Source organism: Odontesthes bonariensis, chromosome 7 (assembly GCF_027942865.1).
Source record: "Odontesthes bonariensis isolate fOdoBon6 chromosome 7, fOdoBon6.hap1, whole genome shotgun sequence".
NCBI classification, from domain to species: Eukaryota; Metazoa; Chordata; class Actinopteri; order Atheriniformes; family Atherinopsidae; genus Odontesthes; species Odontesthes bonariensis.
The window spans coordinates 3568561-3677101 of record NC_134512.1 but is presented as its reverse complement, the minus strand read 5'-3'; the positions used below and the strand labels follow the sequence as shown (position 1 = coordinate 3677101).

The 108541-nt window shown below is 42.9% G+C and overlaps 3 protein-coding genes across 3 annotated transcripts; 2 read left to right on the top strand and 1 right to left on the bottom strand.

The window, feature by feature from the left end:
- The first annotated feature begins 1980 nt into the window (after positions 1–1980).
- rfwd3 (ring finger and WD repeat domain 3) lies at positions 1981–21093 on the top strand. The gene is made up of 13 exons (XM_075469271.1): positions 1981–2161; positions 4433–4728; positions 4911–5158; positions 5304–5359; positions 10231–10416; positions 10512–10603; positions 10906–11020; positions 13740–13974; positions 15066–15216; positions 15590–15766; positions 15949–16160; positions 19133–19347; positions 19730–21093. Exons 2-13 carry the CDS (start codon positions 4433–4435, stop codon positions 19871–19873), a joined length of 2127 nt encoding a protein of 708 aa, XP_075325386.1. The 5' UTR covers positions 1981–2161; the 3' UTR covers positions 19874–21093.
- A 2005-nt stretch (positions 21094–23098) lies between these two features.
- LOC142383648 (Golgi apparatus protein 1-like) lies at positions 23099–72229 on the top strand. The gene is made up of 25 exons (XM_075469270.1): positions 23099–23606; positions 37015–37044; positions 39795–39881; positions 40984–41199; positions 42056–42259; positions 42679–42750; positions 43019–43205; positions 43666–43880; positions 46939–47060; positions 47338–47439; positions 47913–48066; positions 50424–50648; positions 51172–51234; positions 52805–52918; positions 53208–53296; positions 58907–59024; positions 60539–60631; positions 61143–61280; positions 64515–64638; positions 64737–64879; positions 65911–66012; positions 67238–67345; positions 67973–68093; positions 68362–68468; positions 69313–72229. The coding sequence occupies exons 1-25, from the start codon at positions 23274–23276 to the stop codon at positions 69478–69480; spliced, it is 3435 nt and encodes a 1144-aa protein (XP_075325385.1). The 5' UTR covers positions 23099–23273; the 3' UTR covers positions 69481–72229.
- Positions 72230–77762: 5533 nt separating this feature from the next.
- On the bottom strand, positions 77763–90563 carry LOC142384582 (fibulin-7-like). The gene is made up of 7 exons (XM_075470878.1): positions 90474–90563; positions 88743–88902; positions 88288–88458; positions 87962–88210; positions 87597–87734; positions 87365–87500; positions 77763–78123 (listed from the first exon to the last, which is right to left on the bottom strand). The coding sequence occupies exons 1-7, from the start codon at positions 90561–90563 to the stop codon at positions 77763–77765; spliced, it is 1305 nt and encodes a 434-aa protein (XP_075326993.1).
- Positions 90564–108541: the final 17978 nt, after the last annotated feature.

The window sequence follows — 108541 nt, the reverse complement described above, 5'->3', positions numbered from 1 at the left end:
TTTTGTTGTAGAGAGGTTAATTGAAATGTTTGAGCCAACTCGAATTTCTTTATGTTTTTTTATGCTTTCATGTAGCAAAACTTTCTTGTAATCCTTTAAAGCGGTCTTGAGTGGTTCACCAAACTTTCCGAGGGCCCAGCATCATTCCAGCAGCACTGCATCCAAAGTCGCAAAGAAAAATGTTTCAAGGATTAGTGTTTTCAAAGAAAAAGCTATATAGAAAATCTAAAAAATATGCAAATTAAATACACAGTGGCCCTCATTTATCAAACTTGCGTAAGACGAAAAACAAGCGTAGGTCGTGTGCACGTTCTTTTCTGCGCAAAGGTTGGCATTTATCAAATCCATCGTGAGCGCAGGACAGATGAAATCGCCACGACAGGTCTGAAGCTGTGTACACACTTTTCCATCTTGACTTGCGGTGACTGCAATAGCATACATAAACAGCAGCGTCACTAGTGCGTGCCTCAGGAGTCGCAACAAATCTCTAGGTTAAAATTACAGACTTATCACTTCAAAGAAGGCCCATGTTTTATTTGAATTCAACATAAATATAAACATAAACGCAAATTAAATAAATTAAACAAGTACAACTCCGTAATTGGAAGAGTGATGGCTCATTATTCAACCGCGCACCCTCACACTGAACGCATACGCGCACGCGTGCCACTGTGGAGAGGTTAGGGCACCTAAAGGGCAGGTGGATCTGTCTCTCGGCTGCGGGGGGAACCCTTCTATATACGCACGAAAAGGTATGCAATATTATTATTGCATGTGGGGTTCTCCATACAGTGCCCAAAAAAATGGAGTGCCATTTCCAGATGTACATCCAGAGGACCCCGTACCCAGAGATCCCTACCACCAGCCTGCACAGCCAAGAGCGCTCAGGAGGAGAGAGGAACTTATTCAGCGATTCTGACTTTTGGTAAGCATTCTGTTATTCAAGGAAAAAAGACGTAGCTCCGATCAGGCCAGTCACCCTCTCCTCCAAGGCACTCAAATCCAAACCTGGATCGGAGCTCCCCCCCCCTGTTTGTGACATGCTGCGTCGGAGAGCTGCGACCTTCTTTGGTGGCAAATTTCATATCGGAACACTTCTTCCTGATCTTATTGGAGAAAAAGTAAAACATCGTTAAATTTTAGATTTCATTTAATCTGGAGTTTATCACATTTTATTGACCATCACAGTAGGGGAAAATACATAACTCGTCTGGTCTGCGACGTTGACAGCTCGTTCATGCTCAAACTATTTTCTTAGCGGTGGCGGAGTAATATCAACGAACATCCAGTACAAAATGTCAAATAAAACACGACAAAAGCAACTTTTCGCAATGAAATTTGATCTGGATTACCAGTGCACACCAGTAACCACTCTGATGGGTTGATGATTTTGAAAACGGACGTTTATGGTGCTTTTACGGACCTTTTTGGACATGCACCATGCTTGCCATTCTGAAGCAGGTTGAGATGAATCAAAATTAGGCAAATACCGGAGACAGCAGTAAAATTCAAAAAAGCGGTGAGGGGGGTTCTAAAACATTGCAGACGACTCAGAAAAGAGGCTTAATGTTGAAAATACCGCAGTTCTCCTTTAACGACTCACAAAAAAACACCCTCTCTGTTAACCTGGACATAGAATTTGCGTGTTGTGTCTTCTTGATACCGACAGGAACAGTAGCAGACTACAGAAACTGAGAGAAAAATAGTGAAAACTGCTTCAACAAGGGCCCCGCACACCCGCTGCCGTACAATCATTTTCTGGCAGAACACCTAGATTCACACCAGGAACCCATAGACATCATAAAGAACACATGTTCTATAGTATGTCTATGCTCTTACCCACCACACCACCCTGAAATAGCCGCCAAAAAATTGAGGAATCTGTTCCCGTTCCTGTTAAGCGACAGTCCTCAAAAAGAGGGTGAATCATCTTGATGACAAACGATCTTTGTTGATGACGTTGCAGCAGGATGGGGCGGGCTATGCGCTCTGTAGCCGGGAGATTCGACTCCTGACCACAGTTCTTTCTGCTGTGTGAAGTGAATATTATCAGTAAACTTACCTTAACTAAACTCGTCAGACTTGTATATGTAGCGTGCAGCAACAATGCTACATGGAGAGCTTTTTCAGATTGGGATCGGCAACTGCTAAACCTTCATAGGTGGGTGTTTGCTTCTCAACGCACTATTATTGCTAACAATAGCACTGCTAATCCAGTTCGGTAACGTTACCTCGTTAGTTAGCCGCGCTAACGAGCCGACCAAGTGGGGTCTTTTGCGAAAACTTTTAAACATTTTAACACCATAGTAAACACAATCAGTGGTTGTATTGTATATGTGACTTGTAAGCATAACGTTCAATATATCATTTAAATGTTGGTAGTATGTCATCATCTCAAAAGTTAGCTATTTTGAGCTCAAGGTTCCGTGTTTTTGTTACGTATGAGTTTGAAATGACAATAACTAAAGCTGTTCTGTGGTTGTTCTACAACACAAGTGTAATGACGATACGCTCCATTAGAAGCCAGTACTGAAATGTATAATGCAGGTTACAGTTAGCTTCTTTTCCCCGAAGGCCTCCATGACCTCGGGCTGTAGTTTGATGCGTAGCCGCAGCGTAATGTTTAAACTCGAAGTGATTCCAGTGTGATTAGACGACATTGTTGGTCAGCTCTGAGACTTCCACATGTTTTGACTGTGCTAGCCAACGTTAGCTAACGGACCGGTTTGCCGAACTTGGCAGTCGTCTAACTTTTATCGCTTGTTTGTGATGGACTGTGTAATTTTTTTTCTCTAAATATAACCCTTTCTAATGTCTACGCGTTTAAATCTGGGTTTCCTGGCTTTTGAAACTGCTATCTTAGTTTTACTGGATCCATTTTAGGCTTTCCGCTTTAAATGCGTGAGGGATGAATCTCCAGTAATTGAAATATTGCTGGAGATATGGGGAGAGAATCGGTGGAGGTTATATCAGGCTTTGTGGTCGGAGGCATTCCCGTGCTATACGTTTTAAACAGTCCTGTAATCCATTTAAATCCAGTTTATATTAGCAGTTACTGTCTTCTACTGTACGGAGCTCCTAAAGGGATATGGATTTTTTTTTTTTTTTTTTTTTTGCGAGATCTCGCAAAACTTTTTTTCCCCCACGGATCAGTGAACCGGAAGTAAAACAGACAGCGATTTCAGATGTCTCTCACTTATGTCAAACCCATGTCTACGCGAAAGAACGGATTTGATGTCTTTATATGTTAGGCCAATACTAAAATAGAAATCAATAAACTTCTCCCACGAATGATGGGTAGGCTCCTCCATCGCTGTGTCTGTTTTACTTCCGGTTCACTGACGTGATTAAAAAAAAAGAACAAACAAAAAAAATCCCTCTATGTCCCTTTAGGGGCTCCGTAGCTACTGTCACCATTAGACACATCTGTAAGGAATGGTGTAATCCTCTTAAGACCTTTGTCGAACAAGCTGTCACCAAGGCAGCTTTTTACCACCTCAGAAATATCAACAGAATTAAAGGTTTCCTCTCCCAAAAAGACCAGGAGAAACTCATCCATGCATTCATCTCCAGTAGACTCCATTACTGTAACGCTCTTTTAACTGGACTTCCCAAAAAGAGCATTAAACATCTGCAGCTCATCCAGAACGCTGCTGCTGGAGTTTTAACCCGGACTAAGAGATCTGAACACATCACAGCAGCTTTAAAATCTTTACTCTGGCTTCCAGTCAGTCACAGAATAGATTTTAAAAGCCTGCTGATGGTTTACAAATCCCAGAACGGTTTAGGCCCAAAATACATCTGTGATATGTTCAGAGAATATAAAGCCAGCAGAGCTCTTAGATCCAAGGACTCAGGCCAGCTGGTCCAGTCCAGAGTCCAGACTAAACATGGAGAAGCAGCATTTAGCTGTTATGCTGCAAACAAGTGGAACAAACTGCCAGTGGAGATTAAACTTTCACCAAATGGAGACATTTTTAAATCCAGGTTAAAAACATTTATTTTCTCATGTGTCTATGCATGAAATATCTTTTAACTTATCTAGACTGTTGCCTGATTTTAAATTAATTTAAATGATTTTACTTGTTTCTCTTTATATTCTTTTATGTATTTTTAATGCTTCTTGCACTCCCTACTGCAATGCTTTTATTTTATGTAAAGCACTTTGAACTGTTTGTACATGAAATGTGCTATACAAATAAATTTGATTTGATTTGATGATTCCTGTTGCTTTGTTTAGTGCATAACGTCTTAATGGATTGGCTAATGCAATCAGGCCATGCACATGTATGTCCAAGTCGATAATAGAAAGACATTACAACATAAGAAGTCCAGACATGGACAGGGCTGTTTACGCACAGTGTAGTATGCATGTTCTGTAACATGGGCTAACGTTGATGTGGGGGTAACTTTGTTCCCCTGCGCTGTCCAGATGGAGGCCATGGAGGTAGACTCTCCTGCGGAGCTGCAGCGGGGAGGCAGTGGGCAGCCAGATGTTGTTGCTGCTGCAGCAGCGGTGGATCGGGCTGAGGATGCCAACCCACTGCATGTCATCTCCGACTCTGGCAGCAGTACTGAAGTGGATGAGGATGAGAATGACGAAGGAGAGGCAGCAGCTCGGGCACCTCTCAGGCTTCCTGCCACCTGGGCGTTCAGTCAGAGGGCAGTGGGTAGAGCTACAGCTCCACCTTCGGCAGCTCATGGGACACAGATACGGAGGAGACTCAGGTATCCATATTTGCACAGATTACCTGCATTTACTTTATGCTTGCACTTTTTAAAGGAGCAGCATGTAACTTGGCCCTCTGAAACTGACCTCAGTTTGACTGTGACATTTCCACAAATATTCCTTCCAGCATGTGTACTTTGTTTGATTTTTCTGAAGTGTTAAACCTGAGTTTGTGCTGCAGACAGGGCCTACGGGTGCATTACCCCAGCCAGACTGCAGCACCCTCCAGGGGCTTCCCAGACTTCCTACTCCGAGCACCAGCTGCCAGCGTAACTGAGCCAGAGTCCGGCAGCACCACTGAACTTAGTGAGTCTGAGGATGAGGAGGAAAGAGAAGGTACCGCTTCTGGTGCGCAGCCCACTGACCCGGTCCCATCTGCTAGTCCTGTCCAGAACCAACATGCAGAACCGCAGGAAGCGAGTACAACCAGTGAGTCTGACCAAAAAACGTTTGGCCATATTGTCCAGCCCCACTTTCTTTTCTTTCTTTCTTTCTTTCTTTCTTTCTTTCTTTCTTTCTTTCTTATGTGTTTATTTGTTCATTGATTGATTTACTTTCCTCCACCTCTGCACAGACTCTGGTTCAGCTGCAGGCAGTGAGAGGACAGAAGTTCAAATTCAAGACAATCGGGTAACTTTGAGAACCTTTTGAGTGTCTCTGCTTTCCCGTTTTATTTATTCTGTCTTCTTAACATTTTTGTTGCTGTGGCTGTGCGTTCATGATACAATCTTTTTTTTAAATGAATCTTCAAAGATTTAGATTCAAATCCACATCACAGATAGATAGATAAGTATTCATCCCAATTTGGGAAATTGTTGTGTTGCAGCAGCATACAGTAAAAGATATGTAAACAATTAAAGTGAAAACAAGCAAATAGAATAAAATAAAATAAAAAATAGTGAATAAACATTAGGTATATACAAATCTACAGTATGAAGAGTTTTTTTTTTTTTTTTTTTTAGGAGAGACTTCAAGCCTATTGAGGTTGAAGTTCTCTTCCAGCCAGAGGGGAGGTGTTGTAGATTGTGATGGCTGCTGGTAGGAAGGATTTCCTGACTCGTTCCTTGACAGGAACGATTGGATGAGCCTGTTGGAAAAGGAGCTCTCCTGTCCAACCAGCAGCTGGTGGAGAGGATGGGTGGGGTTATCCATGATGGATAACAGTTTGTTCAGTGTCCTCCTCTCCACCACAGATTCAAATGAGTCCAGTTTGCAGCCGATGACAGAACCAGCCTTCTCAATAAGTTTATTAAGCCTGCTGGTGTCACCGGCTCTGATGCTGTTCCCCCAGCAGACCACAGCGAAGAAGAAGAGTGCACTGGCAACAACAGACTGATAGAACATCTCCAACATCTCGCTGCACACGTTGAAGGATCTCAGCTTCCTCAGAAAATAGAGTCGGCTCATCCCCTCCTTGTAGACAGCATCGGTGTTGGTCCTCCAGTTCAGTCCGTTGTCCAGGTGCACTCCCAGGTACTTGTAGTCCTCCACCACTGCAACGTCTTCTCCCAGAACGCACAGAGGCTTTGGAGCCGTCCTCCTCCTTCTGAAGTCAATGACCATCTCTCTGGTCTTTGCCACATTCAGAAGCAGGTGATTTCTGCCAGACCAATCCACAAAATCCTCTACCAGCGCTCTGTACTCCCCCTCCTGTCCATCCCTTATACACCCAACAACTGCAGAGTCATCTGAATACTTCTGCAAGTGGCATGACTCTGAGATGTATTTAAAGTCTGTGGTGTACAAGGTAAACAGGAAAGGAGACAGCACAGTCCCCTGAGGAGCTCCTGTACTGCCAACCACCACATCAGACAGAACACCGCCCAGCCGGACATACTGTGGTCTGTCTGTCAGGTAGCTGGCAATCCAGGAGACGATGGACGTGTCGACCCCCATGACCTGCAGTTTGTCACTCAGTAGACCCGGCCGGATCGTGTTGAATGCACTCGAAAAATCAAAGAATGTGATTCTCAAAGTGCAACCCGATCCATCCAGGTACGAGTGAGCACGCTGCAGCAGGTAAACAACAGCATGATCCACCCCCAGGTGAGGCTGGGAGGCAAACTGTAGAGGCTCAAGGGAAGCAGCCACCTGCGGTCTGAGATGCGTCAAGACCAGTCTCTCCAGCACCTTCATCACATGAGATGTGAGAGCTACTGGTCGGTAATCATTGAGTCCAGAAGGAGTCGTCTTCTTCGGGACAGGAACCACGCAGGACGTCTTCCACAGTGCTGGGATCCTCTCTAGGTGCAGGCTCAGGTTAAACAGGTGCTGGAATACCACAGACAGCTGGCTGGCACAGGTCCTCAGAACTCTGGGGCTGATGCCATCAGGTCCTGCAGCCTTGCCTAGGTGGAGTCTTTCCAGCTGTCTCTTCACCTGGCCAGTACTCAGGCTATGTACACACGTAGCCGGGTATTTTTAAAACCGAATATTTCCCCCCCTCCGTTTATAAAATAATTTGTTTCCACATTACCTCGTTTTCGGAAAAAACACCTTCCACACATAACTGAACATCTGCGTTTTCACCTGTCTTGACAACCCAAATGCATTTGCTGTTTTGCGTAATCTGCCCTCGTCAGCTAAATAATAAAGTGTGCACGCAACTTTTTTGAGCACACTGACAGGTGATCGCATGTCAGATAGATTGTTGATAGGTTGTTGAGGTGACTCAACAACCTGATAAGGAAGGCTGGTTCTGTTCTGGGGACGACTGTGGAACCTCTGGAGACAATAATGCAAAGAAGGATTTTGCATAAAATCAAGAGAATTATGGACAACCCTGAACATCCTCTCCATGAGACTGTTATCAGAAAACAGAGTCTCTTCAGTCAAAGGCTTCTTCAGTTTGGATGCAAAACGGACCGCTACAGGAAATCCTTCCTGCCCACAGCCATCAGCATCTATAATAACTCCTTGATTTAAATGAGTTACATCAACATTTAATTTCCCTCTGGGATAAATAAAGTATTTTTGAATTTGAATTGAATTGAATGACAGTGGACTGCCGCTCGATATGAGGACGTAATAATTCCGACAGCGACAGGAGTGAGGACCGGGACATGCAAAATTGTCACGCCATTCTTCTGGGAGTACGACTTGGGCGTGTAAAATCAAGGCAGTAAACAGCGCCTGCACAATAATAACCACCACAGTTCTCAAGGCATCCATGCTTCTTCAGTAAACAAAGGTCGCACTTTAGACTTTAAAGTAGATTTGTTGTTGTTTTGGCGCATATTGTGACGTTCGAAAACGCAAAACTCCGGTTATCTCTGTCTACACGCAGCTGCTTAAACGGAGTTTTCAAAAATCTTCACTTTGCCCGGAGTTTTTAAAAACATTCGTTTACGATGCGTTTTTATGCGTTTTCATGTGGATGACAGGTCCAAACGTAGAAAAATATATTCGTTTTAGCAGATACCCGGCTACGTGTGGACGGGGCCTCACAGTCAGGCGGGGGAGGGGGGTTGATGCCTCAGTGGGGTAAAAGCAGTCCGGACGTGAGGTGTTAAGGCTCGTGTATACTTCGCAGCAGTGTGTCGCAGTGAGCTTGTCGCAGACACGACGCAGTTATTTTTGATTTATGCCTTGAAGCGCTGTCTGCGCTATGTTAATCCCACGCCACAACGCAAGAGGGACAATCACGAACAAGCTAGGATTGTGGGTGTTACGGTTATGGAGGTCATTCAACAACAATGGCTACTGGACGAATGCGCACTTTGATTGAGATGCAGCTGATCGATCTAGAAATAGAAGAAATATTGCTACTACTGGAGCTGGCAGAGAGGGAAAGAATCGTCACGGTTAGCACGGTTAGCGTCAACCGGTTAGCAGCAAACCGGAAATACGCATAGTGTAGAGCGGATGTAGAGTTGACCAATCAGAGGCCTCCTTTCTCTCCTCCCTGCGGCGATGTCTGCGGCGAGTTACAATTTTGAGGAGGTGCACCAGAGTGTCTGCGTAATGGGGGGGGGGGGCATGTCTGCGTTAACTGCGACACACACAGACGACCTGGTTTCCGAGTATAAATCAGGCTTTAAAGTCCAATGCACTCAGCAGGGGGGGTTGAGGAGTGGAGGACAAAGGCGATGAGAGCAGTCGGGGGTTGATGTCCACAGGATGTGTGGTGGGCGGGGCGAGGTGTGAAGTGGAGGAGACAGCTGAGGGTGGGGAGCTGAACCTATTGAAGAAGGTGTTCAGCTCGTTGGCCCTCTCCAGGGTGCCCACAGTCTGTCTGCCTTTCAACTTTGGCCGGTTATGTCTTTCATCCCCGACCACACATCTCTGGTGGTGTTCTGCTGGAGCTTGGCCTCCAGCTTCCTCCTGTAGGAGTCCTTGCACTGCCGCAGTTTGTCCCTCAGGTCGTGCTGGATGCTCCTCATCTGGGCCTTGTCTCCTGCCCTGAAGGCCTCCTTCTTCCTGTTCAGGAGGGCTTTCAGGTCACTGGTGATCCAGGGTTTGTTGTTCGGGAAACAACGTACAGTCTGTTCCGGCAGTGTGTTGTGTTCACAGAACTTAATGTAGTCCGTGATGCAGTCTGTCATGCCATCAATGTCCTCTCCATGTGGCACACACAGCACGTCCCAGTCAGTCGTTTCGAAGCGGGGGGGGAGAGTGACCCGGGTGACCCTTTATGCATCCTTAGTATTTGCATACAGGAGGTCCAGGGTTTTATTGTCTCTTGTAGGGCAATCAACATATTGAAAGAATGTTGGCAGAGTTGATTCCAGATTTGCATGATTAAAGTCACCATTTATACTCACAAACGCATTTGGATGTTGCGTTTAGAGTTGGGAAACAGTGGAGAGGATGACATCACTAGCAGCCTCGGCATCAGCTGATGGAGGGATGTAAACAGTGACGATAATGGCATAGGAGAACTCACGGGGCAAATAGAACGTAATCCCACAGCTAACAGTTCAATGTCCGGGGTGCAGAGACGTTCCTTCACGGTAACACGACCGGGATTACACCACCTCTCATTCACGTACAGTGCAATCCCTCCTCCCTTCTTCTTACCGCTCAGTACAACATCCCTGTCCGCCCGTACGGTCGTGAAGCCGGGGAGAGCTGCGGTGTGGTCCGGGACGTGCGCGTGCAGCCATGTCTCCGTAAAGCACATAATACTGCACTCCCTGTATTCCTGCTGGGTCTTTATCAGCGCGCCGAGCTCGTCCATTTTATTCCCCAGTGACCTCACGTTGCCTATTATTGTTGCTGGGACTGCAGGCTTAAATCTCCTCTTCCTGGTTCTCCGCCAGACTCCTGCTCTGCAGCCCCGGCGTCTCCTCTGCAGCTCCTTCGGGATGTCCGGCCTCGCTCCGGGCAGTGGCGCAGGTTTACACAGGGCTATCAGCTGGTCGCGGGTGTAAACAATGACAAAAAGTGATGAAAAGAGGAGAAAACAAGCCAAAAATCTCCCGAAACAAAAAGTGGCCTTTGGGGATGTTTATAAATAAATTCTAAATCTTATCTGTGTCTTCTGTCATCTCCACCTTTAGCCAGCCCCAGCAGCCCAGTCATCCCACAATGAGGACAGCGAAGGCGACACCTGTGCCATCTGCTTTGAGGCGTGGACGACAGCCGGCGAGCACAGACTGTCTGCTCTGCGCTGTGGACACTTGTTCGGCTACACGTGTATACAGCGCTGGCTGAAAGCTCAGGGCTCAGCCGCCAAATGCCCACAGGTCAATGAGGCCACTATACAGCCGTCAAATGTGGGCGCAGACCATTTAACTGCATTTGCGTTTCCACTGTTGGTTTTTATTTCCTTTGTTTTCAGTGCAACAAGAAAGCAAAGAGGACAGACATTGTGCTGCTGTATGCGCCAAAGCTGAGAGCCCTGGACAACTCTGAGCAAGAGAGCCTAAAGAAGTGAGTGATGATCCCTCTGCTCCACACAGCAAGTGTGTTAGTGTGACCTCAGCTAACGCAGAAGCTCAAATAATTCACCCGGTTATTTGGGTAGTTTTTGTTATTTAGAGTCCTCTGGGTGTGCTGGTATGCTGTTACATGTTGCAGAGATGTTTGTAGGAGCAACCGTTACTTTCTTTGAAGTTATTACTCACTGGATACATTTATTTGTCCCAGCAACCTGGTATTAATATGGTTCATTTATTTCTAACATTAGCTATCAAATTTGCAATTCATCTCAAGCTTTAAATATTTGTGTGTAGATCTCTGGAGCAGGAGCAATCTCTGAGAAGGAAAGCTGAGCTGGAGTCGGCTCAGTACAAGCTCAAACTGCAGGTTGTCACCAACAAATATGGGCAGGCACAGCAGGAGCTTCAGGTATCTGTGACCATCGTTGCTTGTTTGAAAATGTTTTGCATGGAGCTAAGTGTCAACAAGGCCAAGTGTAGGTCATGTTAAGGATTCACACACTGGTGGGACTGATGAGCACATCTTGTTTGTAAGGTAAGGATGTGGAATGGGTCATTGAGGTTGATGCTGAGCTGGGTGTTGGGCAGGGTTTTAAGCTGGGCTGGGTGTTGGGCTGGGTTTTAAGCTGGGCTGGGTGTTGGGCTGGGTGTTGGGCTGGGTGTTGGGCTGGGTGTTGGGCTGGGTTTTAAGCTGGGCTGGGTGTTGGGCTGGGTGTTGGGCTGGGTTTTAAGCTGGGCTGGGTGTTGGGCTGGGTTTTAAGCTGGGCTGGGTGTTGGGCTGGGTGTTGGGCTGGGTGTTGGGCTGGGTGTTGGGCTGGGTGTTGGGCTGGGTGTTGGGCTGGGTGTTGGGCTGGGTGTTGTGTATCGTTTCCAGGCCTACCGGCAGGTGACCTACTTTCTCCATGGGAGACTTGGGAAGCGCTTCCGAAGAGTGATTCCCTCCTGTGCGGTGTGGGCGATCAGGGATAAATATGAGTCGCAGGACGGGACCTACAAGGGTTTCCTTCACGCCGACGAGGCAGTTGTAGACTATCACTACAGATATATGTGAACATACATGTTGAAATAAAAATAATTTCTAATTCTACTATATACAGGTAGTATTCAATCATTGTGTATTTCCAAGTTACACTCTACATTTTGTTAGAGCACACTCCCGCCACACAAGTAGAATTTTATTTCCGCTGCACAAGTAGAATTGCATTTCTGACGTAAAATATGCCCGGATGTGGCTGAACATGGCTGCGCCCATGGCCAGAAGTGAAAAAATCTGGGAGCGCAAGGTTATGGGTTGAATAATGTAAAACAGTGTTAGAAATCGATTTTGGGGGACAGGTGTCAGAGAAAATAGGAAAATTGAAATTTTCCGACGTTTTCCTTTAAGCTGGGCTGGGTGTTGGGCTGGGTGTTGGGCTGGGTGTTGGGCTGGGTGTTGGGCTGGGTTTTAAGCTGGGCTGGGTGTTGGGCTGGGTGTTGGGCTGGGTTTTAAGCTGGGCTGGGTGTTGGGCTGGGTGTTGGGCTGGGTGTTGGGCTGGGTGTTGGGCTGGGTGTTGGGCTGGGTTTTAAGCTGGGTTTTAAGCTGGGCTGGGTGTTGGGCTGGGTGTTGGGCTGGGTGTTGGGCTGGGTGTTGGGCTGGGTGTTGGGCTGGGTTTTAAGCTGGGCTGGGTGTTGGGCTGGGTTTTAAGCTGGGCTGGGTGTTGGGCTGGGTTTTAAGCTGGGCTGGGTGTTGGGCTGGGTTTTAAGCTGGGCTGGGTGTTGGGCTGGGTGTTGGGCTGGGTGTTGGGCTGGGTGTTGGGCTGGGTGTTGGGCTGGGTGTTGGGCTGGGTTTTAAGCTGGGCTGGGTGTTGGGCTGGGTGTTGGGCTGGGTGTTGGGCTGGGTGTTAAGCTGGGCTGGGTGTTGGGCTGGGTGTTGGGCTGGGTGTTAAGCTGGGCTGGGTGTTGGGCTGGGTGTTGGGCTGGGTGTTGGGCTGGGTGTTGGGCTGGGTGTTAAGCTGGGCTGGGTGTTGGGCTGGGTGTTGGGCTGGGTGTTGGGCTGGGCGTGAAGGTAGTGACGGAGCTGAAGATGTTAGGAGCAGCCATTATGGGGGAACACTGCGCCCTGACCAAAGAGCAACACGGGCATCTTATGGGGACCGCTGTGTGAAAAGAGCTACTGTTTGGCTTTATGGCAGCTTCATCCAAGCGCTTGACTAATATGGGTTTCTCATGGCTGTTATATAATGCTGAGTTTGTTTGTTCGCTCCTGTTTAGTCAATTTTCTTTTTTCTCTCCATGTATTTTTATTACCACGCCTACTTTGTTGCATGAGCCTTCAGAGCCTTTACCCTAAACCCATGAGCCTTTTTTATTCTGCTGTGTGAATATAAAAACACATCAAAACAGGATCTCTCAGATGGGAGCCGGCTGCCATCATTCAAATCAACAAGAACAATGTGTAACTAGAAATCCCCCCATTTCTCTTCTGTATGTATGGGCTCAGTGAGCAGCTTATTCCTTACTGTTTCTCCTCTCTAGTTTCTTAAAAGCTTTGAACTATTGGGCTTTTTTTTTTTTCCCCTCCAAAACAAATATTTTTTAGACCTTCCTTTTACACTTGTGCCGACTTTATGATGAGGATGAGACCTGATCCAGGAGGGGATCTCCGTTTGAAGAAGAGAGAGGGCCTCTCCTCCATACATGAAACACTTTTTCAGTAAAGATGGAGCAAAGAGAGGAACAGCACTCATTTCATTCACTGTTGGAGCTGCACTTTGTTTACCAGCATTATTTTAAAGGGTGGAATCAACAGCTAATTGACAGAATTAAATACATCCAGCCACACGTCCAAGGAAGAGCTGCCATTTGATACCCACAGTATCGGGTCACATTTGATTGTTTGAAGAAGAAAAGTTCAAGTGAATTTGACCCTCAGAAATAATGTGTAAAGCTGGAAATGACACTGATATGTTAATACATTATTTAGTCTATGCAACTCAATACAATTCTTCAGTCTCAACGTTTCTGATTAATTCTTTGCTATTGACCTGACAATTTAACCACACATCTGCTCTGTATCAAGGTTTCTAGGAAGCGAATGACTTGGGGTCATCCCGGCTGAAATGTCCCCTCCTCTCGTTGTGTTTGTTTAGGAGCTGAAGGCCTTGATGGCCCAGACTGGCAGGAGCTCCGTCCCCTCCTCTTCCTTGTCGACTTCCCTTCTCCTTAGTCAGTCTCAGCGGGTAGATGGTTCCAAGATGGCTCAGTACAGCTTCTCTAAGGCGGTGCTGGTGTCTCAGGCCGGAGGCTGCAGGGTTTTATCCTACTGTGAACCTCTGAGCTGCCTGCTGGCCTCTCAACCATCCCCTCACTCCACACTAGTGCCCGGTGAGATGTCCTCCATTCTCCCTTCTTCATTATTTTTGACCCGTCATGGTTATCTGTTCACCTCTTTGTTGCACACCATAGAGCTAAACTATTTTCCAGACTCCTCTGCTAATGAAACTTGGTGAACATATTTGTGTTCCTGAATGAGTCTCCTGTAGTGCAGGCCAAAATGTTCAAACATATGTGCCTGGTTTGCAGAACGATGAACACATTTAGAGTAGATATTCCAGTCTTGTTTTTACAGGTCGGTTTGTTCTTATGACTGACAGCAGATAATTTTCTCTTTTGCGATGTAGCTCACAAGTTCATCACATGTTTAGTTAAAACAGTGTCACACAAATGAAGTATAAGAGAGCTTATGTGTACTAAATGCTCCCTTTAGCCATTTATTGTCTTTTATTGTAAATGTATTATTGACATTATTTTTAAGTGTATGATATCTTTTTTTAAATTTTTTTTATTTATTTACTTATTTTATTTATTTAATTATTTTTAAATATACAATATGTTACAGTTACACTTTATACACCACCCCTTTTACCGTGAAGACAATAAATGCTATTGTTTCAATCTTGCATGACGTGAACATCCACATTGCTTTATCTCAAGCCCTGCAAAAAAAACAAAAAACATTTTTTTTTTTTTTTTTTTTTAAAACTCCCCAAGCTTTAATGTATATTTACTTCTTGGTCTGACCACTCACGAAATGAGCCCAATTTAAAAAAAAAAAAAAAAAAAAAAAAGACATCTGCCTCAAAATACATTCAGAAGTAGCATTTACCTAAATCAGAGAAGTATGACGATTTAGTGTATACCAACTACAAAAATGTCTTGTATACAGTTGGTATTCTGCACAGAGTTGGGTCCCAGCACATACTTTTATTTTTCCTCTGCAGCTCTCAAAGAGTGCAAACATTTGAGGCCAAATTTAGTAGAATAAGTCTGGCGACATTCTAGAAAACTAAAACGATCCAGAAGTGTATGATATCTAAATGACTGGCTGTAAGTGGAGATGAGATGACGCCGCAGTAACGCATCAGATGTGTTGCCCTGACTTGGTTTAACAGTTAGATTTGGCCATCTCTTTTCAGGTTATGGAGTGAAGAAGGTGAGCATGGTGAACATGAAAGCCAGTCAGTATGTTCCCGTCCACAGTAAGCAGATCAGAGGTCTGTCCTTTAACAGGCAGAACGACAGTCTGCTGCTGTCTGCTGCACTGGACAACACCATTAAACTGACCAGGTACGGACACGTTGGACTGTCACGGGGAGCTTTCTTTGTGCTGCACACCTTTTTTTCCACTTCCAGTTAAAGCTAAAACTTGTGCACAGCTGTGCTGTAGTGTTTGGCCCTACAGCTAAATAAGGGTGGTTGATGTCAGGTATTTCTGAAGCGTAACGAATGAAGGAGCAGCAACACAATGGAGCCGTTTATGGTGCTGCAGTCAAACTGTAAGCGGTGGGAAAAGGTCTGTTTTTGTATGCTAGATGAAAGTATCCGACAGATTCATGCACAGTGATTGTGCAATCAGGTGACTTTTGTGAAAATTGTGAAACCTCCAACCTAACGGGCTTTTCTTGTCTTTGATCAAAATGGGCTTTGTGTGTTTTTGCAGTCTGCTGACGAACACAGTGGTTCAGACCTATAACGCAGGTAAACCCGTGTGGAGCTGTTGCTGGTGTCTGGACAACAATAACTATGTCTACGCTGGTCTGAGTAATGGCTCCGTGCTCATCTACGACACCAGAGACACCAGCACACACATCCAGGAGCTGGAGCCGCTACGCTCCAGGTATCCATGCACACACAAGCACTCCTGATTCATCCGTGAATCGGCTTCTCAGATAAATCATGCGTGAGGCTTTCTGTGGATGCAGCCTCTAAGGAGCCAGTGAGATAACCACAGGTCCATTAGAGCACCATTTACTGTCTTTCTGGGTAGCTTGTAATACTCTGAACTCTGATTGTTTCTAGATGTCCGGTAGCATCTCTATGCTATGTGCCACGAGCAGCGTCCAGCTCGTTCCCATGTGGTGGGCTTATCGCTGGCTCTCTGGAGGGTGGCTGTTTCTGGGAGCAGGTGAATGAAACGACCTACAGACCGCATGTTCTGCCACTGGAGAATGGCTGCACAGACATCCAGGTGGAGACGGAGAGCAGACACTGTCTGGTCACATACAGGCCTGGTAAGACACTCACACCCTTAAAATAATACATCGCTCTAAATCCATCTGAAGAGGGGAAATGACTACTTTGAATGGACAGGAAGTAAAAGAAGAACTTACTTGAATTATAGCCAACGTGAGAAAGACTTCTGGGATATTTACAACTACACTAACTATAGAATACACAGCCTTTAAAGGGACACTATGTAATTTCTTCCCCCATCTAGTGGTGCAATTTTATTTTGCAAAGTCGAATGAATTTGCTCTCTAGCGCCTCGCGTTTTCAAATGTGCGTTGCAACTTCTTGAACTACAGGCGGTATGTGTCAAGATTCAAGAAGCTATAGCTTCAGACTCAAGGTCCATACAAACAAAAAGAAATCAAGACACACAGTACAAAGGATTACATAACACACATACAGTAACAGAAGTTGACATAGCCTTTGGTGTGCAAACAATGCAATTAGTCATATTCCGGGAGTTACCGGAAGTGACGTCGACGCAGCGTTAGCGTTAGCAGCAGTGTGTAGTTGCTATCTGGAAAGTGTTCTTTTAAATAAACTCCCGGTAAACTTACAAACTTTCTAATGCCTCGTTTTGTGAGTTAAGAGCCTATGTGTACTACGGCAGAAGTTTGGTAACAATCAATGCATAATTAGTGGGATAATTTACGAGATAAAATCTATTTACCATTAGCGCCAGTAATAAGCCATTCGGCGGACGTGACGTCAAAATGACTTCATTTCCGCTTGCAGGCCTGACGTTGGGGAAATCGCGATTCGAAGTGCTTTATGTCCCTCTCGGCACTTCATCGTTTTTCATAGACCGGAAGGACATGGCAGCCTCCATAGAGCTTGCCCGCTCTATGTAGATACAGACAAGTTATTCTTCACTCAGGAGGATAAGTGAGATTTTTGACAGATCATTTTACACCAATGAGGACTAATTTATGAATGAATATGTTGATTTGAGCTAATAAATGACTTAATATATTACATAGTCTCCCTTTAAATATTTCAATGGATTGTAGTCCAAAGAAATCAATATAGTTGGGTGGTGTGTATTATGCTGCCATTAAAGGAGGATTCCTGTTTGCCAATCTGGTGTACTTCACAGTAGTATGGCTTCCTTTTCCCAAAAAAATCTAAAATGTAAATGCTTCTTTGTATTCTCAGATGAAAGTATTTGCTACTTTCCTTACCTCTCACCTTACAATCATGATTGTTTTGGGGTTTAGGATTGCTGAAAATGTCCCCTTTTGCTGTAAAATAGTTGCAGTGCTGGTTCGGGCTGGTTCGAGCCGTTTAGGGTCTGCAGCTTTAAATGCAAATTAGGAGGAGAAAGGTGGTGCAAAGCGGTAGGTGGGGGTGTGGGCTTACTTACGCCCGTGGTACCTTGCGCAAATGTTTTGTGAATCGCTATGGCACGTTGATGGCACGGCAGCCCTATGCCGTAAAACTAGCGAAACCTGTTGAAATGAGCTTACTTTGACAATATGACGAACTAATTAGTGAACAACTCTCCTAACACAGTCAAACATCAAGCAAGTGCTACACAAGACACAGCAAGACGACAAAAAAGGCGTGCGTGAAGGGGAAAGCAGGAGTGAGGATTTTGACATTCTCAGCTGATTGCTCTGGTTTGCAAAGATGCACGTAGCGCTAGTGCTGGAACCATGAATGAATCATTATCCTGATGAAATGCACTGAATTTGCAGATTCATTCTTCTTCAGGAAGCTTGAAGTGGGGGGGGTTTGGTCTAAAATGAGCGAGCTAACCATCTCATGGGTATGCAAACACCTCCAACAGCCCAGTTGGCAGAGATAAGAGCTTGCTAACATGACACACGCATACCTGATGCTATTAGCTGCATAGCTAACGATAAAGAAACTTTCTTGTGGTAACAAGCTATGCAACTATACTGTACATACATGAAAGCAACACAATTATAGAGCGTTAAATTACTTACTTGTCCGAGGTCTGTAGTTGGGCCAAAGAGAGTTGGTACTGATCCAGCGTTAATTTTCAGACGTTCGGCAAGGCCAACTCGGTATTTGCACAACTTCTGGAAACATTCGTCTGTGAAATGTTTGGCACACACATACACAAATCTCTTCGGTTCTGTCGTCACTTTCCCAGAAAAAACAAAATCTGTCCACTGGCTCTTTAGAGGTTCTGATGCAGGAGCTTTTAACAGATTTTTTACATCCATGTACACAGCAATGAGCTGGCCAAAGAGCTGTGGGCGGGGAAACGCAGTTTTGGCATAGCTATATATTGGCTCTGGGGGGAAACAACCTTGACGTCATATGAGGCGCCCACGTCATAAGAGGCAGCTTTCCCGATCAGGCCATCTGCATGATCACATTACCAAAGGCGGAGAATAATTTCCAGTGCATGGTTTAGGTCTATCGTCATGTTTAGCCACTGGGGGACTGCAGGCAGGCTAGAGGAACTCATATTAATGTTAAACAACCTTAAAAAGTGAAAGTTTTAAGCTTTTTCAGCAACTTTTAGCTGCCTGTTCCTGCTGCAGATGGAAGCTCCAAATAAATACTTACTGCTCTATTTTTCTGCATAAATAATGATCTGTATTTATCATTTTTTTAGTCATATATTTCTGTTTATACATGGTTGCATATCCTTACACATGGACATACTCATAGATCTACAGCTGCATCCACAACACACAGCAATACAGTGAGTTGTAAATGTATGTGAATCATGTAGGGTTGGGGTTAGAATGGAACCCTAACCCCACATTACATACATGCATAATACACATAGCATGCACAGATATTGGCTAATTGTCCCCTTTATCGTCTATATTATCATATTCATACCAAGATATCAATAAATATCTCCATGACACTTGATTTTGTATAAATCTGTTTATCATTTGTGGGTTAGGGGTCCCAAAGTTCCCCTTCATCATGTACATTTTGAAGATCTTTACTTTTTAAAGACTTTTCCCCACAAATGTCTCTGCTGCAGGACGCTCCAACCCGGCTCTGCGCTGTGTCCTGACGGCTCTGAACCGAACTCCTCAGCAGGACTCCTCTCAGCTTCCCAGCTGCTCCTGCTCACCAGTGCAGACATTCAGCGCCGGCTCGTCCTGCAAGTTGCTCACAAAGAACGCCGTCTTCAGAAATCCGGACGGAACTGGCATGCTGGTCTGTGCTGGGGACGAGGCTTCCAACTCTACCATGGTAAGTCCTTTGTGTTTGTGTGTAGAAATGAAGTTGAAAGATTTAGTGAAATGTGGGATTAAGTTGATTATTTTTCCCAGATTTGAGTTTTTTTTTTTTTTTTTTTTTTTTTTTTTTTAAGAGCCATGACTTACTTGGATGAGCCCACTTTTGTTTTACTGGAGTTAATTCTTTTTTAACTCTTACCCCAGTTTTTTTTTTTTTCCCCCAAAGCTATTTATTTTTAATTTTAAAGAGTAAAAACATGCAGAAATAGTCTTCCCAATTTACAATAAAGTCTAAAGGGATTACTTTAGACTTTATTGTAAGTTTTAGAAGTTTCTGTCTCCGTTTCATCTTTCCCTCTCCGTGTTTTTGGCTAACCACACCTGGTTCTCCTCAGGTGTGGGATGCAGGCAGCGGCGCTCTGCTCCAGAAGCTTCCAGCCGACCTTCCTGTGTTGGACATCAACCCTTTCTCAGTGAATGGCGGGCACTTTCTGGCCTCTCTAACAGAGAAGATGCTGAAGCTCTACAGATGGGAGTGAATGGGGATGACTTGCTGTGTGTGAGCTGCTGGTCTCCCATAGAGGCCAGAAAACCACACCACAGTCCCAGAGCACAAGGACACATTGCATTCTGGGTGAAAATGTGGACATTTACATGCTGCTGAACATTTTTACACAGAGGAAAAAAAAAAACGATTACTGGGAGTGGTCCATATGAGGAAACTTTTCTTATACCTTTTTTATAAACGAATATGATATACTTTAAAACCATCTTCCATGTGACGCCTGCAGAGATCGGTCATCTCTTCTTCTGGTGAAGTGGTTGAAGATGCTTTTTCTTTCTGGTTCTAGAACTGATGAACGTGTTACTTTTGAGGAAAACAGTCAGTCCTGCACACTGTTTGTGTTGGCACGTTCCACAGATCACGCTTATTTAGCCCATTTGCCCTTTTAAGGGCTCTAAGAAGTGTTGGAATATATTGACAGTGAGTGACAGCCTTTAATTCAGTGTGACACCCAAAGGTATTCAGGGTAAACCCAAACAAATCATTGTTGTTTGGGCTGTCTGCAGCTGTAATGGAATAGTTAAGTCACCTGACTTTGTCAATTCAACTGTGAAATATTAAAGCTGTTAACACTAGTTTGTCTGCAACCAGTAGATTTAAACATGGGCAGTTTTCCATCTCCTATTACATTTCCTATTGACATTTCTCCCTCTACAGCAGGACTAGATTGATAATAAAGTTGTTTGACAAGTGTCGCCATCACCTGTTCTTTAGTGAAACTTTCAATCCAAGCTTTGTGATTTTTCTTTGGCCAAAACTGGATTTTTATAGTGCAGTGCCTTCCTGCCACTATGTAATCATGCTTTAATCCACCTTAAAGACTGCTACAAAACAGTTTGGTTCCTACAGCAACAACACAAACATGATGTTCCTTTGATAGGTGAAGTGATGAGATGCATTGGCTGCAGTAAAGATCTTTGACTTGCAGGCACTGAACTCGAGTTTAGAACCACAGATATTTTTTCTTTTTTTTTCCCCCTTTGTTTTCTGCATTTTGTTCAAAGAGGTTAGACTTTAGGCTTCCCTTCTTCTCCCTATTGACATTTTCACTCCTAAAGGGACGTTAAGTGCCAAAGTAATCTGTTGTGAATGTTACTTTGTTTTTTTTCCTTTGTATTTTAAAGTTGTATATATGTATATTTGCTACCAATTGTGTACAACTTCCAAATTAATAAAATTGTGAGTTATTTTTAATTGAAGTTATCAGATTGGTCCCTTTTGATTATCATTTCACAATGTGTTCACTTGTGTACCGATTTGAACAATTTGTTGTTGCTAGTGTTGAGCAGTAAACCACAGTGTTGGAATTTCAGTGTTGTATAGACAATAAATTCAAATAGTGGAACGTCAAATAGTATTTAGACCCCTGAATACTATTTTTAATAATAGTATTTAGTTCATCCTGTTAGGTTATATTTGAATATTCAAAATGTGTTTAGTCTAAACATGGTAACCCTTTGCATTGGTTTTCTATTAATATTATGTGTAGAAATGTGAGGAAAAGATAGAAAGTGAAGCTCAGAGTCGACAACACTGAAGTTACAGTCGCATAATCACTCCTGTGCTATCTGCAGGCCATCTGGTTGGATGACACCCCCCCATCTACATTCCAGAGGTCCAAATGTGATGCTGATTGCAGTTCAGATCAGTTAAACAAATTGGAGTCCACTGTCTCATTTAAAATCTTGCGTTTGAAACCAAACTGAGACCTCTTTGCTGTGTGAAGGCCTGCTGCACACGGGTTTCTTCCCAAGAGCCGATGCTGAAACGTGTCTCCCTGAAAGCAACAACACCCGCTTAAATCTGAGGTGCTGTGAATGCTTGACTTCAGGTAATGAATTTTGGAGCTTTGTGTGGTCCTCCTGAGGGGAAACTTTTTGATAGTGATCTATAACTTGTTTATTAATTTATGTGACAACATGTCAATGGTTCAGACCCCCCCCCCCCCCCCAGCCTGAATTGGATTAATATGGTGTACAAGATGGATAGATTTATACTGCTTTTTATCACACATTGCTCCCCAAAATACAAACTTTTCATGAATAAAATCCTCATTAATAAAACTTGGCCGCCGAAGTCACAAGTTCACATATATTGGTACTGAAATTCTTCATGTTTGTAGCACCTTTAACCTTATCTAGATCAGGGCGAGGCTAGGGTATTTTTAGTGGTGCCAAGGCACCACCGTGAGATAGCTCGGCACCCCCTGGCTCAGCACATTTTTAAAATATTATATTATGCAAAAACACTTTTTTTTTTTTGCTCAAGGATGCATTATTTTAGTGACCATTTTATTTATTTTCTAGCATTTGTTTTTGTTTTAACTCTTTACTCCCAAAATAAATGTTGAGTTATCTTCAATATTTGTCTCAGGCTCTCTGTTATCCCTGTCAAGCCACAGTCTTTGGAAATGAACAGGTCAAAACTGAATGTTGTTGGGGAAAACACTACTCAAAGCAAAACTAATACGGCTCCAAAATGTATAAATATACTAGTTCTCTAGCCTGGCTGACGTGTCCACGTCTCGATGAGATGGTGGTCTGGGAACTAGGTGTGCATTTTCTCGTATTTGAGGGGTGGTTTACAAATGCCTAGAGCTATTTATTGGGCGCTACGAATGTCTATCAAATGGCGTCTGGTTCTTCCCATGCTGCTTTGCGCGCGATTCATAGCCAATTGTATCACTTATACCAGATGACGTATGTAGAGTGACAGAAATTCGACGAGGAAGGAGACGCTTTACTGTGTGTGAGAAGACGATGGAGTTTAACGATTATTTTTAAAAGTAAACTTGCGTTCTAAGCTACTTAAAACACTTTCTAAGGCTGCATCGAACGGTAACGTTGTGTCCGCTGCCATGTTGGATTAACACTCTACAAGCTTCGGTGTCGCGCATAGACGTCGTCATCGTCTTGCTGCCCCCCCGTTCTGTGATTGGTTCCCTAACTCAGGCAAAAATAAGGGCGGTGGTTTCCAGGCTGCCTTTGCAGTGTGAATGAAATTGCGCGCAAAGCAGCATGGGAATTCCCAGGCTACTAGTTCGCCTCAATTAGTGAGAAATAATGTGCCTCTGTGAGCACTGGGGGTTGGGCCCCCCTAAAGACCAGATCCTAAAATCGCCCCTGATCTAGATCTTCTGATATTTAGAGCTATACAATGTATTTCTCATGCGCACAGTGCTGACTGGGAAAGTTGCAGTTCCAGAACCGGTTTACATCGTTTGATTATATTCCTTTTCCATTAAATGAGGGAGTATTGGAGAAATACTTTTCTAGGTGGCTACGTGATTGGATGAGTCGGAGTATGAACATAAGACGTAGCAAAATTTCCCAGAAGCTCCTGAACCCAGCAGCAGGCTTAGTGACTCTGTGAAGATGGCGGATTGTATACGTGTTCCTCCGCTCCTGATTTTGACGTGCGTCTTATCGTTTTTGCGTCCCATTCGCGGAGAAAACAACCTTGTTGCCCAACTTGCTGCCAATGCTGAGAACCTACAGAATCCAGCTGGAGGTCTGGGACCCGCTGTAGTAAACCCGGTAGCCCCTGAGAGGAACCAGGGGGCTGGGGCCTCGCTTGCTCGGAGGCGCACTACCGGCTGGAAGTTGGCTGAGGAGGCGGTGTGCAGGGAGGACCTGACCCGGCTTTGCCCCAAACATTCCTGGAACAACAACCTGGCGGTGCTGGAATGTCTTCAGGACAAGAAAGAAGTAAGTGAACGGGTGCAGGTCCCGTTGTTGTGGGCTTAGAAGCAGGGTGTGTCTGTTGTGCAAACCAGTTAGCATTAGCCTCTACATTTAGCAAGATGCTAGCTCACATATTTTGAGATTGTCATGTCAAATAGCGATTTAAAATGCTGCAAGTTCTGACTTCCCTCCATTGTCAGTGTAAGACCTACCGCAACACGAGGGTTAAAAGGTGTTCAGAAACTTCAGTATTCCAGGGTTGAGTTCGGGATGAAGAAAGACCACCACTGACTCTTATTTTCTTTACAGCATGACCATTTTTTTTTCTCTCTCTCGAGTCTCCTTATATTTCTAACGTTGCAAAGGTATGAGGCAAAACAGCCAGCAAAAACCCTGTGTTCTGTGGAACATTTAAAAGCCATGCACTTAGTTGATTTTATTTTTGTGTTTCAGCTGTGGGATTAAATCTGATCATGTCAGGGTTGTTCTGAGTAGTTGCAGCCCTGAAGCATAAAGTTTCCATTTTAACAGTCCTGGTAGAGAAACTACTAACTTTGTGAAATTTCAAACCGAATTAGCAAATACTTCATTAAGGAAGAGGTTAAACTCCAGTACTTGTTCAGTTCTAGTTAACACACTCATAAAGTTATTTGGGACTAAATTCAAATGATTTTCCATTTTTTCTTGATGTAGAATCTAGCCTCCCAGTATGCATCTTTAGCCAACACCTTTAGTGATTATTTTTAATTTTTCATGATGCAAAGTTGCTTTTGGCTCTTCTTCAGAGATCACCACAGGATTGAAGCTGTTTGCTGTATGGCAGCTGATTGCTCACTCAATTGTTTAAGCTCATTAGCTGCTAGTCAACAGCAGAACTGCAGCAGAGTAAGAGTAAAGGCTGATTTATACTTCTTTTAACTGCCCTTGCGTCTTGCGCTTGTGTTAATGGCTCGAGACGTTTATGCTTCATTTAGCTTTGTCGGCGGTTGCGTGTGCTGCGTGGCGATTCACCGCCAGGACAGTAGGTGGAGTAGCGGGTTTTTTCAATGGCAAGCCTACTACGATGAAAGGAAATTCACCGCCAGGACCTCTTCGGCAAGTCTCTCTTCGACTGGATTCATCATAAAGATAATATATTATATATATTATGTCTATGGGATTCATGCTTCTTCTTCTTCGCTTTCTACTTTGGCGTTTCAAAACAGCGGTCTTTTATTAGGGGATGAAACTGGAAGATGAACACGCCGCCGGATGTGATGTAGATAGTGGCTTGTGCTGGTGTCCAGAGTGGCTACTCTATAGCTCTGCTCGCGTCTTGCGTGAAGTTTAGAAAATTGAGGTGACACACGCAAGCACGCAAGGGGGGGGGGGCTTGCAACCGCGCAAGGGCTTGCGTTGCGTCTTGCGTTACTGACTATAAACCAGGCTTAAGAGTAAGACCTCCATATCCCACAGCAGAGGTTTACAGCAGGGCCTTGATTCGGGCCCATTATCTGCTTGCACACAATCATAAGATTGTCTTCCAAGGGTAGCTAAAGTCATGTCAAAGTGCTCTGTGTTTAGATGGGTTGTAGAAAATGTTGGACAATGAGCCTCTGAGAAAAGTTAAAAGACCGTGTTTAAAGAATCAGACCAGGTGGGGGGAAAAAAAAGAAGTTTGGTTTAGTTTGAGCATAAACAATGACAGCAAAATGTAGTTTCGGAAACATGACAAGTGTTAATTGTGAAATCCTAAATGTAGAACCCAATGTTTTACTTTTATTCCCAGGGTATTGTTCGAGGAACAAGCATGCCCATTGTGGTGGAGGGCTACAAAGTGTTAGTTGATAATGGTTTATAATACCTTTATTATGTTCAGCCTTTAAGAGACAGAGAAAAGCACTCGGTTTCATTCTTTATTAAAGAATGGTTGGCCCACTTTAATCCAAATGAACACTTTTGTTTTTAACACTTGCTTTCACCCTTATGCTCTTTTTTAAATGTAGGTATTAAAACACAAGTTCCTGCATTAAAGAAGCAGGAAGAAATGATTTTTATCTAAAGTAATTGCAGGGTTGTTCCAAGTTGATAGTCCTCTCCTTCCTCTAATGTGGTGGCGTGCAAGTTTGTGTACTTGTGTGGGGATGTATAACTCGTTCATTCATAATTGTAAGATTTCAAATAATTCTGCAAAGGTTTGTGTGCAAATCTCAGGGTTACCTGAACCTGATTCTGTCTGCTTACACATTTAGATGACCTTTGAAAAGCACTACATTTAGAATTTAACGACAGAACTGCAACTTTTTCCCGACATAGATTTTATGGTTGAGAAAACAGTGAGCTTAAACAATTGAGTGAGCAATCAGCTGCCATACAGCAAACGGCTTCAATCCTGTGGTGATCTCTGAAGAAGAGCCAAAAGCAACTTTGCATCATAAAAAAATAATCACTAAAGGTGTTGGCTAAAGATGCATACTGGGAGGCTAGATTCTATGTCAAGAAAAAATGGAAAATCATTTGAGTTTAGTCCCAAATAACTTTATGAGTGTGTTAACTAGAACTGAACAAGTACTGGAGTTTAACCTCTTCCTTAATGAAGTATTTGCTAATTCGGTTTGAAATTTCACAAAGTTAGTGGTTTCTCTACCAGGACTGTTAAACTGATGTTCTGTTGTGGTTTTCTGGATAAACTGATGTTCTTTTGTGGAGTACTGGATAACCTGGAGGCAGTTTAAGATCTTGTGAACCTGGTTTCGAGTCTGATGTCTTGTAGTAACCGTGGAGCCCAGCTCTTTTCAGAACGCCCTGTGAACAACTCAACTGGCACTCTGCTGCTGCATTCTGGTTCAAGGGTGACATTAAGAGCTGCTTTTAGACTTGTTGCATTTTTGTTTTTCTCTGTTTCTCCCTGCCTGCTGTCACTTCTGCTGGTGGCTGTGGTTTTGTGTACGTGGTGCAGATCCTCTGAGTCCAGAGGGAGGAGGCTCTGGAGATTGAGGACCTGGCTCTGTTCTTTTGACTGTATGAAGCCTGTTAGTACTTTGTCCTCCTTGTTATACTAAGTTTTTTTTGTTTGTTTGTTTGTTTTGTACAGTTCCTTTACTGTACCTGTAGAACAACGCAGGGAATTAGCAGTGTTGGTGCTTTCTTGAAAGACAGTTTGTTGAAGTTTTTGATGATACATGAGCATTTTACTTCTTGCATTCTGTCTGAGAAGGTGCCAATCTAAACTGCTCTGAAATCCAGTGATTAAACTGTTTTTTTTTTTCTTTTCTTCTTTACCTAATGTTTTAGCACTAAGATTTTACCACGTACTCCAACAAATGTATATGATTTGGACCCCACTTTACTAACAAGTGGCAGAGCAGATTGCCAGCAGGATAGTGAAATGTAACACACTGACTACATGAGGATTGTCTATAATTAGACAGCTTAATCTCTGCTACTGTGATATATGGATTAACAGTGGTTTTAGCAGTTCTTAAAAGTCTCAGGCTCCTCATTGTCTACGCCCAGATTAATCAGTCCCTGTATTATAAAGACTTAACACAGACTGATATTCACTTTTGCTTAATCTTTCCAGTTTGAAAGTGTAGATTAATAGCTAACGGTTAACTAAAAATAAGACTAAATAACTTTTAAAAACAGAATAAAAGAACAATATTTGAAAGGCCTCTTATTTCACTGCATTAGAAGATTTTGTTATTAGAGCATTTACTGAACTGGGATGATAATATTGTATTAGCAATCATTTGATTTAATATTAGAAAGACATTGCTGCCGCTGTTGTTGTAGTTTGTACTGTTCTCCCAGCCGACTCAGTCACTTGTTGGCCTGTTGCTATTTTTCTGTTAGATGTGTATGAAGATGACATTCTTGTTCCCTGTGAGGTCCCGACTGAATGTTAGGTTGGGCATTCTGACCAAAATTCCCATGGTTTTACCCTTATGCTGTCATTTTATTAATAATCAATAATCTTGATAACAAAAACAAGCAGAATTCGCTCTGTGTTGGCAGAAAGCTTCTCAGCTGATACTGAAGTGTGGGGAAGGACAAACAACCCAAACTGACCTGACTGGTAATGCCTCCTGCCAAATCATGATATGCTAAATATTGATTAATTACTATTAGCTAGGTTGCTAAAATGTAAGTTAGTCCTGTGTGTAGGGCTGTCGCGATAACCGCAAAATGCAATCGCCACGGTGCTGAGAGGACCTCCGCGGTGCGTGTCCAGGCCACCGCCACCACCGCACGCCCTCTTGCACGCGCAGAACAACTCGAGAAACTAAAAGAGTTTTTCCGCAAGGCAGGAGAAACACATTAACACAGCGAGGTGCCCCGTTTCTGTCGTCATCTTTGCATATAGGCACCGCACACGCACACGCACACACGTCTGCATGCTACTCGTTGTGGTCTCATTCTCCCTCAGCAGCTGATATTACAAAAATATGCCTACTCAGTGTCGTAGCAGTAGAAGTTAAAATAAAATGCAGTGGCCTACCTTTATCTCAGCTTTACTCCTCTGCCTAGTCCGGACACTTTATGGCTTTGAATCTTCCCTCATTATCCATGTTTAACGTTGTAAATGCGACCGTCTAATATCAACAATAAACTAGCTTCCACAGAACCACAGCTTGGTGTGCACATTTGCTGTTGGGAAATACCTGATCATTTCAACAAAACTGTGTAGGTGAAACGTATTCTCAGAGTAGTTTGTGAATTGTCTGTTCGCGGAAACAGTTAAAGTTCAGCTTGGGTTGGTTGGTCGGCGGCAGGCTGTTTAAAAAAACTGTATCCCGGACACGTGAGCTCAACTGCTGCCCTGATCTGCTTCGTTTTTCTCCGTCATTACTAAACGAAACGTGCGCAGGTCTGCAACAATGTTGATATTTACCATGTGGCACTGGCAACAGAACTGGGGTATGCGCTGCTTGATCTCCGCTATGTTGGTCTGTGAGCGAGTAAATGACAGGCAAAGCAAAGTGAAATGTCAGAATCGCTGGGAAAAAAAGCCGGATTATGCGCTCGATTTTCATCTAACATTGCATGTCGTGAAAAGTAGCCTAATGAACAAAAATACGATATCACTGCATACCGCGCTGTTTAGCGGCTATGAGTCACCGCGGTGGGAATTCCCTCACCGCGACAGCCCTACCTGTGTGTGTATTTTTCCATCATCAGTACTCTTCAGTTGGGTCAAACTAACCTGTCCCACAGCCGTTTAAACCAGCCACTGTTACCCATTAGTGGGTGAACAATCCAGTGCTTGGTTTACTTGGTTAACAGTGAAAGTAAACGTGAGCTGGTAGATGTTAAAATGTTGAACATAAGTAGGAAAAATGTGTATGAGAAGTCAAGTAAATGAGATCAATCCATTTCAACCTTCTTAAAGGCTGTCAGTGTATGTGTGAGGATCTTTACTGTATTTTCCGTTTGATTTCACACTGATTAAACGTCATAGTCATCACACATCTGTCACACACCTAAATACAGTCATGAGCAGCGGTTTGGATGGATTGGAAAGTGCACGCAGAAAGAAAAAGACTGCAGGCAATTACTGAGCTGAAGTTAACAGTGGTTCTGGCTAAACAGTTTATTTTAATGTACTGCCTACCGTCATCCATGAGTAACCTTTAATTGGCTGTTTGACATGCAGCACATGTTGTTCACTGTAAGCCCCCACAGTTCACAGCACTCAGCTGGGTCAAGTTAGGGCTTTTTCAAGGCTGCTGGAGAGGAGCTGCTGACACTCTGACTGGTGTGCTGATGTAGCCTGTTAGTCTGCTGCCTGTCTTCTGCCTTCTTCTATTAAGCACAAAATGCTCCTGTGTATGTGTGAATATTCAGAATTGAAATGCTGAAAAAACCCATTGTTGTAACAGTCGACTGACCAACCACGTGCCCCCTGGACACGCATTGCAAAGGCAATCTGACATTCTATAGACTAGGACCACATGTAAGAAAGTGGAAACCAGCTGATCTAAACCATTTTTTTTTGTCAGTCATGTCAGAATGAGCACTCCGGTGTGTTTCTGTCAGTTTAACATGCACATCTTAATGGGTACAGGATGGCTTCATAACATTTCCCTATCACTTTCAACATGGCAATAGTCTGAACTGCTGCAGCGACATTAATGGACGGGGATGCACACTCACCCTAACCCATTACACACAGTGTAATTCTAAACAGCTGTAAAGTTGGTTAATTGTTATCTTTATCTTGCTTATCACATAAAATCTGCATAATATATGATTTGGCTTTAAATCAGTTGAATTTACTTGCAAAATAAATTGCTCAGACATATCACAGTCTGTATATCGTGAGTCTGACTAACAACAAGAATATCACTGCACATGTGCAGACGGCTCAATCAAAGCTTTCACTGCAAGCAGCTCTATGCCACTGAGTTGTGCAACATCCCTGGGGATAAATTCCCAGTTTGTTTTTAAAAATGAAAACACAACATTCTCTGTTTAGTGACAGGGATGTCAGCCGAAGAAGTTGAGACTGTCCATAGAAATGTTCACACATTTCTGGTAGAAGAAAAATAATAGCTGAATCCAGAAATTGAAGAGCAGTCGGTTGCCAAACAAACCACAAAGGTTACGCTTTAGTTGTTAACTTTCCAGTAGCAGGTATGTCCTTTGAACAAACAACTGTCCTTTGAGGGCTGTTGCAAACAACAGCCCTCAGATTGTGAATTCTTTTTATAATGCTTCAGGAAATTTCTAAATGCCTCGCAGCATTTACTGGTGATATTAATTCACAAAATATGGTTTTAAATGGCTTTTCAAAAACGATGTAATTGTTCTGACTATTCAGTTAGCTTTAAGGGCCCATGGCATGTTTTCCCCATGTCTTCTGGTTTATCTGCAGTGTTAAAATGATGTGTCCTCACCTCAAATGACACCCAAAGCTAAGAAAAAAGGTGTTTGTATATGTTTTTGCTGAAAGAATAAAGGACTTTTTGTTTTTGTTGGAAGCAACCTAGCCATCATCACGTCATAGTTCTGGGTTTCCTTGTATGGTCAGATTCTCCGGGTAGTGTGGGCCAGCTCGATCATGCACGTTATCCACCGCAACCATTTTAAAAGCAGAAGTTTTTACTCTGGAATAAAAACCTGGTTTTCTCAGAAAGCAACACATTGGGGCGGTCGGTGGCGTAGTGGGTTAAGCAGCCGCCACATGTACAGAGGCTTCAGTCCTCACTGGTTCGAGTCCCGCACCGAGTGGCCCTTTGCTGCATGTCTTCCCCCTCTCTCTCTCTGCCCCCTGCTTCCTGTCTCTCTCCAACTGTCCTATTATTAAAGGCATAAAAAGCCCCCCCAAAAAAAGCAACAAATGGTTTGGTTATGAGGGCAGGTTTTCAGCTTTCTAATGACCCAGTGCTCTCGGCTCAGTGGATGCATTTGTTTTTCTTAGCTAGCAACTCCATCACGAAAATATTTGGATTTGTTTGCTATGTTTCACGGATAATTGTTTAATCATCAAGGCTCCGTACAACGCTGTCGTCTTTAGGGACATTTTAGTTAAAGGTGATAGAGAAGGTTGAATGGGGCATTAATCCTTATTCTGTGATGTGATAGGTAGCCCAAAAAATATTGGTTGGGTCTGTAATCGCTCAGAACCTCCCTAAAAGGCTCTCTGAAACAGCTATGTTACTATGCTGGGTTTAGAATGCGTCGTTTGCCCTTATTGGCGTCGTTTCAGAGCTTATCTGGCAACCTCATTATGAAATGCAGGTAGGTGTTGGCGCTATTCGGTTGCCGTTGCTTGATTGGCTGCCCTTGCTCTCACTGAAAACAGAGCTATAGAGTAATACACTGACTGAAAAGAAAGCTCATTCCCTTTAGATGAACGAGCTAACGTGCAATTCTTACAACAGGAATATGGCACAACACACATTTAAAACAAAATAAAAATGTGATACTTACAGGCTGTACTGATTGCTGGGGTTGATTTTGTTCAGAATTCGTTTTATTGCCATTGTTAGTGAACAGTGTTCACTAACTAGGAATTTGCTGCGGCGTAAGGTGCAAACATGTAACATAGGATATAATAATAAAAAATAAAGAATAAAAATATATGAATATAAAATGTACAAGGTGTGTACAACAATACACAGTATCCAATATACAGAGCAACAACAGTGCAGCTTCATTAGTGCAATTTTAATGATGGTAAAGTGACTGGGGCAGGTTATGAGGTGATTATGAAGTGTTCATAAGTCCAACTGCAAGGGGGAAAAAACGTTTTTTGTGACGGGAGGTTCTGGTCCGACTGGACCGAAGCCTGCTGCCCGAGGGGAGTGGAGCAAATAGAGAAGGGTCAGCTGTGATCCGACCTGCTCGCCCCATAGTCCTGGAGACGTGCAGGTGGTCATGGATAGATGGGAGGCTGCAGCCGATCACCTTCTCAGCGGAGCGCACTCGCTGCAGTCTGTCTGTCCCTGTCGGAACTGACCCTCTACTGAGCAAAATTCCGACTGAAGCCTGCTCGGAATCGTGCAAGGTTTGTGAAATTGTACTCTGTGAGATGCGCAGCGCAAAGGAAAAGTCGGTGGTTGTATGTACTGGGGATGCTGTTAAAAATAAATAAAAGCCATTGATCGCGAACATTGCTTTCCGGGGGAAGAATATACAACGATCTTAGTCCGCTTTCACAGCCTTGGAAGGCTCACCTGTTCCTGTTTCTTGCCGAAGGTCTGAAACGGGGTGGCTGTGGATTGGGTGTGGGTGTGGGTGTGGGTGGGGGGGTTAGGGTTAGGGGGTTAGGGTTAGGTTAGGGTTAGGGTTTAGGGTTGGGGGGGGGGGGGGGGGGCGTGATTGCTGAAAAAGTGACATCACTTTTTCACAAAAACGGTTTGGCACTTTTTCTGGGGGATATTCAAAAAAGGGGAGTACTTGAAACAGAGGTTCTGACACCTGCTGGCACTTCGTGTGTACTCCCCACAGCGGGGAGACTCAGAGCTAACACCAAAAACGTGAAAAAGATGATTTTGATTCTCTATCCCCTTAGGTTTTTGATTTTTCCAATATTAAATGAGCGTGAGTCTGAAAAGGATGCAGTGAGTGAAACATTTCCAAATGTTCGTATTGTTTTCATTAGGCGTACAAACACATTTCAGTACAAACACCATAGCTACAGTAAATGGGCAGCTAACAGGGTACTTGTTGTTAGTTTTCTTATTCATGGTGCAGCCCAAATAATCAATTTGTTGCTTCTTAAACTGCACCGAAACACTGAGTAACTCACAGAACACTCGCTCTCCTGCCGGTAGCAGCCGGAGTCGTTCTCCTGCTCCGGGTCCAAGTACACAAAAGAGCCTGAAAAATGCTGCAGTTCTGTCATTAAAAGAAACCATGTACACCCTGATTCCTGTAAGAGTTTGTGTCCCTTTTACAGACTGGTTAAACCATAAAAGCACTTATTGAAATGCTTAAAAAGGCTAAATGTTAGGTGTTAATAGAAGATGTAACAAGACTTTTTTTCCCTTTTGGGACATTTTAAATTAAAAAAAAATTTTTTTCATGTAGAAAATCAAGGTAAAATAAGTGACCATATATAGTTCCTTGCCCGTCCGTAGTAAAAAAAATAAAATAAATAAATAAAAAATGTATATAAGAATATACAAGAGAAACACAAAAAAGTTAAAAGGCACCTTATTTTAGAACATTTCATTTAAACAGGCATTGCCTGTACATTTTATATATTAGAATTATTTGACCTCTGGGTCGTGAGGTTTATGGTAAAGTACACAAAAGGGTACTTTCAACATAGTCAGGGGTGGCATGCTGGTACTCTGGCAGGGCTGCGTTGTCCAGCTAAATTTAGCTAGATAAGCATAATTGGCCTGGGTGCAGACTTTCTGGATTTGATGGGTCTCGGCTTCTGGTGCTGCATACTCATCGTCTACATCAGGGCTACCCAAATCCGGTCCTCGAGGGCCGACGTCCTGCAGGTTTTGGATGTTTCCCTGCTCCATCACACCTGATGAAGCATCGATCTGATGCTTCATCAGCTGGTTTAACAACCTTTTGAAGAGCTCCATTTCATCTGAATCAGCTGTGTTGAAGCAAGGAAACATCTGAAACCTGCAGGACGTCGGCCCTCGAGGACCGGATTTGGGTAGCCCTGGTCTACATCATAACTGACACACACACACACACACACAATCTTTGAATAAAACATCTTAGTACAAATCTGCAAAAGAAGGGATATTATTCTAACTATCATTATTGTTATTATTATTGACAATGATTTGTTATATACTTTAATAGCATTACACATATGCTATGTAGGTATATTAAAACAGTCACATTCACACATCTATAGCTTAATGATTTCTTTAGATGGGTTGAATTTCCCATTCTAATGTTTACAAGCATTTGGCAAGATTGTAATACAATATCTTAAGTTATAATAACAGTTTTTGTAAATAATAATAAAAAAAGACTACCGTATTTTCCGGACTATACGTCGCTGCGGAGTAGGATGTTTTTTTTTTTTTTTTTTTTTTTTGCATGTTTGCCACACTTAAATGTTTCAGATCATCAAAAACAAATTAAATATTAGTCAAAGACAACACAAAAGGCAGTTTTTAAATGAAGGTTTTCATTATTATGGGAGGAAAAAAAAATCCAAACCTACATGGCCCTGTGTGAAAAAGTGATTGCCCCCCCCCCCCCCCCCTGTTAAAACATAACTTAACTGTGGTTTATCATACCTGATCATTTTGATGATCCAAAACAAACCAGCAAGTCCACCTCTGAATGGCTGAAGAAAAACAAAATGAAGACTTTGGAGTGGCCTTGTCAAAGTCCTGCCCTGAATCCTATTGAGATGCTGTGGCATGACCTTAAAAAGGCAGTTCATGCTCGAAAACCCTTCAATGTGGCTGAATTACAACAATTCTGCAAAGATGAGTGGGCCAACATTCCTCCACAGCGCTGCAGAAGACTCATTGCAAGTTATCGCAAACGCCTGATTGCAGTTGTTGCTGCTAAGGGTGGCCCAACCAGTTATTAGGTTTAGGGGGCAATCGCTTTTTCACACAGGGCCATGTAGGTTTTTATTTTTATTTATTTTTTCCTCCCTTGATAATAAAAACCTGCATTTTGTGTTTACCTGTGTTGTCTTTGACTAATATTTAAATTTGTTTGATCCGAAACATGTAAGTGTGACAAACAAGCAAAAATAAGAAATCAGGAAGGGGGGAAATACTTTTTCACACCAATGTAAATCGCATCAGTCAAAAAATGCGTCATGAAGAGGAAAAAAACATAAATAAGTCGCATTTATTTTGAAATTTATTACACAAAATCCAAGACCAAGAACAGCTCTGGTTCTTTGTTGATAATATGACACGTTGTGTTCAGTTACCTTCATTTTAATGAACTCACCTTGTTTAGTCCTGACTCTGGGCACCAGCAGGAGACCCCTCCCTGAGGTTCTCAGAGCCCGAGTTGGTTCATATGGCTCTAACATGTCAGAGATGCACTTTGGCGCTTGATCGCGAAGAGACTTGTACACGAGCAGAGCTGTTTTAAAGTCTATTCTCTGAGCAACAGGAAGCCAGTGCAGAGACCTGAGCACTGGACTAATGTGGTCGTATTTCCTGTGGACTCGTTCCTTCAGCTCCGGCCATCTTGCTTTCAGCTTTCTTTGTTTTCTTCATTGCAGTAAGATTAACCTCTGCTTTACGCCAGTCCCTCACAAGTTTCTCACTCACTCCAAACTTTCTCTCTGCTGCTTGATTACCAGCATATTTTACTACCTGCAGTTTGTAATCTGCAGAACAGGATTTTCTTTTTGTTGGTGTTTAGGCTTGTGACAACTATATGCTGAGAAAGACTGGAGTGTCCTCTCGCAGCTTTAGACAGCAATAGCCCCTTTCACACTGCCGAATAACCCGCGTTTAATTCGCGAATTTAGCGTGTCCGCTGTTGCGTTCACACTGCCGACCCGGGCTGCCGCGTCAACTCGACTCGCCATTCGACCCGCGTCGGACCCTAGTCTTTTTGCCGAGCCGAGTTTGGTGTGAACGCAATCGATACGGGTCGGACGTGGGCGTGGCGTGACGTGAGGAGTTTAAAAGACAGAATGGACAGCTGATTCAGAACAACAGCGACAGGTGAGGACAAGTTTTACTCTGTTTTAGCCTACATCAAGTTGGAGACATTTTTTAATATGGCCAACTGGGGAGACAAGGAGGTCCGCGAGCTCCTCAGCCCCCGAGCAGAGGACGTTATTTTCCGCCACATGTCGGGGACGGTGAAAGATGGACCTCTGCTGGAAGGGCTGGCGAGAAAGATGGGAGAGCGCGGTTTTCCACGCAGCAAGACGCACCGTAAAGTAACATCTCCATGAACTGCATTGCAAAAATGAGTTCTCAAGGTGTCCCGCCATCGTTTGCTTGAAAAATTTGATGCAGACAGGTGTATTTAACCCTACCTCCAACGCATGGCTTGTGCCTACGTCATTGTACACGCCCAGCATTTTCTGTGTTTCGTGTGACGCTCTGCCACTAGGCAACGCCCCCTGAACTCGGCTTCAGGCGACACGGGTCACCCTGACACGCCAAGCGTTCACATTGCTCGACGCGGGTCGAAGGTGCAATTTGGACCCGCTAAGATAGCGGGTCGCAGTGTGAAAGGGGCTATAGTTTACTCCTTGGTTCATGTCAGTCAGTATGAATTAACATTTGAAAACATGTTCAATTATATATATTTTGATATATAAGTCGCACCTGACTAAGTCATAGGATCAGCCAAACTATGACAATACGGTAAATATAGACATAATTAATTATTGTTTACTTTTACCTAATAAAAGATACGATCAAATATGGTGCCACTGTTTTTTCATGTCATAAATTCACTGATTTCGTGAAGTCTGACACAAAAAACATATGTGTCAATATTTAGCAGAATTACACAACTTTATAATGGGTGAGTTTCATCATTAGTTTTCGAGTTGGGGCCGTAAGCGTGGGAGGAGACGGCGCTTCTTGGATTTCGGAGGCACACTGATGCTTTGAGTGTCACGGGCCTCCGCTGATTGGTCGTGCATCATGATGGCGCTTTCTGTGACGAAGCTTGATCGCTGCTGATTGATTGGGTGACACCCATATGATTTTAAGAGCTCGTGAAGAACCTCAGTGGCGCCAGTTTGGATGTCCGCCAAAGTTACCAAATACGATCACTTAACTTACATCACTACACTTACACAACTAAAGGGTTTTTAAGTGACAATGGAAGGGATATAGCCTTCTATGTTTTCTGCTTTGAAGATTTGATTCTAGGGCTTCCCTGTTCTCTGACTTCATGCTAATTTGCCTTTCCAACTCTTCCTTTCACCCACTTCCAATCATAGCTCAACATCTCTGTCTGTCTGTCTGAGCAAGCTTGTTGCAAACTTCAATTTAACCTCTCTTTTCACTTCTTTTTTCAGGAAACTGAAATTGCTACTGAGTGCAACCATGTAAGTATTTACCTCACTTCCCAGCATGCACCATGTTATCCTATATTTCTGTTTTGTGTGTGTTGTGTATAGAACATTTGAGCTGAAGATCAGATAAGATCGACCAGTGAACTGAACAGAGCAGGTAGATGGTCTGTTTACTAATAAAACGAAGAAAACAAACAAAAAATCCAATTTTCTTTCCGACACCAAAATGAAAACTCAGAAATGAACCATTCTCCATTTTACGCTTTTGTGTTCTGATCAAAAGTGGAAACCCTGATAATGACCCTCAGATTGTATTGTGTTACATGACCAGGATATTATCTCTGCTACGTTTACACTGTGTCGGCTATACATCCAAACCTGTATTGAACTTGTTTGATTATCACGGGAAATACATACATTATGTAATATTTAGTTATTTTCTTTATTGTGTTCACTAATAAAATAAAATGTTGTGTTTTGCATTTTCCAATACAAACTGTCATATACTCACAAAGGCAGATAATTTGTCATGTGCGGTGTGGATGTAGCTACAGAGAGTCAGACGATGAGCCAACAACAATCCAACTGAAGTCTGAGGTTTGATGCACTAACCAGAGGGCTGCACGCCATGAAGCGAGATGAATGGCATATTGATGTTGAGCCTCTAAAGTCAGAATATTCAGTGTCTCAAAGGTGTCTTTCTTTTAATCTGGTTTACCCAATTAAATTGTTAACGGGCTACAATATAAAATATCTTGAAAAGTGCATTTGCTATTTTATTAGTACAAACTAAAGGCTAATTTGTCACATTGCCATGCAAACCTAAAGCATGAGATGATGTTTTTATATTCAGGCATATTTGCTGATGTCTGTTCTACACTAATGATGTTGGATCTGATATAACACAGATTAGGAGATGACTGACTCTGTGGTATTTATCACAGAATTAATTATTGAAATGGATATAACGTTGATTTGGTCAAAAAGTGAAGTGTTCTCTCTCTTCATTATGGGACAGTATCAGAGCTAAATGCTCTTTCTTTCGTTTTAATTGTAATGTATTGACTTTAAAGGTTAAAATGATTATGTACAGCTGTGTTGGACATGAACAGCAACACTGACAGGTGTGCACATAAACTAGACTACATACATTTGCACGATGAACACTTATCTACCAACTCCCAGCAATATTGTACTTTTTTCTTTGTGGCCACAAAATGGAAAGTCAAACCTAATGTTCAAATATTGAAATATAATATTTGAAAACAGAATTTGAGGATGACTGCCTGCCTTTCATCCAGCATTATAGTTGCCGTGGTTACGGACAGACAGGCTTGGTCCAGAGGGGTGTACTGCGAAGCAAGTTCACCACAGCCAGGCTTTCTGTTTCCTGAACCATCATTCAGAGACTACAATGGCGGTTCTGATCTTTCTTTTCTCTTCAGGCTCTACACACCCGCATAAAGAGAGTGTTTGTCGTGTCATGTCACAAAATCCACTGATCAATACAATTCAGTTTTTCTAAAGCGCCAAATCGCAACAAATGTCATCTCAAAGCACTTCAAAGATGCACTCCAATTCAAGACAATTAAATCCAATTATTGTAATCCAATCATAATCCATTTAATCCCAAATTAGTCCAATCCATACAGACACCCCCCCCCCCCCCCCCCACCCCCACCCCCCCAAAAACGTTTCCTAGTTAAGGAAACCAACAGATTGCATCGAAACTTCTTTGATCCAGTCCCCCGTCTTTAGCATGTTCTTGGCGACTGTAGAAAGAAAAAAAACTCCCTTTTAACAGGAAGAAACCTCCATCAGAACAGCCCACGGTGAGAATCCTCTAAGTTTCAGACTAAATCAAAGTGAAACTAATTTCATTGATCAAAAAAGTCTATTTTAGATTATTTAATTTTCAAATCTGTGTCCAACATCATCTGCATAGAACACACGTCAGAAAATTGGGACCCACTTTAAGCACCTTGTCAGCTTGCTTAGCCACTGATCTGATGTGGATGTGAGATAAATCGTATTGTAACATACCAGAGGCAAGCTGTTCACTCAACTCGTGTTACAGGGCAGCGAGCAGATGCATGTATGCCCACAGATGGTGTCACACAAAAAGTTATTTCTCATTGCTTATAGCGAACATGATAAACAGTAAGGAAGTATTGCATTTTATATATAACATATTATGTTGATAAAACGAGTTTTAGTGTTGAACTCGAATCCAGGTCAAGTTACTCAAGTTGACTCCAACGATTAAAAACAAAATGGAATCTATGGGTTGTTACCCTTTTTTTTTTCCTTTTCTTTTTTTCTTCCATTTTTGATCTCGGCACTTAAATCGGAAAATGTAGAACGATTTGTCCGGTCTTTCATTTTGGTTTAGGAAACGAAAATTGGAAAAGTTTGTTTTTAAATGGAATGCACTTCTTGTACATGCCTCTTGTTGATGGTCTCCCTGTATGTAGAGGATACTGTGAAAGCCAAAAACAGGACTTCATCACAGTGTTCTTTTTCCCACACTGAGTCGCACGAAATGTTGTCAGGGTTTTTGAGAAGGATTAGCTGAAAAACATGGTAAATGGTAACATACAAATATAAAGAGACAAAATTATGACTTATGATTTTTTTTCCTTTAAGCTTTGAACCTGGTTTAAAGGTAATTTTTTGTGTCACTTTGCTTTTATATGCAACTGTTAAATTTCATCTTAATTGGTGTTATGTTTCAGGTAGTTGTGAGCTGTGTAATCCACATTTGTTTTCCTTCTCTGTCCCAGTTACTGTGGAACTACAAATTCAACCTGACCACCGATCCAAAGTTCGAGTCCGTTGCAGTCGAGGTCTGCAAGACGACGATTTCTGAGGTCAGATTTAAAGACCAAACTTCTGCATTTTAATTGCAAGTTTACCACGTCCATGAAGAATTTCTGACGAGCTGGTACCGTGGATTGGTAAACAATTGCTTGATGTGTTTTTAGAGGGCTGAGTTTGGAGTTGAGGGTAAATCTTTTGAATAATTTCCTTGCAGAGAAATAGAAAAGAAACATGTTCTATTCTTCATAAGAGCTTGAATAAGAGCAACTGGAATTATTTTTGGATCTTGAAGATGTCTCACCTCTCATCCGAACGGCTTCTTCAGTTCTAAAATTGATGGTGGGGAGTATGACCTCACATGTCACTGCAATATGACCCTGACCAATATGCATGTCGTTAGTCATTATCACCTCTGAATCTCTACCTCTGTAGAATATTATGCATATTCAATTATCCTCCCAGCAGCACATAGTTGGTACATTTCTCATTTGATGACAAACTGGCTTCTTTCATTTAACCCTTTACATTCCCACTCAAAATTTAATGGCCCAATTCAAGGAGTTTATTTCCTCAGCAACAGTTGGTTTAGTTAAAATCAAGAATTTGAAAGAACTTGATGAAAGATGACGTAGGATGTGACGGTAACAATCACAGGTTTGAACTAAGAAACTGCAAAAATGTAGTGGATGATCGCCCCCTTTCTTTCCACAAAATGAATTCATCTTGCAAAGACAGTATTATTCTTTTACAATTGATTGTTGATATATTTACAGCATGTGACATAGTTTTACTAAAAAAAAATAGCTACTATTAGGATTTGTCTTGTGTTCATGAAAACCAGGGAAAAGTCATTTGAATCATTCATAACTATCCATAAAAGAAAAGAAAGAAAGCTTTTTGTGTTTTTAGTGTCAAATCACCCAAAAATGATAAGGATGCTTTAGGTTTTCTAGGAACAAAATGATTGAATTGGTCATGCAAACCTCTTATTTTGCAAGATCTCCTTAGACATTTAAGTGACGGATAATGATCTTGTGGCATTAAGTGTCTTCCAAGACCAGGCATGTTTATTTCTGAAGCACTTCTCAACAAGAGAAAGATTTGAAATGCCTTTGGTTCTTATACAAAATAACAAATCTTTCCCTAATTCAGATTAAAGAATGTGCAGCGGAGGAGCTCGGAAAGGGCTACCTAGTGTCCTGTCTGGTCGATCACCGTGGCAACATCACTGACTACCAGTGCAACCAGTACATCACCAAGATGACCAGCATCATCTTTAGCGACTATCGACTCATCTGTGGCTTCGTGGACAGGTGTCGCGATGACATCAATGCTCTGAGCTGCGGCAGCATTAGCACTGGAGACAAGGTGAGCTGACCTACTGCCACAGCTGGATTTAGTTTCACACTGAGTCGGCTTTACCAGTTGAGCGAAGCAGATACCGATTTGAAAATACTGCAAACAACTGATTAGTCAGAATCATCACCTGTGGGTGTAAACACAAATGACGCCGTTACTCTCCCTGGCCCTTGCTGCAAAATTGTCCCAAAGCTTAATCGATTTCCACGCTTCAAAGTTTTGGGTGTTCTTTTAATTACATTTTGCAACCTAGACGAAAGAGACTTTTTTTTTTTTTTTTTTGTAGCAGAGATGCTGATGATGAGTGGTGGGAAAATGATTTGTGATATGAGCTTTCTGAAAATGAATCGGACACACGAAGAGCAAAAAAAAAAAGAAGCACGTAAAGCTGCTGAGACTCGGAGGCAGTGGCTTTTGCCATTTTCTTACATCTGTTGCGTCTTATCAACGAAAATAAAAAAAGAAAACACTCTCGTTGACTCATTACTGCTGATTCTTCATAATGCACACCTGCCTGACAGTGGTGGCTCAGCCCGGCATCGGTGTGTGTTAAAGTGCAGTATTGCAGAATCCTCTGAGTACACACATGCACTGTTTCAGCTGTTAGTACCCCCCTCTCTGGCTCAGAGGTGCATCAGAAGCGGATCAACCTCGACACCCATGTTGCTTCTTTACTTTGACACATTTGCAATAAAGGTGTTTCAGTCCCTTGAAAGGCAAGTGTGATAAGGCCATTTGTTTTAATATGAGTAATCACTTGAATGAATTCCAATGAAATGACAGCTTCCAATGCAATGGGAGGCACCAGCACGGAGTGAAAGTGACTGATGACCTTGTGTCATTGTGACTTGTGCTTTCTGTGCAGGACATCCACTCTCAGGGGGGAGCTATTGCCTGTCTGGAAAAAGGTTTGGTGCGAGAGACTGAGGAACAGCCAGGTGCACACCATATCAAAGATGACTGTAAAAAGGCCATCATGAGAGTTGCAGAACTCTCTTCCGATGACTTCCACCTTGACCGCTACCTGTATTTCGCCTGCAGAGAGGATCGAGAGCGCTTCTGTGAAAATGTGAGGATATGGACATGACGTCTTACTTTGTGTAAAGGGATCTAATGTTATGGGTTTGTGAAGGATTTTCTTCACTTGCTGAGCTCTTTTATTTTTTTTTTTATTTTTTTTATTTTTTTTTAATTTTTATTATTTTTTTTTTTTAGCAAACTCAGCAGTTGTAATCCTCACACTCTTCTTTTTAAAAGTTATGTAAGTCATCTTGAAAAGCTCATGATTATTTTCAGATTTTTGTGTAAATTGGGTGCCCGCCCGAAAGTGAAGTGAAGAAGATTATGATTTTGCAGACTCCTGTTGACTCATTCGAGGAGTCAACTTATCTAATACAGCACATGAAAAACTGGTGTCAGATGTCATGTGGCAGCTTGAGGCATATTCTTGCTGCAGTTTATTTGACTGTTGTTCTTTTTTCTTTCCAGACGCTGGCTGGGGAGGGCCGAGTTTACAAATGTCTCTTTAATCACAAGTTTGAGGAGGCCATGTCTGAAAGGGTGAGCGCTGTTCACTTAACTCTTACACTTGGTCTTCTCTCTGTTTAAATCTTTTTCAGAAAAAGTAGTTTCATTTTCACTTAGCAGCTTAAATGAAGTTTGGACAATTGATGTTTTTTGTTTTTATTTATATATATATATATATATATATATATATAAATAAGCATATTTTAAATTCTGTGATGAAATATTTCCTTGACATTAGACTAAATTCTGTCAATGGTCAAAGTAAGAATCTCTGTGATGCTGACTTTGGCTGTATCTTCAGTGCCGTGAGGCGCTGACTACAAGGCAGAAGCTAATTGCTCAGGACTACAAGGTGAGCTACTCACTGGCCAAAGCCTGCAAGTCGGACCTCAGGAAGTACCGGTGCAGCGTTGACTCAAACATGCCAAGAGCCCGAGAAGCTCGTCTGTCCTACCTGCTGCTGTGTCTGGAGTCTGCTGTGCATCGAGGTAAACGGCTTCTCCCCAGGGTGAACTTCCAGACAATCTCTCTGAGTGCCCGTCTGTAATTAATGTTCTTTATTGTTTGACTGACCTGTCACACCGTTATGGTTCAACAACCTGTTTTCACTTTTCAATTATAGTCTTTAAGAAAAGACTATTGTGTAGCTTGTGAGCTATTATTTTTATTTTTATTTATTTTTTACAATTTATGAAGTAAAAATGAATTCTTTCAATCAAAAACAACGAATTTTGCATTAAGAGTTTTAAATTAAACAAGATAAAGTTTCACACTTGGTTCTCTAGATCTGAGGTTTTTGTTGGGAAACGAAAAGATTTGAATACCTACAAAAATCTTTTGACATAAAAAACACTTGACTCCATGAAGTGTGTGTGTGTGTGTGTACATCTCAGTATTTCATAGATGAACCAGCTGTCACTGCTGACTGTGGGATTGTGTGTATTTCAGGCCGTATAGTCAGTGGTGAATGTCAGGGTGAGATGATGGATTACAGGCGGATGCTGATGGAGGATTTCTCCCTAAGTCCCGAGATTGTGCTGAATTGTCGCAGTGAGATTGAGGACCAATGCTCTGGTTTACACCGCAAAGGACGAACGCTGCACTGCCTGATGAAAGTTGGGCGATCGGACATAGGAGCCATTGAGCCCAACTGTCAGAAGGCGGTAAGTTGGGAATAACAATATTGCCACCTGCCTATTTTTATAAATTTTCTTGCAGGCCTTTGGGATAAAGTATATTTCATTTTTTTATATGTGTATATATATATATATATATATATATATATATATATATAAATTAGTGGTGGGCCGTTATTGGCGTTAACGTGCTGCGATAATTTGAGAATCTTATCGGGCGATATAAAAAATATCGATGTTAATCTATTCTCAAAGTTGAGTTGGGAACTGGGTCAAAATAGGTAAGCAAACTGTGATGACTTTTACCTTGATATTTTAGCTCGGGTGTAGGCCGATGTACTTTGTCTGCCGTTAGGTGTGATGAAAACAGAAGAACGCCACTTTGCAGAAGCCTGTGCTAGGCAGTTTATGGAGGTCGCTAATCTGTGGGGGATAGTTGACCAAATCTGCTCTGTTGGAACAGACAGCGCTCCTAATATGGTGGCCGCATGGAGGATACTGCCCTTCGAGCATCTGCCGTGTGTTGCACATGTACAGATAGCGATTGTAATGTCACTGCGAGAAGGGGGTTGATGCTGCACTTGCCAAGTGTCGTGAAATGGTGGGACATTTCAAACACAGTCCGGCCAACGCAGACGAGCTGAAAGGCCAGCAAACCTCCCTTGGGCAAGTTCAGGAGCCGCTCGTACAAGATGTTCCAACACGGTGGAATTCCACCCTCGAGATGATCAAGCGCGTGAGGCGCAACAGAGACGCACTGCACACAACAACGCTATCTCAACAGCAGCACAATTTCTCATCAATCATGGAGCAAACCGGAGTTGTACACACCGTAAACTATAGCTCTGTATGTGTGCCAATAATTACAGCCAAAAACATTCTGTATATATTGACATCATTAAGTAATTGTACTTGGAGACCTGGATCTTTATTAGAAACATGCCGATAATGCAATGTTAACACACCAATAGCGGTACACGACGTTCAAAGTAAGAAGGAAGAGTGAGGAGAGGACCAGTGTTGTGCCAAAAACGCACCGTCTCCTCACAGCTGCAGGTTGTCTGAATTACAGAAGCTTCAGTTAACAAAGTAAGGCGGTAACAACAAGCAGCTACACAGTAGCTGTTTTCACACTGAGATCCGCTACCATCGCGGGTCGAAATTGCCACTTCATCTTAGGTGATCCGTGCCGCCTGAAGCCGAGTTCCGGGGGCGTTGCCTAGTGGCAGAGCGTCACACGAAACGCATAAAATGCTGGGCGTGTACAATGACGTAGGCACAACCCATGCGTACGAGGTAGGGCTAAATACACCTGTCTGCATCAAATTTTTCAAACCAACGATGGCGGGACACCTTGAGGACTGTATATGCAGTTCATGGAGATGTTATTTTACGGGGTGTGGATGGTCACAACATGGGATGCCGCCAAAGAACATGTGCGGAGAATACATGAGCACTATAATGTCCTAGTTGAGGAAATCCATCGACAATTTGAAGCAGGAGAACGCGAACAGCGTCGACACAATCTACGAAGACGTTTAGCTGTCATGGCTCTGAACACACGTATGTGACCTGTCCATCCTGTCTTTTAAACTCCTCACATCCCGCGTCAATTGCTTTCACATCAAATTCGGCTCGGCAAAAAGACTAGGGTCCGACGTGGGCGAATCGAGTTGACACCCCAGCCCGGATCGTCAGTGTGAAAGGAACAGCGGACACGCCAAATTCGCAAATTAAACGCGGGTTCTTCCTCAGTGTGAAAGGGACTAGTGCTTCCAACTACATTCGCACACATTCACACACCGATGGATGCGTCGGTAGGCAATGAAGGTAGGCACGCTGAAGCTGGATTGGAACCACCGACCTTCCGATTGGTGGGCGACTGCTCTTCCTCCTGAGCTACAGCCGCCCTTTAAGTGCAGGCACTGGGAATGAACAGATCCCTCTTTGTGGCACAGTTTCTTCATAACTCCAGTGCTGAACTGGACCGAGTTGTGGGCTGGGGATATATGTAAGATGCATGCTCCTCAGTGCAGCTGACTATAGAACATTTCCAAGCAAAGCTGGCTTCATGGGTCTAGCAGGTTGGATGCGAGTGGGCGAGGCTCAGAGTCTGAGGCTTGGCAGAGGAGGTGAATACGATAAGGGATTTTAGTTTACACTTCAAATCTGGATTGGCTTTAGCCTAGGAATCTAGACGCCCCTAGCGACCGCAAATTGAATTTGCTCCCGGGCTAGTCTAGTCAGTTGTGGTTGTTTTGCGAGGCTGAAAATCAAAACTTAATCAGGCCAATCAAATCGTGAGGAGCGGGGTCGGAGGCCGGGCTACCTAGTGATGACAGAGGTGCGACGTTTCAGTGTGTAATTCCAGAGAGAGGTAAACAATGGCTGCGCCCAGCGAACAGTCTTTCGAGTTGGCTTTGGCAGCGACTCTAGAAGATTTAAATATACATATTTCTTTGCGAGACGAACAGATAACTGCACTTGGGGGGAAAAAAAAGGAAGTTTTTGGAGTTTTTCCCACCGGGTACGGTAAAAGTTTAATTTACCAGCTTGCTCCGTTGGTGGGACGACGCATGGGTGTCCACATGGGTCGTGCTGACTACGTAATCCTTCTTCATCGCTCTGATTGGTTGTTGCGCCATCCTATTGCGTGGCGTTGAGTGCAGAGGCAACTTAACAGACAACTGTTTATCCTGCCCACACTGCTATCCAGCGTCACTAGACCCCTGTACAGCTTTTTGCTGTACGGATCTGGCTTGCTAGGCTAGCTTGGCTTGTCACTTTCATGAAAAGGGATAACTTGGGTGGAGTTAAGACTTTCTACTCCAACCCAAAGGGATTTTGAGACACTATAGGTTCGAACCATTCAGCAGCGTGTACCACAAAACAAATCTTTTTAAGCATAGTCCAAATTATTTCCACTTAGTAGGGTTAAAGAACCATTTTTCTATGGTGACAGCCAATCTCAGTTGATGCATTCTTAAAGATCCCAGAATTACATCAGCCGTATAGACCTTCCAGTTTTTGTTGTCTGTTTATGTGGGGCCTTTTGTTTATGTTTTTTTTTTCCCCCTTCCTTCAGCTTCAGGCATTGATTCAGGAAGCTGACCCTGGAGCAGACTATCGCATAGACCGTGCACTTAATGAGGCCTGCGAATCCGTCATCCAGACGGCCTGCAAACACATCCGCAGTGGAGATCCCATGTGAGTTCATTAGATGAACTATCATGTATATCTATGTTCTCATTAAAGTTCTTTTGTTTCTTTATGTGGGTCCCTGGTCCGACAGAAACTTTAATTACATGTTTTGAAACATTTTATTCAGAGGGTTGATTTTCAAGAAATCTTTAAAAAAAAAAAGATGTAATCTAGTTCAAGGCAACTCAAAATGATAACTTTTGCTTAAGTAAAATTAATTTTGTATCTTAGCTGCACTGTGTAGTTGATAGAATTTACAGTGTTTGTGTTGCTGATCCTGCAGGATCCTGTCATGCCTGATGGAACATCTGTACACTGAGAAGATGGTGCAGGACTGTGAACACAGACTGCTGGAGCTGCAGTACTTTATCGCCAGAGACTGGAAGTAAGCGTAGCTACCATTTCATGCACAGGCTGATTAACCATCGACGAAACAAATTTAAAAGTGTAGCGGAACAGGGATTTAATAAGAAACTGACATCAGTGGCACCAAAGTTGTGTAATTTTTTTATACTCAAGTTGGTTTGTTGAGAATGACTTAATTTGAACTGCATTTCATAATAAGTCCACTGTTTGACATATTTCTGTTTCTCTGCCATTAGTCACACAAAAGCAAAGATTGAACGGTTAATATTTGTTAAATAAGTTTTTTGTATTTGACATGTGCTTCTATTTAATTGGACCATTCATAGATCTTTTGATTCAAATGTGTATCCTGTATTTACGTCATGAAGTTGGAATAGACACTTGTTATAGTTTCAGCTGGAATATTATCAAATTCATTCACATTGATTCTAATTACTTATCACTAGATTTTTGCCTTTTTTTTTTTTTTTTTTTTTTTTTTTTTTTTCTCAGGTTGGACCCAATCCTGTATAAGAAATGTCAGGGTGATGCTGCTCGACTCTGTCACACTCACGGCTGGAATGAAACCAGCGAGATGATGCCACCTGGTGCCATTTTCTCCTGTCTGTATCGCCATGCTTATCGCTCCGTGGAGCAGGGACGCAGGGTGAGTCACTTCTGTCATCGCTGACTTTTCATCGATCTGACTTTTACAGGAATTGTTCATTCAGGTTACACATGACATAAACATGACATGTCTTCACTGTCATTTCACAACCTATTCAGAGTTAATTTCTACAAAATGCATCATCTGCTTACATTGCCAACACTTTCTTCTTATTTCTTCATCTCTTCCCACTGATAAACACCTCGCTGCACCCCTGAGAAAGCAGTACTTGCCTAGATCTGCTTACATTGTGCATTGGGGAGCATTTATTTTTTACTTGAAAATGTGAGCACTAACAGTAGATTTGAGCTTTACATTTAAAAATGTTCAAGCACACAATATGAATATCCATTTAGGTGTAAAGCGGTAAGGAAAAGCAGTTTTGTATATGAGCCAGAAAAGGTGGACTCTTATTGACCAGAGAATATTCTCATAGCTTCCCAGCTGGCGTATGAAGCACACAACCAGGGTCTGACTGTGAGTATGTCTTATTGCCAAACTGATAATGATCATTTCTGGAAACTCAACTTGCCTGCAGTGGTGACTGGTTGTGCGTAGAAGTGATTATGTTTGGTAATTCTAGTCTCAATGCATGTGCCAAGGTGGTTTAATTGTTGAAATGAGCTCCTGAACCGTGAAAAATCAACACAAGGCTTCAATGAAGCAAAATGTGCTTGCTCTGATTAATCAACTACAGCAAATTAAGTTTGTGATCAAAATCAGCAATGGAAGATCCTACAGGTTCAAGTGATGATCTCGCCAAAGTTTATTGAATCAAGATCAACAAAAAAAAGTGTTGTTATTTGAATCTTTTTTTATTCATAAAAACAATTCTAAAACCTCTCCTGCTGCATCGTCCCTCTTTGTTGTTTATTTTATACCAAGTGAGCAGCCACTGTTGGGAATTGTTTAATGAATATTAATGTTTAATAAGTAGAAATGAAAATGCCTGTATTTTACAAGAAGTCACTGAAATAATTTCCACATCTGTATAAAGTGTTCAGTTCCTAAGATTTTTCCACTAGCTCGCTTCGGCTCGCGTATTGCGTGTTTCCACTAGCACGCCGTACCTGCAACCGGGACGATTTTTCGTAACACCTCAGCCCTGGTTCCAAGCGGGCTGAAGCGTTACTAAAACGTGACGTCAGCCGACTGCCTTCCACTGATTGGGCGATGAGTGTCGTCACTGGAAGCGTCATAACGCAGATAACAAAAGCTAGCGTTAGCAACCGTTAGCTTACCTCCAAACGTCGTCTTTTTGAAGCTCGTAACAAAACTCTCCGGTACTTTTCAATACTGTTTTGTCTGGCGGCCAGGAGTCTTCTCTGGCTCTCTTCTCTTGCCTTCTGTGCGACAAAAAGCCACAGGGTGAGCAGCAACACGCGCAGCCGTGTTACGACGACCCCGCCCACGTCGAGGAGGCACGAAGTGTAATGGAAACGCAACCAAACCGAGCCGTGCCGAGCTAGTGGAAAAGCGCCATTAGTGCTTTATTCTGAAGTGACTGTTGTATGACAAGAAAAAAAAAGGGAATGATGCAAGTTTGACAAGATGTCGGCCAAGAACTGCGCTTCTGCTGTTCGTGTTAGCAACTTCATTTCAATGAAAAGTTTAAAAGACATCCGTAGTGCCTGATCAATGAAGCTTCAGCTACATAATAGCCACCATCTTTGAAACGAGGGCTGAAATTTTGCAACTGATTTTAGTGAAATCAAGCCAGTCAGTTGGCTCGCTGGTGAAGTGCAAAACATTTTTTGACCACCTGAGCAACAGTAACACTTGTACCATCCATTTTTTTTTATCAAACTTTTGCTGTTATTGAAGAAATCAACATGTTTTGTGCACAGTTAACACAAGTCTGTGGAACACATCCCATCTGATGTTATTATCCTATGAAGTCATTATCCTGTTTGCAGCTAAGAAATCTTGCTTGCTATATTAAGCATCTCTTTATTTGACAAAAAGAGGTACAAGCCACAGAATGAAATGTAAGGTGAAGCGAGGTGACCGGCCCAGCTTCTCTATATCCTCATAAAGTATTCACCCCCTTTCTGGAGCAACAGATTTCACCGGGTTTCAATTCAGGTTTTGATGCAAGTTCTCTTTTCAAGCCTGAGAATAGACTTGAAAAATGACTATTCGTTATTTTTAATGTTCTTATTTCTATATTTCACCCATTAAGATTATACTGAATATCTTTTAGACATCTAAATAAGCGGTCTTACAAACCTAGAAGAATTCTACAGTCAAGAATGATTGTCTGGTGTCTTTGAGCACTAAAATCTGGCAATGTGAATTCTCTTCTTTGATGGTCTTTGAGTTCTTTTGTAATACTGAAATGGTGCTAACCCCCCCAGCTCTCCCGGGACTGTAAAGTGGAGGTACAGAGGATTCTCCATCAGAGGGCGCTGGATGTTAAGCTCGACCCTGAGCTGCAGAGACGCTGCATGACCGACCTAGGAAAATGGTGTAGCGAGAAAACGGAGACTGGGCAAGAGCTGGAGTGTCTGCAGGATCATCTGGAGGATCTGGTGACTGACTGCAGCTATGTGGTGGGAAACCTCACAGTGCTGGAGTCAGAGGTTAGGTTCAATTACTTATTCATGGGAACAGTTTGAGCACTGCTTTTAGTGACATAGTAAAATTACACCAAAGTTCTAAATGTCCCTGAGGGTTTCTTCTCTTTAGCACCTTTTAAAGTCACTATCTTATCATTAAAAAACTGAATCATCTTCTCATTCACTGGTTTCTAACTTTTTTTTTACTAGTGATGTGAAACGAATTGGTCTGATTCATAGTTATTAAAGACTGTAGATGAAGTGCTGGAATGAGTTTTTAATCAAATTAAATGTGCTTCATTTAAAGGAATTTCAAAGATGTAAACAAAAAAGGCAAAAAGTCCCTTCTAAAATGGACTGTAAAAGAACCATTACGTCTTTTATTTCTTTTTGTTTTTCCTTCATTTATCCAGACACCAAGTTTGGAACCGACTGAACATAGTGACTGTGACAACATGAGTGCTTTGATGGGATAAAAGCAGAGTGACGGATCCGATTTTGTTGGAATCTTTTGTGTAAACGACATCGTTCTCTGTTTCTTCCTCAGGATATTCAAATCGAGGCGCTGCTGATGCGAGCTTGTGAACCTGTAATTCAGGCCTATTGCCATGTGAGTATGCACAGAATTTCTTTCTCTCTGAGACATTCAGATGACATCATGAAAAACTGGGTGCTCCTTCAGTACTAAGAAAAATTCTTAAATTACCGCCAGATTGATGCGAACGTCAGGCAGGGGATGTATTATTTTTTTTTCAATCCAGCTTGATAGAGTTGAGCCTTCAGTAAATCGGTTCAAATGTAATCATTTGTTGCCAAAATTGTAAAAGGCCAAGTGTTTAAAAAATGGTTAAAAAGCAAAAAAATGGTCTTCAGATGAACTGTTTATCTGCTCCATATTTGCATCTCACTTTGGGTGAGAAGACGGTATAAACGTGATGGCAAAATATGCAACAGTTGACACGAGTATGAAGTCACTGTATTCACTATCAGTGATTATTGTTCTTGTTGTTGTATTTCTTGCAAATCAGTGAATAGAACCTCCTTTTGACAATATTTTTTACGATCTACGATTTACGTTTCTTATCTGACAAAAGAAACGGAGACAAATGTGAATGAGAGCAGCTTTATTGGGAATTGGGCTGTATTTGTATCTACTTTCGCTGTACTTTTTATCGCAAAAAGATGCAACTATGAACCAAGTACTGAACGCCTTTGCCCATTCGTCTAGTTGAGTGTATACATGCAGTGATTTGATCAGCAACTGCATTATATGCGTGTGCTAGCCTGGTTTTGAGAAATGCCTGATTTTGGTCAGATTACCATGTTTTCGTGCAATAAATCCAGTTTTGGTTGAACTAACCCAATACACAATCATTTTTTTCTGGTGCCATGTAAAGTGTCATCCATTTTACAGACTGAAATGTCTGTAAAACATTTCAATCTGTAAAATGTTTCAGTCTGTAAAATGGATAAGTGAAGGAATACAGACCACCATTGACTGGATAAAAAACTATGCAAGTGCTGGCAGGTACCTGCAAAGTTAATAATAGGAGTTTGATTTAAAGAAAAATGCATTTACAAAAGGACTGCATACACTTTACAAAGAGTTTGGCATAGTTTTAAATTTGCTAGGCAGGTTTCTGTGGTACATACTCACCACTTTTGCACCACTGTCTTCTGGTTTAGACAGTTTTATTATTGCAAAAGTTTCATTTTATTTAAAAGTACACACTTATATAGGGCTGCATCTGATGGCCAAAGGGCTGCATCTGATGGCCAAAGAGCTACATCTGATGGCCAAAGGGCTGCATCTGATGGCCAAAGAGCTACATCTGATGGCCAAAGAGCTACATCTGATGGCCAAAGGGCTGCATCTGATGGCCAAAGGGCTGCATCTGATGGCCAAAGGGCTGCATCTGATGGCCGAAGGGCTGCATCTGATGGCCGAAGGGCTGCATCTGATGGCCAAAGGGCTGCATCTGATGGCCGAAGGACTGGGGGAATCAGATTTTCAAAGAAAATACGATTAAACTGTGAAGAAAATGCAAATTCCTTGAACACCTTGAGTACAATGAGTACAATGAAATAAGAGGATCATCAAGAGTTATCTGGATCGACACCTATTACCTCATATTTTAATGACTTTTCTGTCTGAAATTATGTCTCTTTTTTTCTGCTAGGAGGTAGCTGACAATCAGATTGACACTGGTGATCTGATGGAGTGTTTGGTTCAGAACAAACACCAGAAGGAGATGAATGAGAAGTGTGCTGTGGGAGTCACACACTTCCAGCTGGTGAGCAGATTGGTGCAAATGTGTTGTCATGTTTAAGCACAGCAACAACACAATTAGAAGCTTTTGGATGTTCTCTGCACCAAATTTCTTCGTCCATCTCATTCATTTCTTAGACAACACTACTAATTATTGTCTGAGTAGCATCTTAAACTTGAAAAACATGTGCAGTATATGGTGATGTTTCATGTTGTTGCAGTACAGCTCAAGCCTGTTTTAATGAGTCTGCAGCCACACTCACAGCTGAATTCATCGATAACCAACTGCCACTGCATCTTTATTGTCATCACAGATTCAGATAAAAGATTTCCGCTTCTCCTACAAGTTCAAGACAGCCTGCAAGGAGGATGTTCTCAAACTGTGTCCCAACATCAAGAAGAAGTAAGTCACAAAGTCGATGGTGCTTCCACCACGTCATTTTTGTAATCCATCTTAGAGATGTCCAGTATTTTCTGTTTATTTATTTTCAGTTTTCTTCATGCACTGTTCTCAAAGGTGAAGAAATTATGTGTTTTTGGAAATGGTTGCAGGTTGTATCCAGTAGTTCATGCTGAGGTTTTAGTTTCAGTGTTTCAGGGCTAGACTGAGACAATGCGAGCCTCCAACACTTATACTTACTAACCTTAAACATTTTATACTTTAAACTGTAGGAAAATACAAATTCTTGGAGACAAAAAAATGGTGCCTAAATTATACATTACCAGGGTTAGTTTATCTTTCCACATTGCCAGAACCTGCGATGTTTACGTCCCTCTGAGGGTACGATGTCATGTCAATTTTTTATCCCCAAAAAATTCTTTGGATTTACTATTCATATTGTAAGATAAATGGCTACTCACCACAGAATAATGTGGTACTGACAGTTGTTTTACAGATTTGTATAGTTTTACAGACTCTATATTCATTAAACTCACTGTGGTTGTCCTGTAGATGTTTTTTTCCCCTTCAGAATAATGTAGAGGTGCAGGTGGCAGGGAGATGTCATTTTATCAAAATATGAAATGATGCCCCACCAACAACAAAAGTTTTAACAGCAACCATTGTGAAAAAAAAGGGGCTCCAGACTAACGGTTTCCAGTTTCACCACTAAAATCAACTTTTTTTTTTTTTTTTTTTTTTTTTTTTCTTTGTTTCTGAGAACAGATCTGAATAGATCCCTACCCTTTTCAACACATTGGGCCTCCTGCAACAACCGTTCGTACAAGTCGTGCGTACGAGTGATTTAAGAGAATTTGCACATTCACCAATTTTTTTCGTATTTTTAAAATAGTCCGCTGTTATTCCAATCAAGTTTGCTTGACTAATGGATTGTACATTTAATTACTTTCAAGCAAACATAAATAAATATATACATTATACCCCATAATGATGCTGACATTATTCTGTTTGACTTAAATTATGCACTAATTGAAGGTTAATTTGACTCTGTATATTACAAGGTCAATGGGAAGCGTAACCAGCGGCTGACTTGATACTTTTGGATGCCTTAGTGCGTCAGGCTCTTGGAAGAGACCGTGTAGATATCCATGTGGAGACGGACGAATGGCTGACATCGCTAATTTAGATTGCCAAGGACTGTGCTGCTGCAAATATGCAGCTTGCTAGAGCCACAACTCCAGAGAGAAACACGCCGATCAAACCCAACTCCACCACACGTCCTCACCACCAGTGTTGGTCATCTTACTAAAAAAAAAAAGTAATTAGTGTGGTGGAAGTTTTTCTTACCTTCCTATCTTCCTATTACAAGAAAGACCCCGGACAAAAGGGAGCCAAACCATTTATACAGGAGGAAGGGGCTTTGTTCTTTTGGGTGTGTATTGTTCAACCGTCACCTTACCACACCCCCCGGGGTAATGTCTCACACTTTGGAGCAGGATGCGGGATGTGGTCTCGTTGATCATAAAAAGACAAATAGTTTAAACAATTATTGTCTGTGTGTTAATTAAGAGACAAATGGTTTGCAGACATTGAATTTATCATAACATTAGTTACAGTTACAAATGACTTCTCCCAAAAAGTAATAGGAGGGTTTCAGTTACGTCATCACGGAGGCGCGCAAATTTAAGATGGTGGGCAGGAAGCTTGACTACAGCAGCACTAACATGGATATGAGTGAATATTGTAGTGGTCTGGAGCCGGCATATAGGGAAAGGTATTTGGCATTAGTTGAGAAATACATTGGGCGTGACCCATACTTAATGAAAATGTCCGAATTTTCGCAAGACCAGAACGATTTGCCGAAAATAGAGGCTGTGGACATAACGAGCTACCTGGTTCTCCAGACTTCTTACTGCACCAAGCAACAGATGAAGGCCCACAAAAGTTTGGAGGCATACAATTATTACCACAGCGGATGGATCAGCAAACTCGGAGTAAAACGTCTACAGAATGATTGTGTTTTGGTGTTCGCCTGCAGGGTAAGCTTGTTTTCTGTGTTGTTTATGGTGCATTATCCCAATGGAAAATGCAGTGTGTAGTGCAGGGCTGGGCAGTAAAGCAGAACTTAACATGTTGAATGCCGAGCTGTGAATGTTGGCACTCAAATAACAATCAAAAATGTTTATGTTTTGATAAAATGCCGAGATCCAAATATCCAAATGCTGACATTGTGTCTTTGTTAGCCTAATGCACAAGGCAGAGAGCGATTCTGTTGTCAAGAACTTGGGAGCTAATGTGCCCTGTTAGCACTTAAATACTTCGTGGATACTACTGAAACGAGAAGATTGTGACGACGTGACAAATTTGTTTTGTTTAGATCAACCACTCTCAGAGATCGCATGAAACACCGATGACGGTGTCTTAGCTCTGTGTTTTGGTAACCCAGCTTGACAGTCGGAGCCCAGTCCACTGACTCAGTAGCCAGCAACGCGCTGGGGCAGCCTTCAAAACAAAGCCCAAACATAGCCCGTATTACATTACTGTTGATTGGTATTTAACAACATAATACTTTACTGCACTACTACAAAACAGTTAGATTTCGCACATACCTTTGACGAAGTGGTCACCGCAGACACGAGCATTTGCAGATTAAGCCCCTCTAGTCTGTAAACGTAGGTTAGCTATCCACTTTTTGCGGTGTTGTTCTGTGAGTTTTTTTCCATTTCTCACCTCTATGGGCGATTACCTTAGGTACTCGATAGTAACCCTTTCCCTTACCTCTCAGTTAGACCGATTGCTACATCCAAAAACGGCACAAAACTGAGGCATTTTGGGCAAAAAAGTGGCAGACAAAACAGTGTTTTCAATGGGATCCAGCTCCAGTTGCCCACCACTTAAGTTTGCACGCCTAGAAAATACGGAAGTGACGTCAAGTGAAACCCTCCAATTGAGTTAGTAACTCAGTTACCTCATTGTAAGAGTAATTAGATACTCGGCAAAGTAACTGTGACGTTATTTTTCATGTTCTATACGCTATTACCTGGCAATCAATGTGCTCAGCTCGGCCTTGGTCACCTGTTGCTGACCTGAAAAATGGAGCGTTGCTTGTTTTTAACAGAGTGGCTCGGGCTCCGCTTCCCTCTCTGGCTGCATTTGGGCTTGGGTTAGCAGCAGCAGCAGCAACAAGTGTCATGTCAGCATGTGTCGATGTGAGGTGCTTCATAAGATTCCAGTTGCTTAAGCCAGATGTGGATAACGTGTTTTTTCCTGGGCATAGCGTGCATGTTGCATAAACCTTTTTGCCTTTAATTTCATTGAGCGAGAACTAGTACCAGTACTTCCACTTTGAGAAGGCTACCTTTGAATTTCCCTGGCTCGTCGCCATTGTCGCTGTCTTGTTGTGTTTGGCAGTCAGCGCGTGCAGTGAGACAGCGTGAGCAGGGCATGATACGCCCACCCAGCCAATCATCATCGCATTTGCAACGGTGTCATCATTCCCACCTCTGCCCCTCAAGGCAGCTGATGTGTGGCCAAAACCTGACACCTTGCGCTTCATTCAACCAAATTGTAGTAACGCACCACTTCACATTCTCAGTAACAGCAACAGCGTTGCAACGATGGGAAAAGTAATTAATTAGATTACTTGTTACTGAAAAAAATAATGCCGTTAGTAACGCCGTTATTACCAACGCTGCTCACCACCCTTGGATTTTTGGCCACGGGAACCTTTCAGAGGGAGATTGGAGACAGATCGGGGGGGTCCCAGTCCTCTCTGAGTCGTGCGCTCCCCTTGGTTATCAAAACTCTCGTCAGTTTATCACCCATGGTACATCAGATTCCCATACACCGCTGTCCAACAAGTACAGATTAAGAGGGACTTTAACGCCGTGGCTGGACTGCCAAACATAATTGGAGCAATAGACTGCACACATATACACATCAAAGCAGACGTGGGTGTGTCTCCATACAGCGGGGGGCAAACTGCTCTATAGCCCAGAGAATCTGGCATGCTGCATTTTGCACAATAATGCCATGAACGAGGGTCTCCCAGTACCAGAACCAGCCCAGGCAGACCAGAAGGTGTGGTGCCAGAAGACACCCCCCCCCCCCCCCTTTTTTTTTTTTTTTTTTTTTAAAGCCATTTTCATATTAAACCATTTCTTCTTTATTTCGGTGACATTACGAACTACAGGTGGCACGGAATTAACAGCACTCGTAATAACTTCCCATTTCTTGGCTTTAGCAGGTCCTGTAATTCCACTGCTGACACTGCTAAAAATGACAGATTTTCCTTTCTGGATCTCTGAAAGCAGAACTTCCGTCTCAGAGCCCCTAAAGTTGTTCTTTTTGCGCCTTGACGCCATTCTCATGACTCAACACTTCCTGGCACAGCAGAGAGGAAGCACAGCCTTATATGGTATAATTTTGGGCATGGTGTATGCAAATCTACTATCATTCATCATTTACGCAGGTCGTTTACACACTTTTTCAAAGTTAAGAGCGTTTGTTGAATCTGACGTGGCGTGTTCGTACGAGACCTTCGTACGGAAACATTGAGAGAAATTTCGAATAAGAATACGAAAATGTTCTTGCGTGAGGCCCATTGTTCCTTGATGTGTCCTAAGCAGAAATCTGCTGCAGTTTTGCAGGAAGTTCTCAATGACCTTTTGGTTTTGAAAACTTAAGCCACAGTTCCATGGAGAAGGGAAAGGGATTGCTGCATTGTTCCCAGCCATCGTTGTGATGACGGCAGCCTCACCTTAGCGCTGCCCTCCCTGTCACTCATGCATGATGCACACACACGTGCTGTTGCCTAAAGGCTCTAGCATGGTTGCCGCGTCTGCTCGCGCGAGCGGTGTTGATGACGTCACGAGTTCGTGCCCGCCATAGGACCCTATATAGTGGCGCAAGTCGTTGCGCGCCAGTAGTTGCAATTTTCTCCGTCACAGAGGTGGCGCTGCTACGTGAAGGTTACCTCTACTCTACAAGCACGAAAGTGGAGAAGAAAACAATGCCGCTGTCAAGAGCAAGAATACTGTAATTAATGATACTGCTGCAGTATTCGGATCATTTTAATTTTTTAATTCAGTTAAAAGAGGTGAAGGTTTGAAGCCCCCGGCATCAACAGAGTCTCTGCCCTCTTCTTTGCTTTCACGTATCTGTCCCGTAGCTTCTTCCACACATTCTTACAGAACTCTCCCTCTTTCCCCAAAGTTCTGCCCATCTCTGTGCACCAGTTTTGGGAGTTTACGTGCTCCCTGTGCTGTTTCACTGCAGTTTCGTACAGCTGCCTGTACAAACGCACCTCCTCACTGAGCCTGGTCTCAAATCGGTCCATCCGGTTCGTTGTGCTCGGCGCCGCCAAGTTACAAAAATCGACTGGTGCACGACAACGCGCTGCGCCGTCTTTTCAAGGGAAGCGCCAGGCCTGAAACGTCATTTTGACGTCACGGTCCACCACCGCCGTGACAGACGCGGCAACCATGCTACCGCCTTCAGTCAGTCAGTCATGGTGTTTCAGTGGGTATATGTAAAAAGTGTCACGAAATGTGACTAAATGGTTGAACTGTGGAGCTCTGAACTTCTACCTGAACTCGTCTTTCTGTCATTCAGGGTGGATGTTGTGATCTGCCTCAGCACCACAGTGAGGAATGACACCTTGCAGGATGCCAAGGAGCAGCGAGTGTCCGTTAAATGTCGTAAACAGCTGCGAGTGGAAGAAGTGGAGATGGTAGGTTCACTAAAACATTGTTACGCTTGTTCAGTAGTGTACTATTAAAGTTTGTCTGATTTCCAGTGAAAACTAACACAAATCAAATTTATTTATATAGCACATTTCATGTACAAACAATTCAAAGTGCTTTACATAAAATAAAAGCATTGCAGCAGGGAGTGGAAGAAGCATTAAAAATACATAAAAGAATATAAAGAGAAACAAATTAGGGCTGGGCGATATGGACCAAAAGTCATATCCCGATATATTTAGGTTGAATATCGATATACGATATATATCCCGATATTTTTTCCGCAAAGTAAGAGCTGTGAAATTAAATGCTCAGTCAAAGTCAAAGCCAAATACGAGTAGATTTATTAAAAACTCACTATAAAATGTAAACATAAACACTATATAACAAAGCTCCGTAAGGTGCACATTTAAATAAAAAAAATATCTTAAATAAAATTGGCCAATAAAATAAAATAGGTAAATCTTTTTCTGAGGGCAGCATTTATATATAAAGAGGTAACAAAATAAAGTGCTCAGTTTAAGAAAAACGTTTTTAAACATCAGCTTGAGATTACCTATTTCCGATATTTGAACTATATCGATATATGCGATATGGTCTAATTCCATATCTTATTTAAAAATATATCGATATACCTTAAATATCGATATATCGCCCAGCCCTAAAACAAATAAAATAATTTAAATTAATTTAAAAACGAGCAACAGTCAAGATAAGTTCAAAGATATCGTGCAGATTTCATGCATAGACACATGAGAACAGAAATGTTTTTAACCTGGATTTAAAAATGTCTCCATTTGGTGAAAGTTTAATCTCCACTGGCAGTTTGTTCCACTTGTTTGCAGTAGAACAGCTAAATGCTGCTTCTCCATGTTTAGTCTGGACTCTGGACTGGACCAGCTGACCTGAGTCCTTGGATCTAAGAGCTCTGCTGGCTTTATATTCTCGGAACATATCACAGATGTATTTTTGGCCCAAATAAATGTTTCCGTCTGAATGTTTGACAGCAGCCATAACTGAAAGAAAATGACCATTTCTTCTCGACAAAAAGATAACATTTTTATCTTACATGATAAAAATGTTATTGACACTCACTTAACAAATATCACTCATCACAAACTGATCAACAGGAAGTAAGACTGTGATTACGAGAAACAATTAGGGAGATAGTGAAAAATGGCACTTCCCTGTATCAGTACATTTGAATTAATATCTGTGAGGACAAAATGCGCCTCCCAGACTTGATTGAGACATGTTTAGAACTATTAAAACAGCTGTTATTATGACACCAAAAAAATTTGGGCAAACAGAAAACAAGTCGGCATTGAAACTTTTAAATCAAAAAGAATGTGTGTCTATTTGGGCAGTTCTTGTGTTTACAGCAATGGTAAGATGGGTGGATTTGATGTATGTCTTATTGAACCTGAGGAGATTCTTTTTCTGTCCTGCATAAGATAAAGTTTCTGTTTGTTTGTGTTCTGTGAATCCGCCCTGTTTGTAGTCTGAGGACATCCGTCTGGAACCGGAGTTGTACGACTCCTGCAAGCAGGACATCAACCGGCTGTGTCAGAACGTGGCTTTTGGCAACGCACAGGTCAGCAGCCAATCAAACCCTTTGGGGCTCGTTTACTTAACAAGGACATAATTATACTTGTTGAGGAATCATTTTACCTCAACAAAGATGGGGAAAAAAAAGAAACTATGAAAAGCTAATTAGTGTGTAGGCTGGGGTTAAGGGCAGTTACGTGTTTTTAAACCAGCAAGGAACACACTACTTCAACCAAAACTGCTGTCGTCATTCAGCAGATTTACATATCTGTCGGTAGCTCCCTTTGCTATGCCGGGTTGAATTTATTAGTAGATTTTTTTTCACTGTGGATGTTGGATGGCTGGAGGACTTAAGTGTAGCAGGTGAAATTGAGACCATCAAAGTTTTACTATTATTATTATTATTATTATTATTATTATTATTATTATAATAATATATCTTGTTTTATTTTGAAGACTGAAATCTTATTGTCTTTATAGACTCTACAGTTGAAGAGTTATGCTCTGTAGTATCTATTGTTTCAGTAACAAATCTGCCTCTTTCCATCTCTCTGCAGGTTATTGAGTGTCTGAAGGAGAATAAGCGGCAGCTAACCCAGCGTTGCCACCAAAGGATCTTCAGACTTCAGGAGGTGGAGATGGTTGATCCAGAACTGGACTATCAACTGATGAGAGTCTGCAAGCACATGATCAGGGTAAGCCAGTAAAACCTTGTCATAGGAAAGAATGGCCTCCTGATTTCTCGGGACATTTCATTGAACATCTCACAATAGGATGCAAAAAAAAAAAAAAAATGTAAGTGTACTAGGGCTGGGTGGTATACCAACTTTCTTGATTCAGATTGTTATTTTTTCCAAAAGAGCTATAAAATCAGACAATACTGTTTTTTTTTTTTTTTTTTACAGATACACTATATTGCCAAAAGTATTCACTCACAAATCCAAATAATTAAATGCAGGTGTTCCAACCACTTCCATGGCCACAGGTATATAAACTCAAGCACCTGGGCATGCAGACTGCTTCTGCAAACATCTGTGAAAGAATGGCTCGCTCTCAGGAGCTCAGTGAATCCCAGCGTGGTACCATGATAGGATGCCACCTGTGCAACAAGTCTAGTGGTGAAATTTCATCATGAACTATAACAAAGTTGAGGCGATTGGGAACGACAGCAGCTCAGCCAGCAAGTGTTCGCCCACGTAAAAATGACAGAGCGGGGTCAGAGGATGCTGAGGCTGATAGTGCTCAGAGGTCGCCAACTTTATGCAGTCAGTCGCTACAGACCTTCAAGCTTCATGTGGCCTTCAGCTCAAGAACAGTGCGTAGAGAGCTTCATGGAATGGGTTTCCATGGCCGAGCAGCTGCATCCAAGCTGGGGATGTGCGATTCAATCGTTCAAAACTCGAGATTCTTTTTACTGACTCGGGAGTTATGAGTCATTGTCTCCACTAACTCGTTCACTGACTCACCGCTGCTCCTGCCAGCTAACTGCAAAGAGGAGACAAGCCACACAACTGTTATTCTAACTGTAGTTGCGTAAACGTATCAAGCTAATTTCTGTATTAGCTCCGTGGCTGAAGCGACGGCTCTGCTCCAGCTCCCAGCTCGTAGAGCCCCTCCCTTACCCGAGACACTCGCCAACTCGCTGCTCTGCACATTTCAGGATTCAAGACTCACGATTCAAGACTCACGATTCAGGACTCACGATTCAGGACTCACGATTCAGGACTCACGATTCAGGACTCACGATTCAGGACTCACGATTCAGGACTCACGATTCATACCCGACTCGCGGTTCACAGGCAGTTTACAGCTCTCTCGCTCCCGGCATTCTGTGGAGCACACTCTGGGTGACTGATTCAAGTGACTCAAAAACCCGATTCACTTTGGTGAGTGATTCATACAAACTCGAGTCAGTAGAAGGAATCGAGTATCCCATCACTAATCCAAGCCATACATCACCAAATGCAATGCAAAGCGTCGGATGCAGTGGCCCCTTAGTTCCAGTGAAAGGAACTCTGAACGCTTCAGCATACCAATTTCATGCTCCAACTTTGTGGAAACAGTTTGGGGATGGCCCCTTCCTGTTCCAACATGACTGTTGGAACCAGTGCGCAAAGCAAGGCCCATAAAGACATGGATGAGCCAGTTTGGTGTGGAAGAACCTGACTGGCCTGCACAGAGTCCTGACCTCAACCCGATAGAACACCTTTGGATGAATTAGAGCAGAGACTGTGAGCCAGGCCTTCTGTGCAACATCAGTGTCTGACCTCACAGATGAGCTTCTGGAAGAATGGTCAAAAACTCCCATAAACACTCCTACACCTTGTGGAAAGCTTGCCCAGAAGAGTTGACCCACCCTTTGCAGCTATAACAGCTTCAACGTCATATTAACCCATTTAGACCTGGAAAGCATTGCCGCATTTCTACCTTTAAAGCCGGGGGCGCTGTTGCGTTATTCTACCTTTAAGGCCGGGAAAGCGTACACGTCTTTTTCAGACGGTAGCGATTGTGAGGAGTTTCTTGGCTTTGATGATGCTGATGAACGTGCTGACCCAATTGATCGAGATTTATGGCTAGCACATATGTTTGAAGATGACGATAACGACGAGGATGATTTTGAAGGGTTTGAATGTGAGTGGAAGACTGACAATTGCCACCGTAATCGACGGAGAGATTTCAACCGCACACCAGGGGTGAAAGTCGATTTACCTGCAGATGCCACATCGTTGCAGGAATTTAATCATATTTTTACTGAGGAGCTTTGGGCGCATCTCGTTTTCGAGACGAATAGATACAGTGAGCAGGTACTTCAGACTCCAGCTCGAGCAAAGATGGCAAGGTGGTCACACGTAACTGTGCCGGAGATGAAAACGTTTATTGGAACGTGTATGGGCATGGGACTCCTTGTGCTGCCAGTACGAAGAGATTACTGGCAATTAAATAAATAATTTAAATAGAAAATTAAATTTTATTTTATTACTGTTTTCTAATTGAAAATAGTGCTGTTCCTGCACTTTAATTTTTACATTTTCTATTTTCGTGAAGGTGTATGTAAATAAACTTAATTTCAAAAGAAAGCCACAGGTGTAAGCTATCAAATACTTTTTGAATTTTGTTTCTATCTGCTACAGAGGCTGAGAAATCAATCATTTAGTAGGCATTGACACAATTGCTGAATTTCCAGAAAAAGGTTTTAGGGGGTCTTTGTGAAATCGCCCATAGGTTTTACAGGCATTCTTTTCCAGGCGTTTTAGGCCTAAATGGGTTAAACCCTATGGATTAAGAATGGGATGTTACTGAAGTTCATATGTATGTAAAGGCAGATGAGCCAATACTTTTGGCAATATAATGTATGTCTGATGCTGTTTCTCCTATAAAACCGTGTCAGTTTGCCGAGAAACCAGCTGAGCTGCAGACTGCTTACAGCTTCTTCTTTTTTTTTTTTCCAACTTGGCAACTTTGTCCCCATGTCGTTTTTTTTTTTTTTTTTTTTTCAAAATAGCAAATGTTGTTTTGATATATAAATTTTTTTTTTAGCTTATTTTTATAGTGACGTGTTGGACAAACTCCATCTAAAATCTGTTGAAGAGTCTCATCAGAACAGGCCAGCAAACCTTAGCATACACTTTCCACTCCTGCCTCTTTCTGTCCTACAAACTAACATTCTGAGTATTATTTTTCATCAAAGTACTTCCAAAATCCAAACCCAAAAGATGATTTTTTTTTTAAAATTTTTTTATTTAAGCATTCATAAATGTAACTGGGAAGAGTTTTTTTTTTTTTTTTTTTTTTATCAAGAATGCAGTTGTGAGTGTATATGTGTATATTTTGCTACGGTTGTGTTATTATGTTATATTATGTTTGTGTCTTTATTTCAAGTTTGTGTACGAGGTTTGGTCTAAAATGTAACAAGTGTTTCATATGTTTAGCGGTTCTGTACAGAGTCGGAGGGGAAAAACGTTCTTCAGTGTCTGAAACAGAACAAGAACAGCGAGCTGATGGATCCTAAATGCAAACAGATGATCACTAAGAGACAGATCACCCAGAACACAGGTACACATGTGCAGACGCGGTCTGTGTCCTGTCGTTGAATGTGGCGTTATACTACAAAGGTGAAAAAGTCTAAAAATGTTGTACGTGTGTTTGTCCAGACTACAGATTGAACCCAGTCCTGAGGAAGGCCTGTAAAGCCGACATCCCAAAGTTCTGTCAGTCCATCCTGAACAAGGCCGCAGCTGACTCTGAGCTGGAGGGTCAGGTCATTTCCTGCCTCAAGCTCAAATATGCTGACCAGGTCTGAGCCATGACATGAATGTTTGACACATATCTTCAACCCTACAGTACAAAAGTTTAATATCGTCACTGATGTTTCAAGAGGAACGCTATAATATTGTTTTTTGTGTTCATATGATATTAAATATTTTTGATTGATGCAGGCACTGTTTAGTTATTTTATGTCCCAATTAGCCATAACAAAATAAAATATCTACAAAACAATATAGTTAATGTTCCCTTGGGGGAATTAGTCTGATAGATTCAAGTGCTATCACATTAGACGAAAGATCAATACGTGCAGTATAAGAGCAGACAATAATCCACCTGTAACCAGAGATGAATTTAGAGAGATTTTTTTTTTTTTTTTTTGTTCTCATCCGGTTCCGACACCTAGATTTAGATTTGTGCAGATACAGATGCGTTCCAATACTAGAGCTTTTTGTTAGATTTATGGGGCCATACTCATGTTATAGCAGCAAAAGGATAACAAACAGCAGCATAGATAGTCTCATGAATTTAAATACAAGATGTAAGAAATGAATAAAAATTGCCCGTTAGCATTTAAACAGTAATGAATAATAACAGGATTATCACAAAGTGAAAACTACAGTTAAGGTTTTATAAAAAGGTCTCGGCAGTTAATGGTCTGAAAAGCCATGAAATCCACCTACAGTAACGGACAGTTATTAAGTGCAGCTGTTCTGGTGCATGCAGCTCTACAGTCAAATCAGATTCGACATTTTTAGGGAGTAAAACAAATTTAAAAAATCTATATATGTATTTGGAAATTTCAAACCATCTTTACCACATTTATCAAGTCAACTGCAATGTTATTCAGTAGTAAGTTTGGATAAGGCAGTCTGTGCCTATCTTGCCTCAGATCTTTCCAACATGAATCCAACATATTCCTCACAAGATGGTGGCTGATTGTTCAGTATATTGAAATAGAGAAACCTTTTTGTTATCCATTTAGCCTCGGTGTCTGCTGCATGGAGTTCTCCTCAGTTGTTAAAAACACAACTTTTCTGTTTGTGTGGGTCGGTGTTGCAGCGTTTGTCTCCCGACTGTGAGGATCAGATCCGGGTCATCTTGCAGGAGTCCGCGCTGGACTACAGGCTGGACCCTCAGCTGCAGATCCACTGCACACAAGAGGTTCAGGACTTTCTGCTTTCACATTTCCTGACTTTGTGATTATGGTTGAAAGATGTAACCTCAACTCTTTGATCCTGTTTGGAGCTAAACTAAATTGCATGAAATGTATTATTTGCTAGGGGCTCAAATGTTGCACTGTAGTCACCAGATAAGAAAGATGGAAGTATACACTGTTAATCAGTGGGCGAAACACCCTGAATCATTTGACTTTAACTGCAGAGTGGCTATTTGGCCAGCAGGGGGTGACAAATGTTTTCAATTTACATCTGCACACATTTTTAAATTAAAGGGATAGTTCGCCTCTTTTGACATGAAGCTGTATGACATCCCATATAGCAATATCATTTATGAACATTGACTTACCCCCCGCTGCGTCCTGTGACCCGAATTCCAGCTGAGTTTTGCGTTCCACGAAGGTAGTCCGACTAGTTGGCTGGGGTCAAAAAAATAAAGCGTTTTGCTTCTCAAAAAAATATGCGTTCAAAAGAGTAATACATTTGCATCACAAAATGTTGTCCAGGAAAAAGTCAGACCTCACTTCGCTTGGCGCTATTTTTGCCTCCCTTGATATCAATGCGTCCAATGTAAAACTGTGCAGACCGAAGAGCAGACCGAGCACTCCCCTGCTTCCGAGCAGTAAACACCGTAACAGGTGCAGCTATCGCTAGGTGGCTAGGGAGTGCTCGGTCTGCTCTTCGGTCTGCACAGTTTTACATTGGACGCATTGATATCAAGGGAAGCAAAAATAGCGCCAAGCGAAGTGAGGTCTGACTTTTTCCTGGACAACATTTTGTGATGCAAATGTATTACTCTTTTGAACGCATATTTTTTTGAGAAGCAAAACGCTTTATTTTTTTGACCCCAGCCAACTAGCCGGACTACCTTCGTGGAACGCAAAACTCAGCTGGAATTCGGCTCACAGGACGCAGCGGGGGGTAAGTCAATGTTCATAAATGATATTGCTATATGGGATGTCATACAGCTTCATGTCAAAAGAGGCGAACTATCCCTTTAAGCTAACCCAGATTTGTGTTGAGGTCGGTATTCAATAATTCAACAGTTCTTTTGTTTGGAACTTAACATATGAAGCCAGTGAGTAGCATGATGGCATATTTGGCCCTGCTGACAGTAAGCAGGCAGAAGCTTAGCTCAGAACTCCCGTTCTTTGTTCTTTCTTTCTTTGGACAGTTGACCTCTTTGTTAATGATCTTGTTTGTGTGTGTAGATCTCTAGTCTCTGTCCAGAGGAGGCTGCAGCTCAGGAGCAGACGGGACAAGTGGAGGAGTGTCTAAAAGTTAACCTCCTGAAGATCAAACAAGAGGGATGTAAGAAGGTAAACATCACTACCACCTTTTTGGCCACTCTTAAACGGCAAATCTCTTTATGCTTCTGATATGCAGACTGTAAAGAAACCGGTTTTCATTCAATTCGATTCAGTTTTATTTATATAGCGCCAAATCACAAAAAATGTCATCTCAAGGTACTTGTAAGATACAGTCCAATTCAAGCCAATTAGACTCCAGTTCATTGTAAGCATAATCCAATCCAATTAATTAAATTCAAAACTAGTCCAATTCATACATATAGAGCCAATTCAGAAACTATTTCCTAGCTAAGGAAACCAGCAGATTGCACTGAAACTTGTCTTCAGTCCAATCTCCCGTCCTGAGCGTGCCTGAGGCCACTGTGGAGAGGAACCTGCCATTGTTCTTATTTTAAACAGAACAATGTGGCTTCTTCACGCCAGAACTCACAACTTGACATTAAATGATGAATTTATAGAGTGGACAGAATATTTATTCATACACTATGAATATGTTATATGAATGAATGCTCTTGGTTAGTTTTCAACACTTGTCATGTTCATTATTTCCATACTCTTTGCTGTTGTTCATATCTCAAAGACTCCAGTTCATTGTCATCTTCCTCTTCTGTCCCCCCTTTCACCCTCCTCCCACAGGAGGTGTTGAACATGCTGAAGGAGAGTAAAGCTGACATCTTTGTCGACCCTGTCCTTCACACAGCCTGCGCTCTGGACATCAAACACCATTGTGCAGCCATCACACCTGGGAAAGGGCGTCGTGAGTCTCCCAACACACTTGTGCATGAATGAATGAATCAAAAAGAAAACATGGAGACAACATAAACATTTACTCCAAAGCAAAGCATCTAAAACATCAGAAAAGATTGAGATTAGGATTATTTCAACTGTCTCCCAAGTAGAAAGAATCGGAGTAAATGGATTTCACTTCATCTTAGTCTTAGTTGGCCTCTAACCTTTCTGTCTTTCATGTGAATTGAAGCAGCAACACAAAATGATGCAACCATGTATGTGCTGCTTCTCTTCAGAGATGTCGTGCCTCATGGAGGCGCTGCAGGACAAACGTGTTCGTCTGCAGCCAGAGTGCAAGAAGAGACTTCAGGATCGCATCGAAATGTGGAGCTACGCTGCCAAGGTACATGAACCACAACCTCTTCACCCTGCTCCAGAAAGCAGTCAACACTGGAAACACAGCTGGTGGGGATGTGATGGAGCAAGGCACATGTGACATTTTTCACACTAGAAGATGAACACAAACAGGCACTCTGCTGTTAGGTTTGCTCAGAGCTGTGGGGGAGTCCTTTATAGCTGCTTTCTCACACGCACAGCAGCCCTGAACTTTTGTAGAAATGGTAAATGGTCTGTACTTGTGTTGCACTTTTCTAGTCTCGCTGACACTCAAAGCGCTTCTAAAAGGTGCTGCATGCATGAACGCAAGCATATGCAACACTTGTTCCCAGCTTCTTGGGGAGACACTCTAGCAGTAACGTACTAACACCTCTAATGACTTGGGGGGAAAAACAGGGTGAGACCATAAGTGGAAACGGCAGCAAATCAAACCATGGATGACGTGGGGGCACCCAGGTTAGGGCACCAGTCCAGCACAGAGAGACCAGCCTTACAAACAATTATGCATGCTCACACGCACTCCTAGGGTCAGATTAGAATTACCCGAACATTCATGTTTTAAGCCAGAGAACGCCCCACAGAAAGACCCCAGTCGGGTTTCAAACCAGGAACCTTCCAGCTGTGAAGCAACAGTGCTAACCACCACCCAGCTGCAGATAAAGCTGATGCCTATGCTGTGGAGGAGGTTTTTTTTAAATGTGTAAGATCCATTCAAAGTGGCTCTGTGAGGCAGTTGATTTAAAAAGAATCTGTTCATTTGGAGCTGAATGGAGAGGTTGACTGACTTGCATGCTGTATTTGAAGGTGACGTTATTTTTTAATCCCTGTGCCGTCTTCACTCGTGACACCAGGTGGCTCCAGCTGAGGGGTTTTCGGACCTGGCCATGCAGGTGATGACCTCACCGTCCAAGAACTACATCTTGACTGTGATTGCTGCAGGTGTGGCCCTGCTCTTCGTAGTGGGGATGCTTTGTGGAAGATTCACCAAACGAGTCACTCAAGAGCTTAAGGACAGGTAGACCCCGCCCACTGCAGGGTCAGGATGTGGCCAAGAGAGAAATGAGCACCACTGAAAGGACTTCCCTATCATCCAGCTCTTGATGCTCCCTGCAGACCCCCATCTCAACCCTAAAAAGGCCACCGGGTCATCTCTTCTACTTCAGATCTTCCTCTCCCCACTTCATATGTTTCTCCCCCAGCCAGTTTTCAGCCATCATGTCTTTTTGCGTTGCTGCTTTTACATGGGAGTGACATGACCCGCAGTCTCACAGGTGAAGTGGGTGTGGCCTGCTGTAAGCACCCATTTTCAGGAGGCTTTACCCATTGCCTCCCCTTTCTTCTCTTTTTTTTTTTCTTCTCCTGAGTTCTGACACAAGGTGCTGTGTCCTCCTCACCTGATGTAGATGCAGTATTACTATGATTCCCTTCCTCTTTGCCCCCATGCTTTGGGGTATGGGTGAGAATGGGCAGTGGGGCTTGTAAGCAGAAGGGGTTGGATTTAAAAAATGTATGCCGAGCGGAGGTGGATAGAATCAGAATAAGTGTAAATGTGTAGAAAGTGGGATCGGGCAATGTTCATGTATAGAGCAGTTTAATGACTCCAGTATTTTAATGACAAAATTGTGAGTGTGTGTTTGTATGAAAGAGTGTATTATCCAAGCTGTCCTGCTAAATGTTTTTTTGGGGGGTCACTTTGCTGAAATGTGTGTTTTTGTTGCCGTGGGACTGCCAGGCAGGTGGTGCCAACCAGCTCGCCCTCCAACAGGCCGCATAGAATAAGGAGGGGCGGAGACGCTTGCATCACAAACACTACTCCAAACATTTTCCAATGTCAGCAATTATTTGCAGTTGATTTAGACATTTTTTTTCCCGCCTTTAGAAAGCATTAAATGGACGAGCGGAGTTCTCCTCTTTTGCAGTCCAACACATCCCAACCTGTGCCATAAACGCACCGTCTCCACCTGCTGCTGCATGGCCAGCCACCGTCACTATTCCCACTGTGGCTGGGACATTTGGTTCTGAGCAGATCAGATGAGCAAAGTGTCTTTCTTTTCCTTTCTTTAATGTAACCGGTTATGTGGCCGTCAGTGTTGTGCTGGTTGGTACAAGAAGCTGAAAGCAAAGAATTAAATAAAACCGAGTGATGACATCAAAACCCAGTTCAGATAAAAGATGTGAACATTTTTGTGGAAAGATGATACTGGAATCACTGCACATTTCTTGTTCGTTTTTTTTATTTTTTATTTTTTATATATATCTATGAATATATATATCTATCTATCTATATATATACATATATATATATATATATATATATATATATATAGATAGATAGATGGATATATATTCATAGATATATATATATATATCTATATATATATGTTGTTTTGTTATAGCCTTATTTATTTGTTTGCTAGTGGTCAATTTTTCTTTCTTTTTCATTTGAATGTTCTCTCTGGTTGCCTTTTCTCAGTCCTTGCTTCTCGCTGGGTGGGAGAGCAGGAAGGGGCGAGAGGGAAGAAATGGTGGGGGTGTGGTCCTGCCCCAGTGGGTCGCTGAAGCTTCATGTAGGACTGAACACCGCGTGAAAGGCCTTCAACAGACTTGCATAAGAGATGTTACACACTGCCTTGTTGTTTTTCTGTTGTCGCCTGGAGGTGAGAGAGGCAGAAAAATCGTGCAGTTGTTCCCCCAACTTTACTTACTCTAATTAAAACAGACTGTTTGATGAGCTGTTTAATGGATTGAAACTTCATTGTGAGCATCAGCTTGGTTACCTGACACACATTCTGAGCCTGTTTCACATTCTGCTTCCAACTTCTCCCATTAGTACTGTATTTTTTACTGGTGATGATTGATTTTTAGGTTACTCTGTGTTTTTCTCACACTTCATAACAGATATTTCAAGATGAACAGTTAGTAGTTTCAGCACCAAGGGGAAGCTGACCATTGTAACGGTTTTCCTGTCCACAGCCACAGAAAGTGATGCTGGCAGAAAGCGAAGAACTCTTGTTTTCTGGTCCTGGATCAGGATTTTTGGCGCTGGCCTGTTCTACCAGTGTTGGTTTGTTGTGTCACAGAATCCTGGCGTCAAATGGGTTTTTGGTCTCCGTTTAAGAGAGCCTGAAAAACGAATTCTGCTGGGAAAAGCCCCTTATTGTGTCTGAATGGAGCGATAAAGGATGGCTTTTCCTTTCCTGACGCGAGGCGATGCTGTGTGCGTTTGTAGGATGCTGAGCCATGACATGCTGTATGTACGTACCGTGCAGTAAAGCTGTACTTGGTGTGGTGAGTGATACCCCTCCTGCTTGTAAACTTTCTTCATTGAACTAAATTCTTTTCCCCCATCAGATTTTTTACTTTTGTTATCATTATTTTTTTCTTCTTTCAAAGCGTGCCTAATCACCATCCCACTTTGGGATCCCACTGTACAGAACATCCCAGAACCCCCTGCAGCACCAAGCAGAGGAATGTGTGAACATGTGAGTGCATTTGACTGTATGATGGACACGTGACTCCATTTGTGTGTTGCCCACAGTTTCTGCGACTGCGGGAAGCCGTGTGATCCTTTCTTTTCCAGAGTGATGGCTCCTCTTAAGTGTGTGATGAGATCTTCTGTAAACCATGTTGTGTGTTTATTTTGTCTGAATCCATGGAGCTCCTGATTGTCTTTTTTCCTTTTCCACTTGCATCTTATTTCCTTTGTTGCTCTGTACAGATGAAAATTGGACAGTTTGTTAATAATAATAAAGTCTGCAAGTTTTTTTATTCTGATGTCAGCTTCTTCTCTGAGCCATCTTTGCACACGAGGCTTGGGCTCCCCTGCGTTCATATTCAGAGAAGGACCCGAGTGCCAACATATTCCTTCACTGAGTTTTAGTTTTGCATACATGTTCTGATGCCTCTCACTCTGGCATCAAGCAAGGGTTAATCTACTGTTGAATAAAAAATGGCCTCTGGAATGTTCGATTAAACAAAATGTGCCGTTTCAGGAGATTCCTACGGAAGAGTATTAGGGCCAGGCATAAGAAAAAATATTTATATTTTGCCTGTCGAGAATAAAGTAATCTCGACATTTCAACTTTATTCTCGACATGTTGACTTTAATCTAGACAGGCAAAATGTTATTATTTTTTCTTATGCCTGGCCCTAATACTCTTCCGTAGATTCCTGTTCCATATTTTAAAATGAAAAATGTTTTTACGGTAGAATGTCAATCAGTTTTGGAGCGAGGTGGTGAAGGTGGAGGACTGTTGCTGCAGGTCTTTTTATGTCATTTAAGACTTTAAGGAGATGTTTGATGTTCTTGTTATCAACAACTTAGTCCTAAGGATCATCTCCATTAATATAAGGACATAGCTGCAATCTCACATTTTAGCTATAAACTTGAACACAATATTAACATGAGTGTTAAAAATTCAAACGGAATGAGCAGGACTTAGAAAAGCTTCTAAAGGTGGATGCCATGTTTCCTTCTGTCAGACTCCACACAGCTCCTCCTGCAGGCCTGGCTTTCACCAAAACTTACCGCACATGCCACGCTGCTTCAGAACACTGACCTGATGAGAATCAGTGGCTCGGTTTCAAATGAATTTCATGTCATGCCACTGACCTTTGAGTCATGCTGGATGTGCATTTCTGATGGACAAACTTAGGAAATAAACAGCATTAAAAAAGATACTTGGGTGGATGTTCTTGCTGCTATTAGTAACGGTCAGCCTTTAAGCTGTGGGTTCACCCTAATCTGCAACAACAAACTCAGCCATGTTGCATCTGTAACCATGGAAACATGAACGGTATCTACAAATCCCTTTAAGTGCACTTTAGATTTCAGCCCTCTTTTGTTTCATTTTTTTTTTTTTAAATGTCATCCTCTTTCCTCTGCAGCCTGTGGTTCTTCTACAGATCAACATGGTATAAACATTTGTGGACATCTCATCGAAGTCTGAAAATGTCCCCAGACTACGAGTGTCATTAGCGTGTTATGCAAGCACAGAACGGCACATGTTAAGTTATTCTCTACCCTCCTACACGAAGCAGTCTAAAAGCAGAATAAAGAATGTATTTTGAATGTTCAGCTGTGATGGGAGTGACATTCTTTTCTCAGCCTCTGGCAGGAGCTTCACTCTGTATATTTAGAGTATAATAATATTATCAAATAAGAAAATGATCATGAGCTTTATTAAATAGCTAAAGTTAAAGCATTTATTATTTATTTTTTTGCTTTTTTCTCAAGTTAAAAGGGTCAAATAAACACCATTGTCCATTTCTATGCTTAAATTGACACTTGCAGCTGCGTTTTAAACACGGTTCTCATTGAAAACTAATTAGTGCTCTTGGATTTTCTTGCAGAACAAAAGTGAAGTTAAAAAATAGTGCTGTAACACCTGTGTTGCAAACCTAAACACTCTGACATGAGATGGATTAACTTTCAGCAGGTTTGAGACTCGACTTGGTTAAGCATTAGCAGTACTGCTGGGTGTTTGCTTGTGCTCTTTAGCAGTTCCTTGACAAGCTCTCCGGATGCCACTGCTTTTTGACAGGGATTTGACATGCTTGGAGGGTATTCTTGAATCACCACAACATCCACTTTATATTCTGTCTCAGTCACTTGGAGCTGAGAGCCACAGACGAAGCAGGAAAGCCAGATAACGCTGATCAGGGTGTCTATAGTAAGCATTTTGCCAAGAATAGAATAGAACTGAGTAGACTTAATTGTCATTGCACACCAGGGTACAACGAAATTGTTCGTGCTCCACAAAGACTTGTGCACTGAATAAACAAAATAAGATCAAATAAAAAGAGGAAGGTACAAAAAAATTATTCAAATTATACAGATGTGTATTCATATATACATGTACTGTGTATATACATAAACATATATACACCTAGATAAATGCGGCTGAGCCTTCTTCACCAGGACCTTGATACGGTGAAGTGATGCCAGTTAAACTGATTTTTCGTTTGTACCTGCAAATATCTTCATATGACTGATAATGTTAGAGGTGAATACAGCTGACCTCATGTTGTGAATCTGTTTGTGGTCTTCATACATTTGTGCTCTCCGTCTGTACATGAGTGTGAATGTCTGTACAAACATGCATTGTGTAAGCATATTCATATTTAATGTTTTGGTGTGTCTTGTCTGGCCCGTGGAAGCTTCAGGCTGTCTGACAGATTCGTGTAAAATTCTTCAGTTCGACAGAGCAAAACATGTCAAACTCACAGTTTCAGAGCAAAAGTACACAGAAGTACTAAAACTTTTTTAAAACATCCACAACTCTCTGAATTATAGCAGACCAGACATGAAAACTGTTAATGACACACTCATGGGAGTAACATGTTTATTCTGGTTACAAGAGAGTTCTTTTAGCAACATCATCAGAATACAAAGTACATTAACAGAACATCATTTAAAAATATAGCACAAATTCACCAAGTTCTGATTTAAGTAAATGTGAGATCTGTTCTGGAAATAAAGGGACAGAAGTCATTACTCTAAAATACTTTCCATTTATCATTCCAGGTTGATTTTCTTACACATCACTACAGTTACGGCAGTAATTAGTTGGTTAATGATGAAGAATGACTGCATTTGGGATGCAATGCTAAAATCAAGATGAAGATATTAAATGAACACGGATCGTCGGTGAAGCATCCTTCAGAAATCATTGAACTTTGAGCAAGGTGTTGCAGTTTGAAGTTTGACGAAGACATATTGAAGGTTTTGTGCCTTACCTTGCTCATTGCAGCTGTGACATATTCTTAAACTGCATCTTTGGCTTTATTCAACATACTGTTCAGTCCACTTGAGTTTAGTCTGAGTTTATGTTAACTTTCTGTCACATCACATGCACACTTACACTCCTATCACCAAAATGAGAGATTTAAGGTATCACCTCTCTTGACCTGTTTAAGGCGAGACACGGCAGGCAAAAACAGTGATTTCATGCAGTGGTCAATTTTTAGATTTTGGGCCAGTCTACTCCTTCAATATGTGTTATTTCAAAACATAAATTAAAATGTTTATTTCATCACATTTTGTTTAATCGCGACAGTACGTTTCGCCCAAATTTACCAAAATGAATTTCCCTATTTAAATCTTTAAATGCTGTTTTCTCAAAATCAGTTTTTTGTATTTTTCCAGTATCAATATCTCAGCCTATGGAGCACCCACTAACACCAAACTTTCCAGTTATACACTTAGCAGTATTCTGAAGATATTTACAGAAGGATTTGTTGATAAATCATTCCTGGCCTGATTTATGTGACATTATAATAAAAAAATATGGCGAAAATTTATGTTTTTTAGGCTATGGACAGTATATTTTGATTTCCTAGGAAATGAAAGCAGATATCCTGAAATCCCTCTGTAATTTTCTTTTCATTTTGTGTGTAAACAAAATGAAAAAAGAATTTGCACCTGGCTTTATCATATGTTCAGATCTAGCTTCTGGAAATATATGCAAATGTGCGCATATTTAATGAGATAATGCATAATTTGCATAATTAAACATACACATTTCTAAAACTTGTAATATGTTTTTTTTTTCATACTTGTATAAGTAATCGACTGAGGAAGTTTCATGGTGATATCTATTATTTTAAAATATTACCCTATTCACCTGTAGTGTCTCGCCTTAAGAAGCAACTACTATTATTTACTTATCATATTGTAAATCTATGCTCTTATATACATATACCATTGTAACAGAATATTTTTGTGATATATTGATAATATTTTTATTTAGAACTATGAATAAGAACTTAATGAGACATCCCACTGAAAAACTACTAAGCCACAATTGAGAAGAGATTTCTGCCTCTATGAGTCGTTGAGGCATTCATTACACAGTCTCCATCAATGTGTTTTCTAATTTTCAACAGTAGAGGAGAATCTTAATCCCGGCTAAACATTGAAATGAATAGTTAGTGTTTATTTAATGCTGCACAAGCTGGTATGCTTTTAAATTGTGATGTGTTCATCTTTTGATGTACAAACCCAATTTCTAGAAAAGTAGGGGACATTTTCTAGACTGCAACAAAACTTCAGTCTTTGTCTTCAGAATTTGTTCAAACCCTTACTTAACATACACAGGTCCAAAAAAATGATTTTCATTCTCTTTACTGACCAACTTCACAGTTTTTAGAAGATATAAACTCATGATAAAAGAGCTGTTCGAGAAGCAAAGAAAGACAGAAAAGTTTATGGAATATGAAAGTGACAGCATTCTGGAAGATTCTACAATCATCATATAAATGGGTGAGACGTGAGGGTGCCAGGTTTGGGAATAAAAGGAGCATCCACCAAAGGCTCAGTCTTTCCACGCAATGATCAATCACAGCTTACCACTTTGTGCCAAACTCCGTCAGAGAATCCTCAATCACTAAAAAAATCTGGTCCTTCAACATCTTCAGTAAATAATAGAAAGATTCAGTGGGTCTCGGGAAATCTCAGGGTGTAAAGGACAAGGCCGGAAACCATTATTGGATGGTTGTGACCTTTGTGCCCTCAAGTAGCACTGCACAAGAAACCACAATGCCACCATAATCAATATGGCCCCGAGCAGTGGGCCTTGGAAAACCAGTGCAGTCCATAAATGTAACCTGAAACTGTGTTATGCAAAAAAGAAGAAACCCCACTGCGTTCTCAGGACATAAGCTCATCTCAAATGGACAGAAAGACAGTGGAAACGTGTTCTGTGGTCAGATGAGTCCACATCTCTGCTGCTTTTGGGAAAACTTGCTGCTTCTAGATGCCAAAGATGAGAAAGAGATTCCAGGCTCTTATATGTATAATGTATAAAGAAGTTGTTCTGTAAAGAGACTAAAAACATTTCTCTGATCTTGTGTCTGTTAAATAATGGATTAAATGAATGAACTAATTACTGTTTGAATTTTTGGTTGCCTATCAGAAAACTTTTTCTGGATATGGTGTTTATAGCTACATATCATTTACATATACTGCTTTTATAAAGATGTTACCACAGATTTAGGTTTAGAGAGAAATCAAGAAAATCTTTAACTGAACAAAACAAAGATTTCAACTTGTATTGCCTTATATGTGCAGTTTTAACAGAGCTAAAAAAAAACTGCACAAATCTCGAAGCTTGGCAGCCGATGGCTCTGTGCCGGCATTTCAAATAAATGAATGGAAACTTTTGATAGAGTTAAAGAGAATCTGTTGAGTAAAATCCACTCTTTCACTGAACGAAACTGGAATGACAAACACTGATTTACACTGAACCCCCCCCCCCCCCCACACACACACACACACACACCTTCTTACTAGTTTCCCCTGTTAAAACACATATGGAGAAACAAACAGGGTAACCTTGGTGAGGTAGCGACCCAACAGGGTGTTACGCTCCAGCTCGCTCATCTCCACTTCGGCCTCCAGTGTGGCTGGACCCTTGATAGGAGTGACCACGAGAAGAGTGCCAGTCTGTCTACCTGAGCGCTGCACGCTGAAATGACCCCGGCCACGGCCACCAGCTAGACCAAATCGCAGTGTGTCACCCAGTACACGAGCTGCAGACACCCGGAAGAGGACGCGAGGGGCAGACATGTTGGAAACCACAGCGAGGAAGTGGAAGGAGATGGAGTTTGGTGCTTGGGTGCATGCTTTGTCTCCCAGCATGCATGGGTTCCTCTCACAGCGCCTGAAGAAACACAAAGGGGGGGCTTGGCTCAGTCACTCCCAGTGATCTACAAGCCTGCTACTAACATATTCTCAAATAAATATATAAACTCATGTCTAAATGATTATTTTCAGTGATTGTTTTGTAATGCGCAGCTCACATATTACACATAATGATTCTCCTACTTTCACTTTTTACAATATTGTCACTTGTGATCAGTTGGATAAGATATTAAAATACTTGACTGGGGTTTGCTATCATGTCATGTGAGTGTTGCACTATACATAACTCTCAATATAAAGTGTTGCTATCTCATCATTTTTGAGCATTTATTATGATTCTACTAGGTTCTATGTCCTATTGGCAAAAGTAGTTATTACACATTTGACTGAGGCTGGGCTGATTGTCCAGTACCTTAGCAGAAGAGAAAAAGGGTTAGTATACAGTGACATACATATTTCATGTTTTCTTACATCAATCCATTTTCTTAACCAGCTTTCTCAAATTCACAGTCACAGGAGAGCTGGTGCCTATCCCAACCATGGGAGGCAAGGTAAACCCTGGACCGGTCGCCAGTCCATCACAGAGTCAACACAGAGACAAACAAAACGAACAACTGTGGCGTGCACATCCACACTCACCCATACGGTCAATCACAAATCAACCTAACATGCAACTTTGGGAGGAAACCATTATCCTGTGAAAGAACCAACACACACCACCAAGAGGCCCAAACCAAGATCTGAAAGTTTGGATTAAAACAAAAAGAAGCCATAAATTAACCAGATTCTGTTGGTATATGTGGGCTCAGAGGACTCTGGGATGGATGTTCTCAGACAATCATTATTCAAGATCTGTTTTTAGAAAAAACACTTTGTGCTCAAGACCAAAGACTAAATATAAAACAGAACATACTTGTTTATTAATCCACTACTACAGAGCTGAAGAGGTGAACTTGAGGCACTCAATTGTTTGATCACTGTGCTGTGCAGGTGATATTAGGTCCTTTCCATTATGTTGCGCAGGATTCTTCTTTGTTCAATCAGTTCAGAGGGTTCCAGGGCAGTCCCAGCACAAAACCAGCCTCCTCTATCAGTTTGTTCAGTTGAGTCATTTGCTCTGCTGTTGCCCCAACAGATGGCTGGAAAAATGATTTCACTACAATCACAAACTTATAGAAGATATAGAAAATATTGCTGCAAACATTGAAGATCTAAGGTTCATAGAGCCTGCTATGTCCCTTGTTGTGGACATTTTCAGTGTAGCATCTCTCATTCAGTCTGTTGTCCAAGTGAACACTGGCTATCTGCAGTGCTCCACTACCTCCACCTCTTCTCCTGGAGTGGATACAGTGTTCAGCTTATTCCCATTACTCTGAACATCCACAATAAAATCCTTTTCCTTGTCACAAAGCAGGTGACAACTTGTAAGTACTCAGCCTCTTGTCCATCACTGACAAATCCTACAATTGCAGAGTCATCTGTGTATTTCTACAGATAACAGGACTTTGAGTTGCACTGGAAGTCTGAAATGTACAGAGGTAAGAGAAACAGTGAGAGTCCAGCCCCACATAGTTCCCCTGTGCTGCTGGCCACCTTCTCAGAAACACAACCCTTCAGTCTCACAAACTGTGGTCTGTTTGTCGGGTATCCAAGTGGTTGTGGAGGAACCCATTTGGATTTGCAGAATCTCCTCACACAGCACTGCAGGCACCGTGGCATTAAACTAGACAAGCATCAAACTACATAGATGGGAGTAGGATCACTGAAGAAATTAGACCATTTCAACTGCATGAAAGGTGAAAGGGATCTGACAGAATCCCACATGACACTGTAGAGGTGCAACATGAAAGCTGTGGGTCCAGGGAGGCTGTGCAAGTTCAGTTCATTGGCTCCATCCAGACACCCACCAATATGATCCCCCTTCTTCTTAAAGCCATTTCCTAAAGACCTTTTTCATCCCTGACCACACATCATGGAACTCAATCTGCTGGAGCTGGTTTTGAATTTTTTTCTGTGTACTTTTTGGCTTCTTTTTCAGCTGTTTCTGAATACTACTCAATAGCTTCCTGTCTTGCTCCCTGTAGGGCTTACTTTTATGTTTAGCAGCTCCTTCAGGTCACTGCTGCTCCTAGGCCTATGGAGAAGCACCTCAATGTCTTTATGGGAATAGTGTTCTCCATATGTACTCTGTCGCACACTCGGTCATAACATTGATTTCATTTACATTTGACTCAGAGAATGTATCCCAGTCTATGGCCTCAGAGCAGCCCTCCAGAGTTTATTCGGCTTCCTTTTTAGTCACAGGATGCTGCTGAATAATGGAGTTCATTTGTTGAGGTGAAAAATATCGGATTATAATGAATTTTTCTCAATGGCGTATGGGTAGAGGTGGAGTGGTCCACCCCTGGTGGTCTCCACCCAAATGCTCCACCCCTGGTGATGAAATCTCCAGGGATTTTGTAATCTGGCTATTACTGAGCTGATGAAAACACATGCAGCATCGGTAGTGACCGATGGTAAGATCTACACAAAATGGCATCTGAACTCTCTTGGTAGATAATATGGAACTCATTGGGAACTTAAATCTAACAGATAAATATTTGGGGCGCATACATGCTCCTTCAAAGTAACATCATCCATCATCTGTTGTCAACAAACACAGTAGTCCTTCCTTCCTTTCTGTTATCACCGGTGGAACTGAATGACTACAGACCGGTGGCTTTGACATCTCACATAGTGGAGACCTTGGAGCGGCTCCTTGTCCATCGCATGAGATTGCAGGTTGCTGAGGCTCTATATCCCCTCCATTTTGCCTACCAGAAACACATAGGAGTGGAAGATGCGATTCTGTACATGTTGCATTGGGCATAAGGCTTATTTAGATGTGCCTGGTTCAAGTCATGTTCTTTGACTTCATACCATACTGAAAGACAAGCTTCTAGGTATGGGTGTGGCCCCCTCCCTGACGTCATGGATTCCAGACTGACTGTCAGGATGTGGAAATGTGTTTCTGGAACACTGGAATGCAGTACTGGGGCTCTGCAGGGTACTGTTTTGTTTCCTTTTCTTTTCACCCTGTACAAATTCAGGTACAACTCAGAGTCCTGTCACATTCAGAAGTATTCTGATGATACGGCTGTTGTGGCATGTGTGTATGGTGGACAGGAGAAGGAGTACAGGGGCCTTGTGGAGTCCTTCTATGGCTGGACCAAAAATAACTGTTTTCTCCAGAACACTGCCAAGACCAAGGAGCTGGTGGTGGACTTCAGGAGATCCTAAACCAGTCAGTCTGCATTGATGGAGGGGAGATAGAGACTGTTCAGACCTGCAAATACCTGGGGGTGGTGCTGGATAATAAACTGGAGTGGTCTGCCAACATAGAAGCAGTGTACAGGAGGGGCCAGAGCCGTCTCTTTTTCCTGAGATGGCTCAGGTCCTTAAATGTCTGCAGTGACATGATGTGCATGTTTTATCACACTATCATTGAGAGTGCACTGTTCTATGCTGTTGTCAGCTGGGGGAGTTGCACTAGAGACACAAACTGTAAGCGCCTGGACAAACTGATGAAAAAGGCTGGTTCTGTTGTAGGCAGAAGGCTGGACCCTCTCAGTGCTGTGGAGGAGCAGCGGATGAGGAGGAAGATATATTTTTTGATGGTGACCAATAAACACCCCCTCCACAGAAAATGAAGAATCTTCCTCACACATCAGAGTAAGTCATGGAGTTCCTCAGGGTTCTGTGCTTGGACCGATTCTTTTCACTTTATACATGCTTCCATTAGGTAACATTATTAGACAGCATGGCATAAATTTCCATTGCTATGCTGATGATACTCAGCTGTACTTATCTATAAAACCAGATGAACCCAATAGGTTGGTCAGACTACAAGCATGTCTTAAAGACATAAAGACCTGGATGACTCAGAACTGTCTGCTTCTAAATTCAGACAAAACTGAAGTCATTATCTTTGGACCTGAGCGTTTCAGGGAGAAATTGTCTAGCTATATAGTTACTCTAGATGGTATTTCCTTGGCTTCTAGTTCTACAGTGAGGAACCTTGGAGTTATTTTTTAACCAGGATCTGTCATTTGACTCACATATAAAACAGGTTTCTAGGACTGCCTTCTTTCATCTTCGTAATATTGTTAAAATCAGGACGAATACTGTCTGAGAGTGATGCAGAAAAACTGCTCCATGCATGTACTCCATGTAATTCTTTATTTATGGGCTGTCCCACATATTCTCTGAAAAGCCTCCAGCTGATCCAAAATGCTGCAGCCAGAGTTCTGATGAGAACTAACACGAGAGATCATATTTCTCCAGTTTTAGCTTCTCTTCATTGGCTCCCTGTTAAATTCAGAATAGAATTTAAGATTCTTCTCCTTACATATAAAGCTCTTAATGACCGAGCTCCATCATATCTTAAAGATCTCATTGTAAGATATTTTCCTAACAGAGCACTTCGTTCCCAAACTGCAGGTTTACTTGAGGTTCCCAGAGTTTCTAAAAGTAGAATGGTAGGCAGAGCCTTCAGTTATCAGGCCCCCTCTCTGTGGAACCAGCTGCCAGTTTGGGAGGCAGAGCCTTCAGTTATCAGGCCCCCTCTCTGTGGAACCAGCTGCCAGTTTGGGAGGCAGAGCCTTCAGTTATCAGGCCCCTTTCCGTGGAATCAGCTGCCAGTTTGGGAGGCAGAGCCTTCAGTTATCAGGCTCCTCTCTGTGGAACCAGCTACCAGTTTGGGAGGCAGAGCCTTCAGTTATCAGGCCCCTCTCTGTGGAACCAGCTGCCAGTTTGGGAGGCAGAGCCTTCAGTTATCAGGCCCCTCTCTGTGGAACCAGCTGGCAGTTCGGGAGGCAGAGCCTTCAGTTATCAGGCCCCTCTCTGTGGAACCAGCTGCCAGTTTGGGAGGCAGAGCCTTCAGTTATCAGGCCCCTCTCTGTGGAACCAGCTCCCAGTTTGGGAGGCAGAGCCTTCAGTTATCAGGCCTCCTCTCTGTGGAACCAGCTGGCAGTTCGGGAGGCAGAGCCTTCAGTTATCAGGCCTCCTCTCTGTGGAACCAGCTACCAGTTTGGGAGGCAGAGCCTTCAGTTATCAGGCCCCTCTCTGTGGAACCAGCTCCCAGTTTGGGAGGCAGAGCCTTCAGTTATCAGGCTCCTCTCTGTGGAACCAGCTGCCAGTTTGGGAGGCAGAGCCTTCAGTTATCAGGCCCCTCTCTGTGGAACCAGCTACCAGTTTGGGAGGCAGAGCCTTCAGTTATCAAGCCCCTCTCCGTGGAACCAGCTCCCAGTTTGGGAGGCAGAGCCTTCAGTTATCAGGCCCCTTTCCGTGGAACCAGCTGCCAGTTTGGGAGGCAGAGCCTTCAGTTATCAGGCCCCTCTCTGTGGAACCAGCTGCCAGTTTGGGAGGCAGAGCCTTCAGATATCAGGCCCCTCTCTGTGAAACCAGCTGCCGCTTTGGCTTCAGGAAGCAGACACCCTGTCTACCTTTAATAAAATTAGATTTATTGTCATGTACAGTCATACATGAAATTTCTCCTCCGCTTTTAAGCAATCTAGGTTGGCACATGTGCACACACATGTACAGGGTTACACACTCATAGACTGGAGCGGTGGGCAACCATTCACAGCGCCCAGCGATCCTTGCTCAAGGGCACCTCGGCTTTGGGAAGGAGGTGGACTGACACTCCTACAGCTGTCAGTTTCACCAATTTTTGAGTGGCAAGAGGAATAGAACCGCCAACCTTCTGGTTATTGGATGACCCACTCTAACCACTGAGCCACGGTCGTCGTATTTTTTGTTCTATTATATAATCATTGAAAATATTTTAATTGAGCTACATGACAACTTGAATTTCCCCCACGGTGGATAAATAAAGTATTTTCTATTTCTATTTCTATTGTTCTCTGTGCCCATATAATCTAAAAGGAGAGTGAAATACATAACTGCATTGTCATATGTGTGCTGTACCCTTGTCAGCATTCCCCATCAAGGGAAGAAAAACTTTAAACTTCCTCTTCTTTTCTCTCCATCTCACTCCTGTCTTAGATGTGAGAGTCTCCTCTTCAACATCTATGATTCCAGATCTTATTACAGGTATCTGTTTTTTTTTTTTTTAAAGCTAAGTCTGCTGTTATTGCATGTAAGCAACTCTTCCATTGGCATGGTTACTCATCCTACCAGATGCCAAATGTCAGAAATACCAGAAGAAATTATTCCAGCCAGACCGTCTAAACCAGCATGTCATATCTTTAGAAAGTTTGTGTTTTAACAGAAAAAAAGCTTCATAGAAGATGTCAAGATAATAGAAGACTTAATTGAGATTTGAAAAAAAAAAAAACTAAATGCTTACTTTGATACCGTGGCTGAGAACCTGACCTGTCTCTAGTTGGAAACGTGTGGAGAATTGTGGAACAAAAAATGCGATAATGACCCTGTACTTTTGCACGTGCAGGAAGAACAGAAAAAAAACAAAAACATCTGAAATGCTCCATGCAGTACAAAACGTCTTTTAAGTGTTGTGACAGTATATAGTAACATAACAAGGTGGTAAAAATTCTACTGTCCAAACTCGTTTGGAAATGTATTGCAGGCCTGATTTTTTTTACTGATAAAGGAAGGACAAAAAGTATTAAATATCTCTGTTTCATTCTTTTTTTTTTCTTTATCTGATTTATGGGGTGACTGGGTCTGGGTCTGGGACTTGCTGTCCTCTGGCCTGCTTGTGCTGTTCCTCCTGGGGCGCTTGGCCAGGAGCACCGGGGCATGTGCTGGCCCACCATGTTTGGCTGTATGGGGCGCCTGGCCCTCTCGGGTAATGAGCGGGGCCTCTAACGGGGGGTTTAGGGGCGCTCGGGCTTGCGGGATCTGGTTCCAGCACACGGCCCATGTCTGGGGGGTGGGGGCCTGGCGGGGCCGGTGGGCTGTCGCCTCTGGTTCTCGGGGGGCCTCTGCCCTATGCTTGTGTGGGCTCTGTCCGGGGGCTTCCTCTGCAGTCTTCTGGGTGGATGCGTGGTTGTCCCTGCGGTGGGCTTCCGGGGTTCTGTGCTCCGTGGGGGCTGCTGGTGGCCTGGGTCTTGGGGCCCTCTCTGCCTGCTTCTGATTGCTGGGGGGGAGGGGCTGTGGACCGTGGCCCTATACACTTATACACTCATAACTAAGCACGGTCATCATGTGAGACCTGTGCCATGTGTAACGCATGTTCATGCACACACTCACACATTCATTAGCCCAGTAGCATGCTCGCTAAGCAGTTGATGTGTTGTCCTGTGGTTTGAGGTTATCCATATCCACAGTTTTGTTGTATGTGATTGCTGCTACTTGTGCTTTTCTGTTTTTTTGTGTGTTTGTTCTCTTCTCTCTGCTTCCAGGTGCTCCTGGTGCCTCTAAGGCTGGATTCCCCACAGAGGCTGTGGATTTCTGACCCAAAAAAACAACTTTCTTTTAACTATGTGGTTACGGTTATCACTGGGGTTTTCGCAGGACTCTGTGCTTGTTTAGTTATGCCAGAGTGACAAACCTCTGGATGGTTTAGAACTAATAACTGCCTTCTGACAATGACATACTATTCTTTGAAACAGATACCGCGAGGTGAGAGGTATATGATACTGTCTATGTTCTATGGGATATATATGAGTGTGCCCATGTTCACAAATTTACTGGCTGCATTTTTGGCAGTTTCCTCAATCAATTTTACATTCAGTTAATTCAGAAAGAAAAATGTGTATTTGTTTCTATCTAATGTGAAAGTTGGAATTTCTTTTTTTCTAAGCACTTCCATGAGGACTCTGCCAATGCCAACCTTCCATTATTCTATTTTCCTTTCGCAATTATGACTTCAGATCTTCTTTGGTAGATATTTTTAGTTAACCATGAAGCTTGACAGACTTGGACTGGCATGGTTGAAATGCTCTGCTAGAAAATCCATACAAAACAACAGTGTCCTCTCTGCGTATCAGTCGTATGATTCAGCTGTAGGAATAAATCAAAACTTTGAAAGGGGTAAACAAGTTCAGCACCATGAAGATGTTTCACGCCTCCTGACCAGTCAAGATTACTGGAGCCTAAAATTCTGCAGTTCATATCAAGCCAAACCTCAAGTCTCAGCCCAGTTTTTGTTAGAGGGCAGCTAAATGATGGGTGTAGAAGGGAAGTGGTTGACAAGCAGGTTCAGCTCATTGTTTTCAAAATCATTGTCCTCTGAGGTGAGAGGTTTTTGGTTTTCTTTGTCTCATCTACCTAATTTGCATTCCTTTTCAACTTGATTTGTTTGTTGTTTCGCTGTGCTGTTGAGATGTGATTTAATTTTTCATTTTTTCAAAGCAGTTAGCCTGTTAGCCTCTTATTACATTATAAGCATTGTTTACAGGCTCAATGGGCAATTTGATCATAGAGCTTCATGGACTAAATCAGTGTTGTCAATGTTGAATGGGTTGTTGTTTCATTTGTTATATTTTACATTTGTATTAACTGTATTAGCTAATCTATTACCAATATTGGTCTTTAATCGTTATCAAAAACCTGTAAAAACTGACAGTAAACAGCTACAGTTCTGCTTTAGTGCTGAATGTTAATATGCTAAATTGAGATGCACGAGCTGAAAAGCAAGCCTTGTACACACTTGCATGCTAAAGTTTTTCAGTACAAACCTGTTAGCCTGACATCTATATCAAAGTTTTAAGCTCAAAGTAAATTACAATAAATTTAGTAGAACTTGGTTTGAGTTGTGTTGACTAATTTGTGCAGGATTGTGCATTGCCCCTTCTCTAAAAGGCAATATTCTAAAAAGCCCACGCCTGCTTGGTAGATTATTTGTTATATCCACAGATTGACTATTTACCTCACAGAAAACATGGTGTAAGTATCTGAAACGTGATCTTTTGCTAACAACAGTAGCATTTCAGCTGAAGTGGCATCATTTTACAGTGCTACTCTGACTTTCAGTGTGGTAAATATTGCACAGAGTGGAGAAGAATGCACAACATATGGTGATCCTAGTTATATTTAACAGCTTTAGTTTTTTATTTCCTGATGTTAATTCTCCATCAATTCTTTGCAATAGCCAAGGTGCAGAATTACGAGGAAGAAAATCCTCATAAACTCTAGACATAATGTCCAAAAATGTGGTGCAGAGATATAAATTCCTGCAATGCTGACACAAATGTGATACAAAAGGTCAAAAAGAAATGAACCACTTAGAAAAACGCTGCAGGCAGAGGGATGGAAATTGAAGGGGAAGATACATGAGTGCTTTATACTCTTACATGGGAGACGTTTTGATGTACGTTGCATTTTTCATGTGAGGACACTCCACCATCACACACTGGAATCCTCCGAAGGTGTTCACACACAACCGGTCCGCTGTGCAGTTGTGTGTCTGGTTTTCACACTCGTCAATGTCTGAATGCGAAAGGTCAGAGGTGAGAGTTACAGCTGCAAAATCACATCTCTGCTTTACTTTTCCCTTAACAGGTAGGATGGCCTCTGAGATCTCACCTGTGCAGCTGCGACCGTCTCTGGCCAGGCTGTAACCGTACGGGCAGATGCAGTGGAAACTGCCGGGCGTGTTTACACATTGATGGATGCAGAGCCGGCCAGGCTGACCAAGGGGAAAAAGATGACACTCGTCGATATCTGAAACAGAGACAGAAACAGTTTTTTACTTTACTGTATCGTGTATGATATTCTGATGGACAGACAAATCAAGCAATCTGCCTTTTTCATTTCTTCTTAATATTCTATTTACTAGAATGAATAACCAAGATTATAAAAGTTATCAATAAGAACACAAATATTTAGTTGCAGGTAGTATACTAAAATACAATTTTTTTAAAAAATCTGCCATTGGCAATATTGATCACCTGTGCAGATGTTGTTGTCGCGGCCTGATATGGTGAAACCTACATCACAGGTGCAGCGGGTTGAGCCCAGGAAGTGTGTGCAGTTTGAGGGTCGGATAGAGGAGAAGGGGGAAGATGACGTGGGTAATGAAACGGAGCTGGGAGAAGGTGAAGACACAGAGGAGGATGAGGATCCTGACAGGGCAGCAGAGATTGGGAAGGAGGAAGCAGATGAAGAAAAGGAGGCCATGTTGGAGGTGCTGTTGAGGCCTGGAAAGAAAGAAAGTGGTAAAAAAAAAAGGCTGTACCACCATCATGGTTGTCCTGTTCCCCAATGTAGAACTCACGTCTACACATGGGCTGCTGGCCGCTCCACTTCAGAGACTCAAGACAAATCCGGGTCCTTGGGCCAATTAGCTCATATCTGGGCTTGCAGAGGAAGTGGACCTCATGCCCAACTCCAAACACTCTGCCCAGTCTGCGGCCGTGAGCCGGGGGTTCAGGTTTGGGGCAGGATGCTGGAAGCCCACAGTGACAGATTTAGGTCATCATGCTCATTTCTCCATTAAACCAAGTCTATCCCTGTCATTATCTTCTGTAACACTTTATGAAGCCGTCTGTCTGATATTCACTCCATACAAACCAAGTTGGGTTTTTTTTAGCAGTAAGTGAACCCTTTCAGGAGCTCAAACTGTTAGAGATGATTGTGTTTTTCTGTCTTTTCATCAGTAAGTCTTTTATACACTCCCTGGTGAAGATGTTTTCTTTCGGGGGACATTACAGCTGCAGAAAGCACCCTCACCATTTTTGCCTGTTTTAAAGAAGGCCATGGTGCTGTTGTGAAGAGCACCTATCTTCTTCCTGAGGGAGCGCAGGCCCTGCTGGTATGAAGTCTCATGTAGTGCCAGCATCTTCTCCACCTGCCGCAGTGAGTTCAGTAGATCGTGTGTGGAGGGGCACTCCTGGTCAGGACGAGCACACGTTAGAGGGCTCATTAAGCTGCTGCTGCATTGCAACAAGGGCACATGGCAAACCTGCAGTGAGAGGATTGTCTCATGCCAACAATGGCACTTTTCAATTTATTTGCATATGACCTCCTTGTACGTCTATGTCTGAAACCGTTTAGGTACAATTTATGTATGACTGCACTTCATGTGGCAGCTTGGTGACACACACCCAGTTTTTGAAGGATCAATCTACATTATTCCACAACTTCAGAGCCGTCAGATTAACGTGTTTTGTCAGGCGAGTCTTAGTTCTCAGAGTACAGGGTAATTTGAAATACAGTAAATATGCTTACGTACAGGGATTGTCAAGAGGAAAGAGGAGTACTTCAGACTATACTAACTGTCCATCTTCAGCATGTTTCAGGCGTGAGACTGTTACATAAAGGTGAGGTTTTAAGATCCACAGTAACACCTAGGTGGAAACTGGATCAGAGCCAGCTGCTGACCTCACACCGTTAGATGAAACACAGTAAAACAGATAAGTGCAGCTGTATCATGAACCTCTGCTTTTGTTTTTATTGTTTGGAGTCGTTTCTCTGCAGCCAGTGATGAAACAGTGTGAACTTGAACTTAACAAGCTTTGCTTGTAAGTCTGCACAAACGATACGTTTATATATATACATATATATATATATATATGTAAAAATATATGTGTGTGTGTATCAGATGTGCTGAGGGTGGTAAAGTTCTATGTTCTACAACTGGAAAAACGAGAAAGAACCAAAAAGATGAAAATGAATAATTAAAAGGGTTAAAAGTTCTGGTGAGTAGATACTTAAGTTTCCATTCAAACATCTCTCCATTCAAATTTCTTCCACTTTCTTTATTTTCTGCTTATTTTTAATGTTTAGCTTTCAATTTTCACACTCTTTACCAAAGTTTCCATGCAGAACATGAGCTTTGTCACACAGATGTTTCTTTTATTTTTTTCTTCCAGAAATGCTATATTTCAACTGTCATAGCATTATATTAACATGTAGTGAAAATGAATATTTTAATCTCAAGATGACCCTCTCTTTAGAGAGATTAAAGTCACATTGGAAAGAAAAGGAAGAAAACCCTTTTTGTGTTTGTAATTTTACTTACTGTCCCAGCAAAGCTCATTGATTAAACAAATTCATATTGTACAAATTCCGATTTGTCAAGAGTAGAACAGCCCTTTAAGATTTTTCTTCTGCAGTCATGTACAAATGATGCATCCTATTTGTGATTAGTTAGGCAAAGTAAAATCCATTTCAGACCATCAATAGAAATTATTCTAATTCTATAGTGTTAAAGACATAAATGTAATCATGCTTCGAGAAATGCAAGTTTATCAATTTCATCAGAAGAAACATTTTGCATAAAAAAAGGCAAAATCTACTTGTCCACAGCTTGTCTTTTGAGTAAACATGTTACAAGAGGTTCAAATACAATCCACCATAGGTCTTTCCCTCAGATCATTACATTTAAACTATTTCTGAAGGCCCAAAGACATGAGTTCATTTGAAAAATTAAAATGTTTGCTTTATATGCACCCTACTCACCTGAGCACAAGATACTGCAATCTCATGGAGACTCATCATTAACATAATTACCCCAATGGCCTTCATAGTTGACAAAAGCTCCATCTTCATCCTCACAAACCTGCTCCTGAAGAACTCTGCAGTCTAAAGATCAGCTTTGCGTCTTAAGCTCCTGAACTGCTTCCCCCCAAATTGCCGTTTCCTTTCGAGAGCTCTTGCCAAATTTCTGCTCTACACACTTACAGCCATCCTCCACCTCCACCCACCTCCCTGTCAGACATCTTAGATTTGGGAGGAGGATAAAGAAAAGGAAGAGAATAGCAGCAACCACATCTGAAACATGCTTTCACATCTTTTTTGATCCATAAACATCTCCAGAAATAGACTTTCAAATTATAAGGACAAGTCAGCTGCAGTGGTGGCCTTTCATCATCACCCGCAAAACAATGCAGCTACATTTTGATGACTATTTCGCTTTCCAGCTCTGGAATGTGACTTCTGCTCTAATTACAGCAACTATAAAATCTCAGTTTAATTCAAACTTAAACTTTCTTTCCAGAAGGATCATGTATTGTGGCTCTTTAATGACAAGGCAGTCTACTTAGCCACTCAAAGTGCTTTGACACTACAAGTCCTATTGACAAATACACAACACATCTTAGCATATACAATGTTACAGACGGAGCTTTTTTCCCTTTCACAAACATGAACACTTTGACATGTGATCCAAGGAAGCTGGGAGTCAAACCACCAACCTCCGATTAGCAGACGGCTGCTCTTCCTCCTTAGCTAAAGTCAGCCCATTACTTCAACAGACAAAAAAACTGCAAGGTTTCTGGAAGAAATGTTAGAAAAGACTGAAATAAAATGTCCTATAATATCCTGCAGCTTCAGCAGGTTTAAACTTTAACTGATTTAAAAGTAATACATAGTAAAAGTAGGATAGTGGCAGAGTTTGAGTACACAGTGTAATCTCAAATGGACATGAATACTTTAAAAGAAAAGTACATCAGGGATTTGCATATCTGTCTTGCACCAAATGTTCTCCAAGATTTCTTCGTCTGAGTCTTGGTTTTCTGTTGTGGACCAAGGTCACTCAGGTCTCTGCACCTATAAACTAATCATACTTCTGGACAAAGTTATGAGCCATGTCCCATCCTTGTTTGTAAAGACTAAGCCTTTGATGGATGCTCCTTTTATACCCAATCCCAATCCCCTCACCTGTCACCAATTAACAAGATGACTGTTTGAATCTTCCTCTCCCAAATTTTTAAAAAGTTATTCAATGAAGAGAGTGGAAATAATTTGTACTTATTTCAGTGAACTTTAAAAAAAATAATTATAGTAAGTTTTTGCTGCATTTAGAGTCTTTACCATCTTTTAAAGAAAGTTGGTTTCTATCTAACAACAAAATGTGGAAAACTTGAGTGTCTGAAAGCTCTAAGACAGAAATCTACCCTGAGGTGTGTCTTATAGGATCTAGGGATGACAATATTGGTTTCGTTTGTCCATTAGGCCAACACTTAGGTCCGAGCTAAAATATCCCAACAGCTTTACTCCATAGAACAGACTGCTATGGATAGTAAGTGAAATGAGGGGGAACTATCAGAAATACTAAAGCAGCTACTTTAATCACAATCTATGGTCCATCCTCAGAAACAAAGCTAACAGCTGGTTCCTGGCATTTTGAAAAATCTATTGCTGCTTTTTCTTATAATATTGTAGAACTCTTAAAGGCGGGGTAGGGGATCTTTTTCTGGAACATTTTTTTACATATTGCTTGAAATACTCTTCACACCCCCATTGCAACCAATTAATTAAAAGTTTTGACACAAAAATGAAAAGTTTTAGTGGCCTCTAGAACGTACAATCTAGGAAAAACAGTATCCAATCATTGTGAACGGACCGTTCACAATGATTGGATTCTGATGCCGTCTATCAAACTGCAATCTGCTCCTCCCTCCCCCTCCTTCCCCCTGTGCGCGTACCCTGCTCCGTGAACGAATTACGCGTCCAGAAGCTTGACAGGAAGCTAAACTAGAGCCAGCTTGGATAGCACCTAGCATTATTAAACGTATAGTTAGCATAAACTAAATACTAAATACTAAATACGGCAACGATCGATGCTTGCTGTCAGAACAGCGCTCGTGCACCTTCGTGCTCGTGCGCGTTCATGTACTCTAGAGGCGTGCCTTCGGGCTAAAGTGAAGAAAAGGGTTGGGACTTTTTACCTGTGTATTTTCAAACTGCAGCTTCGCTGGACTCAAAATCCAGGATCTCCTACCCTACCTTTAAGATTCAAATGTTAGCTGCTGTGCTTTCATTCATCAAGAGCTGGACTATCTATAACCATGTGCCAATCTGCCCCAATAACTTTTTCACAATGGGTGGAAAGGTTATTGGTTTCATCCCTTGCTGTTCTACATGTCCAAGTCTCCTTGGGAAAGACACTGAACACAAAGTTCTTTTGTTTTCTGGGTTCTCACATGGGAACAACTAGGTTGCTGCTGGTACTGTCTGAAGGGGAGAGTCAATAATATTGCACAGCAAACTGCAGCTTATACTGCAGCCTTTAAAGTTTGTCCTGCTTAAAGAAAACGTGATAAAATCACATATGATGCCTTTTTAGTTTGTATGTAAAGCATAAGCTTGATTAAGTATAAACAGTAGTGTCAACTGCTTCTTATAGGTTTACAGAAAAACACTGTGTGCTCCACTATCCACTGGGTGGTGCTTCAGTCTCTGACTTGCAGAAAGATATTTTGGTGTGTTAATTATAGACTGCATCAGAATTCCAAGGATGCAGAGCTCCTCTAAAACCTGCCTCGTCGAATGGCTATATCTGCATTTTGGAAAATAATTGTGATGATAACAGGCTGGACGAGACATGCAATAATGAGTCTTTATAAGGGGACAGAGTGGACTGTTCTTCTTGTGGAAGCTTGGGTAAGTTAGAAATAAATGTGTGAAACTGTTAGAGTTAAAATGATTACTCGGATTCTGAAAGTTGAAACCTTCAAGCGCTTTAATTCTTGTTAACAAGAAGGAGCATAAAAGTCAACAAAAATTCAACAGTGGGTAGTCCTCTAAAGCCTCGTTTCCACTATGCAGTCCGGCACGGTTCGGAACGGTACGGGTCGGGTCTCTTTGGGGTCAGCTTGCGTTCCTACCTTAGGACCCTCAGGGGTGGGCGGAGTGTGTGCCGAAGCGTAAATAGCAAATAACAGCCAATAACAGCCAATAACATCCATAATCTGGAACCACCTCCAAGCTTCTTCAGCTTAATGGCACACCGGCTCGCGGTCCGGTTGAAACCACTCTCGGCCATTTTTGCGCCAATCAGCTGGAAAACTTTTTGGTTTGGCACAGCGCCATTAGGCTCCCGCTGCACAGCCTCCTCACCAACACCGGAGAGCAGAGCCTGGAACCTGTCCTGTGTGCTAGGTACCCCAACCAGAAGGGTTACAGACATGGGCTATGTTCGAAACCACCTACTACATACTACATACTTGCAAACGGCATACTCATCGATCAGACAGTGTGCAGAGCGTTTACACACAGTGCACTTCACTCCTGCCTGAGCCGAAATCAGCTGGCCTGAAAAGCTGATTTCTGTTAAGCTATAAAGCTGTAAATATATAACTTTAGCAACATTTGAAACATTTTCAGGCGAGAAAGTAGTCGTTTAGATCCCCAACATGTTGAAAATCTGACAAAATACCGGCTATTTACAATTTTGTTCCCACGAATTTGGTGCTACTAAAGCTAGCCGCAGTTATACCGTTTTGACTGCTCTCGTCCCGTTAACGGAATTTGACCGTTCAAATGGCGATGGGCGACGTCACGTTACGTTGCATCTTGGGTAGTTTGAGTGTGACAAGTAACCTCATGATGCATACTCAACATTTCGGCGAATCTAGAATGCATCTAGTGTACATCCGGGAACTTAAAAAAGTATGACTAGTAGGAATAGTAGGAGAAGTAGGCGGTTTCGAACACAGCAATGGAAACGGTACGGTACGGATCGGTACGCTTTCGTGGTAATGAAAACACTGAAATAAGCAAACCGTTCCGACCCGACCCGTACCGGACTGCATAGTGGGAACACGCCATAAGGTAACTTCTTACAACATGAACACAGGAGTTGCATCATTTCACTCGAGGAAGTTGCAGCTGTTGGAATTCCTTCTTATCGCAGAGCTGATTTAGAGCTGTTCTTAATTCAACACCAATCATCACATTCCTTACAGCTTGCTTAAGCACTCATGAGGTAAAATAACAATCTGGTCACATATAACAAACAGGGACATGACATTCTATATTATGAAATCTGTACATGTGATACAGTAAAATATATTACCCCTTTTGTGCTGATTATCAATCATAACACCATAAAACAAAGGTAGTCACATCGCAAAACAAGGAAGATTAAAGTACGTACAAAACACAACAAGCATGTGGATTACATTACATCATTATCTTACTTCTTCCTATGATTTTCAGTATGGTGTTCATTGGATGTTACATTTGTGACATGAAAGTAACAGCAATGTGACTCTGAGTCTGTGGCATTAAAAAGGGTGTAATCTGAATTGTCTAATATATCTAGTTGAGTAGATAGGGATTTGCCCACAATGGAGGTTACAAATCATTTTTAAAGAGGAATGACACTTGTGGACAGAAAGCTTAAAAGGGCTATGGAGCCCAAAATGAACACAGAGACAGTACATAGAATTTCTTTGTCACGAGGAAAGGAACTTCCACAGTCCATTTAAAACATCCCGAACCACAAATTTTAACAAGGAGTCTCGTATGGCAGTCATGCTTTGTAAGGCCTGGTGTATAGTACCATAATCAGTGCTGGAATGTAAGTACAATAGAAGGTACCAATTACAAGACAAACTCTTCCTTGTGATGGAGTGAATTGAACCAAAACTATTCTGTTTTGGAAAGAAACTTATCTCAAACTTGTTAGCTGTTGCCTAATTGCAGAAATGGGGTCCAATGTAAAATTCATAAATGTTAAAAGTATGTAATTAATGGTCTCAACCCGCAACATAACCTTCCTATACTTAGCCAAGAAATAGGGATAATTTGATTTCATTCCCTATTGACCAAAGTTTATCCTCAGGAGGAACATTAGAACTCCAGAGACGCTATAATGAAGTCACTCAGACCCCGCTTACATCTCTGTGGTGAGGGCGTGTCAGCAAGCACAACACACTGTAAGTTGTCATGTTAGTTTGTCTGAGAGAAGATATACAAACGTCAAGTCTAGCTCAGAATTTATTAAATGGTTCAAGGTTCAAGTTACATAGCACTGTGGACCTCTCTCTGCCAGGCAGTCTGATCAGAAAAAGAGTACCACTCTTTTGCTAAATTAACTTTTATATTGCCATCGAACATGATGTAAATATTATTGGTCCAAAAGTTGGGGTGAAGCTGTGGTTTAGACTTGGCTTTCCCCGATTGATCCTTGGTCCAATATCAGCCTCACACCTCATCTCTGCTCCAGTCAGATGTCTTCTCCCTGTGTGGGGAAACTCCCCCTATCTCCCTGTGTCCGGTACTTTTCCACTATAGGCTTCATCCCACCTGTTTTGATTCCCCCTGTAAGCATGTAGCAGTTTCTCTCAACACTCAACCGCTGGCAGAGAGACCGCTGGCAAGCTGCTGCCGCGCCTCCTCGCTGTATTTGCTATTTTTATTTTTAAGTCTAGTTTGAACGATTGATTTTAAACCCATCTGCTAGAATCGGCTTGCTTGATCTAGCACTCTGCGACACCGAATCAGTAGCAAACAGTCTCTACCTGTTTGCTGCCACTGCCTCGTCACTCGTTAGCCAGCAGCTAGCTACACCGGTACAGGGCTCACCTGTACGGGACTCCTGTGGCTCCTCTCTGCACTCTTTGGCTGGATAAGTCTGTTCTGGTGTGCCCCTTGAAGCACACCTGTTTGTGCTGGTTTGTTGCCACCCTGCCGGCTCTCCTGGGCACCCGCCTGCTCCCGTGGATTGCTGTCAGTGCGGGGGACACACCCGTCGCCATGGGCGGGCCCTGGGGGGCCGGGCCCGCCCACTGATACGATTGGGCCCGCCCTGGCCCACCCAAGCAAGCCAGATCACAGTCACAGATCTCAAATAAATAAATAGATAAATAAAATCCCAATTTCATTTTATTGTACTTGTTTTGGGTTAAAACGTAGTGTTGCATAATCATTAAGACAATAAATATATTAAAACCGTGTGAATTTGTTGGAAAGTTTGTCTACGTATGTAATTTGTCAGTGTTGCCCAGCAACAATCAGTTAACGCATTTGTGGAGGGAAATGAAGTGTGAGTTTTTGCGAGCAGACATGCTAGTTTTAGTGCTTTTCTAAATATGGATATACGTAACTGGTTTAAAGCCCCAACATCGGTAACTTTGGATAAACCAAGACATGATGCCGTCGTTGGCAAAGAAACCCCTGGACCAATTTCTTCCTCCGTGGATCCTGACGGTGTCAGCCGGACCTGCAGCGACCACGAAGAGGAGCCTAGCACTAGCAGGTAAACTATTGTAGCTGCCCCCACTGATGGATCTGTGAATGACCTCGGCACGGATAAACCCAATCAGGTTTAGTTGAAAAAATACCCCGTGAGATCTTTTGGTTTGAAAAGACGTTCACTTTTCTCTAGCTGGTATGTGAACAGGGATTGGCTCGAGTATTCCATTGAAAAGGACGCAGCCTTTTGTTACGCTTGCAGAAGATTCAAATCTGTATCGTCAGACACAACCTTCTCTCTGAAAGGATTTAGTGATTGGAAACATGCTATCGAAACTGGCAAAGGCTTAAACAAGCATGCAGCTTCCAAGGAACATTTAGTATGTGAAGCGATGTGGCGAGATTCAGAAAAGCGCAAAAAGAGACCGGCAAAGAGATTTTCACTCTTTTAAATTCAGAACAGCTGGCTCGCAACAGATACTACATGTCTGCCATAATAGATATGCTGGAGTTTTTAGTGGTGAATCAACTGCCGTTACGTGGCGATACTGCTGGCTTTGCCAGTGTGCTAGATGCTAGCAGTGCTAGTTCCAGCTTCCACAGCAATGTGTGAAAACTCGTTTTACACTCTCAAAAACGTTTTCTCAGAGCATCGACGCAGTATGCTACATAGACGCAAGGCCCAGCTGATTCAGCTTGCTTTTGAAAAGGACCTTACACACAAGTTCAAGTCCGAGTTGAAGGATGCGCTGATGAGGAGGTTCAGCTCGGACAAACGCCGCATACAGCTCTACTGACACTGGGTGGACAACCGAGAGGACAGCACTGCCACTCAAAGTAAAAAAAGTCAATTTTTTTTAGTGTGTGTGTGTGTGATGGCAATTGGTACTATTGCTACTATGCCTCTGTTGGTTGCTTTGGAATGCACCCGCCGTGGTGTCTTTTTTGTTTAGTTTGAGATGCTGCTCGTCATCTAATACGTCATGCACACTGAGTGGTGGTGGCGGCGTGTGCGTGTGTGTATCTCTGTGTGTGTGTGTTGGCAATGGGTAGCTACCCCTCTGTTGGTTGCTTTGAAATGCACCCGCCGTGGTGTTTTTTTGTTTGTTTAGTTCGAGATGCTGCGCGTGATCTAATACGTTATTTGTACATGTGTGCGCGCCCGCGTGTGTGTGTGAGAGAGAGAGAGCGCACGCTGGTCCGGCTATGTTTAATATAATGATTATTGTGAGGGATTAGGGCTATGTGAATAGTAAAATAATCAAAAATAAGCTAATAATAGTGGTGCCCCCCTGTTGGATTTCATAAGCCCCCCTTAAGACTGAGATCTGGCGACGGGTCTGGCGGGGGACGTCGCCCCCCTGTAACACAGAGGGTGTCCACCTGCCGGCCGGCTAGCCTGCTGCTAATCCCCAACGCCGTCCCTAATTTCCAGCGAAGCTACAACCAGCACGCCCCACTCTGCCTCCGCTGCGCTGGCTCTGTGGCTTCACGTTGCTGCTGATCTCACACCATGTGGATTTTTAATCTGTTCCTCTGTATTGTGCTGTGTTTGACTTTCGCGAGCGCATCTCCGCCGCTCCGTTACTCGGCAGTGGAGATGTTACATCTCTGGACCTTCTCAAGGACCCCCTTGAGAAGGTGGTCTGGTTTTTCTTTTATTAGTAGAGCCCGTGCTACTGGAAGGGGGGGTGGTCTCGCTCTCCTTCACCGCGATAACATCAAAGTCACTGCTGTCACAGTCCCCCATAACTCCTCTTTTGAATGTTTAGCTATAAAACTCACAGGCCCCAAACCCGCTACCATTGTGACCATCTACAGACCACCAAAACCCTCTGCTGTCTTCCTCAATGAATTCTCATCACTATTAACATCTGTATGTGCAATGTCCCCCACTGTTATCCTCCTGGGCGATTTCAATATCCACATTGACAACTCATCTAGTATCTTTGCTAAAGACTTCACATCACTCCTGGACTGTCTTGGTATCACACAACATGTCAACCTCCCAACCCATAACAAAGGTCATATACTGGACTTAATCTGCTGTACTGACATCACCTGGTGACTCACTATAACAACTGCTTCTCCTTTTCTCTCACCACACTGGCCCTCCTGAAAACACACTCAGTCTCATTTACCCACACTGCTCCCTGGTTCACCCCTAAGCTTCGCCAGCTCAAAGCCACCGGCCGTTGATTGGAGCGACTCTACAAAAAGACTGGACTCACTGTAGCCAGCCAAATGTACTCAGACCACCTCTGACTACAAGGATGTCCTCACCACTGCCAAATCTTCCTACTACTCCAACCTCATCAACACTGGTACAGGTTCTCAACTGTCAGCCGCTTGCTCCAACCGCCTAAAACCCTCCCTCCTGACATCTCCACCGATCAGTGTACTGCCTTCTTGGACTTCTTCAGCTCCAAAATCAACACTATTCACCAAAAACTGGCCTCATCCTGCACCTCCCCAAATGATCCACCTTGGATGATCACCACTGGACAACCTCTCATCAGCTCCCTCTCTGACTTCACCCCAGCATCAGAGCATACCATCTCGGAACTCATCAATAAAGCCAAAACCACCTGTAAGCTTTCGTGTGAAAAAAACATCCTGAAAAAACCTGGTGCTGACCCCACTGTCCTTAACCAGTACCGGCCCATCTCCAACATCCCCTTCATCTCCAAGACACTCGAAAGGGTGGTTGCAGCACAACTACAGTCCCACCTCGACAAAAACAACCTCCACGAACCCTTCCAATCTGGCTTCCGTCCAAAACACAGCACTGAAACAGCCCTGGTCAAAATCACAAACGACCTCCTCCGTGCAGCTGACTCTGGACTACTCACCATTCTCATCCTCCTCGACCTCAGTGCAGCGTTCAACACCATCTCCCACCCTCTGCTCCTGGACCGCCTGGCTGGCATTGGGATCACTGGTGTTGCACTCTCCTGGTTCACATCATACCTCACTGACCGCCAACAATTCGTGCAACTAAGGAACCACAAGTCTGGGTGTTCGGGTGGTTCACTGGGTGTCCCCCAGGGGTCAGTCTTGGGTCCACTTCTGTTCATCATCTACCGTCTCCCCCTGGGCACACTCCTCCGTCCCCATGGGGTCCATTTTCACTGCTACGCTGACAACACACAGGTCTACATCTCCTCCAAACTGCTGCCATCCCTCCCACCTCCCTCATCATCTGCCTTGAAGACATCCGGAGCTGGATGAGCGGGAACTTCCTAAAACTAAACAGCAATGAAACCGAGGCTCTGCTCATCGGCTCCAAATCACATCACAACCCAGTTCCACCCATCATCATCGACGGATTTCCTGTTCATTCATTTGTCATATCCCGCATCGACTACTGCAATGCCCTGGTCACTGGACTCCCCCCCAAACTCATCAACAGACTGCAAATCATTCAGAATTCAGCCGCCCGGATCATCACCGGCACCAAATCTTCGGACCACATCACCCTGTTCTCATCCAACTTTACTGGCTCCCAGTACAATACCGCATCCACTACAAAAATCTTCTCCTCACCTACAAAGCTCTCCACAACCTAGCCCCCACCTACCTCAGCGACCTCCTTCACCAACACACTCCCTCCCGCACCCTCCGCTCAACCTCTGCTGGACTGCTAACCATCCCCACGTCACGCCTCAGGACCATGGGTGACTGAGCCTTCAGCTGCTCAGCACCCAGGCTCTGGAACTCCCTCCCCCCACTCATAAGACAGTCAGACTCCATCACATCATTCAAATCTCAACTTAAAACTCACCTACTCAAACTGGCACACTCCCTATAACTGGACGCTGTGCATCTCTCCGTTTTAACCCTCAACAAATCCCTCCTTTTTACACCTATTATGGTGTAAACTCTTTAGTCTAGCTGAGTATCACATGTCCCTCCTTCAGTGCCACTCTCACAGGTGTAACGCTGGACCTGATGAGTCTCTCTCTTTAACCTGTGAGAGATTTTCCAAAGGGGTTGGAAAACTCTGTCACCCTCCTTTTGATAGTTACTGGACCCACATAGGCCAGCCTAACTCAGTAGAAGAGTGGAACTTGAGATCAGCCGGCTCTGCTTTATATACAAATATAGCAGTACATGTGGTACATGTGGTCAGAAAACCTCCTCCGGCAATGGGCCCATCCGGTCCCCACAGGATTACCCTACCTATATCAGTGTCTTCCTCCTGCTCTTCTTTATCTTTCTCACCATCTGACCCTTCCACAGATCCAAAACAAGTCAGCCCTGGAAATAATTGACTGAGATGCGTTAGACCAATGCGTGACATCAATAGTTGTGTTACACCATGAAGGTTGTATCTTATGAACCTCTAAAAGGTTATTGCGTGTTAGACATGTGTAATTACACTCCTTTGGCGTGATTGTGATGGGTGCCACTGGGAACAAAGAGCTCAAAACACAACAGTTGGCAGAGGCAGGAGTCATGTACAGTATGAGTCTGTTGCTCATTGTCAATGCAATAATCTCTGCCAGTTGGGCTGAAGCAGGTTGTGGGATTATTCCATGAGCAAATGTTTCATGTGTGGCACCATGCTGAGATTGTTGTATTACCACACAGGAGGCCAGGTTCCCCTTGTCTCCCTTGTAGCAACATCTGTAAACAAAGTGAGGTCAGGGTTGTTCAGGGGTTCTGTACTCAGGTCTGGTCTTAGTCTGATGTCTTTTATGGCTATTGCGGCACAGTCATGTGGTTCATGATCTTTGGTGGTCATTCCAGCCGCCGTGTTGATCCCTTCTGTTCCATATGTGATGTGTGGTTGTTTGAGGATGCCAGCGATTTTGTTTTTGTGAGAATGTTCTGGAGCGGAGAAATGCAACCACCCCATGGTTCATATTTACTTTTAGTGGGTGGCACATTACTATGTTGCTGGTTTCTCTCAATGGCCTTTGCTAGGGCGGCCAGATAGCGGGTACATCCTACTTAGCCTTTTTCCATGTTGTCCAATCTGGAACTGTTGTAAATCAGTACTTGTCTTCATCCCTCCTTTTTCTGGAAAAGGACAGCATTGACAATGCCACTTTTTTCAGAAACATCCAAGTAAAACGGGTCATCGTAACATGGGGAGGCTAAGGCAACAGCTTGAGCCAGAGCATGTTTGGTGGCCGTGAATGCTTCTTCCCCCTCCTTTTTCCACCTCAAAGGTGCAGTGAGGTTGCCAAAAGGGTCACAAAAGGGTTGGGTGAGGTTGATGTAGTTTAGGATGTGATTTCGACTGTATCCCGTCAGGCCCAGAAAGCCCAGCATCTTATGAGTTGAGAGTGGTTTGCCGTGGTTCAGCTGTGGGGGCCAAGTACAAAATACGGTGATGGAGGGAAGGCCTGTTCCTGAGTGGGGAACAGATCTGCAAGCCTTGGTTGGTGCAGTAGATGATCAGGCTTAACTTGGTGAGAAGGTCTCGGCCTAAAAGGCAGACAGGGCAGTCTGGAGCATAAAGAAACTGATGTTGAAATTGCTGATTGCTGGTCATGGCCAATGGCTATGTGAAAAACTGGTGTTGTGGTTCCCCTGAGCATCCAACAATGGCGAGACTGTCGATGACAGTGGTTTCTTTGAGTTAACACTAGAAATGGCGGCACCAGTGTCAGCCATTAGTAAAAAAGGTTCTCGACCATCGATCGTGCAGGCCACTATTGGTTCAGGTAGGTGGAATGATATGGCCTGCGTTGGACATAAGACCCAGTCAGTAGGGTTCCTGATGGGGATAGCATCCGTCGGGCTTTGTGGCATCTGGTGCGGATTTGGCACTCCGCCTTGGGAATAGTGGTCTTGGGGTCTAGCTGGTGGTCCTGGTCCTAGGTTGGCCTGCCCACTGCGAAGGTCCTCCCTGTCCTCAAGTGCAGTCTCGCCACCAGTGTCCTCTGTCTCTGCCTTTTTTCTTTCTTGTCTCATACTCTTGTAGCCAGTACTCTTTATTTTCAAGATCCCCCCATTCCTAGGCACTCCTTTCTCTACTATCGGTGGGATGTCCAATAGTGATGTTGCTCCTTCAGAAAGGGGCAGGAGAGTTGAGCTATGCTTGTCCCTGTCCTTGATCCCTCATCCGGGCTTCTTCCTTCCCCAGCTGGCGCTTCAACTGCTCAATTTCAGCCGTAAGTGGAACCTGAATTGGTGGTGGTTGGCAAGGTGTTCCTACATATGGTGGGGGCGAGCTTATTGGCAGAGGCGGGTAAAGAGACTAGGCTGTTGGTGGGGCCTACAATGCAACAGCTCCAGCTTTTGTAAATGTGTTGCTCTGGCTTTTTTGGTATGGTTCTGATCCATGTTTTTGTTTTTTTCCTTTGAGTCACGCCATGACACATTACTGCTACAGTCACCAAAAAAATCCCTCTTCTTTTCCATCTCTGCTTTCTTGGAGCCCCAATTTTCCTTTCCTCCTTCTTCCCATGCATTGTGAGCCATATCATGTTCTTTTGCTTTTAGGTGTAAAAAACGTTATAGCTTCATTTGTGGGCCCTGGTCCTCCCGGACACGGTGTAAGGAAGCCTTATTTTTCCCATGCTTTCCACACCTTCTGTAGTCATTTTCCCATCTTCTCTTGTCATCCACACCATACAACACCGTATGATTAACATATTCTTTGAGTGCTGGTCCTGGTTCCTCTGCTTCTGGTGGTATGGGGGTGTTGGCTGACATCCTGGCCGCTTTTAGTCTTAAAAATGTAGCTCCTTATCTTTTTTCTCTCGGTTCTTTTAGTTGGAAGCTCAAGAACGGTGCCGCGACCCGGATCTAACAAGATCATAATAATTTTCTTCTAATTACTCTTTAGTTTAAGCTAATTGAACTCTGTTTTTCTTTTTGTATGGTGTTATTTTGTGATGTGGTTTTGTTCTTGCCTATTTCATTTGACTATTAATATGTTTTTCCTTATCAGGTATGATTTGTTTTGTTTTGGTGTTGAATAGTAATTCACAGCTGCGTGCTTTAAAGCAGACTGCAAGAAAGCTGGAGAGACAGTGGCGTTCCTCTAATTTAGAAGAGTCTCAATTAGTCTGGAAAGATAGTTTAATAACGTATAAGAAAGCCCTTCGTAAAGCTAGAACTGCTTAATTATTAATCATTGATTGTAATGTTGCAGCCTGGAAGCTGTTCATTTCCTGGTCTGCTCCTTGCTCTGACACTAATTGCCTTCATGATATTCACCTGTGCCTGATTAACGTTTGCTCTCTCCCACTCTGCACTCCGCCTATATCAACTCCTTCCTGCCAGAGTTCCCTGCCAGATTATCGCAAGCCTCACAGCCAGCAGATGTCCAGCCTCACCTCTCTACTGTGTCTTCCTGATTTCCTGTTCCGACCGTTGCCTGAATCACCTTTGTGGATTATAACCCTCTACCTCCAGAAGACCTCCCTGGATCCTCAGGATCATACCCAATCTTGGATTACCCCTGACTGTCTTCTCTGGACCTGTTCTCCGTACCCTGGAGCGGACTCTGACCATCACGGATCCACATCTCCATTGGAGGATTGTCCGGACTCCAGCTACATTCAACTCCTGTCCAGCACCTGTGATCCAATAAACCTTTTACCACTAAGCTTGTGTCTGGTTGAATTATCGGGTTTTCTGATCTGGTCATTACAGTATAATCTGGCCATGATGAACCCGTCACCAGCAAAAGAGTGGTGCACTAGAGTTGAGCGATCCATTTCCAAATTAGAGAAGACTGTTTCTGACATGATGGTTTTGTTGCGTAATCCTTCTCTCCCTACTAACCCTCCTCCAGCTCCACCCGCACCTTCCATGCAACCAGCTGTGCAGTACAGATCATCACCACTTCATGAACCTCGTCTCACACCACCTGAAGTTTTTAAAGGCGAACCCTCACAGTGCAGAGCCTTCCTAACACAGTGTGAGATCCATTTTGAGCTGCAGCCGTCTTCCTTCCCTACCGAGAGATCCAAGGTAGCGTATGTTATTTCCTTGCTTTCTGACCACGCTAAGTTATGGGGAACGGCTGAATGGCAAAGAGACTCAGGGATTTGTTATTCTTATAAGAACTTTGCTAAAGAACTGGCACGAGTTTTTAGCCCAGTATTACCTGACCGAGAAGCTGCCAGAGGTCTGCTATCAATTAAACAGGGCAGACGAAGAGTCACTGATTAAATTATTGATTTTCACACTCTGGCAGCAGGAAGTAAGTGGAATGAAGATGCACTAATCGATGTGTTTTACCGAGGGCTGTCTGAGCAGATCAAGGACCAGCTCACTACTCATAGTACTCTGGAGACGCTGAAAGACCTGGAGGACCTGGCTACTAGGATGGATCTAAGGCTGCAGGAATGGAGAAGAGAGACTGGCACCTTCAGAGGCCTTCCTTCTGGGGAACTATTTCCTTCATCCTCTGCACCCCCTGAGGTACACAACTTGGTTACCATGCCTACACAGGAAACAGAAGAACCCATTCAGATTGGGCGTACCAAACTTTCGCCACAGGAGATGGAACGTCGCAGGAGACTGAAGTTATGCTTCTACTGCGGTTCCAATAAGCATACCATTAACCGCTGTTCTTTAAAAGGACAAACTCAGTAGGTGGTGGGAGGTTCCTACTGAGTCATTCTCTCGCCAAGACCCTCCCACTCCTTTCTATTCCTGCCGAATTTAAGATAAATGGCCGTGTTCATAGTTTTCCTGTTTTTATTGATTCTGGAGCAGATGCTGAGTTTCTTGACTTAGACCTCGCCAAGTCTTTAGGGATACAAAACTCTCCAACTCAAAAGACTCAGAAGGTACTAGCCATAGATGGTCATGTAGTTCATCAGGTTACCCATGAGACTGAACCCATTCATATGACTATGGGAGGTAATCACCATGAAATAATCAAGTTTATGTTGATCAAGTCGCCCGACTTGCCAGTTATCTTGGGGGCATCCTGGTTTAAGCAGCACAACCCCCATGTGGATTGGGTCAAAGGAGAAATCAGGGGCTGGTCTCAGAATTGCTTGATGTCCTGTTTGCGCAATGCTCCCATTCCCACCAGTGTGTCGGAAATCGAAGAGAAATACCCAGACATTTCTAAGGTCCCCATCGAATACCATGATCTGAGGGAGGTATTCAACAAACATAAGGCCACTTCCTTACCACCTCATCGACCGAATGAGAGAACTGCTGTGCAAAAGTACATCAGTGATGGTCTCAAGGCTGACATTATTCGCCCCTCGTCTTCCCCTGCAGGAGCCAGCTTTTTCTTTGTTGGCAAGAAAGACAGTTCCTTGCGCCCCTGCATTGACTATAGGGGACTAAATGACATAACAGTGAAAAACAGATACCCTCTCCCACTCATGAACACCGCCTTTGATCTCATTCAAGGAGCGAAGATGTTTACCAAATTAGATCTGAGAAATGCATACCACTTGGTGAGGATAAGGGAGGGGGATGAATGGAAAACTGCCTTCAATACCCCAACTGGTCACTATGAATATTTGGTGATGCCTTTTGGCCTTACGAATGCTCCAGCGATCTTTCAGGCTTTGGTCAATGATGTCCTCAGAGATGTGGTCGGACAGTATGTCTTTGTCTATCTAGATGACATATTGATTTTTTTCCAAAGACCTAGAGACTCATAGACAACATGTTAGATCTGTCATGCTTCGCCTTCTCCAAAACAACCTGTTCATCAAAGCGGAGAAGTGCGAATTTCATCAGTCCACTACTTCCTTCCTTGGTTTTGTCATTTCTCCTAATAGAATTACTATGGATCCCTGTAAACTGTCTGCAGTTAAGGACTGGCCCATTCCACAAACCCGGAAACAACTACAGAGGTTTTTGGGGTTCGCCAACTTTTACAGGCGTTTCATTCGCAATTTCAGTCAAGTTGCAGCCCCTCTACATGCCCTAACCTCGTCTAAGACCAGATTCCTGTGGAATGAACGGGCAGATGTTGCCTTCACCAAGTTGAAGGATCTGTTCACCTCTGCGCCTGTTCTCCGTAGCCCAGATGCCGCTAGGCAATTCATTGTTGAAGTGGATGCTTCCAGTGTGGGTGTAGGGGCTGTTCTAAGTCAACGCAGCAATGATGATAAGGTTCACCCTTGTGCCTTTTTCTCTAGAAGTCTATCTTCATCAGAACAAAATTATGATGTGGGAGATCGAGAACTGCTGGCGGTCAAACTGGCTTTGGAGGAATGGCGCCATTGGCTGGAGGGAGCTGAGACACCATTTTTAGTTTGGACCGATCAAAAGAATCTCGAGTACATCAATTCTGCTAAGCGACTCAACCCTCGCCAGGCCAGGTGGGCATTATTTTTTTTAGCCGTTTCAATTTCACTCTTTCTTACAGACCTGGAACGAAGAACATCAAACCTGACGCTCTGTCCAGAATACTGGAGCCATCAGCTAAGGAACAAGCTAGTGAGAGTGGAGAATTTATTTTACCTGATTCCGTTCGATTGGCAGTCTCTCGGGTGGGGTTGGAGGAGTCTATCAAGAGCTCTCATCGACTGCACCCGGTCCCAGTCACTTGCCCACCAGATCGCCTGTTTGTCCCTAATCATCTCCGAACTGAGGTACTCTGTTTCTGTCATAACTCTCGTCTGTTTTGTCATCCTGGCCTAAGTAAAACCCTGTCTGTCATCCGGGGACGCTTTTGGTGGCCAACGTTATATTCTGACACTAAGGGCTTTGTTGCTGCCTGTCATACCTGCTCTCAGTCTAAGTCTTCCCGCAGACCGCCAGCCGGACATCTCAGGCCTTTGCCCATTCCACATCGACCTTGGTCTCACATAGCCATGGACTTCATAACTGGACTGCCTGCATCAAATGGCCATACCGTTATTCTCACTATTGTGGACCGATTTTCCAAGATGACTCACCTGGTTCCCCTCAAGAAACTCCCCTCGGCCAAGGAGCTTGGTGGAGTCTTGGTCCGAGAAGTTTTCCGTTTGCATGGACTACCTTCCGACATTGTTTCTGACCGGGGCCCTCAATTTGTGTCTCAGTTTTGGAAGGAGTTCTGTGGTCTGTTGGGGGTCAAGGTGAGCCTCTCATCTGACTTTCATCCCCAAACTGACGGTCAGTCGGAACGTGCTAACCAGGAGGTTGAGGTGAAGCTTAGGATGCTTTGTGAAAAGGATGCTACCAGTTGGTCACAGAATTTACCTTTGGTTGAACATGCTCTAAACTCTCTTCCATCCTGCTCCACTGGTCTGTCTCCTTTCTACACAGTTTATGGATTCCAGCCACCCGTGTTTTCCATCCAGGAGAAGGAAGCCAGGGTCCCATCTGCCCACGCCGCTGCTCTCCGCTGCCAGCGGACCTGGAGAAGAGCCAGAAGAGCCCTTCTTAAAGCGGTCAGTGTCTTCTGCAAAGGTGCTGACCGACGCCGCATCCCCGCACCCCAGTACACTATTGGGCAGAAGGTTTGGCTCTCTTCCAAGAATCTACCTCTAAGGGTGGAGAGTAGAAAATTGGCTCCTCGTTTTATTGGACCCTTTCCTATCTCTAAGGTGGTTAACCCAGTGGCAGTTCGTCTACAGCTTCCTCGCACTCTACGCATTCATCCCACATTCCACGTCTCCTGCATCAAACCATATGCTTCCTCCTGCCTCTCGCCCCCCTCCAGGCCCCCTCCTCCCACC

Excerpts from the sequence above, each read along its gene's own strand:
- rfwd3 (XM_075469271.1), top strand. The coding sequence starts at position 4,433 with ATGGAGGCCATGGAGGTAGACTCTCCTGCGGAGCTGCAGCGGGGAGGC. Across the intron at positions 5,159-5,303 it reads GCAGGAAGCGAGTACAACCA|ACTCTGGTTCAGCTGCAGGC; the intron begins GTGAGTCTGACC and ends ACCTCTGCACAG. Across the intron at positions 13,975-15,065 it reads TCACTCCACACTAGTGCCCG|GTTATGGAGTGAAGAAGGTG; the intron begins GTGAGATGTCCT and ends ATCTCTTTTCAG.
- LOC142383648 (XM_075469270.1), top strand. The coding sequence starts at position 23,274 with ATGGCGGATTGTATACGTGTTCCTCCGCTCCTGATTTTGACGTGCGTC. Across the intron at positions 47,440-47,912 it reads TTTATCGCCAGAGACTGGAA|GTTGGACCCAATCCTGTATA; the intron begins GTAAGCGTAGCT and ends TTTTTTTCTCAG. Across the intron at positions 53,297-58,906 it reads TGTCCCAACATCAAGAAGAA|GGTGGATGTTGTGATCTGCC; the intron begins GTAAGTCACAAA and ends TCTGTCATTCAG.
- LOC142384582 (XM_075470878.1), bottom strand. The coding sequence starts at position 90,563 with ATGAAGATGGAGCTTTTGTCAACTATGAAGGCCATTGGGGTAATTATG. Across the intron at positions 88,903-90,473 it reads TTGCAGTATCTTGTGCTCAG|GAGTGCCCCTCCACACACGA; the intron begins GTGAGTAGGGTG and ends CGTCCTGACCAG. Across the intron at positions 87,735-87,961 it reads CGACAACAACATCTGCACAG|ATATCGACGAGTGTCATCTT; the intron begins GTGATCAATATT and ends TCTCTGTTTCAG.